The 113,599-nt window shown below is 40.5% G+C and overlaps 6 protein-coding genes across 20 annotated transcripts; 1 reads left to right on the top strand and 5 right to left on the bottom strand.

The window, feature by feature from the left end:
- Window positions 1-4,681: 4,681 nt before the first annotated feature.
- Window positions 4,682-53,339, bottom strand: kif1b (kinesin family member 1B). 10 transcript variants are annotated; one of them, XM_028409038.1, is made up of 49 exons: window positions 53,040-53,339; window positions 51,880-52,034; window positions 38,950-39,026; window positions 38,663-38,842; window positions 38,029-38,097; window positions 37,543-37,721; window positions 36,855-36,966; window positions 36,215-36,292; window positions 36,045-36,110; window positions 35,850-35,867; window positions 35,418-35,493; window positions 34,850-34,928; window positions 34,604-34,746; window positions 33,944-33,985; window positions 32,261-32,472; window positions 31,245-31,324; window positions 30,431-30,506; window positions 29,289-29,368; window positions 28,855-28,961; window positions 28,680-28,763; window positions 28,394-28,574; window positions 28,238-28,310; window positions 21,318-21,423; window positions 20,538-20,686; window positions 19,300-19,478; window positions 18,793-18,930; window positions 17,415-17,666; window positions 15,676-15,794; window positions 15,292-15,377; window positions 14,922-15,051; window positions 14,447-14,600; window positions 14,207-14,297; window positions 13,997-14,115; window positions 13,831-13,886; window positions 12,631-12,739; window positions 12,129-12,195; window positions 11,951-12,035; window positions 11,545-11,650; window positions 10,336-10,450; window positions 10,118-10,251; window positions 9,953-10,014; window positions 9,710-9,855; window positions 9,367-9,627; window positions 9,210-9,281; window positions 8,963-9,084; window positions 8,725-8,877; window positions 8,364-8,556; window positions 7,900-8,018; window positions 4,682-7,768 (listed from the first exon to the last, which is right to left on the bottom strand). In XM_028409038.1, the coding sequence occupies exons 2-49, from the start codon at window positions 51,983-51,985 to the stop codon at window positions 7,726-7,728; spliced, it is 5,484 nt and encodes a 1,827-aa protein (XP_028264839.1). In that variant the 5' UTR covers window positions 51,986-52,034; window positions 53,040-53,339; the 3' UTR covers window positions 4,682-7,725. The 10 variants fall into 10 exon arrangements, with proteins under 10 accessions (XP_028264839.1, XP_028264841.1, XP_028264844.1 ...); XM_028409040.1 differs by having other exon boundaries at window positions 32,261-32,394; XM_028409043.1 differs by lacking the exon at window positions 17,415-17,666.
- A 662-nt stretch (window positions 53,340-54,001) lies between these two features.
- Window positions 54,002-68,504, bottom strand: ube4b (ubiquitination factor E4B, UFD2 homolog (S. cerevisiae)). 2 transcript variants are annotated; one of them, XM_028409049.1, is made up of 29 exons: window positions 68,155-68,504; window positions 66,915-67,134; window positions 65,193-65,328; window positions 64,970-65,057; window positions 64,647-64,791; window positions 64,307-64,532; window positions 63,700-64,167; window positions 63,170-63,274; window positions 62,186-62,327; window positions 61,826-61,926; window positions 61,554-61,668; window positions 61,067-61,150; window positions 60,739-60,795; window positions 60,223-60,339; window positions 59,809-59,907; window positions 59,593-59,706; window positions 59,299-59,497; window positions 58,791-58,929; window positions 58,603-58,702; window positions 58,317-58,444; window positions 58,128-58,226; window positions 57,781-58,016; window positions 57,515-57,641; window positions 57,279-57,423; window positions 56,874-57,008; window positions 56,566-56,757; window positions 56,235-56,409; window positions 55,456-55,602; window positions 54,002-55,051 (listed from the first exon to the last, which is right to left on the bottom strand). In XM_028409049.1, exons 1-29 carry the CDS (start codon window positions 68,179-68,181, stop codon window positions 54,987-54,989), a joined length of 4,131 nt encoding a protein of 1,376 aa, XP_028264850.1. In that variant the 5' UTR covers window positions 68,182-68,504; the 3' UTR covers window positions 54,002-54,986. The 2 variants fall into 2 exon arrangements, with proteins under 2 accessions (XP_028264850.1, XP_028264851.1); XM_028409050.1 differs by lacking the exons at window positions 63,170-63,274; window positions 63,700-64,167.
- A 1,878-nt stretch (window positions 68,505-70,382) lies between these two features.
- rbp7a (retinol binding protein 7a, cellular) lies at window positions 70,383-72,563 on the bottom strand. Its single transcript, XM_028410732.1, has 4 exons — window positions 72,429-72,563; window positions 72,008-72,186; window positions 71,803-71,904; window positions 70,383-70,814 (listed from the first exon to the last, which is right to left on the bottom strand). Exons 1-4 carry the CDS (start codon window positions 72,499-72,501, stop codon window positions 70,764-70,766), a joined length of 405 nt encoding a protein of 134 aa, XP_028266533.1. The 5' UTR covers window positions 72,502-72,563; the 3' UTR covers window positions 70,383-70,763.
- An 850-nt stretch (window positions 72,564-73,413) lies between these two features.
- nmnat1 (nicotinamide nucleotide adenylyltransferase 1) lies at window positions 73,414-76,083 on the bottom strand. Of its 2 annotated transcripts, none has more exons than XM_028410730.1 (5): window positions 76,018-76,083; window positions 75,483-75,622; window positions 75,220-75,403; window positions 74,928-75,046; window positions 73,414-74,264 (listed from the first exon to the last, which is right to left on the bottom strand). In XM_028410730.1, the coding sequence occupies exons 2-5, from the start codon at window positions 75,595-75,597 to the stop codon at window positions 73,864-73,866; spliced, it is 819 nt and encodes a 272-aa protein (XP_028266531.1). In that variant the 5' UTR covers window positions 75,598-75,622; window positions 76,018-76,083; the 3' UTR covers window positions 73,414-73,863. The 2 variants fall into 2 exon arrangements, with proteins under 2 accessions (XP_028266531.1, XP_028266532.1); XM_028410731.1 differs by having other exon boundaries at window positions 75,999-76,078.
- A 30-nt stretch (window positions 76,084-76,113) lies between these two features.
- Window positions 76,114-79,009, top strand: lzic (leucine zipper and CTNNBIP1 domain containing). Its single transcript, XM_028409274.1, has 7 exons — window positions 76,114-76,325; window positions 76,572-76,697; window positions 76,831-76,966; window positions 77,190-77,288; window positions 77,389-77,484; window positions 77,670-77,751; window positions 77,843-79,009. The coding sequence occupies exons 2-7, from the start codon at window positions 76,597-76,599 to the stop codon at window positions 77,896-77,898; spliced, it is 570 nt and encodes a 189-aa protein (XP_028265075.1). The 5' UTR covers window positions 76,114-76,325; window positions 76,572-76,596; the 3' UTR covers window positions 77,899-79,009.
- On the bottom strand, window positions 78,817-107,260 carry clstn1 (calsyntenin 1). Of its 4 annotated transcripts, XM_028409270.1 has the most exons (19): window positions 107,004-107,260; window positions 95,535-95,657; window positions 93,984-94,013; window positions 92,325-92,520; window positions 91,314-91,522; window positions 90,405-90,554; window positions 89,962-90,147; window positions 89,628-89,876; window positions 88,414-88,535; window positions 88,154-88,316; window positions 87,787-87,837; window positions 86,817-86,974; window positions 86,389-86,537; window positions 85,726-85,970; window positions 84,590-84,760; window positions 84,345-84,490; window positions 84,102-84,237; window positions 83,140-83,324; window positions 78,817-82,211 (listed from the first exon to the last, which is right to left on the bottom strand). In XM_028409270.1, the coding sequence occupies exons 1-19, from the start codon at window positions 107,083-107,085 to the stop codon at window positions 82,017-82,019; spliced, it is 2,946 nt and encodes a 981-aa protein (XP_028265071.1). In that variant the 5' UTR covers window positions 107,086-107,260; the 3' UTR covers window positions 78,817-82,016. The 4 variants fall into 4 exon arrangements, with proteins under 4 accessions (XP_028265071.1, XP_028265073.1, XP_028265072.1 ...); XM_028409272.1 differs by lacking the exon at window positions 87,787-87,837; XM_028409271.1 differs by lacking the exon at window positions 93,984-94,013.
- Between the last annotated feature and the right edge of the window lie 6,339 nt (window positions 107,261-113,599).

Genomic DNA, 113,599 nt, shown 5'->3' with positions numbered 1-113,599 from the left:
TTTATTTTAGGTGTATTTCTATCTGTATATATGTATATATATAAGTAACTGTTTTCTTTGGGTTTGTATATGTATCTTTATAATGTTGAAAACCCAATAAATATATTAAACACTAAAAAAAGGTCAACTTTAACTTCATATATTCACCAGTTACCTTGCAGACCAATTTATATAATCTATTAATTTTATGTATTAAAAAGTATTAAATTCACATTCAGTCCTAATTAATTTAATGTTCTAATAAAAAGGCTGCATAATAATCAAAAGGGGCCATTTGGTTGCATTATGAATACAAGTACTTAGTATGGCTGTGTAAAGGACACTATTTCACTGTGACTGAACATCATTTTCTATTTTTTATTTTTATGACATTTAGATTTCACACATAACATATTTATAAAATATAAAACATCACCATATTTTTAAATATATGTGTAAAATATGACATTATACTTACTGCAGTTTTAAAACAAAACAAAAGTTTTTAATTCAAAGGAGTGGGTGTCATGGTAACCAGACAGAGGCTATATAAGGCTGCTGACTCTTCACAGCCACTTTTTGCACCTGACACGAGCAGATCAAAGCAAAAAACCTCTGATGATCTGAACCTCTGATCTAAAACCTGAGCTGACAGCTGAATATCATCGACACCCCGGAGGATTATCGACAGAGCATCGGACCTCATCGGACAGCGACTTCTGGACCACCAACACCTTCAACAAACCAGTGTTAACTAGCCCTCGTTTAGCGAACACTTGGAGGATTTTCTCTTCAGCAGGTGAACGTCTTCCCCATGGCCTCCCGCCGCAACCCGCTGGCTGAGATGCAGCAGCAGAGGGCTGGTAGGACTGAAAATATTTTCTTCTTTTTTCATGACAAAATCAGTGATTTAGCTTCAAATTTTTTTAAAAGTATCCTAGCATGAAAGACTTGTGTGACTTTGTTAGTTTATGGGTGCACAGTTCACCCTCTGTGAACCAGTTTGTTGGTAAAAAGTCAAAAATGAACTTTCACTCGACGCACTCTTCGTGAAAACTGCTTGTTTGTTGGATGAAAGTCATCCGATTTTTCAGGGCAGCTGTGAAGTGTGCTATTAAGAGTGTTTAGCTCAGTTAGCTCTGATATGTTGACCGCTGTCATGCTAACAGTGAAGCTACAGCTAACATTATGCTGCTGTAACATTAAATGTGTTTCTGTGTAAAACAGTGTTTGTGAAATGCATTGTAATCATTAGTTTTTGCAATATAGTGTGATCAGGCAGGAAATGTGTGCAGATCAAAGCCAGGCTGTAGTGTAGCATGTCCTGCTGTGTTTGAGTAGATGTTTATTTTTGAAAAATTGACCATTAATAGTGTGAGTGTTACTTTGAACATGCAGTGATATGTATAAAAGGACTTCAAGCATTTATCATGATGCCACAAACGACTCAACTACATAATAAATGTTTATGTATCATCATGATCTGTCAGTGTAACACAAACAGCCAATAACCAATAGTTAATCAATAACCAGTGATCCAGTGGTGTTAGCTGTGTTTCCTGTCGGATTACCTAATTTCTCTATGGTGATTAATACAATAATTCTTAATCTTAATCTTATAGTCATTCTCATGTCTTCATCTCTTCAACACTAGCAGAACTCTCTCACTTTGACTCTTTGTTTAAACCTTTTTCATGTTTTTCTCCTCAGAGGACGACAGCCTTGTCATCGAGCGTCCCCCAGGAGACCTTCCTGAGGTCATCCTGCTTCCTGAGTACGACGACGATGACCGTGTCCCAGACGAGGATGAGAGGGAGTTTCTCCGCTTGGGGAACTTCATCTTCTGGTGGGATGATTCACACTTTACTCCACTCTTTGGTGACATGGAGTTTGGTGAGGAGAAGGAGGAGGAGGTCGACGTGGTGAACTGGGACAATGAGGATTCTGGCTATGGTAGCATGATTGAGGACTTCAAACTCTCAGAGGACGAGGATGATGGGGAGCCCCCAGGAGACCTCTCTGAGCTCATCCCGCCTCTTGAGGATGACTGTTCTGATGAAGAAGACAAGGATGAGGGGGAGCCGTTCGGCTTGCAGGAATTCTTGGAGGCCTGGTGGGATGATGAAGACTTTCCTCCACTCTTTGGTCACAGGGAGTTTGGTGAGCAGGGGGAGAAGGTCGACGTGGAGGACTGGGACAGTGAGGATTCTGGCTATGGTAGCATGCAACCTCTGTCTCCTGCTGGTAGGTCCTCCAAGAGGACCTTCCAGCAGGTCCTCTTGGAGAACCTGTCTGAGTCTGGGAGACGTGAGATTGATGATGATGTCTCCATCATTTTGGTCTCTGGTGTCCATGAGGTCACTCCTGCCACTCCTCTGGACCAGTTTGACTTTGGAAGCATCTCCCGTGAGGAGCCTGCTGCCAAACGACCAAAGTTGGACCTGCCGTCCTGGGAGATACAAGAAGACGAGGATGAGGGGGAGCCGTTCGGCTTGCAGGAATTCTTGGAGGCCTGGTGGGATGATGAAGACTTTCCTCCACTCTTTGGTCACAGGGAGTTTGGTGAGCAGGGGGAGAAGGTCGACGTGGAGGACTGGGACAGTGAGGATCCTGGCAATGGTAATGCTACCATATGACTCTGAACTCTCAGAGGACGAGGATGATGGGGATGACATGCAACCTCTGTCTCCCTTCCAGCAGGTCCTCTTGGAGGACCTGTCTAAGTCTGGGAGACGTGAGATTGACGATGATGTCTCCATCATTTCGGTCTCTGGTCAATGTAACACAAACAGCCTGTTGTGGTACTTTTTGAGTCCAAATATTGAAACAGTGAAACAGTGTTTGTGAAATGCATTATAATCATTAGTTTTTGCAACATAGTGTGATCAGGCAGGATATGTGTGCAGATCAAAGCCAGGCTGTAGTGTAGTATGTGCTCCTGCTGTGTTTAAGTAGATGTTTATTTTTTAATTGACCATTAATAGTGTGTTACTTTTAACATGCAGTTAAAAGGACCTCAAGCATTTATATGATGCCACAAACGACTCAACTACAGTCATAAATGTTTATGTATCATCATGATCTGTCAGTGTAACACAAACAGCCTGTTGTGGTACTTTTTGAGTCCAAATATTTTATTTATAATCAAATACTTTTACTTTACGTTCTATTCTTTTACTGAAATGAACAATCGTCATCCCTTTATGTTTACATGTAACCAGTAGTTAATCAATAACCAGAGATCCAGTGGTGTTAGCTGTGTTTCCTGTCAGATTACCTAATTTCTCTATACAATAATTCTTAATCTTAATCTTATAGTCATTCTCATGTCTTCATCTCTTCAACACTAACAGAACTCTCTCACATTGACTGTTCTGCTCTTTGTTTGAACCTTTTTCATGTTTTTCTCCACAGAGGACCTTGTCATCGAGCGTCCCCTTGTCGTCGAGCGTCCCCCAGAAGACCTCTCTGAGCTCATCCCGCCTCTTGAGGATGACTATTCTGATGAAGAAGACGAGGATGAGGGGGAGCCGTTCGGCTTGCAGGAATTCTTGGAGGCCTGGTGGGATGATGAAGACTTTCCTCCACTCCACATGCAACCTCTGTCTCCTGCTGGTAGGTCCTCCAAGAGGACCTTCCAGCAGGTCCTCTTGGAGAACCTGTCTGAGTCTGGGAGACGTGAGATTGATGATGATGTCTCCATCATTTTGGTCTCTGGTGTCCATGAGGTCACTCCTGCCACTCCTCTGGACCAGTTTGACTTTGGAAGCATCTCCCGTGAGGAGCCTGCTGCCAAACGACCAAAGTTGGACCTGCCGTCCTGGGAGATACATGCTGCCCAAGGGATGTAAGAAGTGGAGAACACTGTCTCGGAATAAAAAGCTGGAAGTTTCAACCACACTACAGGATAGGCTCCTTAAGCTTGAATGAAGTCAGTTATCATTGGATTTAACTTGGTTTAATGGTTCGTGTGATAAAAGACTCACCAAAACATTCAAACAATGAGTATTTTCTCTGCTGTTTATCACCTTCCAGCTGTCTTCTGGTACTGCTGCCTGCTTTGTAAAGCCTCTGCAAGAAGCTCGAGTGTGCTGAGAAGATAAACAAAATGAGCTGACCTTATGTTGAAGAGAGTCCATATTTATTTCAAATTGTACTTTTATAGGTGATTTAGGTTTTAACCAGGTGTTAAGTACATCTTCAGCTTCCCAGGCTTCTTTTCATGCAGCATGGGATTTGACATACTTACTAAACCATACCAATTTTTTTCTGTAGTGGATAACAGGACTTTGGTGCACTAAACCAGTTTAATGTCAGACCACGTGTATATGCATGAGAGGAGGAGGTGGAGGGTCTTATAGTTTAAAGAGTACAGATTAGAAACACTGCATGAATGTTCTTCTGCTGTCAGATTATCTGGTCATGAAGCATGCATGTCTGAAGACTAGACAGAGGTCTAACAGTAGAAAAATAAAGAGGTTTAAAAGCTTAGAAAAATCACATTGATAGGCAAATAGAAAGAGGTTAAGGATGGTACAGGGATCTATAGAACTATGTGAAAACGCTTTTTCCTCATTCATTACATTTTATCTGATGGTGGAAATGAGCTGTGACGGCTCACAGATATCAGGAAACTTCAGTATGAACAGAAGCGTGAAGCTGGCGGTGGAGCAGGACAGTGCAGGGGACAAACAGGCATCACTTGTTCTGCTAATGCACAGTTTGCACTTTTTATTGTTGCCTCATTCACTAAACAGTTCAATGGTGCAAGATTACCATACACAGAATTAGGATATCTGCATGACACATCTATGCTATACAGCGAATGGATTATAATTATTACAAATACAGTAAACATATTTACATTTTAGTTCAAGCTCCATACAACACAGATATTTACAAAATAATTATGAAAATGAAATCAGTCTGATAAATAATGTACAGAGTTAATGTCATGGTCTGTTTTTATTCCTTTTGGTGAACCTGATGTTTTGAATCGTCAGAGGGGGAGATGGAAAACAAGATGGTTTATTTTGAAAGGCATCAACGGAAAAAAAGTGTTGAGGTGAAGAAAGACACAAACAGTAACAATAGTATTCTGTCATTTTAGATGTCACAAGCTACTTTGTATCATATTCCCTGATATTACAAAAAAATTAAATGTCCACTTTCTACTTTGTTAAAATGCAGACGGCTAGTTAACATGAGCAGTGAGTGAAACAAAAGCAGACTGTTCAAACCACTTTCTGATAAAGAGGAAGCACTAATGTAACCCGCCCACGCTGAGAAGGTGCAGCGGGTTACATTTTAGGTCTCTTTTTTTCCTTGAAAAAAAAAACAAAAAACAAACTACATTCTACATTCAACTCTCTCCTGGTTCAGACCACAGAGCCTGTCACACCATCATTTGGTTCATTATGAGTAGAACAACTAAACTGCACAGACTTTATTTGATCAGTTAGTTGAACAATTTATTATTATGTGCAAAGAGCTGCAAACTAATATATACATTGCAAATAATAAATACACAATGAAGTAAAAATGTCTGCTCTGACAGGTGTGTCGGTGGCACTCTGAACTTTCTGCAGTGCATAGATGCTCATCAGTACTTTTCATGTGTGGGAAAACATTTTATCAGAAGACAATGCAGCAGATTTTTGTTCCTCTGACCTGCAAAGTTGGCCGACCTGAGGTCAGAGATGATCTGCAATCACTGTCATATCTGAGCTTCATGTTTTCTGTTGTTGAGATCAGCAAAATCTGAGTAATGTTACCAATTCTTACTTTTACCACAGCCAAAGGCTCCTTCTGTTTCTGCACACTTTTCCTGAAAGTGACAGTTAATATGCTATAGTTCCACTTATATGCAAACATATGAATATTAGATTGGTGGATGACCTGTCTCTTTAATGCCCCTTTCATACAATACAGCAGGCATACTACTGGTTGGTTGACCAGCGTTCATTTATCCCTGTCTGTATCGAACACAGCTCCCATCTTTGCAGAAACAAGAGGAACCACAGGTGCTACTGAAGCCAAATGTATCAGCTGCAGAACGGTGTTCAGAGCAAACATTTTTAGAAATAAAACCTTTGAACGTGTTGTCCCTTTAATATGACTTCTTTCTTTCCTTTTTGTAAACCTCTAGAGAAGCAGCTACCATCCAGTGTAAGCCTCGATATGTGCTCTCATCATTGTTCCTGATACTTCAACGTATGTGATCTGCCTTTGTCTTGCTATAGATATGTGTTAATGTGCAAAATAACACCAATAGATGTAACAAATGAAGAAATAAATGCCCTCTGTTACATTTCATATAAAACTTACCTATGGAATGATCAAAAGAAACTGTAATGTTAAAAAAAACAATAAGTTAGATGAGTTAAGTGGTTTCAGATCAAATAGAAAATGCATGTTAACCTGCGGTGCTGCTAACAGCGAGCTCTGTTATAGACAGAGTGGAGTCATGGGACTGTCTCCGTCCTGCAGACGTCTGTGCTAGCAGCTTCATCGGCTGCAACTACTGGCTTCAAGGCTGAAACTTCATTCTTCTTCTAACTTCCCACTTTACCACGTTTTGTTCTGTCTTCACAAGTATGTGGCGGTGAAATAAAATATCAGCGGCTCTCTGGAGGTCTCAGCGTGTTAGTGAAAGCTGAAGGCGCTAAGAGGAATGTCTTAAATGAGAGTTAACTACCACACTGATCCCAGAACAGACTATGTACAAATGAATCCTCTGCTAGTCTCTTCCTCCTTCTCGTCTTCTAGAAACCCTGCTTTTTTTTTCATTTTATTTTTTTTTAGCAAAAGGACAGACAGAATCTATCCTCACATCTTCACTGTGGAGATGTGAATCTATTATACTTTTGATGTTGACACAAATGCATGAGTGTTTACTCACGGACTGACTGACACTGGCACTACCAGGGGTTGGAGTTGGTGTATGTACACAGACTGAGGAGGATCTAAATGTCACATGGGCGACAGCGGGAATACTTCTGGCCTCGCTGACAAATTTGGCTCACATTTGGAGATTTTGTTTAGGAGACAGGTTGGGGAGCTCGAGTCTGCTTTAGCCTGATGCTAATTTCATAAAGAGAAGAAAAAACCTTCATTAGCAGCTATAGTTCATGTAGCACAGCATAAACTAATATAACACTTGGAGATATTTGTAGATATTTCTTCATGATCTGATTTGTTTTTGTGTGAAAAACTGCTTTTTCTCCTGAGGACTGTTGCAGTTCTCATGCAAGCATATTATGTTAAATAAAAATAAACCCTAAAATAAACCTCTTTTTGGGAGACGTAACACCGATAGACATTTTTTCTTTTTTACAGATGATTGGCAAACTGAAAATGAGTGGCCAGAAAGAACAGTTTCTGAAGAGTCGTGCACACACAAGTAGACTACTACAACATGCTACTAGTTAGGGAGCTCAGAAATGACAACGAAGCGGAAGAAAAATTAGACTCAAACATTGTCATAAAAACAAAATACACGAAAAGCGGAGGAGGGGGTGGAGGTGGGGGAGAGAAAGAGAGAGGGTCAAAGCTGAGGGGAGGGGAGAGGCAAAGTTCTCTGGAACTGAAACTTTTAGTCGCATGAAAGGAGACTTAAGCCACAAGTCTACTTACAAGAGAAAACCGTCAAGAATCACAATGATTAATAAGTGTTAACACTTGGTATCTTCAAAGGCTTTTCAAAAAGAAGGGAAGCCGTGGTTTCCTGGGTTCCGATCGATTCACTCAGTTCTTCATCAGGCCGCTGCGCCTCCTCGCCAGCTTAGATCTGTGGGGGCAAGACACTGCAGTGAGTTAAGTGAAGTGAGCAGACCTAGTAAGTGTGGGTGTGAAAGAAGAGTGTGTGTGTGTGTGTGTGTGTGTGTGTGTGTGTGTGTGTGTGTGTGTGTGTGAGTGCACCTTATCGTTCCTGCTAGCAGTGGATTAAACGCGTACAGCCAGTCGTTCATGTCTTTCTCGTTGTTGGCCTGCAGGAGGATTCCTCGATGCTTGGTGCACACAGCAAATGTGTTGGGAGTCTGAAAGACATCAAGCATCTGTCAAACCATATATCTGTGGGTGTTTCACACAAGCTTTTAAAGGTTCTAAACGCAAAAATGAGAAAAGCATTGTTTTTAATATCAAAATATGAACTGCAGTCACAAAGCTGCTGTGTGTGCTCCATGTGTATGAGCATTCACTAGGTTCTTGTAGTTTCCCTTCATGGCTGTGTTGCTTTGTGCCCCAAAAGCACTGATTACCAGAGACTAAGTATTATTCTTATATATGAACCTTTAAGTTGCTGAAGAACTCAAAACTTTGTTGTGTTTTTGGCAGATTTGTGTGATACACAGAAGTTTCCTTCTGGCAACCTGAAAGCCTACCTTTAGCATGGCCTGCTGGTCTTCGCTGTATTCTACTTGTGCTGTGGAGAGGTTGAGGACACCTCGCTCCACTGGATCCTTGTCACTGTTGTAGATGAAGACGTAGGGCCGGCGAACAACCACAAAGTGTTTCACCCACGAGTTGGAGCGTGGCTCCATGAAGCTTAGGAAACCCTTCTTGGACACAACAGATCTGAACAGAAGCAGAGAAGGATTTATTTTTCCATGTTTTGCAGTTTAAATCCATTTCTATTTTTTCTGTTTGATTTGGACTTCGGGCTGGGAGATACATCTTATATTGATGTTTTTCATTACACACAAAAGCTAAACATACATCAAGAGCTAACATGGCTTTACTCACCCTGGCCTCATTTCTTCAATATCAGGCACCAAGTTGAGGAACTCGTTCTTTCCAGCCCGGGCAAGGTAGGACGTCTCCAGAGTGGGAACCATTGGAAAGTTTTCATAGTCTGAGCAGGAGGGACTGGAGGCACGGGAGCTGTTCTCTGGTGTCCTTTGAGACAAAGTCTAACATGTCAGCATCATGGCAACAAGATGGAAATTCAATACACTGGCAGATTTTCAGAAAAAGGTTTTACTTCTGGTCCATGGAGCCACAGCGAGAATCAGATAGAGAGGGGCAGGTGGAGGATGGGGTGAGAGTTGCGCTGCTGAAGCTGGTCACTGATGGATCACGCCCCATAGGTGAGATGTCTGACAGCTGGTGGGTAAAACAGCAAAACACAGATGTGAAATACACAGACTTCCTCATGAAACATTATACTGAAATTAGGATTAATTAAATTAAATCTATTTAAAATGTAACAGAGCTGCATCCTTTCTCACCTTGCAGTCACTGATACTGTTGACCACCTGGTTGTATTCGCTGTTGTAGGTGTGCGTCAGGAGGCGCAGGCACTACAACACAAACATGAGGCTGATTAGTTCACAGCAGAGAAGGAGAGGCAGCTGTTACCACTCACAAAGCAGCCTTTCTTCTCACCTTAGTGGCCAGCTCCTTCTCCCGATCCACCAGACTCTCGATGTCAGCGGAGTCATAGCCGCTGCTCTCACTGGGGGTAATGGCGCTTTCAAAGGTGGTGCTGGAGATCTGTGAGGAGATAGAGGTGGAGGTGGACAGAGTGCCTGAGCTCATGCTAGGCGATAGTGACTCGCTCAGGGACTTGGTGGTGGGAGCTGTTCCCATCAGTGGCGCCTCTCCCAGCTTCTCCCTCAGCAGGAGAAGGTGACGAGTCTTCTCCACCTGTCAAAACACACAAGAGGAGTTAGGAGGGGTGTCAGCCTACTCTAAGAGAATTAAACAGTTTATGATTTTAAGGTTCTACCTCATGCAGCTGCTCCATTTTGTCTAGCTCCCACTGGTGCTCCAGGATGAGGCTGTCACCTCTGGGCCTCCACCCAGCCAGGTTCTCCTCTCCGCGTACATAAGCCACTGATGTGTCCAGGACCTTCCTCCTCCTCCGCTGCATCCCTACTCAGGACAAAAATCCATCATTAGGTTGACATGGTCATGATAAAGCTGCTAACTGTTCTTTTAACATTTTTAAAAATGATTTAAGTTAGCTCACCTGGGCTTCCAGTGTCAGACATCTTGCACAAGCTCAGCTCATAGATGCCAGTGACTCGGTTGCTGTAATGAAGCAGTGGTTTTTGTTTAGGGAACTGGGTAACATGGCAGTAATTTAATCCAAGTATCTGTGATTGTGTAACAATATGTTATTTTGGAGCCTCACCAGTCAGGAGTTTTGGAGTATCCACTTCCAAAGAGGTTCCTGAGAGAACGAGGAGGGGAGATCTTGGCGTCTCGGGAGTAGAAGACCATACAGATGTCTTTGGTAATAATGGCTGGCTGGATGCAGTGGTCCAACTTTGAAAAGGGGATGTGGGAAGTCATGTTAGCTTTGCTGACAACCAAAGAGCCAAACTACACCTCAGTAGAGCAGTGACTGACCTCCAGATATGCAGACAGGGTCATGTAGATCTTCTCTCCATAAGGAGTGACTCGGTTAAGCAGGAGGGAGTTGTGCAGGGAGCTGTCCCACACCGCCTCAAAGCGATAGAAAGTCCTGAAAAAAACATGGACACAGACCTTATTAACCAGTATTATCTTGTGCTTTAAACATGAGTGAATCCAGCTGAGTGTCATTTTGTGACCTTGTGAACAGGGAGTGTTATTCTATTAATGTTGACACGAGCACAAGCACAACAGATAAGGCAGTGATTCTCTCTAGTCATAAAACAATGTGAGGAAACACACTGAGGTGAGACCTTGACCACAGACACAACAGGGTCCACACAGTGTCAGGTGTCAGCTGGCAGCAGCCAGGAAAGTGATAACAGTATGTCATAATTAAACTCAGATACAAATAACCTTGGTGTCCTACTTCATCGTATAAACACTATCAGGGACATTTATTCTGGAGGCCTTGAGAGAGATTAGACTGTTCCTCTTTTCTGGCAGCAGGGGGCATTCTTCCCCACACAAAAACAGCAAACCAGAAGTGCCCTAATCTATTTGTTGTTATCAAGACTCATACAGTGGAAAATGATAGAAAAACATTCATTTGCAAATGCAGATCAACATACTATCATAGTTGGATGTGTAGTCACAAAAACTCATACAGAAAGGGGGCTGCATTTGCATTAAGACTGTCTTTAGTCATCCATTAACAATGTAAGGTTTGATTTTTAGATGCTAAATTATGATTGAAATAAAGACAGATCTTATGCAATGTGGCAAAACAAACAGCAACACAAACTGTCAAGAACTTATTTCTATGAATCTATTGTACTAAAGAGAAGCATAAAGGTCTTTCAGTGAAGGAGCCTTATGTTCTCTGATCACTGGTACCTATCAATATCCTTATCAATAGAAAGCCTGAGCACAATCAAAGAGTCCAGCCGCAGCAGGAGGAAAGAGAGTGCACAGAAAAAAAAGAGAGAAGCACAAAAAGTCAGGCAACAGACACAATGGAGCAAATTAACAGCAGTGACAATGAAAAAAAATGAATGTGTCTTTAGCAAATAGGGAAAAGGACATATGAACAGATGTTACCTGACACTGACTGTAAACACCATTAAAATATCTCTCGATAACAAAATGATTTGCTGTATGGATGATGGATGATAGACCTTGAACCACTGTGGGCATTCCACCTACCTGTTGGTGTTGTGGGATGATTTGATGTTCTTGGCAGAAATTATATTGAGGGACAGGACAGCATCAGCCGCGCTATCGTCCACTTCAGCCTTGCTCCTGATGCGGCCTGGAGGAACACAGACCGACACAACTGTGACCACTCAGTCACCAAACTACTGTGCACTAATAGCCATATGATCACAGCGTGTTCACTTGTCATGAGCTGCTCCGGATAAGAGTGTCACCCACTGAATGTCAAGAATATGAAATCTGACCATTTGGTCCATCAGCTACAGCTACAGTGTAACAGTAACAGTAGCATTATAGTGGCCTAGAGCAAACCAATTATGTGTTTCAAAACACAGTGCTGTCTTACAGACTCACTTAAAGGTGCCTCGGCAGGCTAGTACAAAGAAAGTCTGCTCACCCACAACCAGCTCGCGTACATCCTTCCAGTGCAGCTCACTGCCCTTCTCGTGGATGAGAGTCACTGTGATCCTCCGCTGGATCCCCTACAGTAGAAGATGACAGGTACTTAGGATCACAATAGACACAGCTGGAACAAACTGTTTCTATGTAGTGGGAACACTGTGAATCTACTGTACCTGGTGCAGGAGGTAGGTTCCATGGCAGGGAAGACCTCCACTGTGATCCACTACAGCTGGGATGTATCTGTGGATGAAGGGCGGACATTTATAACACGGTAACTCATGGATCCACACTTGGAACATTTAAACTGTACTGATTCTGTTCCAAAGTCTAACCCACACCAACTGTTTTTATGGTGTTTGTGCAGTTATTAGATGTCATTTAGATTAATGTAGACACAGACATACACTGTTTTACAGAAGTTTTAATGATGCTTTATTATCTGTTATTCATAGTTCTGCCTGTCATTTTTTAACTACAAATTATTTTCACTACATTTTAAATTCATTAAGATCGTGTTAATAGTTCTAAGAAATTATTTTTGTTGCAATAACATGGATGATAATGATATGCAATAGGACTAACAGATGAGCAGCAGTCTCATCATAACACATAAAAAGAGTGAAGAAGCTTATAATTGTGTGTTTGTGAACATAAGCTGGTCAGGTGGACACTCACTCTCCAGTGGGCTCCAGCTCGCTGATCTCGAACCAGACCAGCAGGTCGTACTTGCTGACACACTGACCCAGGTTGGACTTGGTGATGGTGTTCAGCTTGGTGGCTGGAACTGACAAATTAACACACATTAACTTGACTGATTTGAATTTAAGAGTGAATGTGTGGCAGCAAAGTACAGATAATCTGGATTACTACATGAAGAACAGGTATGTGACATGAACACACAAAGACAACAGAAGCTAAAAGTAACACATCACTAAATATTCAAAAGCAAATGTTGTCTGTACCGAACTATAATGAAATGAGGAGCTAAATCAGAGATTACACCACCACTGACAGCTCCCTGCTGTGTGACACATCAGGATTATGTCCCTGAAGAAACAGGCTAATCTCTGAGGCACACAGTTACACTCATTTGTGTTCAATATGGATGGGAAAATGATTTTATATTAAAACTGCTGCAACGTAACAGCTGAACCAGTAAAGGCCTCTGAGGTCTGAGCTTCTATGATTATGGTAAATACTCATATTATTAGATTTGGCTGGGGATTCAGCAGATGCAGCAGATTTACCTGGAAGTGTCAGCTCAGGCAAGTTTCTAGGCAACAAGGGAGGGACTGCTCTGACTGGACCTAAATATACACCTGCAGCAAGGTGGAGTACACACAACCACTGCAGAGCTTTACTGTCACAGAGCAAAGCACAGCACTATTCTAATCACTACATCACGATGTTCATCTAATGCCTGGCTACAGTGTCCACTGTTACCAACCATGGTGCTTGGGCACAGTGAACACAGGGTCACTTGACACCGGGAGGAAAGGGAAGTGAGAGAGCTGGTCAGCTTCGTCCTCGAGACTGGCCACAGCAGTGGAGGCGAGGGCGTTGGCGTGCTCGGACAGTGTGTCCAGCACTTTGCCGTTCACATAGCCACTCATGAGGTAGCAGATCAGCTCTATCTTACGGGTATGGTCTGTGTATGATGTATGATATTGCAGGAGGTGATGCAGAAGAGGGAGGACAGAGTTGGGTAAGAGGATTATAGATTGTAGAGGCATTAATAAATAAGAGACAAAAAATCCAAAGGAAGCAAGAAATGGAAAAAAAATGGAAGGACATGAGGCATGCTGATGTAACCATGACAAAATGATGGTGACAGGTTTAGATCCGAATGCAGTGTAATGACATTAAAAACCTTACCTGGTTTTGACAGAGGCATGGGAATGGGATAGTATTTCTTCGATGGCGTTGGAGGACTGTTAGGGAAAATAAAAAATATTAAAACTACAGAGCATCTTTTACTTTATAAAATCTAGTGCTTAAAATGTGAATCACTGGGGAATCTGTTTTTTTTAACTGCACTAACCTGATTAGGTCCTGTCCATGAAGATGTAGCGGGTGCTGCTGGTAGTGGCCAAACACTTCAAACACAATGGGTTTGGTCTTGATGTACTCAATAAAAGACTCAGTGACCTCAACTGAAATCTGCACAGATGGTGAAAAACATGGAATGGTCAAACTTAGTTAATATAGAGCTGTTAAATGAAAGTGTGCCTCTGTGTGTGTGTACACTCACGTTCTGGACATGGTAAAAGCCCAGAGGAGCCCCTTTGCCGGCGTTCTTTAGAGGCTCGGTGGAAAAAGCCTCATCATGACGATGCAGGAAACTAAGAAAATATTTATAAATGAGTGTGTCACATTCATTTTTTAGACAGGAGATACAATTATCCATCGATTTTGTACCAGATCTAAATTTCTTTGGTTCTAGTGGCATTACTGCTGCATCTACTGCTTTATTTGAAGACTGTGTACTCACTTGAATTGGCAGAAGATGTCAGCATACTCTGGCGGGATGCCACTGGCCTGGAGCACGGTAACACGGAAGGTAAAGATGCTGCCCACCTCCAGCTGGCCTGCCAGACCGTCTCCATGACTCAGCTTGGTTTCTGCGATATTACCCAGTTTGAGGTCTGAAGAAAGCCACAGGGGAATGCATTATTTACTAAAACTGACCCACAAATGCACATGCAATTGTGCTTTGCAATCTACATATGAATTCTACGCTGCCCAACACAATCAGAATGGTTCCTGCACATTTTCAGACTTGTGATTTGTAGGAATCTACAAATCACAAGTCTGATTCCTTTACATAGAAAGAAAAACAGCACAAGTCTCATTTCCATAACAAAAACGTGTATTCGCATTCAACTGGACCATCTGCCCAGTGAGTTTCCCACTGGGCTGAGAGGTTGAAATTTACGAGCAGGGAGGTTAAGGTCTGGCAGGCGTACCCATGTCATTAATTCTGTTGAGCTCCTCTGAGGGTGTGATGACCTCTGAACTCTGACCCTGACCCTCCACTATGCGCAGCTCTTCCAGGGACATGCCAGAGCGGGTCATAACTGTGGAAGGGAAGTCACTCTGACAGAACAGAAAAGAAGATGAGAATGACATTAGCATATAGCTGGCTGTGTAAAATGGATTATAACCACCTGTGATAAGGCATTCCTGTATTGTGCAGTACTGGTGGCTGAAAACTACATTCGCCAGAACTTTATTTTAAATATATAAATAATAATAAGTCAAACTCCTTCTACAGACTTTACGTTCGAACACAAATATACTCTTCTTAGTCTCACTTTCATCCGACACAGGGCTTACCTTTTTGAAGTACTCATCATCAAACGAGATCTTGGCAGTTCCTGACTGTCTAACTCCTGACCCGTAGTCTGGAGCCTCCTCATCAGCTACAAAGAGACAAACGGTCCTCTTATCAGGATATATCACAGACACAGCTCACTTTAAGCTGTCGAAGCACATCAAAAGGAATACATTGAGAATCTAAGGGAATCTTTTCTTTGCAGAGCAGATCAGTGGCATAAGAGGCTTTTCACCATGCTGCTGTACTGCTATCAAAGCAGCAGTTAGGACCCCGTATTTATCTCATTAGTCTGTTTAAATAGCTTTAATCAAGATATACACAGGAATATTTTTTTAATCTGCTCCAATGGACATGCTCATTAGAGAGTCTCATTAATTACTCACCAGCTATAGCCTGGACCCCCACACGCAGGAAGCCGCGCACCTCACCCTTCTCTGTTACTATAGCAACACGGTGAACCAGTGGCACAGGGTACAGCAGGTTGCTCAGGTACACAAAAGCTCTGAGGTGAAGGGAGGAAAAGAAAACATGAAAATCATGCTGCAGTGTGGAACAACTGCTGCAGTATTATGATGCTGATATTTGGTTACACAACTGCCACATCTGTTGCTGTGAATAAACTGAAACACAGTCAAGTAGTCAGTTTTCTAATTTGTCTTAATTTCCTTGAATTCAGAGAATATGGCTTTCAAGATTTAAACTTCTTACCATGTGCCCAACAATTTCCACTAGTTAACACATCATTGGCTACAATAACATAAAATAAAATATTAGTGGAAATCAGAATGAGCAAAAAAAATAATGTGAGCATAAAATGAAACGTGCTCCAGGGCACTGAAATCAGCAGCAGCTTAAATCGTCTGCTTTATTTTTAAACTGCGTGACAGGGCGATGACAGATCGCCCAGCATGCAGCAGTAAAGGCTGTAAAAGAGTGGTTTATTGGGTTGTGTTATGACGATACTAGTCTCCCACTTACACACTCACTGACATTTTGTTTTGTAGGGTTTGATTTGTTTTGCTGCACCCGTGATGACCTACTCTTCCTCTGTCACCCTCCCTCCCCTTCATCCCTCCATCCCCAGAAGGGGAGACACAAGGCCAAGACAGGGGGGAGATATCAATCTGCAGAATCTCTGAAGTCACAGTGACGCAGGTAGCTGAGCTACAGCTACTGCAGAGTCTGGCTGGCTTGAAGCCTGCACTGATCCATTGCTGTGTTTTAAGATTGGCACACAGTGTTTATTATAAAGCTAATATGTTTACAGCCGTGACACTTTGGTGCAATGTGTACTGTGAGTTCAAAAGCTGCTGCAGTATATTATTTCATTGTGACACAGAATTAAAACAAAGGCGAGTAAGTATGATCACATGAACTGCCAGTGTGTTAATACTAACTACAGTACAGTTTGGGAACATGTTAAAACAAACAAAGGTTATAAAACCAAATGATTATAACACAATGTAAAATAAAAACATAACAAAAAACAAGGTTTAAACAGTGATAAACAAAAAATGACAAAAAGCTAGTCGTCACAGCAAAGACACATATTTCACACACAGATGGGAGTTAATAGTCAGCACTGAGATGGCGGAGAATGAGACATCATGCTGGGAGGAGACAGGGAAAAGTGGCCTTTCAATTTCTGGGGAATAAAACTAAATTAACTCAAAGGCACACCATGACTAATCATATTACATTCAAAAGTGTCCAATTTATCCCTGACTGCTCTGAATACATGGCTCCTTATTGAAGGAGGGCTTTACTGAGGATTGACTCATGATTTTAGCTTCTGGTTTACCAAAATAATATGTGAAAAGATGATTTAAATTTTTTTTTTGTTTTTTTTTAGGAGTTTAAATCGAGGCAATTCAAGGATTGTTTTAAAGATGTTTCGCCACTCCCTTGTGGATCTTCAGTTCTCTCGGGGGTGGCGAAAGGTCTTCAAAACAAAACTGCCTCCATTTAAACGCTTGGAAATCCACACACATTAGTTTCAATGTATTTTTTCCTTCTTTTCGACATCTACAATTAAACTAGCTCAGGCCAACATCAGCCCTAATCTCCTGTCCCAGCCTGTGTGTATGGAGGACTAGGGCAATGCCAACTGCCTGTCACCAACCTTCCCACCAGGATGAACCAGGGGGAGCGGTCATAGAAGGGGTCCTGGCCATCACTGAAGATGTCCGAACCCTCCTCAGTGCCAGCGTCTGAGCTGGTGTCGTCCACAAATGCTTCATCGTCGATTAGGTCAGACATCTCGCTCTGGCGCTCGTCTGCCAGCTCAGTGATCTCAGAGTCCGTAGTAGAGAAGGTAGGTGATGGTGTGCGTTCGGCCAGGTGCTCATTAACACAGCCGTGGAAGATGGGGGAGCTGAGAGGGACGATGGTTGGGATGGAAAGAGTGGCGAGAACCAAGGAAAGGTAACAGTGTTTAAAAGGGTTAAAACAGGCCACAGTACCTCAGTGATACAATGCGATACAATGTTTCCTTTTACAAATAATCTCAAATTATTTCTTATCACTAATAAAAGATGTTTTTTGGATCATTTGACATGCAAACTATGCATTTCGTTTTACAGTTATTAGCCAACTGAAATCGTGAGAGCTATTGCAAAAGAAGCTGGATAAATTCAAAGGGGGTTAAAGTGAGGCATCTGGACTTGTAGAGTTTTCTTGAAGATGTTTTGCCGCTCATCTAAGCAGCTTCATCCGTTCTAACAGGTTTATATGTGGTGGAGGACCTCACCAATAGCTCTAAATGTTTCCATACTTACCTGTGTGGGTCTGACTGTGTCTGTGTCAGGTGTGTCTAATGACTCCCGGAGAAGCAGCGACATGTCTTCAAGAAAACTCTAGTCCTAGAGATGCCTCACTTTAACCTCTTTGAATGAAAATGACCTGGATGACTGAAAATCTTCATCAACATGGAGCCCAGGTATTAAGCTAATAGATGTCACAGCAGTTTATAGAAACATATTTTTGATCAAACCTCTTTCAAGGATTAACCAATAAATCTTCTCATATACTGTACAACATTTCTGATGAAAGTGAATAATATACATAATACTATAAATCTCCACATTAACAAGCTTTCATATGAATTACATGTCAACACAGGAGTGGTAACAGACACTACAAATATGATGCAAAAGGTAAATAAAACAGGAATAAAACCAAATATATGATATTACAACAAATATATGATAAAGGAAATAAATAAATAAAAAATAAAAACGATATGCTACAATACAGCAAACACAGCGAACAAAATCACCAATGTAACACATGGTTAAAAAAAATACAAAATGAATGAAAGAAAATTTACATGAGCAACAAAACATCAACAGATATATGATATAAATGATAATGCCCAAATATGTGACATCACTGACACGTGGGTGAAAGGGAAAAATACAACTTATACCAACAGAACAAAGAGTATTCAAACCGGTGGCACAGTCATACATGTATTATATGTATTTATTTGTGTTACATACCTGCCCACAAGCTTAAACCAGTGGAAACGATCATAGAAAGGGTCATTTCCCGTCAGAGTGCCCTCAACATCCTCCTGGTTGTTGGAGGCCAATTCTCCAGCTCGGTCGTACATCTCTCTCATCTTGTCCAACCTCTGCCTGCAAAAGATGACAGGGTACACTCAATATTAATGGAACCAAGATGAAAAACATAAGACAGACATGTACAGATGTCAGTCTCATCACTCTTCTGTATTTTTGCTGTTTCTGTTACTGAAGGTATGAAGAATAATCTAACACTAGACTGAGAGAACAAAGACCTGTTGTTTTTTATGCTTAACATGCATACAAAAGGTATTTTTTTTATGATTCATCTCTTTAAATTATAATGTGATCGCTTTGAGTGCTGGATGCCAACTTTGATAATAGTTGAGCGTTGGCATCATCGCTGTCTTCAAACATGCCTGGAGGATATAAAACTGAAGCCTATTGAAAAAAAAAATTGAGCAAATCTGCTCTTGGCATTACTTGAGTTTTTCAAGGGACCAGTAGTGTGTAGCTCCATTCTTCAGGTCCTGAACCTCCACAGCCACCACGGTGCGAGGGAAAGGCCTGACATCACGCTCTTTCTCTGGCTCCAGAAACAGGAGCTCAGGGGGCAGGGGTGAGTACAGAGTGTCTGTCAGCAGGACAAACTGGAACTGAACCTGGAGGAAAAGGAAGAATTAAAAGACATCAGAGCAAGTACATCCTCCATTTTGTGGCCCCTTTCATCCCAGTGTCCTCTGAGAACAAAGTGTTAAATCAATTAACAACACTGGATATAAATTACAGACCCTAAAGATAAAGCTAGTCTTGTGTAAATCACACTGCTCCGTCATTAGGGTGAGTTACACCACTGAAGCCTAGCTTTAGATTTGTGACACAGTCGATTTCTGTCTGTGACAATGAATCAATACTGTGCTCTAGATGTTTTAAGACTGAAACACACAGTTGAGACTGCCTTGGATTATTTAGACATTATTTGGCTTAGAGTTTAGGAGTTTAGGCTTCAAATGTAATTGGACAAACACTGTTCACATGAAATAAGACGAATCAAATTTATTACTTTATGGAAAGTCTATGACTGCCTGAAGTCATCTAAACATCACCAGACACTCTGTGTCTCCCTCGTGATGTTCTCCCAGGCCTGAAGACAACATCATGAGAGTTTGTGTTAAAGGGTCTGGACAGCACAAGATGTAGTGATGTCATGAGTGGCAGCCAAACACCCCAGGACCTGATTGATTATTGCCATGAGGGTGACTCATCTCTGTGTGGTTGCCAGTAAATATGTTCCTTAAAGAGAGAGGAAGACTGGGGCTGACCCAAGATTATACATAACATGTCTTCCTTAAAATTGCTCATGGACAAATGTTAAAATATTCTGTATGAAGAGGAAATTCTGAACCTGCTGAATTCTGCTATTTGTATGTAGAAACATCTGTGTATTGGAGGTTGTGGCTTTCTAACAAGAGCAAAACTGTGTTGGAAATGTAAAAATGTAACTTTTCTATATTGTATAGGGGGATGTAGTGTTCAAGTTTAGACTTTGACACCTGCTTTATTGTAGTTGTGCTTTTTTATTTAAAAATGTCTCTATTTCCCATTTATTAATGTTATCATTTAACCTTTCAGTTAAACATGTTCTGCAAATAATTTTTTAGATTTAATTTTTTTCTTTACTCTCAGAGCTACTGCAGTAAAGTAAACTAAATTTTACTCACTTTTTTCTTCAGCTCCACACTGATAGCATTAGCTTCCTTCAGGTAGACAGCATTCCCCCACAGCTGGTCACGGAGGGAGGTGAACTGATGGTACCTCCACTTCCTGAAGGCCCACTGAGCCAGCTCAAACTCATGCTGAGTCCATGGCACTGTGAAAGGAGACAGAGGCAGTGTTGACAATATACCATGGCAGCCTACACATTAAAACACTCTCAGTTTAGTAACAACAACATAAAAGGACCAGACTAATAGCCAGATCACCACCCATTTTAACCCATGTGGAATATTCTGTCACATTTACTTTAATTCATTTAGGAAGCAGTGACTGGTTTCACTGCGAGGTGTTCAGGAACGTCCACTTACTGTGTATCAAATTTACAACTTTATTTTGACCAGACATGCTAGCTAGGTAGTCAGATAATACCATACTCATGTGATACATCTTTCATATGCACTGATTGATAGAAAACTCAAGTATGGTCCTTTACACATTATGTAAAACAGTGTAAGACATTAGTATCATGTTTTATTCAAAATGAATTAGAGAATACCATATTTATGAGCTTAATACCTGAGAAGTGATATTAGTATGGCTCTATTAGCAGGTTTAATCAAATGAATATGACATTCTAAGTATAGAAAAATACTGTACGCACATCCAAGTAGTTTAGGCTCTAGACACAAAATGTGGAAAATAACACAATTTACTTATTTATACCCAACTTACTTATAGAACATATAACTTAAAATGTTTGAAGTTTGAAAGTTCATTTTACACACCTTCTTCTTCCTCTTCTTCCTCCAACTCTTCTTCATCAGGGGTCTCAGCTACCAGAGAACGAGTCTCCACCTGTTTCTGGAGTTCCTGCAATTTGCTCTCATAAACCTGGACACCAACACACAAAGAAGGAAGAGAATGCAGACAGCTGTCCGTCAGATGGCTCTGTAATGCCTGATGTTTTGACAGTACAATGTAACATGAAAATGGGTTTATATGAAGGAGTTTTGTTGTTTCTTTATACATTATAATTTACAATGTGAAGTATATCAAGTGTTCATAATAAAATATCTATATATTTCAGAACTAAACAGCAAGCTGTTGTAAAAACATAGTTATTAGTTTAGAAATTAGTCTTTTTTTATAATTAGGGAGGTGGTTAAATTGTTGACCATTTTTATTAAACAGCAGAAATTGACCTGGAAATAAAACTTTATTAACAAAAATGAAGGAAAAATGTTGTGGCTGGAATGGGAGAAGAGAGGTGCCGGTAGAAGCTGAATCAACTGTAATCCAATGAGGGGCGCCATCATCAACAGAGCAGGACAGGCTGTGGTCCCGATGACCTCATCCTGTTTGTTCACAGTCTTCTGGGAAGACAATGCAGCCTTTTAATTTGTCAATGACCTCCTCCCTGCTGAAATCCTACCAACAAGCTACAAGCTGAATTCTCTTGACTCAATGAACCTACAGAAATCCAAAGGTTTTACTGAAAGTAACGGTACATGCTGCTCCCAAAATGATCACAATACAGCATTTTGTTTGTAAACTGAATGAAGGTAACGCCTAAAAGAAATGCCTACATTGAACAAGTGAAAGACAGTTAATGCAAACAAGTCCAACCTTTCACCCCCTCCCAAAAAGTAAGCATATTTGTAACACCGCCATAATAACCTAATACAGTGATAAGAAAGGGTCAATCTCAATTCTCTTTGCTTCATTTAAAGCAGAAGTCTGAGGTTCTCAGATTTAATCAAAATATTACCATTAGCTTTAACCTGTCTGTGTTGCGCATGTATAAACCTGATCCTATAATCATACTGGTTTACTGGCAATGGAAAAAATACCACCCACATTAGGTCAGATAACTGAACATGGAACACGTCATTTTATTTAAGTCATACTTTGAAAATAAACCTCCAGCGACACAGAGATGCATGAATGTCCTTTTTTTAAACTATGAACAATATTATTCCCATAGATACTGTAAGTTTGCACAAGGTGCTGATTAAAGAGCAACACATATTGATACACAGTCACAATGAGGCACTTGATACTGCACATCCAAAAAAACAATGTACAACAGATTATCTGATTTGAGACCTAGCATAGTTATATGTATAATTTATAAGAAGAAGGTTACATTTATGTTGTGTCCTTTCCAGCTGTGGCCATCAGCACCAGAGAACAAGTTAAGTAACATTTATTAGGGCTGCAGAAATGTTAACTATTGCATGCAAAGATAGTCAAAGACATGAGGCACAAGCTGGCTGCATATGTCAGAACATTTGGTTTTTGTTACAGCCTAGTAAGGCAGATTATATAGTGTCACAAGTGAATAGTATAAAACTGGGAATAATTCCATCATTCCAAACTCGAGTTTAGACATTTTGATACTCCTCACAGATCTCCCCCATGCTGCTGCTGCTGCTGCTGAGTGTCACAGTTTCTCTGAATTGACTTAATGGACATCTTGTATTGATAATTGATGGGTTCTGTTAAAACTACAAATACTGCAGGGAAAAGATAGGCAGACATGCTGCTTGATCCAAATACGCAAAACAACTGATTTCATAGAACATCACTCTGATATATATACCTACCCAGGTTGCATGATTATATAGGATATATGTAAATCAAGGCAGAAAATCTCATTTGATATGGATATTTCTTCTGAATAATGTTATGCAAACATTTCAAGTCTTTGTTTGTCTTCCAACATTTTCAAGGCGAGTCTTTGGGAACCATGACAACACTCTGTAGGGTATCCATGTGAAACACAGTGAAGTCTGTGCTTACTCACTGAACCACAAACTCAAAATGTAATTTCAAGACCGGATGAAGCCAAAATCAGAGCTCACTTCAAAATGTGCGGATGGAAAATTAACAGTTTGAACTGTTTACAGTTTACAACTTTTAATCAGGCATCATTTGCATGAACTTATTAGCTAGTTTAATGTCATTGCATTTCAGCATAGTGGTGCTTATACTTCATGGCACCTTCATTGAAATCCAGGGTTCAAGAAGTTTAAGTTCAAGAAGAAAGGAATTTTACAATTTCTTGTTGTTTAACTTTAAAATTCACCAACTAATCTCACAGCTTTTCCAGGACTTGAGGAAGTGATACAAATACTGGTAAATGGGTGCCAGTGGACTTTTTTTAAATTTTAGAAAAATAGAGTGAAAAGTTAGAGTGAAATTCTAGGATCAAGCATATAAGTGGCTTATTAATAATCAGTATATTATTACTAAAAAGTTAGTTTTGGTTAGGCATGATGCTTCCTGAACAAAATTTGGCTAAAACCTGTGCATGGCCGTTTAATTGTAAGGAATAGAGAGTGTAGCAGGATTACTGAAGAGGATTATGGCCACTATAACTCTGAGTTTAAAATGATAACTTAAATGGCCCTAATCCACTTCTGTGCAGGATTAATACAGTTAGTGCATTAAAAGGCACTTTTTGAATACCACTTTCATCAACTACCGTGTCAGCCAGTTTAAAAAGGCACACTAGTGCATAAAGTCATTCCTTAACACATTCCAAAATGGTCTTAAGATCCCAGATCTAGGCCAATGATTTATCGCAGAAAAATGATGTATGAGGTACAACAAAAATTGCAAAAAATAATTCCATATAATAATTCTCCCATCCTATCATTCAGTTTTTTCACTCATAGAAATAATATAAATATATGATGAAAATTAGATGGTGCAATGTGTTCATACTGTAGTGGCTAAAAAAACATTCATCATTAATCAACACTAAAATGGCAATGATGTAAACTTAGAAATGTATCTGTGAACAATTTTGGCAAATTAAAGAGTGATTAATGAATTGTCACACATGCAGATGAAGTAGGCATGGTATGTCCCTTCTGAAAGAAAAGAGTCCCCTTATCTCTTGGCTTTAAATCCTGATGACAGCTCTCCCAGTTCTACTGATGACAATGCACAAAATGCAGCAAAAAATGGCATATATTATGATAACGATGCTGAAAAATGTCTTCTTTTTTTAATAAAACAATACTTGGATCAACCAGTAACACACCAATCCAGTGCAAATGTCACAGTTTAGTCAGAGCTGTTGTGATCTGTAATGTGTTCGCCTACGTAAGTGTATGAGACTAGTCGCTCATCCAGTCAAACTGTCGTCTCTCTGCTGGCTTTTAGATTAGGAGCAGACAGTTGCCTTCGCATTCGGGGAGGTGCCTGAAAATTGATTGGATGGTTAAAGTGGTCATTGTGATGGTACTGCTGGTAGCCATTGTAGCTGCTATCTGCATACATCATGCCATTATAGTGGCAAGGCTGCTGTTGATGATGGTGAGGCTGGGGATGTGTGGGCTGGGTCTGATGGTGGCGGGGCTGGTAGAAAGCCTGTGCGTGCCTCCTGTTGTTCTCAGACTGCTGCAGAGACTCCATGGAGCCAGAGGGGCGCTGGCGGTGATTAAAGGAGTTGCTGCGGATGCGTTCCTGGGGCTGCTGGTGTTGGTTGTTTCTATAGTTATGTCTGTGACCCTGGTTTGAACCTTGTTCAAAGTCTTTGCTTTTGCGTTGAAAGGTTGGACTTGGTAATGCAGGAGTGATTTGGACAACTGAAGCAGCCATCTTCTCTCTAGACTGTTCTCCTTCTGGAGGCTGGCTTTCTTCCTCTTCTTCCTCTACAGCTTCTTTGGGGACCTTTAGCTCTATAACCTGCTCATCTGTAATTATGATGTGAGTACCAGGGCTCCATGAGTTGCGATGCTTGGGGTTACTTTTGAAGGGGAAGCGTAGTTTGCGGTCTTCTGGGGGTATAAAGCGATGTGGACCAGTATGTCGACGCAGCTGCTTGGAAATCTCTTGCTGCTGAAGATTCTTGAGGCGTAACTGCTCTTGACGCATCCAGCGCATGTGGCCTCGCTTTAGGGTCGAGTCATCTCCTGTATTTTGATCTGTTTGTGAATCCACATCCTCTTCGTCAGGCTTTTCAGGCACAGGAGGTTTCCCTTCCCATGGGCTTGGGTTTTTGCTTGCACATGTAGAGGCACTGACACTAGGAGATTTCTCTTGGCCTTCTGGGGTGATTAAAGGAAGGACCTTTTCCATTTTGACCATTTTGTTCCTGAGAGCACGGATTTCCTCATCTTTCATGTTATTCTGTTTCTTAACCTCCTGCAAAATGTCCTCAAGTTTATCAATGTGAACTTTGAGTTCATCCATAACAGCCCCTCCTGGTCGAGCTCCATTGGTTATTACATCCTCAATACGCTCATCACCAACTCCAACAGTGTCCCAAACATCCCGAGCCACTGCCCTCCACGAGTCCCGCTCGTTGGGGTCTTTCTTGGTGTAGCTAGCACAAAGCTCCTTCATCTTTACAATAGCCAGTGCCTCAATTTCCTGCCGCGTGTGGCGGAAATCATTGAGCGCTACTTCGTAACAGATTTCCTTGACCGCCTGTATCTTCAAGTCAGAGATGGTCACCCACTTGGAGTCCTTAGTAATGCGGCGTCGCTGAGGGATCTGGTACATTTTAACAGGCTCTCTTCTTTTCCCACTGCTGGGTAAACCACACTTTTTCACTATGGTTTGCAGCTTGCTAGGAGGTAGCTTTTCCCTCAGGGAAGTGATCAGTCTCCAGCTCTCCTCACAAGACCTCTTATCTGAGTCATCCCCACTATCAGAGTCTCCATCCTTGAGAAAACAACACAGGACAAACCAAATGGTTCCCAAAAATAGGAGAAATTACAATGGGAAATCAGGGAGAGGATGAAATGATGGCTTTTAAAAAAGAATGAATAAAAAGTATAAATATGCAACATGGGAACTTCACGCTAAATAAGAACAGGATGGTCAGTCTTTTGCTTAGAAACAGTGTCATGATGTCATAATTTTTTAATTTAGGTTGACTACTATGCTTTAATAATATGTAATGTTTCACATACATCATTATTGTACTAGATGTATGAAAACATGCATTTCATTTCCAGAATTTACACTCAAAAATAAGTTAGAGAAATAACCAAATCAACAACAAACAGTGGCTTCCATTGACTTTCTTGTCAGTTTTACTTCCTTATATATGTCCAGTGAAACAGTAATAGAGATATGAATTTATGATGATAAAATGATGATGAGAAAGGGGGGGATGTTCCCAATGTTGCATATTGATATTAAAAGTAAAGGTAAAGCATGTCTATCATGATTAGAAAGGAAATATCAACAGAAGATGGCTGCCGATTGTAGTGTATGGTTCTGTGATAATCCTCTTCTTAATTGATTTTTTTTTTTTTTTTGAAAGCTGGGTCCCAAACATGCTACAGTGGCATGCGTGTAGATGGATTTTGGAGCTTTCCCCCTTTAGTCCAGAAGGTTTGAGTGGCTTTAGTATTAGCGGTGAGTTAGAGGATAGTGTTCTTGCAGTTGATCAGAAAGCCAGTAGAGAGAGGACAGGCAGAAGTGAGGCTAAGTGTTAATCAACTACAAGAAAGTTGTTAGTTAAAAAAAAATAAATGCAGTTTCTCATTTTTGTAGACAACGTACATTACAGATCACAACCAGTGGGTACAAATTCATGTCTTTTGTATGGGACTGTATCTCTAGCTAGGGTTGGACAGCTTATGTGCCTGGGAGTCTGAAAAATACTGTATGCATGTAGTTCTGCTCATATAACCACCAGAATATGAAGGGAGTCTGTGATTCACTGATTCAACTGTGAGCAATGATAACTCTGTTGTTGAGCCATGCCCCCAGTGAGCTACACAGATGCTAGCAAAGAGAGGTAGCCAAAGAAGTCAATGAGAAACCACATTGTCACTTTCTGTCAAACACTACAGCAGGAATTTGTTATCACAATGCATTGTACATGTCAGCAACTGCATTGAAGAGATGAAACTCAGAACAAAACAGAGCAGGAAAACTAGAATAGAAATCTAATCCAAGCAAATCAACAGCCACTTCAGAGCTGACCAGATCAACAGCAAACACTGCAACTTAGTCCAGGACCAGTACTAGAAGAGTTAAGAAAACATGCTATTATCATGAACCATGCAAAAGCAGCATTACTTCAAAAGAGCAAAAAGTGTGTTTCACTGTTTTCTGATACCGAATCAGCTTAAAGGTGCACTTCATGTCAAATAATTTTTTGCTATAAGCTGCTGTTTTGCAAGATTCAGATTCACTAGAGAAGACACAAGAAATGGGGATATGGGGATTTGAAAAGGGGAAAGCTAAACAATCTAAGTCTCAATCAAACTGCTATAGAAAAATCTGTTGAACACAAGAGGAAGGCAAGTACAAGCTCATCTGTCTCAAACCAGAAAAACGTCCATGCAAGAAGAGCAGACATGCGCTAGGAGTGTGATTAACACACACACACACACACACACCTCAAGTTGTCAGAACTCTGAGTGAGAATTAGTACTAGTCAGATTTAAATGGACCAATTGAAACTATTATCCAAAAACACGCTTTCCAGTTGTAACTGACCATGCTTTAACTTTAAATTCAACAATACATTGCACACAAAACATCATGGACTAGCTGGGTCTCTCAGGAAACTGTCTCTAACTACATTCTAACTAACTTGCAAAAAGGAAACGTATACTTGACTCCTAACAAACCCACACTGCACTTATCACTAACATGTTACAAACATCTGTAATCATGGTGGCACAAAACATACTTAATACATCAAAATCATTTCAGCGTATGTACTCACCAAACGCTGTTGTTCCAGAAGTTGGTCTGCTTCTTCCTTCTCCTTTTTGTACAGGATTTCCATCTCTGTGAGCCTACAGAGACATTGTGAAACACATGAAATAATTTCTATGTGAACCCATTTGATAAGAAATCAATAAAAAAATTGCAATCATACCTTTTCTCCATTTCCTGTTTCATGTCAATGCCCTGTTTTTCCAGGAGCTCTCTCTGAGCAAATGTCCAATCCACCGGCTCCACAGGGGTTTCAGCGGAGGGGGTCTTCTCCCTTTCGGCTCTGGCCTGCTCTGGGTGGTTGAACCGGAAAACGTGATTTTTGCCCATAATGATACGGTTGCCTGAAAGATAGCGGCAAAGGAAAATATGTACATATGTATGTACAGGAAAAAGACAAAAACATTTACAGTTCATTTATAGATTTATGCACGAAGATCTGTGTGTACCTGATCGAAGCTGGATCGCATCCTCAACGCGCTTCCCGTTGACGTAGGTCTCTGATCCCTCGCATGGCACCAGCAAGACAATGACTTCGAGAAACACCAAACAAACCGATCATCAGTCAGTCAATCAATCTGAAGGGCTTATCTTTTATATTTAAGCAAGCAAATTATGTCTCACCATCTCCGTTAGCATTCCTTTCACTGCGGAAGATGCAGTGTTCTTCTCTGATATGAGCCCCACTTAAAACGATATCCTGCCGTCTTTCAGCATCTGCCTGACCCACCCTGAAACAATCACAGAGGCCATTTTGAGAGATTGCACTCTGACTCTCATTGTGTTGTCAGCCATTTTGGGAAAAGAGCTCCAGCAGCACAAGTTAAATGGCACCATAAGTTACTATCCCCCTGAGGTGCAAATGTAACAGGATACTCAACAAGAATAAACTACAGAGGGAGCCAAAAGGGCAGAAAAGTAACTTTAGACAATAAAAATTGAGACCAGTGGAACATTTTGAGCCTCTCACAGTTCCATTTGCTAAACCCTGCCTGGGAAAAGTGCGAAATCGTTCAACCTTATCTGCAGCATCTCAGTGTCATTCAGGTTTTATTTACCTTGTAATTCCATCTTTGATGTAATAGAGCAGACACTCCGACATGAGAGGATCCTCATTCAGGTTAACCAAGTGTGGAGTCTACAGATAAACACAAGAGGTAGATAACACAGTGTACTATAAGATCATTTTGCTGCCCTGCTAGTGAAGAAAAACATTTTACCATCTCTAGTCTCATATGTCACAGAGGCACAAAGAATGAGCCTACAGTACAAGTTACACCTTCAGACCACCAACCTTTTGAGGGGAAAACACCCCATTAAAATCTGTATAAAGATCACAAGGCTTCTCGGTGAAATGCTAACCCATGGAGAGGCAATGAGTGTGAAAGAAGAAAAACAAATTAATGGAGGACGAATGGATGTGAACAAAAGGTAACTAGAACACATCAATGAGCAGAAGATAAGAGGTTAAAACATGCAAAAAAGGATTCATGTCAAGAGGGACATTTTATAAAATCATCAGAGTAGTGAGAGATGGCAACAAATAATCAGGGATTAAAGTTACTAAAGCACGTCTATAGGTCTATGTGTTGCTGACAAACAATGCTGCTTCTGCCTGCTGAAATGGAAGGGAGAGTGAGTAGAATGGACCACTGACTAATTTAATGAGCCTAACGAGAGCGGTGAGAAATCTAAGCAGCTAGAGGACAGGTTTCAATAAGCTACAGAGATCTCAGTATCACTGTATATTATATAAAAATAAGAAACTTTAATACAAAACTAATCTTAATACACTCCAACATCAATTTAAATGGGCAGGGAAACTACAGATGAAGCAACAACTAAAGATTCAACTAAACTGGCAGTCATGGCACTACTACTACTACTAAAGGTGCCTTGCCTACTTCTTCAAATAAACAAACCTTCTTGACAGGAAAACAATCAAACTCCTCATCAAATGGCCTTTCATGGCTAAGCTGAATGTGGAAAATCATCAGTGGAGAGACAGAAAGGATGAGACAGTGAATGGTGAGAATAACCAGTGACAGAATAGGGAAGGTTCTCATGGAAAAAGACAACATGGAAAACTGACATGAGGTAGTGATGGATGAAGGAAGGGTGTGAATCACCACCATGGGAAACTTGACACATGCCACTGTCAGTGTCTGTGTCTGATAATATTCCCTTCAGTCTGCCCTACCTTTTTAGGAGAGAATACACCCAAAGTGCCTCCATCTTCACGGATTGCCACACCCATTTCTGCAAGCAAAGCCTCTCTGTAATGAAGGCAAACATTAGATTAGATTGACCTCAGTCTTTACACACTTATTCCTTCCTTGAAAAGACTTTCTGCAACATTTATTTTCACCAAAGCCTTTTTTCTTGATAAGTGAAAGAGGGTGAGGATGGTCTGCAACATTAGAGAGAGTGATGTGTGGTATAACTGGCAGAGAATGGCACCACCAAGACTCAGTGGACAGACAGTAACATGGTTGATGTCTGCAGGCACAGATGAGTGGATAAAGGGTGTGAGGGGTGTTTGTGTAGCAGAGTATGCTGACAAAGAAAGGAAATGAAATGGACAGAACTGGTGCAAAGGAAAGAAGACAGATAGGTGAAGAGAGTGAGTGAGACAGCAAGGAGGGGCAAAAAGTCACAGACAAAGATTTAAGGGGTGGTTCAAGGATTGAGTTATGGTCTCTGAGGACTGGTTCTTAGATGATTTGTCAAACCATGTGGGAAAACACAGAGGAAATGCTGATAGTGTTGGTTTTAGATGTACACATAAAAAGGGAATTATACAAGCAGCATGACATCTGACACAGCTCAAAACCTGCATGAAGGGGGTGTTAATGTCAGATTGAGAAATCCTTTGTAATAATGGGTCACACAGACACCCCCTGTAAGACGTCAGAAAAATGTGGAGGGAATTATCAACCCCCTCCCTCCCAACCCTGCACACACATGCTTTTAATAGAAAATGAAGGAGATGAACAGTGCCTGCCTATACTGACCTCTCCATACGGATTGCTTCAGTCTTCCGCAGTTTTTCTTCCCAGGTTTCATTGAGCTCAGCAATGATCTTTTCTGATTCCTGAAAAAACAGGCAAAATGTGAGGAAAACCTCTGAGATGTTTAGTAACAAGAGGTCCAGTCTAAATTATTTAGGATACAACCTAACAACCTAAAACTACATTTTTTTATGTCATGATATGTACTCTATATATTCAGTTCAACGTGTTGTTGCTGTCAATGTTATAATAAAGCAGTGTATTTCTCTCAACACTACAATGAACTATATAGGTTCTCTATACATTCTATCTTTAGAATCTTTTGCCTCTTTCCTAATAAAACTACAAGCCAATAAGACTGAATCTATTTTAGTCCAATTTCCTCCGTGTTTGCGTTGGTGCTTGACGTCATTGGATGACAGACAGCCTGGGCACCACGGTTGCCGTGGAAACTGCTGCTCCTCATGGCTGGCTTGTTGCAATTCTATGTGCTACCTTATCTACAGACTGAGTGAGTCTACTGTGAGTGGGAAAAATATGAAGGCTCAGAGGTTGAATGAAAACTGATACGCAAAACGGGTCTTATTAAAGGCTGTGTGTGGGCTAAAATTAAACAGCCGTCTTGACGTTCAATGATTTCACTGAGCAAATGTTACAAAGGCGTGCGATGTTGAGGCTTTTCTTTTTCACAATTACTGTGTAACCACTTTAAAAAGATGCACAAACTAGTGCACTTTGTACCTTCATTTTATATTTTTATATCAGTATTAATATTATGTTTACTTTTATTTAATTATAAATACAAATTTATCACAGCAGGAAAAAAGCTGTAAAAGCAAAAATTTAAAAAGGCTGAATGGCAGAAAGACACAAACAAAAGTTTTTCAGATTTGTCATGATTTAAATTTAGAGATTAATATGCACAGATTTAGGGCTTTTTTGGCAGTAATCAGAGAGCAGTGGGACTTAATTAGACAGTGTGATTTGAAGACTGCTGCATCCTTCAACAGCCACTTTACCTTGAGTCTCTCAATGGCCTCTTCTCCTCCAGGCGTGGACATGATGCGCTCCTGGATGCTGGTGACTGACTGCAGGCCCCCCTGGCTGCACAGTGAGCCAGAGGATGGAGAGGCTGTCAAGGAACCAATAGGGGCTGTGGAGAAATGGCCAGGGCGTTGGTTCTCTGAGGCTATCAAGTATCTATGCTTATTGTTCTGAATGTCTTTGAGGTCTAAGCCAACAACAAGAGACAGAGAGAAAGAGAGAGAAAACAGAAAGAGGAGGGGTAGGCCCAGGAGAGGATAGAGAGAATAAACCACATAAAATGGAGAAACCAAATATTAAACAGAGAGAGAAGAAGATGGGGAAGAGAAAGGACAAGGGGGAGGAAAGACCAATGTAAGACACACATTGTACATCAAAGGGTTAAGACAAACACCCAGCATGATGGGCAGCTACAGAGAGCAGTTTTCACTACAGATAGGTTGATAAGATTCAGCCTCTTTATAAGAGAGGACTGTTTTATGAGGTCACAATTACAGTGTAGAGCAATTAACTCTGAGCTCTTAATTTATATTGTGTGTGTAAAAGTTGAAAGGATAATAGAATGCTGTGTGAAAACTGCTAACAGTATCATCTACAGGATGGAGAAAGAGATGGAGATTGCAAAGGGTTCGGCAGGAAGACAGATGAGAGACACATGCTGCCAAAGTTCAGCCTGCAGTTGAATCAACCGATTCATTGAACTCACACACACATACACACAGAAACATCTACCATAGCAGAGCCACAGTGGCCTTGGTTAAAGGTCAGGCAGCTCATGTCAATATAATGGTCTTAGGATCTCCGAGGTAATACACACTCTGTTCTCCAAGACACCAGCAAAACAATAATAATATTAATAATAATAATAATAATAGAAGTTTTGAGTGGTGCTGACATTTTGGGACATGGGCTTTTCTTGATAAAGAAAAACAGACCAAACATAGAGCAGGAATGCTTAAAATGTTTACCCTGCAAATCAGGTCTGCTCAGAAACACTATTAGCACACAGGGTAAGAGGGAGGGTGGGGTTATGGAATTTACATTAGTGGGCACACTACACTATTAAAGCACAAACTATTAAAGTTAGTAAGTACCTCTGGTGCAGCTAATTAGAAATGTAAAATATATGCACCTTTACGTCTGTAGATCTGAGCCTCACTTTGAGAACTCAGAAGTGGTATTCTAAAGCTTTGAGCACCTGCAGTGATTAGTGAAAGAAAACAAAATAAAAGGCAGAAAGAGCACTGACATGGTACACAAGGTTAAAAAAGTGAGACATGGTTATAAAATTATGAGTTGGTGTTGGGGGTGGGATCTACTAAAAGACTATTTTAAAAGTTGGGTTTATAAAAGATTAATTCCTATTTTATGATGCAGTTGGATCTGAGCAAATAGCTGCCTCACCCTATTGTTCTGAAAAAACAAAAGCAAGCGCAAAGCATGCTAACCTAGTGGCATGCTAACCCTTGCCATTAGCACACCAACAGAAGCCTTGCATTTCAGAGTCTCTTTCTAATATGTATTTGCTTTATTTAAGCAATTACATGCAAAGCTGGCAGCCATTTTAATATAAATGTAATGTGGGTCATAAGCAATGTTAGCTATCATTAGGGTTAATAGTGGCATACAATGCATTGCACTATCACACATATACACACATTTGATTCCACTTCCTGGGTAATCATCCCCCATAGGATCAACTGAGAGGAAGCAGGAAAAGATGAGAAGGGTCAAAGGTCAGCGCAAGTAGAATGAGAGGAAAAGGTTACAGATATTTTTAAGAGAGTTGAATGGTAACGATAACAAGGATGGGAAGAAATGCCATGGAATAACTTGTTAAGTGCCATGACTTTAAGCATGTTATGAGCAGGCATTAGCAAGAAAGCAGGTTATTAATTACATCAGCTTTTAGAACTGATTAATGGGTGTATTATGTCTCTAACTGACGAGGCTATGAGCCTTACGTACAGCAAATGAAGAGTGATGTTTTTTAAAGACACTATTTGCATTATCAGCCATAATCACCCAATTACTTTATCATCTGACTCCTAGAATATCAAGATACTTTATCAAAATGTAATTAAAATGTAATTACAAAATCTCCTTAGTAAAGAGGCATAATAAACCAGTATAAAGATTTTTACTTTTGTAACTGTTTTTAGTTTAGGCACAAGAACAAGCACTGTGGTGGAAACAAAGATGGCTGAATGCAATGAGACAGTAATGAAGGTACAAGATGTTGCCAGCTTGTGGTAGGGCCTGAGAGAAAGAAGATGCTGTGTGGCTGCAGAGATGGCCAACAGCATGAAAAAACTCACTGTCCAGGATGTCTCCCAGGCCCTGGGCACGCAGCAGTTCTTTTAGTCGAGCCACTTCATCCTTAAGATCACGCACCAACTTGTTGTTGGGATCCTCGTTGATGACAGCATTACATTTGATGTTCTTGGCTCGGTCAGCATAGCTAAAAGAAAAAAAAAACTTCAATTAGGAAGGGTTTGAAAATCTAAATACACTGTTGACTATAATTAGTCAGTTAATATCTATATCCTGGACAGAAACCTTACCGTAGTGTGCTGAGGGTTTCATCATAGTTGATATCTGCAGGACTGAGGGCTGCTACCATAGCTGTTCTCGAGTTTCCACCTGATAACAAAAGAATAGGAACATCAATTATGTGATACTGCAGTGGTCATTTTTAACGGACTGCAGAGCTATACAACATTAGCATTTGTTTTCAAATGCCACATGATTTCCCCTGCACAACGAAGAAAAAACACAAATGCCAACATGAGAACTAAAACAAATTAATATGATTTCAATTTTCTCAGACTGAACTATTATTAAGCCTTAAACCACCAAGACCTGAGATCAACAGAACATATATGCATGACCTCAGGTGGACGAGTGTGCTTGTCTAGTTAGGTTGAAATACAGCCTGCTGATCTGACAGTGTTCTTAAATTGGCAGAGAGTAATGTAGACAAGCTCCAGTCATTTATTTAACTCCTACTTCCCATTCCATTACACAAATAGATCAATCTATCTTGCTGTCCAGTAATAAGAATTTGACTACACAGTTTATAGGCAGGCTGAAAAATTCCACAGTATTCCATTTATCAAGAGATGTTCATACCAAGGTTTTCTCTCAGCAGCCACGTTAGTACAGAGTCTCTATATGGGATGAAGTCACTCTTCTTTTTCTTCTTGCTCTGCAAAAAAACAAAACATTAATATATCAGACAGAAAAAATAATGTACAAATGTAAAACAAATGTAAGCTTTATTTACGGTATTATTAAATTCATGGATGGCAGTATAAATACTATGATGGAACAGGATTAAAAACCTCTTGTGTAACAGACAAGTGGTCGGGTAAAATGAGAAGGCAGATTTGTTGCACTTTTGCTGATGTGCAATGATTGTGGACATGAAGCACAGCAGTAAGTTGATAAAGAAGCAACTGCTGCAAAATCTCTGCAACCTTAACATTAGCCATAGCAAAAGGCAGTCAAATCTGTCTCTTGGGATGAATCGGCGGTTAGTGGTTGGCCTGTCAACGGGTTTACCTTGCTGGTACAGTTGTCCTTTTTAAGCAAGCATTACAAGGACAAGAGAAGAAGAGAAAGCAGAGGGGCAGACATTACAGCATGCCAGGCTCAAAACATTCATTCCTTGAGAAGGCAGGGTCAAGTTGTTGAAGGTGTGAGAAAGGCTACGGGAGAGGAAGACAGAACGAGGTAGAAATGAATACAAACACTCACCACTTCAGCCAAGGCAGAGATAACTTTTCCTAACGTGGTGAGAGATTTGTTGATATTTGCTCCCTCCTGCAACCGAAGATAAAAAATGATTTCAGAACCGTCATGATAATATTAGCAAATTGTATAATGATGTGTATAATGATGCATGTGTTTGTGTATGTAAGTCTTACCTTTAGCCTAGTTCCTTTAGCACCAGTGGAATCTGCCCGTTCACTTCCTGCCAGATCTACCAGACTAATTTTACTGACCTGTAGGGAGAGATTAAATGCATTTAAAAGTTTACCATTAAAAAGAAGAAGAGTTAGAAATATGTGGCACTTTTGGACATCATAATAATTACAATTTCAAGTAGAAGTTTTTTTTCAAATACCCCATCACTGATTAATTTAGCATCCCTAATTAAATGGTAACAAACTGAACAGGAGGATATAAGTGAACCAATAAATACAAGAGATCAAGCATAAAAACATATCTGGAGAGAAGTGTAACGCATTCTAAACATTTGACATTCCTGTCAAGTGAGATACAGCAAAGCTGTAAAATCTGATAGAGTGTTTAAACACAATAGGCATTGTGTTTACAATAACACTGTGGCCTTTGTGTGCCCAGAATCAGAGGAAATGTTTAAAGTCAAATCTAAAATGGCTCTCTTTCTTTTTCTTCACCAGTGACTCAAAGAAGCACTGCACGCATCTAAGCTATAACCCAAGAAAGAAACTGAAAAATGAGAACAGACAGTATAAGGAAATGTAATAATTTAATTAAAAAAAGAAAAATCAGAAAGCAGCTGTGCTTATAGCTTGCTTTTACCTTTTCTGTGGAGAGATCCGTCTCACTGTCGTGTTTCTTCTGTGTGAAGACAATGGTGAAAACAGCATGGGATCTGCTGCTGGTCTCGTTCATGTTGGTGGCAGCCACAGTTCTGTAGGTCAGCACATATGTGCACAGTTATGAAAAGCCGAACAATATGAATGTAAAACATTTTTCAGAGAGGTTTTTATAATTTCTCTTTCTTGTAGAATTCAATGCTGAATTCTATTACTAAAGCTATCATTACTGGGCTTTACATCTATTAGAGTGAACTGACTAAGGGATTACTTTATCCAGCAGAGGTGGATAATACAGTGAGGACAGCATACACAAATACACAAGGCACACTTGGTGGGACAGTCATAGGGGAGATATAGGCTTTACTCGCCATGTTCTAGAAATAAGCCTTCTGAGTCAGCACAGAAAGATTAAGAGTTCCCTCCTCCCCGACACACACGAATACACATGCTCACATACATTATATACACTCAAATATATATGAGAAATAGTTGAAAAATCTTTATTACCTGCAATATGTATGACATAGTCAAAAAAAAAAAATCAAAGTAACGTGATCCTGAAACAAAAGGAACTCGTATCTGATCACCGATGAACTGGAATGACTGAGACTGAGACTGACTCTGCCTCATTCATATAATCACATTATGATCTGAGTGTTTTGACTCACCTGGCTTTGTTTCCTGCATCCATCAGGTCAGCGATGTCTGTGTAGGAGGTGACGGCAAGCTTGGACAGGTCCTCCACATAGGGACCAAGCAGCGGGTGTTCTCGAACTCGAAGGTTCCCTTTGTTCTTGGGATTGAGCAAATCTCGCACCCGCTCACAGTATATCTCCATGTAACTCACCTAAAGACAAAATTTCATGTTTTTTTAAGCACCAATAACAAAACTGTGGATACAATAAGACATTTAGCAACAAAATATTTTACATCGGATTCAAACACATTGTATTATGAGATTTGTATTTGTTTTCCAATCTGAGTAAAAGTGTAAAACGTAACACTGAAGAAAAGCATGTATCTTTGAAGCTTCGGCCACTATCTGATTGAGGTCTGACTAGTACCAGCTGCACACATCAGAAAAGGCTGGGAATGGATCATTAGAGAGCAGTGGTTAAAGGGGATTACAGATGCCAAGGGAGTCTGACACTCACTTCTACTGAATAGGAGAGCTCCTCTTTGTTGCTGTCCTCATTGATTTTTTCAAACAGATCTTCACATAGCTGGGAGTCAGAGAGAGAAGTCATTTTAGTGCACATTGACCACATGTGGAGAGGCAAAGGAGATAAACAGTAAAGAGATCCATGAACAAAAAATATTAATACAACATTCAAGTGAAACAATGTAAAAAGCGTAATAATGAACAGTTAATCGTTTAATTTGTGTGGAATTTAAGCTGTAATCGACAAAACCACACAAAGCAAGACAATAAACTAGTGCCTAATTTTAAGGGACAGAATGTCTGAATTTTTTTATTTAGATTTAATCTAAATGTAATTACTAGAAGATAAATTGTTACATTAGGAATGACAAATTCAAAACAGCTGAACTGAGGCACATAAAATGCAAAGCCATGGAGCTAACTCATTACTACCAAATGATCTCCTGCTGTCTCAACAGTTCATGGTATATTGATTTGTTTTTTTTTATTGTGACAAGAATGACTGCAGGCAGCTAGACCCTGACTGTTCATCAAAAAAGACAAAGAATAGTAAACAAGAGAAAGAGAGAGATAATTCTGTAATGCAGTGGTTTAAGGCTGTCTTAATCCAGTATTGTAAAACAAACCATGGGAATGATTCCTTCCTGTCCCTCCTCCTGCTTGCCCATCATAGTGTAGGATTTGCCAGCTCCTGTCTGGCCGTAAGCAAAGATGCAGACGTTATAGCCCTCAAAAGCGTGCTCCAGCATTTCCTTGCCGATGTCATTGTACACACGATTCTGTGATGCAAAGCAGGGGTCTTCAGGCTGTGGGAAAAAGAGAAACAATTTAAATTGTTTTAAAATTACATACAGTATTAATTTTTAATGTACAAATGTAGTGTAGCATAGTAATTTAATAAGTTAAAACTCACCGTGGTGTGTGACCAGTAGGAATAATCAAAACTGAAGGTCTTTGCTGGTTCCTTTGGGGCTTTGGGGTTTAAGATAGCTGTGGAGGGGACAAAAGCAGACATGTTGAGTACATGTGGCTGGAATGTGAATAACAGAGAACAAGTACCAATTTTCAATTTTAAAAGCTGTCTTCTTATCCTGCTGTTGCAGCCTCTTTGTTTTTTAATTTTGTTGGTGCTTGAAAATTCAACTGATGGACACCATCACTAATTACCTTCAGACTGAAAGATACAGAAATTTTTTTTGTGTTTTAACAAATAGTCATCGTCTCAAAATCCTGTTCCAAAACACAGCAGTGATATATTTGGAACTGAAAGTCACATGATAGTGACACATTATGAGACAACCACGACTGTTTCACTTCAGGTTTTACCCAATAGACCCTTTAAAAAAGTGTTTAATTCATCAAACCCACTGATAACAACACATTGTGATCATCAAAACAGAGATGTGTAACAACATTGCCTACTATAAGCACAACACTTGCTGTACCTGCAAAAAGTGTGTGATACAATATTTCCACACTCCAGCCATTCCCTGTGACCACACAGACATTTCTTAATCAAAAGGAATCTCTCATATATGTATGGTATGCCACCCCCCGGTACCCCTGGGACGAGTGTACTAGCTTTCACACCCTTCACTGGATATGTGACAGGGGGGAGAAGGATGCTATTTAACTTCAGGATATTTGTGGATAGACATATTCCTCTTCCTCAAATCCCCTCTTCAACAAACTGCACTCTGCTTGGCTGATGTTGAATTATGTCATGGCGAATGCAGAAAGTTTGCCTGGGCTAGGCAGACAAACACATACCTCTCCCATTAGAACTGAGGGGGAAGGGGGACAAAATGAGAAGCAGCTAACAAAAAAGGGTTTGAGGAACTGAAGAGCCTAGCAACAATCCAAACAGTTCAATAATAGAACGAAAGGTGGGACAAAAGGAAAAACTGCCTGCATCTTAGTAGGAACAAAACAGTCTCTGTCAGTATTATGAGAATGTTGACTCTTTCAAGTATACCTGCAGATCCACAAAGGCACAAAGCAGCAATTAGCTTTGTTACATGCAAATTCAGTGCCTCGCTAATGGATGAATTAAAGCCAGTTTTTGCTCCTTGACATGAGGGTGCTTGAGAGGCTTTTGCATCAAGATGTCGCCAGTAGAGTGCAAAGAGGATTGTAGCACACTTATCAATAATGCAGGAGATGAGGAGAGACAGGGATTGCATATCAGCCTCCATGGGTCACATGCTGACAGAAAAGCACAGCATGTCCTCAGAATGGTAACTGCTGCATGCTAAATATGTGATGATAAGCAACTGCTATTGCATTGAATGTCAGTGAACAGCAACCTTGCATGGGTAGAAAAATGTTTCTGTTTGTGCCACCTACAATCTTCAAACAGGTCAAGGTGCACACAGAGCAGCAACTTCCATATTGGGCACTGGAAGAGGATACAGCAAGTCAGGTGGCTAAATAAAGCCCAATTTCACCTTTGACATGCCTCCAAAGGGAAACTGGAGACAGGGCATGAAGAAATGAAGGGGGGTTTAGGTTACCAGTGCCCCTATTCCCCTTTCCTGGAACAATTTCCAGTGGCTATTAATGAGGAAGCACCCTAAACTCTAGTTCATTGAAGCTACTAAAGCAGTACAAACAGTTGCAGTGCCACATGTTGGGCTTTTGCACAGTGAGGTGTCCGTTACAGGCCAGAACAGGCTTTAAAGGGAATGACAGCTATGTTCTAACACATATCATGATGTAAACTTTCCAATCTCTGACCCTGTCAAATTCACCTGTTCTTTCATGAACTCTCTTTAGAGACCAGGATGGATTTTGTGGTGGAAAAAAGTAAGGAGCACAGAAGAGTGACGTGTTAAGTCCTTACTTCAAAACAGCTCCACTTCTAAAGGTGACTCATACTCGTGTGGCATGCTGGTCTCCTTTAATTGCCCACTCTATTGGTCTCACAACAGATAGGCTTCACTTATGCAGCCCTGCCAGTGCGTCACAATACAAATAGAGCTGTGACCGGTGTTTGCCTGCATACATATGTCTAGTCTAATTTATTATTTTTGTATTAAAAGAAGGAAGTGCACTTTCTACAGAAGATATTAACAGGGAATCACACAATGTATGGTAACTCAAACAATCCCAGGTGTCAATATGTAATTTCCCAGCTTTCTACAAATATTCCACCCAGTCACATCCTGAAGTTGAAATGGCAGACGCATTCTGCTGCCTCATAAACAGCGTCATCACTCTGTCTTTCTCAACCATGGCAACAGGTATAGGACTAGATTCTGGTTGCCATAACAACTTCAACTTGGCACAGAAGGGGAGGATGCGGCACACTGCGTTCTCTTTTCTCTCATCTCAAACACTGGCCTGACTGCTGCCTAAAAATTATATGAAGTTACTTAAAAATCAGGTTTATGGACAATTATAGTGATTTCCAAAGAGTAATTTCAAGATTCTAATCCTTTAAACGGACAGCTTGAATAGCTTTAGGATATGTAATCGAGACATTAAGCTACTTATCACGTCAGGCTACATAGGCAACTATGAAAAATAATTTTTAATGCACAAAAAACTTCAACAAATGTTTTAAATAGATAAAAAAGAGAAATTATGTACAAGCAAAAACATAGTTTGTTATATGTAATGTTCCTGTTGGCACACATGCACTTGCTGGCTGTATGCTGCAAACGGCTGTGATTAATTTACTGTATGTCAAATAGTAGAAGCATATATTACATAAACAGATAACATGCAAATCTGAGTGGAGGGACTATGGGGAAGACAATTCCTTCAAGACTGAGACATTTAGTCAGAATCCTATGCATACAGGACTATGAGGGCAGGACAATTCAGATGTTTGTTTTACCAAAATGCTACGGCTCCATATTTTCACTTGCTCTTCTGAAGAATATAATACTAATAGGATGCTGGCTCTCTACAGGAGCTCTCCATTTGAAGGCAGGGTGGATAAGAGTTAACTAACCACATCCTGCTATCCAAAGAACATTGCTCAGCTGGTTGTAGCTAGCAGACATTTTGTGTTCAACATGGGGTCCATATTATGACCAGCAAAGCAAAGACACCCCTCAGTAAATAGGCTGTGCAGTGATCTCTGAGCACCAGATGGGGACTACAAGCTAGCCCCTTTCACCTGAGACAAGCAGACAGAGTCTAAAATGGCTGCACATATCTGCCTTGCCTTTCCAGTAACCCTCTATTGACCTGCAAGCTGTTAGTTCAAGCTGATCGATGTCTGTCTAGGATCACAGCAAAGGTATAGAGGTACTGGAGAAAGTCATGTGCCTCGTTGAATAGAAAACAAATGGATGAACAAATAAAAAATGCAGATATTCAGTGAAAAAATATTGGTGTAGGATAACTAACACTAAATGTGCTTCTTTAAGTGAGACTGGGGAATTTTGACCCCAGGCTGTGTGTGCATATGTGCAGAAGTGTGATGTAATAGGTCACTCCTGAGTAGTATTATCATTGAATTCATTACACACATGCATTTTCACTATAAAAATGTTGGTCACACAGGCAGAGCTAAACAGCTCAAACCATGTGCACTTAACACAGGAAACAGCTGCCATCAACAACAACTAAACAACCACATTAAAAGAGAGTCTTCTCTTTTTATTAAATATTAGACTAAACTGAAAATGTACAATTTTGGTTATTGTTCCACTGACAGAGTGTCAGCCAGTAATTTCATATGGTAATGTAGAACATTTTGCAGATGAGCAATGCCACTCAAAGCCTCCCCCTGTGTGTAGTGATATTTGCCTGTGTGTCTTTTTACATGAGGGCTTCTTTTTCTTCCAGAGTGAATGACATACAGCAGCAATTGGACCATTGGCTCCTCCATTTAGGCAGATGTATGTACACAGAAACAGTTAATACAGAATTCTTAAGGACAAGGTAAAAACAATGATCATCTGAAAAGTAATGAGCTATGAACTTGGTTTATTTCTAGTACATTTTTAAAGATTTAAGGATTATGGAGGCCACTGTGCTCTTAGAAACATAAAGTGCAGCACAATTTTTTGTAACTTTGGCCAGATCTGTGCCTTGCCACAATTCTGTCTCTGAGCTCTTCAGGTAGTTCGTTTGACCTCATGATCCTCATTTGCTCTAACATGCACTGTGAGCTGTAAGGTCTTATATAGACAGGCGTGTGTCTTTCCTAATCAAGTCCAATCACTATCATTAAACACAGCTGGACTCAGATGAAGGTGTAGAACCATCTGAAGGATGATCAGAAGAAATGGACGCACCTGAGTTCAATATATGAGTGTCACAGCAAAGGCTCTGAATACTTAGGACCATGTCAGACTTCAGGTTTTTCTTTAATAAATCTGCAACAATGTCAACAATTCTGTGTTTTTCTGTCAATATGGGGTGCTGTGTGTACATTATTGAAGAAAACATGAACTTAAATGATTTTAGCAAATGGCTGGAATATAACAAAGAGAGAAAAATTTAATATCTGGATACTTTCCGTACCCACTGTACATAGCCTAGTTTGTCATATCAGCAGGTGAGGAAAGTTGACAGAGAAAAGGTTGAACAAAGCAAACTTTCTCACAGGAAGATCACAGGTACTCTGATAATACTGCAAGACTTCATTGCTGGATTAATATTTTTGGCATGTCCTGTCCTATCACATCAAAAAGAAAGTCAATGCCATCAAAACTAAGTAGGAAGGAGTCTGAATGGGGTACATGCTGAGGTGGCCACAGAAACGCTCTCTAAGTTGTATCCAGTGTCTGTGAAGGAGTGTGTGTATGCATGTGTGTGTGTGTATGTGTGATGGTTTGGTTTCCAGGGCTGCAGCACAGGTGATAGAGCTGGCACTGGATGTAGCTCAAAGCTGCAGGCTAAAAGTAGTGTCTGAGCACTGCTGTGCACATATGACAAACAGCTGAGCTTGTCACAGCCACAACACAGGATATACAACATCTCCAAAACAGAAATTGTGGTATCTTGATTACCCCCTTGGATACGGTGCACTTTCACATGATCAGGCAGATACCATGTGGCCTTTAATTAAAATATATGCACACAGCAATTCAATATTCCTGTATTAAGTATCTCTGCCAAAGACACTGGAACTTTCCAGACAGGAAGATGAGTTTGTCTAGCCAGGGGACATGACCCTTCAACAAAATACTGCCATCATTAACTCGGACAAACTACCAACATCCCATTTTTTATTTTCTTAGACAATCCTCTATATAATGAAACTGTAAAGAAAGGTGCTAACAGAGCCGCCGTTTCTACTCAGAAGGCTGATCACGTCATTTCTCTCTTCCTACTGGGAGAGAGAAGAAGGGGGAAAAAAGCACAGGAAAACACCATAACAAAGCACTGAATGCAGGGTATTGCAGTTGAAACAGAGCCTGCAAAACACATTAGGTAATCTGTTATGACAAGGCTTTATGTGCCCAGTCCCCTGTATCACAATGACCCTTTTCACACTGCTTTACCCCCCTCTCCTTTTTAGAAAAAAAAGAAGGCCAACGCATTGGAGAAAAAAAGAAACTTTAAATGTTTTTGTTGGGAAGTGACTGAAGTCAACCAAATGTATAAAACAATAGGACTGGGTGTTCTATATGTTCATTACACCACAGTTACAGAAATGAAAAAACAAGTACTGTTGTTGAGGTATACTGATTTTTCTAATTTGCAATTTTCATTTAGTAACGATTTCTCAACACTCAAAAGTAAAGTTTTTTCTTGTTGTGATATATAAAAAAATACATAGACACCTTAATGAGTGTTGTTTCAGAAATCTGGGTCACTACTTTTATATTATATTATATGCTACTTATATTTACATACATATATACAGAATGACTATAGGTGGGGTTGTCTGTTTAGAAAGTAGTGTGAGAGAGGGTGCACTGCTGGCCTATGTGCCAGCTGTTCCAGCTCTGACTACTGTCTATTTATACAGCAGCAGATGGCTGTTAGTGCTTTGCATGCCGACAGACTGTCAGTGACAGGAAGGAATGGACAGATTTCAGCCGCCCAACCTTTCCGCTGAACTCGTAGCCAAACCATACATTGCTCCCAGCCCACAGACACAGATAGCTGGCTAGTGCTGCTGCTATTAGCAGTGCATAGGACTGGCTCACTGAGTTCAGGATAACAGAGGCTAAAGAGAGGTTTCTAGAAACCACCACACAAAAAAACATGCAAAGCCAGCAGAACTCCATTCAGAAGTTAAACAAACACAGAACTGCAACAAAGAGACAGCAACACCAGACAGCCCCTCAGGTGATGACATGGGAGTTAAAGGCACCCAACACTGGGACGAGATCAGAGCTGCAAGCCTGCAATTTAATCCTTGTGAGCATGCCTAAATTATGGACACACCACCAGCTTATCTAATGAACATATTTGTTATCATTTGTTCAATGTTGATTTTAACACAACTGTTCAAGATCCTTAGGGTTTTCAGCAATTTGCACAGCTCAAAGAATGAATGCGTCTCATGGAATAGGCCCAAGGAGTTTTTCTCCTCTGTGCAGGTGCTGCTTCCAAGGTCAGAGGTCCCTCTCCACACATCTTGTGTCATTAAAAGGCGTAGTAATGCCACCTCAGCTAAGCATGAGTCCAATATATTCCATTTTAAAAATAGTACTTAGTGTATTGACTGCTCAAAAAACTGCTGTCTTGTAATCAGTTTTAAGGATGCAGCTGTGCATCAAAATTACAACAAATTTTAGATCCAGTTATTTTAAGATTATTTTAAAAATTCTGTATCACAAGAGATACAGAGATCCTACTGATTTTAACTCACAATCTTTAACTTTAAAACTGCCTTGCCCAAAAAAAGTGTTCCAAATATATATATCAATGCTAGCTGTCAATGAAGTTATGGAAAAGGCTGTGATGAGTATGTGAATATGTAATATAAACTAACACAGTTGTTAAATCTTGAAACATTATTGAACAGTCCCTCACATTTGCCTTACAGCAGGCAGACCAGGCTGTAAGGGCAAGAGAAATACAGAGGCCCTTACATTCACTGACAATAACACGCGCCCATTTTACAGAGCAGTGACCTGGATTTCCTCAACTAGCCTGCACTCAGCAACCAAAGTCTCACATTAAATGCATTCTGGCTTTATGTAAGCATCATGACATCATGAACACAGAACACACACACATCATCAATAGCCAACTGTTTTGCAATGCAAGTAGTATTTAATTGTAAGCACTCACTGATGCCTCATGCTGATGTCAGATGACCGACACCTGTCATCCAAGTTTTTTACTGTGGTGAACGGAAATGATTGAAATGATGATGCTTTAATTGGCTGCACCACAATCAAATAGCCACATAGGATGGATCCATTTTCCAGTATGGTAGTTTGGTTACCTCTCCTGTCTTATTAATTAGTAGACCCCCCCCAACCCCCCACCAAATGTCTTACTCATGAATTATACAAAGTGAGGATCATGCCCACCAACAAGCTACCCGTGCCTGGACTGCAAAGCTCTCAGGTTTGCCAGTGAATTCAGCCCTCAGACTGGGGGTGGAAACAAACAATACAGTCTGGAAAGAGAGCTGTGTCGGTGAGGGCACAAAAAACTTAAAACGCATTCACTCTCTTGAATGTGGGAAAGACCAGCCATAGAGTAGGCATGAGAACAAGCCAGGAGTGTCATACCATTAAAACAAACATGCCATTATCTGCTTTTCTCCCTTCCTTTCATCATCAAGCCAGGGAAGAATAGTGTTGGGTTGCAGGCTTCTGACTGTGATGAAAAATCTAGGTTCATCAAATCTATATGAGTTTTCTTCAGTAAGACAGATTCACGGTGGCTGCAAAGAAACAGGCACTTCAATGCAAAAGTTGTCATGTTTACATTTTTTTGTCATTAACTACCAGCAGGGAGACAGGTCCAAACATATAGCCAGAGTAAAGAACGACCTTCATTGATAAGAACAAGATAACATGGCCTCCACAGAGCCCTGATCTCATCTTTACTGAATCATACTGAAGGGCAAAAGCAACAGAATAAAAGTTCCTTAAATTCTATTTTAAATAAATAAATAAAAAAGACTCAAGTACTTTAAATATTATCATCTACAAATACTCTTAATATATTTGCATTTTCTTGTTTTAGCTCAGCTGCATATACCTAATGTATTTGTTAGCCTTAACTATGAATGGCTATGAATGGCTATCATCCTTAGCTGAATGACTATGTGATGCTGCATCACGCTGTTCAACACGTGAACAGTCCTCGTGCATGACTTTCACTGTCTCTGCTGCTGTTCCTGCATTTACATTCCCCTCCCCCTCTCAAGTCAGCTCCTCTGATATCCCATATTTTCTGCAAAAGGCTCACACAGTTTGCCCAATCACAGGCTAGAACAAAGGGTGAACTGAAAGCAATGAGGTGAACAGAAATAATAAGTATTATTACTGCAGATCAGCTTGTAGTAAGACCCTGTGCAAAAACATTTGTCCAAAGATCTACATGACACAATCTCATAAGATCATGTGGCATACAACTGCTCATAGTAAGGCTGCAAAACTTGGTAATACTGATTTTCAAGTGCTTTTCCATATTAACTGGAATCAACCACCAAATTCACCATCATCAATTATACAGCTTGAGAGTAACACCAGCGAACTATGGTGCCTTCTTCCATGTTTGATGTCTAAAATCTGCAGGGTGCAGTTTGACAAATAAGCTGCCTGGGTTATTAATGCAGCAGAAATTGGTTGTGTGTAAGGGTCACAAAAGTAGAAGCAATAACAAGTAGCTATATCAGCTATGAAGCTGAAACCCCTTTATTATGAGAAGGCATTTACCACTTTCCCCTTCTGACCTCTGCCACATCAAGTACATTCCAGCATTCAGCCCATCCCTTCTGTGTAATGCAATGGTGTGGTTTATAATTATCATTTCAAAACACTTATTAGTAAAAACTGATTTGGTGCTAATGTGAAGAACCACCACAGCTTGGTGGAATTTTACCAACACAAACTGTAAATCTTGACCTAAAGCCGAAGGCAAATGTTGCAAACCAGAGCCCATGATGTTATGAGAAAGAAAAGAATAAAAAGAAGAGAAGACTTTTATTGATGTATTCACTCAGTCAAAATATGACTATAAAGCACTAAAGGTGTTTGGTTTGTCCATAAGTTTAGGAGCTGGTGATAATACCCGAGAAAAATGTAAACAAAACTTATAAAAGAAACAACTCTCTTTGGTTGTAGCTCCAAATGTCTCATGAATGTTCATTAAATAAGTAAAACACACCCATCCATCATCTTAAATTATACATTTACTCACAGAACCTGCTAAAGTAATGTTGTCTTTGAATAAACTAGGCTACGTCCAATCAAGCCCCACAATGCAGCCTGCCAATTACCGGTACACTGTATAGTATGAACAAATATGTTCATACTACGTACTATATATAAAATGTGGGAATTAGTTGGAGAACTTGAGTGACTAAAAACAAATCATTCAGTCTGCATATCTTAAAAGGTTAACACTACCAAACTGTTCCCACACTTATCATTATACTCTCTGTCACTTTCAATTATACAGCTGTTAAGGTACATTTAAAGACATGTGGGCAAACTGCACAAGATGCATTTGTGTCACATGCCTGACAGTCCAGTGAGCAAAAGCTCCTAATAGACACAGATACAGGCCTGTCTACCATCCTCATTGGGTCAATCTGGTGTGTGTGAGTCTGCTTTGTAAGTAGTGCGTGTAGTCAAATGTGTGTCACACTGATGAGAAGAGTAACACCCTGAGTGGCTGGGTATGTGGACACCTACAGGGGTAATGGGGATTACACCAGCAGGGCGTGGCAACCTGAGGTAGGCCAGCGGATTATATTGGCCCTAATCAGGCCAATCGCTCCTGTCTGCATGATCTGGATGAGGCATGGTCATCCTGCTGAGCCTTGGTAAACCTTGGTTCAGTAGGATGACCATGCCTCATCCAGATCGTGCTTCCCATCAAACTCCCCACAGTGTTCTGTTCAGTGAGCACAATGTATTCCAACCATCTGCTGTGCTGATGGCCTCCTCTTATGTGTAACTGACACTGGAACTCCTGAAGGGTTTTTGTAAGGTCATCATCCACTTAGCTCAATCTGAGAGTACACTCTGCAGAATTGTATCTGAAAGGTGAAGGTTTAATTGATGTGGTGACCTTCTGTTTGCTTCATAAATTCATTATTAGATTTATTCTTAGCTCAGAGGAGAATATGGTAAAACACTCAGAGAATGGTAAAGGTGTTGAAAAGACACACCATTCTAACACATGTAATACAACAGAGGGTGTATCTGTTATACATTTATTATAATGTATAATGTGGGCACAACACATGTTACATAAGAAGACAGAGACAATGTGAAGAACGCATCAGGGTTCATGTGTAAGCAGGCTTTAGATGTATTGGAGTTATATCAATGCTACAAGCCATCACATCACCTATTTATATTTGCTTTAGCACTGGTATATTAAAGAGCCTCAACTGAAAGAGGCCTTTTCTTATTGCCAGCTTGCCCGCACAGGCCATGGGCACGTTTCCAGCCCACTGGATAATCAATTTGCTGCCCCTCTGTCTGCACCCTATCCTTCACAGCCCTCTATGCATGTTGAAAACGGGAGAAGGAGAGGACGATAGGGAGCACATCCTGCTAGAATCCCCAAGCTTTGTATTTAGCTATGCTGTTGACACATGCACACAGACGGACAAATATGCCCTTGAGCAGGACAAAACCATGCGGGAAGTGTCATGGCCTCATGCACACATCTGCCAGACACCTACTAGCTGACCAAGCAACTCTACAAAACATCCCATTTCCATCCGGCAGCTTTCAGCCCTATTTAACTGCAAGCAATACTAGTATAACCCTTGAAACAAATGCGAATACTGTGTCCCACCTGTGATGAGTATGTTCGTTTGGTTTGATTAAAAATACATAATTTTTTAGCAATTGTAAAAAAAAATTGAGCAGATTCTGAATATTTGTCACGGCATGTCACTTAAACCTTAACATGCTGTGTGAGTTAACATTTCCCAGATGTGAAAACTAACCCTGCTAGCATGCTGTAGCTGATGGCACAACTGGTGCACTGCAAAAACTTTCCAGGTAGAGCTTGTGCACAAGAATTTATTACGTAGTATGTAGATGTAGTAAGTAGACATATATTGGCTTCTGTAAAAACAGATCGATTCACAGTGTGTACCAAATCATGGAAAGGTCACAACAAACCAAACACCACAGCTAAAACGGTTCGGAATGACTATGCATTCTAAGACTACACATTAAAGTTGAAGGTGTGGCAAAAATCCAGTGATCACAGCTAGAGGTCAGAATTTTGAGATGTGTGTCAAAAAATCTCAGTTGCATGAACCTGTGCATGTCTGAGCCACTAGGTAATGTTCAACCTATCAGCATTTTAATAAGACAACATTCTCAGCATACCATCTGCAATGAGGTTCTGATGAAGGAAGAGTATGGCCGGCTGCCAGCCTCCTTTTCTGCTCTGCAATCTGCCCATGTGATTGGAGGTAGAGTAGGCAGTACTGCAGCCTACTCCTCTCCCTTGCTCACACACTGAATGACTAACCCCCCAAAACACTGCATATTACACTGCAGTTCTGCTACAAACCACAAGTCACCCTCCAGCTCCTTCCAGTGACATTGCTATAATGTAAACCCAGGGATATGAAGTAAAAATACGAGGGATTTGACACAAAGCTCCTCTTTGGTAGAGTTTGAGAGATAAAGGACAAGTGAGCCATAACTGGTAGGGGCACTTGATCTTATGGAAGATTCATATAGGCTTAGTCTAATGAAGCAGACAAGACTGACAGACAAAACCCTGGAATAAAAAACACAGGCTTCTGGCAGAACAGGTTTCTGCTGTCACATGCTGCCTCATTACTGGGTCATTATATGTTCCATGTAAATGTCAAGGATACTGTGTTCATCAGCCAGCTGAAATGGGACATTGGGAACCATCACAAGTAAGGAGGCAGCTAGCTCTTCGCAGTGCCTGATGACTCACAGTCACAAGTAAGCAGGTTAAATCACATGAATACAAACCATTCAGGTCCTCTCTTGCTCTGCTATTATTTGTATTCACAGATTCCATACAGTGCTTCAAAGTCAAATAGGGCACCGTCACATATTCAACCAGACGAGTTCAATGTGTTTATGTAAAACCATGTGATGGTTTAACAGCAACATTTTCAACAACTATGAAACAAATATGAAACAGCTGTGCCTCCCTGAAAACTCGAGCTAACATGTCTACACATCATCATCTTAGTCTCATATGATCTGACAACATACAAGAACCTTTCAGTCATCCTTTGTCACAGGTATTTATCTGGTAAATGATTAACTTCTGTTTACAACATTTTAAATGTCTGTAACAAGCTCTTTGCAAACTGTTTGTGTACACTCAGAGATAACAAACTACAAAGCAACAACGACAATCATTATAAACCACTGACTGTGTGATAAAGCCCTGATGAATTTGGGGCACAGGCAGGCCAGGCCATGCGACGACCCCTGCGTCTCCCAGCATGCACCAGCTAAGCGTTTCTCACACAGAGACTCCTCAGGCATGCAGGGCCCTTCAGAGGAGGAGGAATTTCTCTCTGTAAGCCTTTTATTCTCTTTCAGGCTGTTTGTCCCAACCGTCCACTATTCAGTTTGCTCATTCTACTGTTCTTTGCTAAGACCCCTAAAGGAAGACCACGTGGGACCATGTGTGCTACATCAAACTTCCCTTAGCAGAGAGACCTAGATATATTCAAAACATAAAGGTTTGGTTTGTGTGTGCATGCGAGTCGGACACTTACTTGTAGTGTTGCCTTGCATCTGTATGATACATTTTGATTCCTTGCTCATCTCCCTGGAGTTGAAGGGCCGAACTCGGACAGCCACTTTTACAGATGCCCCAGACATGTTTGTGGTTTAGGGCTGTCCTCCAAGTAAGATTCCTTGTATATCGCTCCTACGGAAAACACAGGGGAAAATGTACACATCTGCTTAGTAGCTGACATCCTGCCAACCTACAACAAATATGGCCGACCAATGCCACTGAAGCACTTTAATATTTTGTAAACAGCAGACTTTCAAACATTTAACAATCAAATACAAATACAATGTGTTGCATTTAATTCATAAATTCAAACGTATATGCGAGATATGCTTTAGTGTAACACAACTTATAAATGTGGCATATAACATATGTCTTCCATACATAACACAATGTTTACCTAGATTACAACAGAATGATCAGTTTTAAGCCATACATTCCGCCTTCAGTGACTCCAAAGCCTAAATATCTCGTGTTTTTTCCACGTCCTTGCAGTCAGCCATACTTGCTGAAGCATACGCCCATGAAATTCTATCTACCCTATTTGGTGCGGGCCACAGTTGGACAGCAAGCCGGGCCTGTCTGCTCCATCTTTCCGCGCAAATAGCGGCTTCATTTTTTTTAACGTTAAATTCGCCGATGTTAGGAAGTAGGCTAATCCTCGGCCGCTGCATGTTGTGGAATAGTGCAGGGAGGAGTTACATGCTTATTTTAGCCGACTGGACACATTGTTCACATTTGGCCTGTACGGTGAGATTTAAAGCATTTGCTATTAAAAACACTAAAAAACCTGCCATGTTTCAAACGCCAGCTGTTTTATTTTTAATTGTAAGCTAGCTTTAAGCCATGATATGTTAGCAGCTGTGACTTCAGTATCTCTGGCAGGAGACGGAACTGTCCTCAACACTCTGACGGGAAACAGCTATCAAATCTAAACAAACGATGTGGTCGTAAACGAATGTGTGTTGCTAATATGAATATAAAGGTGTTATCGGAACCATTGCGATGTAAAGGTCCGCTGTGAATGCTAAGGTTGGTTAAAGCGGACAACTGCACACAAACCATGTACATTTGAAATTCATCCGTAATAACAACAGCGGGCGAAACGATTGATTAAAATACAGATTTTTTTCTACTTACGTTTGGAGAGTTTCACCAAGACAACACCAACACCACACGGGTAGTGGCCAGAACTACGTTAGCTAACGGGGCGTTAAAATGTGTTGTTTTTTAGCAGAATCTGCGCGCACGAAAACTGCTATAAAGTCCACTTCCGTGAAAAACACCCATTATAACAGTATCCTCCGACGGATAAGATTAGTGATAGGAAATGGCGACTCCTTTGACCGGTTTATTTTTCCGTGGAGATAAAAAGCGGACGTCTATCTGCACACAAGCGAAAAGAATTGATAGATCGCCTTGATTTACCGAAGAGATTACGTCAACTGCCTCTCAGCATACTGACGGAAAGGCTGGCGGACCAATGGACGAAGAGCTGTGCATGACTAATGCTGCGAGCAGCCAATGGCGAGCCTCGAAATCAGAAGTAAAACGAGTGGGCAAGGCCTCTGCCGTTTTTTTCTACCGTGACGCCACACTGCAGGATTTCTACCCACCGCTCCCGCACCGCTGTCAACGCAAAACACTGGGTCATCACAAACAGCGCCGTCTAGCGGGAAACAGAGCGTGTTTCTTCTCAGTGCCTCTTACTAAATAAACCTTTTAAAATGAACACACACCCATTTGGTCAGGCTATAAATAATACATATTTATCTTCTAAAATACAAAATTAAATCTTTCTTTTTTTGCCAGTAGAATTCAACACATTTTAATTTTTATTCCTAATAAACTTGCAGAAGTCTTACAAATAAGCATGGCACAGATGCCAAGTTTAATCCATTAGTTCCAAATGAGTAAGTTAAAGTATTTGGGAATCACATTACAAAAAACTGAGCGGCCAACAATTATAAGGAAGCCATCTTCAATTTTCTTTTTTGACTCATGAAAAAAGGAAGGAAAAAAATGTTTTTTTGATTTTTCGTTTGATCTTTTTTATAGCACAATTCAACTAAAACAGAAAAAAGACCAAATAAGTTATGACATAATGTGCATCATCATTTATTTCAGTTCAAAATTCCTAGCTTCCAAAACAAGTATGTGGTTAAAGGAAATCAGTTCCTGTACAGTTAAGGTCATCAAGGTCAAGTTAGGTACAGTGCCATTTGAAAGAGACCATCTTGAGGTGAGATGACTTAATGGTGGGCTCCTAAGATGTTCCTGGTAAACCATGCTACAATCTCCCTCACGTTCCCTCTACTTCGCCTAAGTTTGGGTATCTTCTTGAGATTCTGGTCTTGAGGCCATGCACACACAAAATGAAGGCTAAAGATAAAAGTCAGCAGGGAAATCTGACTAAAAAGGAAGATTTCAACATACTGTACTGTGATAAGCCACTGTTTATCTTCCTAAGGAGGCTGACATTTGGGATTAGTTACATTAAGCTACATCCTTAATTATTATTCCCAGTTAACCTCATCTACGAGCACAAACTGTGCATAAGTCAGCCCTGGGAAACCAGCATACATTTACGTGGACTCAAATTTATCGTCACAGTCTTGATAAAGAAAACTCAAGGATAACAATTTTATCAACTTTAACTCTCCCCAAAAGTGTTGCCCTCCAATTTTCCTCAGAAATTTCAGTCTTTCATGAAACGAACTTACACAATATTACAAAACAAAGAGCTGTAAAAGAAGATGAGTGACTGCCTGCACCTCGCTGGTAAAGTTGTTGGGGGTGGAAACATCATAATGCTGTAACTACCTCTTGTTAAATATATGTATATATTTTGATTTATATATATACACAAACTCATGAGAAAAACTTAAAAGTCTTAACTTTATTATGTTTTGTTTTAGAACCATGATAATGGTTTGAGACAAAAAGGGTAAATGCAAATAAAAGCAAATCAGGTCTCCTTTTTTTCCGTTCAAAATGTTTCTTTGTTCTCATTGGTAGCAGTGACATGATCGATTTGGACAGATCCCTTGATGATGATTTGGAGGCCACACGCTGGTGACGTGGCCCTTAGATAGGCCGCCCGCCCTGTTTTTCTCTCATCCAGGCATGGATCCTCTCCTTAAGTTCAGGCACTGCAGAATTAAAAAAATAAAAAGAAGCATTCACAATTTAACAGGTGGTATTGAGGTGTCCCGAAATGACCCATGTGAATCTTAACTATAGAATATAAATTTTTGCTGTTCTCACAACGCATTTTACTTACAAAATGTTTACATGTATAAATGTACATTTTGTCAGTTTTGATATTCTATATTATTTTATATATTATTCTATATAATAATTGTCATTAATCTTTAATTAAATGTTTACATGGTTTCCACATCACTGTTCTCAGTTTATATTTACATCATGTTTAGCTACCTGCCTGTTTAGAAACAGGGTGGTAGCAAGAAGTATTCTTTTTGCACTAAATGTGCCTGTGTTGAACACAGCTTTCCCCTAAATTACTAGTGAAAGGGAATCATTGGAAGTTTACCTGACTCCAACATGCTCTCTGTGAGTGGCTGCCTGTTGAAGGGATCAGTGGGGGAGTTGAGCAGGTGGCGCAAGATGATGGCTCTGTCCATGATATTTCCCGAAGGCAGCATCACAGGGTCAGTCATCAGTGTGTCCATCAGAGGGTCTGTTTAACACATTCGCATGCAGGTTATAGAAAGTGAATGTGAGCCATGCTTCTTTATGACTGCAACATTGATGCATCTATCAAAACACCACTAAACCAAATGTCCAATAAATACCCAGTTTTAGCACTTGATAGTATGCCCTATATTGAAATGTCACAAGGCTGTTACAGTAGGACGTGTGTGTTATAAAAATAAAACCTGGCGTGGGAGATTTTACCCACACAGACAGCTGATATCTGAGCCTCCTGTATGGCACACTCCCATCAAGTGTGGTGGGTTGGCTGGCATATCTGGGAATCAAAGTAAGTATGCAGACTGCATTCTCTTTCTAGATTATATTAAGTCTGTGGTTATAGGATAGCCTCGCTCTAATCTGTCTATATGACCTATATGATCTGCAAAATCCACTGCAAATGTCAGGAATCCATTGACAAGATGCTGCTGAAGATTCTGTCTGTCAGCAGCTGACCTGAAGTCACAAAAGTAGTGACCAAAAACTCTGTGATTTACAGCACTACATCACATGATATACACATATTACCAACTATGCCTTTGACCCACTTTACAACAGATAACCAAACTTAAAAATAAAACTTGTGCTGTTAAACATATTGCAAACAATCTCACCCACCTTTAAACTCATCAGGTGCATCACTGTAGTCCATTTCAGACTGGGAATTCTTGGCAACTATTTCCTCCACCTTCTCTGATAGCAGCTTGAATTTCTCAATGGCAATGGAGGACTTAATCCCAGCCTTCCTCATCTTAGAGATCACTTCTTCAAAGAGTTCACGGCTGTAAGACCGCTATAAGGAAGCAAGACAAAACATTATCTTGGGACCAACAAGTCTTAGAAGTGAGTATTCAGTGTATTTCTGGTGTATGCAGCAAGTCACTGCGGTGGTATCTATTTTCTTTTTACAGATCAATAGTCAATCTTTTTATTTGTAATTTGTGCCAACCTGATCATCTGCAATTGCTTTAGCAAAGCGGGCACAGTCTAGCTGCAGGTAGATGTCAGTCAGCTGGTCTAAGAGCTTCTTAGGCTCAAAGCCATACTTCTCGGGGTTCTCCACCTTCAGGTCCCGACACTTGGGCCCACAGAGCTGCTGGAGGTTAAAATTCAGCATGGCAGCTAAACGGGGCCCCAGCTCCTGCAAGGAAAAGACAGATGCAGTTAGAGTAGTAGGTCTGGTTAAAAACTTCCAGGCATGTAGATAATGTTGTATATATCAAACACAACACGCTCAATAGGAATAGTAACACTCACAGGTCTGAGGAAAGGCTTCTGGACTTGCTTGGTGAGGATGTGGAACATTTCAACCGTTTCTGTAGCTAAGGCCAGATAGGAGCGAGACACCCGCTCATCCTGAGTCAGCTGGGACTGCCGGCTTTGCTGCTGCTCCTGAAAATATGCAGGAAGACACGTGCTATACGAATGGATTCAGTTAAGTAACTTCTGTTAGGTTTTACAGCTCTGCAGAATTATGTCTGGGGTGTCATGCACCTAATTACCCAATTACAAAGAGCTCTCCGGTGTGCTTTGTCAGTTTTGTCTTTGATAAATGATTTTACACTCACAAATTAATTTTTAGTAGCCTTATAATGATTTGATTACTGAATGAATGCACACAATACTTAATAAATAAAAACAAGGCCAGAGCAGAAAACAGACCCTAGGCAGCTGATCCCACTGCTCCTTATTTTTCATCTCCTCTTGAACTTCATGAATACGCTTCAGGGACTCGAGGCTCTCATCTAACAAGAAGGTGGTGTCATTAATAAGCATGTTGATGTAGCGCACAAACTGCTTGCCAGAGCTGAAGGGGACAAAAAAGACAGGAGAAGAGGGCCAGTTAGAAATCATTAGAAAGCTCAAGACTAAAGCTGTTTGTCACTAGCAAGACTCACTTGAACTCCTCCATGAAGGTGCCGTGGTGGGCAATGTTCTGCCAGAGACTCTTGAAGATAGTGCTGATATGGTACCGTATTGTGAATTTATCATAGAATTCGCTGGTAGCACCAGTATGCTCAACATCTGACCAGAGAAAAGATTTTCAGTTAAAAATGAAGGGTCACATACTTAGCATCAGGAAAAAAATATTATTATTCCTTTCTACAGATTATAATCTACTTTATAGCTGTAAAAATTAGAACTATGACAAAATAATACTCACCTGTGTAAAACTTCATGAGAGCAGGGACCAGCTGTTTGACAGAGAGTGGGTGGTTCTCCATCATTTCAGAGAATCGCTGAGTACGAGGTTGTACAGCAGGGTTGGTGACAAACAGCACCTCCACCAACTTGGCGATAAGGTAGGGGTTCCTGATGTAGTTCTGACTGCAGATAAACACCACCAAGAAGGTGACAATGTCCTGGATACAGGGCTCATATAAAACCTGGGGGGAGTACCTGGAAAACAGAAGGCAGTGAAGTAAGGGATTAAAAAAAATCCTGGATTTAGATTCTCAGGCCTGTTATATGCTGATAACTGTACACAAATACAACAAGCAGCCAACTTACTGCACAACAAAAAGCAGAAACTCTGCCACATCCTCGATGTAAAACTCTGGAAGAGCAGCAAAGCTTTTGGGGATCTCAGGGTTCAGTGGCAGGTTAATGCTGTGCAAGGAAGAGAGTAATCAGTATCATCATTTATACAATATTACAACAAGCAGCAGTGGCTAATCTGTCAGTGGAGAGGTGACTCACTTCGGATAGGCAGGGTCCACCATACGAAGAATGAGCTGAATGACTGTGCTGTAAAACTGCAGACATCTGCGGAGCAGGTTCTCATCCAGAAGGCCCACGTCAGCACAAGCTTTGGCTCGCACTAATTTCTGACAGGACAAAGTCACACACGATCAGGACCATAATTCTGTAGAAATACTCTTTTGGAGCATTTAAGGATAAACCTAACGAGCTGAAACTATGTGCATGACTGATTTGATTAATAAAGAAAATGCAGTGAGTTCATGTACAAAGATGATTAACTGACCTTGAGCTGAGTTTTGCATCTTTTGAGCATCTCTCTGTGTCGACTCGCCAGGGGGGAATCTTTCCATTGACTCTCACTGTTCTTGAGCTCTTCCACAGTCCTGACATAGAAAAGAACATGTCAGGACTAATAAAGTGTATTAATAAATTCACTGTGAATGTACTGTGTACAGGAATGTGTGTGTGTACCTGTTGAGTTCGCGGATGGCACGCAATCTGCGGATGTAACGCCGGCAGCCAGGCAGGATGGACAAATGGTGGGTGTGAAGCGTCAAAAAGAAACACTCCGTGGGGAACTTGGGTTCTGAAAACTTGGTAGGATCTTCATCTGTTCATATTGACCAAATATAGAGAATTATCAGAAACATATCAAATTTACTGCTAATCTTATACTATATGCACAATGTGAATAATGTTTTTATTGTTTTCAATTGTCTGTAGTACAGCACGTCAAGTCAGAAGAAACAGATGCAGTGATTCTTCTGAGGCGAACTTCCTTACAAATCTGGCATGTTAATGACTCACTTCTGTGAGATGACAAACATGCAAGTGGCTCCTCAATGTGCAATCAACATATTTATGAAAATGACAGCAATTAATGAGCCAGGATGTCAACTAGGATTTACATAACTCTAGTTAAACACTCCAAGACGAAAACTTCTCTTGCACCTAAGTAGTTTAATTTCTGTTAACTCACGCAGCTCAGTCAGCCAGCCCTTCAGCTCCTCCATGGTGGCTTTCAAACGAGTCTCCTCCAAGCTGACAACAAGGCGACATCGTGGATGGAAAATGTAGTAGGGGTCTACTGTCTCCAGTTTGATCTTCATGCTCAGCTGCTGCAGCACCCATAGGAAGTTAAGCATGAAGCCATCTGTTGTCACCAGCTTGTCATCAGTCTGAAAGAAAGAAAAAAATTGTTTCATAAATATAATGCATAGACCAATGAAACATTAATTTTAATAGCCCTATTGTGGAAGAAAACATGTTATACCTGCATCTGGGCTTTCTTCACATTGTAGTTGACTAGAGCTGCCATGTAATTAAGAGCTAAGTCGCGTGTTTCTCCGTTTAGTAGGATGTTGTGCAGAACTTTGAACAGGTCACCCTGATAAAAGATGATGAATGAATAACTACATTCTATTACAATGATGCACAGTTAGTAAAACAGATGCAAAGTTATAAAGTGTATTATTGAGTGGAGACCCACCCTTGCTGACTCCAGGTAGTGCTGCAGTGACTGGCTGACAACTCGTGTGTTCTCCATGGTGATGGCTGGGCCAGAGAAATACCTATCTCCTACTTTGGTCTAAACATGAGACAATCATCAAGTCAGCTCACATAAATAGTATGTACATATAAAAACTTAGTATTGCATGAAATGACAATCTGGTGCTTTCTAAAGAACTTTATGTCCACATTGTGTTTCTTACTGGCAGACACTGTCAGGGTCTGACTCTACATAGGCATTTATGTCTATGGTTCATTGGTATTAGCACTAAGACACAACAGGCACAGCCAGCAGGCCTCTTTTTTTGTATAATAACTCACACTGAAAACAACACTACATGGACATACAGCATTACCTGATAATAAAGTGCTATGGGACACATGGCCAACTTACGTCATCCTCAGCAAACACAGAGAGGCTGAAGAAGGCTCCCAGGTAGGACAGTCTCTGGATCTCTCTACCACAGCCAGGGCTCAGAGGTTTGGGACACCACAGAGGCAGCGACGTTAGCTGGGCATGACAGAGACACAAATGACAGCCCTCATTAGATAGAGACAAGTACATGAAGCCAATTTTCTTAATGTAACTTGAAATATATACATATAAAAAAACCTCAGAGCATCTTGTTAGGAGAGTGTGTTATATTGCTAAATAGAGGCTGGCGCCCTGTTCCATGCACACAAAATAGGCTCGACACCAATGAACATTCCTTTTAGCTAATGCCAACTATGCACACCGGAATGAGGAAAGTACAGCCAAAGACAGCAACCACCTTTGCAAATAAAAAAATTCCTGATGATGAAAACATTTTCAGAAATGCATCATCTAAATACTTTAAACCACAAGAATTTTATAATGAACTGTTTCAAGTATCCTAATGTCGTTCTGGCCATGCAGCTTTATACTCACCAAATTACACACAGGGTGAGACTTTCCAAACTTAATCTCACAGAGCTCAGCTAATGCCTGTAAAACAAACGCAAATGCAAATCAATCTAAATTATTTTACAAATAGGTGCAAAAATATTTATACAAAATGATATTTGTTTTACGAGACATAAAAAAAGTTTGTTTTAGAAATGGGATTACAACCAAATATAAAAAAAAAAACACATACTTGCACATTATGACATTACATACACTATAAAAATACATACATGAAGTGCATTTAGAATGTAATAGGCACGTGTTTATATCTACTAAGCAAGCAGGTGGTTAGACCAGAACAGCACATTACCATGAGAGGGAATTTAAAGTTGTCACTGTCAAAGGAACATTCTTTCACAGCAAGCGCCAGCCCGTGTAAGATAGGAATGAAGATCTGAAAAACAAGTCAGTAACCTCAGTCATGTCGCTCTTAGAACTGTCATATTTTATTCAGCTTAAGCAACTCAATTAAATGCACATTTACCTATATTACTACATTTTTCAATCACTGTAAATGATGTTTTAGTGATGTCATTATAAACATGGCTTGTTGGCTTCAGCCATTTACTGGTTTTATCAGCCATAACCACTGGCTTATCTGCTAATTCTACTTCATTTAGACCGTTCCTGCTTAGTTTCTACTGCATCAGTGTGCAAACCTTACTGCTCTATTTGTGCTAAACTGCTCATTAAACGTTTGTTTCTTTCATTAAATCATTTGGTTTTAATCTTTGAGTATGTGTGACAGTGGTGCCCTTGCAAATGATGCAGATTTCCAGAACAGAAATGACTCCCACCTGTCTGAACACTTCTTCCTCCTGGTGGGTAATGCGCACCAGCTCCTGAATAAAGCCATATGGAAGGTTCCGACACAGCATATAAGGTACCAGCAGAGACTGTTGGAGAGGGCTCCTACAGGTAATGAAAGCATGCAAAAAACACAGGTGAAAATAAATTCATAAATATAAAAAGGAGACAAGGTTCCTATGGAGATATGGATAAAAAATGAATGCACATAGATAAGTAAATGGCCTAATGTTTGTCACAGAGTGTGGTTGGCCTTTCTTACCGAGGCTGGGTCAAGGTGCCTTGCAGGACCAGGGCAACATGGGAAATACACTGAGAGCGAATGTTACTGAGAAGCTGGCTGACATTTGGTTGGCTGCACATCTGAGAGAGAAACACAGGAAAAGAATTTGTGATAAAAACATAAACCATCAACTTTACACAATCTAATGATCTCTGATCAACTGCCCTGAAGCTAGGTTTTAGTAAAGACTGTTCTTGAAACAAATTCAGACACAGTGAATAAGCAAAAAGGAACTTAAAATATCAGTTGTCTGCTATGGTAGAAAAAGTTTACTCTTTTCAGCAAGTGGAACAAAAAATAAATAATCAGTATCAATCCTGGCTTAGTCTTTCATACAACCTTAGGAGCTTTCCTTTCCTCCATGCCAACATTGTCAAAGCGCTCGATGAGGTAGTTCAGCATCTCTGTCTCTTTGCATGCTTCAATGGTGAAGCGGTCACTGGCTGAATCGCAGGACATCCCCCCTCCACATGCACCGAGACTACAAACAGGAAGGTAAACAAAGAAGAAGACAGAATGAATAACATAAAACATCAAGTGAAAGGAAATATATCACTAGCATGTAAATAGTTAGCAAGCAAAAACAACCTTTGCAGAACCTGAAAGAAAACAAACTGAAGCACATTAGTGACAACTTGGGATCTTGAAAAAGAAGAGTTGCTGTTAGTTGTCAGCATTTTTCATAGCTTGTGAGTGGCATTAAAGCACAACAAAAGTAAGTAACTTTGTTACTCATACAGACAATGCAGCTATAATCGCTGCTGCTGGCATGTTTATAACCGTTCTTCAACCTAAAAAAAACAAATCAACACAAGTTACAGTTTAATAAATGGACTGTATTCATACCAGCTAATGTACACTGAGCTTACAGGCAAACCAATGTGAAGTGGTTAAAATCTACTTTTCTTTTGCATAGAAGTCTGTTTTGCAGTCAATTAAATAATGCAGAAAATGTACAGTAGACATTCATATCGCATTATCATAATGAAAGACAGTCATCTGTATTCAACAGAAAAGGCTAATAGATGTTGCAAAACGTACAGGATCATTCATAAAAAAATAATTCTACACCCTGCAGCACATTCTCAACATCTAAAACCTTATTTAATACCACATATGAGATATGTTATAGGAATGGGGCTATATGTCTAACTTTCTGATTACCAAAGTAATGACTCTCCAAAGTCCATGTAATGACTCTGGCTTAGTGATAAGCCTGCTGGGCCCACTGGAACATGCACTAGGCCCATTCCTGAGCAAGCATGCGCACACACATATACACACGCGCACACACACACTGACACACCCCGTGCAGTGGTGTACCTGGACCCAAACTGAACCTGTGCAAAATCCTCCTCCTCCTCAGAATCTTCATCACTGCTGTCCTGAGACAGGTCAGACAGAGCAAAAAACAGGAGCGACAAGGGGCTAACGGAACAGGAGAAAGATGGGAGAAGTAAGGAAAGGTTGGAGGAAAGGAAGATATTGTGCATGGGGGGGGGGGCATAAAGACAAATAGGGAATAGTAGCAAATCAAGAGAAAAGAGGACAGAAATGGGTTTAACAGAAAAAACTATGAAGAGTTGGATGTTCCTTAAAGTTAACTGCCATGTTTTGAAATATTGATTCATGCGAAGAAAAAGCATTTTATAACTATATAAAATGCTTCATATTAGTTGTGGAAATCATAATTTTTTAACAACTGTTGATATTAGATAATATTTCACTTGCGTGGATGAGGACAGAATGCATATACCGTACATGACCTATTAAAAGATTCTTAGTTCACAAAAACTTTTGGTTTTAGTCATTTGCTGGTGTGTGCACTCTGCAGTCACATGCAGAGGAGATACCTAGATGGTGGGATCCTGGCAAAGGCAGCCTGACCGGTATTCAATCTGGGAGAAGAAGGCACCATAGTAGGGGTTGTAGAGAAGGACTGGTTACGAGCCCTGCGGAGGCTTGAGGAGAGGGACCGGGGACTAGGTGGTGGCACTGGAACTGGGGTATTGGGAGGAACAGAGGGCCCTGCCAAGGTGGGAGATGGTCCAGGAAAACTAAACCCTCTGTGACCTGGGCTTGATGGGGAAGAAGCCCCCCAAGGAGCGTTGACAGAGTAAGGTCGATACCGTGGAGAAATTGGCATGGGGGCAGAGGGTGGATTATGAAAGGGCCTTTGAGTAGCAGCAGGCGGGCTGGGGGGAATAATGAATTGTGTGGTAGAGGGTGTAGAAACAGATGCAGTAGGAGTGGAGGGAGATGAGGAAGTCCTCCTGGCTGCATCCAAAGCCATTGGGTGAGGACTACCACACCCATACAGACTGTGGACAACATTAATAAGATGTTCATTGGCAATATGATATAGCAAATAAAATAAAGAACACCTACAATGAGGAGGACTGAAGATCCAAATGTCTGATATATATGTGTGCTAGCCTGTAGATGGGCAATGGTACTTGCCTTGACAGAGAGCTGGCTCCAAACGACCCAGCACCGGGGCCCATTGGGCTGCCACCTTGGCTGGAGGGCTGCACCAGCGTCAGACGGTGGTCGGGGGATTTGGCTGCTGCAATTGGCTGTGAGGTCGCGGTCAAGCTGGCAAAGGGGTTGTGGATACGTGACTGGGTGGACATCATTAAGACTTCCATCAGGATCTGGCCAATGAGGTCTTTCATGTCAGAATACACTGTTGAAGATTAAAAAAATACTCTTATGTTACCAAAGTGTAAACAAAGCCTTTTAGAGTGCACAGTTCTTCATTTTTTAGGAACAGAGATTGTGATGTTATCAAGTGCCGTACCATCTTTAGGATTCTGGTGAAACTCTGCAGCTAGTGAAGGGAGAAAAATGACATCTCTGTCCTGCTCCTTCCACGATACGCGGAGGATCTTGCAAATGAGCTGCAGAGCCTGTTCTTCAGAGACGTCTGAGTTTGCAGCGGTTTCCTAAGATTCAGAAGGAAGGAGAAGAGTTTGAGCTATTTACAAGGAGCTGAACTTTCTGTTATTACCTAAAGACTCCTATTATGTTCACTCAATCTCATGATGGGCATGATCCAAGTAAAGTAGGTCACCCCATTCAAGGGTCCTTTTCTCTTGAGTAATGTTTAGGGCAGCTCTTTACCTTTTCAGTCAAGTTCCTCTTGTCTCTGCGATCACTGTCCTCCACCTCCATATTCTCTATTCCTGAGTCCACGTCCACCTGGGACATGCTGCAATAAAGAAAACGTATGTTGTGTCACGTTTGCAATTTAAACCTCAGTAAACGAGTGCATCAAAATGACGACAGAATCAGCATACGAATATTATGACAAGGCATGCCAGTATCGCATTAGGACAATTCATACCTCTTTTCACAGGAGGAAGGGTCAATGTCCATGCTCTGTGACCGAGACAAACTCTGGGACTGAGTCTCAAGGCTGTTGGAGGGGGAGCTGGAGAGGGAGCTTACACCCTCACTGCTCTGACTACCGTATGCCACTCCTGCAAAAGCCAAACACCACAAACAGACATCTCTGAAGCACAAGAAAAATCTGTTTTATTGCTTTCAAGGCACAGAAATACAATGGGCTTGAGCAAAATACAGGCTGCGGGCCAGAACCAGCCCCCCTGCCCTTTCAATGCAGCCCACAGACTGGTCCAGCCCACAAAGGAAAACAGAACTACCACCTAAAAATTCTAAAAGCCAGCAGAGTTGAGATATTGAATGTAGCATTGCCACTCTCTCCTTCGTTCTCCTTCTCTCCCTCTGCAGTCGGCACATTTTCCTGGCTACTGTGCATTCAAGTCGGGTTCCTTTAAGACACATATTTCTGGCCTGCCCTTGAGATATTTGGGGTATGCTTCTTCATGGTTTTTCATTAGGTTTAATACTAATAGTTGTCTACAGTAAAGGTATCCTTACCACATGTGTTTGCTCAGCACAATGTACTGCCCAGGAGATACTTTCCCAGACACAAGGAGAAATAAATAATATGGTAAACTGGATACTAGTAATACAGACCTGCCAACCTTGAAGACATTACGTATATAAAAACTACCCCCAACACCATGCTTTCATACTGGGTGTGGAGTGACCCTTGCTAAAAAAATGCTAAAACTGTCAACCCCTAGAATAAACATAATCATAGCAAACAGTGATTACATCTGTTCCAGCTGCCATAATGCATTGAAAATTTTTATTTAATCTCCGATACTTGTTCCACCAGGCTTTAAAATTATAAATTATATTTGTTGCATTTCACTTGCAAACTTCACTCTTGCCACTTGAAATTCCACTGGCCTCTTATATAACATGAGTAAACAAGAATTTATATTATTTAGGGGGAAAAATCAGTATCAAGCCCACTTGGGTTAGCAAAGATTTAGATAGGTGTTTTTAAGATCTCCATGCTGTGCCATACCAAAATAAGCCCTGCTTACTGCAATACAGGTGGACAGAAAGCTGATTAACACCCAGGACCTAAATGGTGGATGAAGAGCTGGAATTAACAACCCTCTGCTGGTTGTACAACAGTCAAATGATTACCAGCTTAATAAAAATGCAGTGACAAGGAAAGTATACAATTAACATGGAGTGAAGGCTTGCCAAACATTGGTCCGCCAAAGGTCAACTTCACATCTATGCATACCAACAAACAATGACAGGAAACTGTAGCTGTGTCCATACATGGCTCAACAGCACATTTTCTAGAGCATGTGACAAAAGAAAGTTGATAAATGTACTGCAGGCCCTGTGTGTCCTAAAGGGATAATGGTGATCCTTAGATCTGGCTTGTGTTAATGTCAGGGTGTATTCCTGATCCCTGATGTTCAAATATCAAGGTCACAAATACAAAGACCCCTTTCAGAGTCAGTATACAAACTCACACAACCAAGATTGTTTATCTTCACAGCCTCCAACAAATACCATAGGCTGATTTGAGCAGGGGAGTAAGGTAAGACTACAGCTCACAAAAAAAAACACAAAAGAAGAAAGCTGGCCAGTTGTTAATATCACAACTCAATCTATACTATTAACATGAAATATTTAAACACTTTATTAATTATTACACAATGGGATTTCTTACCAGAGGTACCCATGGGAGATGTGGCAGGGGTACCACTGTGGACACTGAGCCCCAGTGATTGAGAGGCAGCTGGTGGCACAGGTTGAGGTGCAGCACCTGAGGGTCCAGGGAGGGGTCCAGGTGGAGTCTCTCTCTGTGGGGATGTCAGGGGTGTGCTGAGTGGGGTACTAGGCTGTGATGTCTGTCCACCTGCCAGTCGCGCCAATCGCCTTCTGCGGATCTTAAATATAAAATAAACCAGCTTTATACATAAAGTAAAAGTACCATCTACAGCACTGCAATATCTGAGTCTATAAATACTACACAAGATAATGTTTAGACATTTTGTTTTAAATTAAAAGTGGGCAAATGAGTATAAGAAATATAAGACAGTACGAAAATCGATTCGTTTACTACATTGAAGACAAACAATTGAAGCAGTTCTGGAGTAATATTGTCTTATCTAAAAGACACAGTAACCTATTTTAAGCACAACGTCAGGTGTTAGCACCAATCATCACAACTTCAACCGAAGAGCTGAACAGTTGTAGTAAATTAACTGCATATGCCGCTGAAATTGATCGTGATGGTGGATGTCAGTTTAACACGTCAAAACTAAATTTAAAACATATAATCTGTGTGTGGTAAAAGCTCAGTAAACATACAGTCGGCCCACAGACAGTTGCACAATGGTGGCCCGGTGTGTTTTTTATGCTGAGTCGTCTCGCAGGCTAATTTTTGACTGTTAGCAAAACAACGTTAGCAAATGACAGCTACTTTGCCACAAGAAGAAATATCAACTCTGATGTATATTTAAATGTGTCCGATGAATATGTGCTAACATATCCACGTGAATTTTTTTGGTTTAAATAAAAAGAACGATATCTAGCTTGAGAAAAGCCTCTAGCATTACGTTAGCTAATTAGCAATGCGCTCCGGCTAAATGAAACAGGTTCGAGTTACGATCACAGAAACAAACACAATTTCTCGTTCGTTCACGTGTTATACGGACTGTTTCTCTTGAATAAGCCGCTTATACTACAAGTTGGTTAACAAACAAGTGTATGCACTGTTGTTGAACAACTGAGACATTGTCGTGAATGCAGGTCTTCCATTTAGATTATGCTATCTATGCTAGCTTTTGTAGCATCTCGGCTAACATTGCCAAAGGTTGAGAAGGTAAACCCTGCTAACTTCTGTAAAATTAAGGTGGCACCGTTATTAGGTTTGAGTGGTTTTTTTTCTATTTTTGTCACCTTACCTCGTCTGCGCTCAACTCCTCCATCATTGCAGCAAAGTTAGCTAGCTATTTCACTATGAACTGTTGTAATTTGCCAGCCAGAGCCAGCTAGCTAGCTTGTAGTAGAACTAAATATGCATAGTCTAACTCGTTCAACAGATACGTGTCACTCTTGATTGTCTTCAAGATAAAAACTACGACACTGGTATACGGAGGGTGGCGAGATATTATTCCTCCAAAAAGACTTTCGTTTGCTAGTTTTCTACCAAGAATGAAACAAAAAGAAAAGTAGCTAGCTATTATACGTCAAAATACAACAGCGGCCATTTTGGTTCTACAAACGTCACGTGACTAAAGGGACCACTGAAGATGTGTGCGTCGTGTCGCATGGACAGATTTCAGAGTTTCACCTGGGGCCGTATTAACAAAAACTGTTAGCGCTAGGAGTTTCCCTTAGTGGTGAAATTCTAAGACAATTCTTAGAATTATGACGTTTTCTGAGAATTTCCTCTTATAATTAAGACTAAATCCTATAAGATAATAGAGGTCTTCAGGTAAAAAACGGTTAAGAGTAGAGAGGAGGACCTTTAACACGCATGACGGAGCGACAGAGACGTTCTCCAAGCTATAAATGACGCTGAACACATAAAACTTAGTCCTTACTTAGTAAGGACTCTTATCTTTCAAGTCTCACGGAACAGACTAAAAGTTTAATCTTAGTGAGGAGGTGTGTTTGACCCCGTTGCTAAGCGTGACGCGTTGTTTAGGAGACGCTGTCAGAAAACAAAACAAAACATGAGAACGCGCCTGATAATATAAACAGTATAGTATGGACGGTGACATGAAGGTTTGTAGTCTCAGATGTGATCATAAACACAATTTGAACTATGATAGTATTCTTTTAATCTTTTAAAAAAAACACTGGTCTGATTAAAAGAATACTATCATAGTTCAAATAAGGTGAAGACCAAATGAACCTTGTCGAAAAAAAGAAATAACATAAACACAATTGTTTGGATGGAATTCAGCCTGTAGGATATTACCGCGGGACGACTGGCTCAGCTGCCACCAACTTTCTGTGACTGCTGTCTGTTACATGGAGGCGCTGGCTGGCGCAGATTTACCTGCAAACAAAATGGAAACAGGTGAAAGAACGCAGAGACCAAACCGGGCAGAGGAGCAAAGCTCAGTCTGAGCACAGTCAGCTGACGAGAGAAAAAAAAACGTTCTACGAGACACGGGGTGCGAGAGGACAGAGCGCCGCACATCAGCGCTCCCTTTTGCGCACTTTGACAGTTTTGTGAGGAAAAGCGCTGGCACGTCTGCACTGTAAGATGAGGGGAGCTCGCTGCACATACACGGGAATCTGCTCAGATGATGGCTGTATGCACGTATTTTGAACACAGTTTACATGAAGCATATAATTATCATAATTGTCGTATAATATAAATAAACAAAGAACTACAAAAGGTCACGATGCCTCTGTAGCGTTTTAATACCTCACTCATTCTTAGTTTGGAGGTTTTTCCTCTCTGTCCTCTCTGTTTACGGAACTCTTAAGCCACTTAGAGGTCCTCCTCTCTACTCCTAACAGTTTCTCACCTTCACACCTCTTTTTTTTGGGCTTGTGAATCACTTTTTTTTATTACTAGGATTTAGGCTTAACTAGAAAAGGGCATTTCCTGAAGAAAATGCAAGTTTGATTGCTGATGTGAAGGATTGCTCTGAATTGAGCAATTCAGAGCTTTGTATGCCTCTGTGTGTCAGCCTGAAGTTGACCTGTAATGTCCTCTGTGAGATGAACATTTTGATAGTTGAATGGCTGAAATCGGTCAATGTATGCTGAAGATACGCTGCGTCAAAAAACATACGGAAGAATAAAAAAGAAGAAGAAGAAAGAGGGTGAATAACAAGAAACAACAAAATATAAGAGTAAATTCTTAGAAACGTCACAATTCTAAGAATGTTAGAATTTCACTCCTAACTGAAACAAATAATCTCAATACGAGTATTAGGGGCCCTAGACACTAGTAGCTATAGATGGCAAATTCAAAACAGTAAAAGCCAGTCTGATTATGATGCAGGTCTATGATATCACAGGCCCAACTAAACTTCATGAATGATACAGAACAGATATCACTAAATCAAATAAGACAAATGGTCTGCTCCTTTCTTCAAACTTATTTTATTACACACATTTTACAAACACCAAAACTCAGCTACTCCAAAAACCATCCTCGACCAAAGTTTGTGTTACAGTCGAATGACCAGCTCCACAAGTGTACAGCTCGAGCTATAATACATGCAATATGTTATCTCCAGGAAACAAACAGAGGGATCAGCTGTCTCTTCAGCCAGCTGACAGAAACCATGAGTGTCTTGAAAGTCCATTGTTTTTCATACAGGGCCAGCACCACCAAACCTCAGACCAGATACCAGCATCTGACAAATGTAATGCAGTGATGCCATCTAGTGGTAAATTCATACCATAGCAGAACAGGTTTTTTTTCCTCAGAACTGTTAAAGTTTAAAGTTGCATTACAGAGAACATCCCACAGCCTGAGTGGTTGTGTTATTCAGCATGAACAGTGGAACGCCCCCTTCACACAGTGAGCTTCCTCTTCACTCGTTCACGTCCTTCTGAACACCTGCCGGCAAAGCTCTCCCTCACAGTACAGATCCTGAGGGCAGAGGAAACATTGATTAAACACATTGATGAAGATTCTCGGTCATCCAGGTCATAATACATAGACACAAGTCCAGACACCTTGCTTCATCCTTGCTTCTATCTTCTCTACATTGATTAAACACATTTTCATGAAATATTTCAGTTTGTTCAGATGACTGCCAGATCTGTGTTCCTATTGAGAAGGCACTGAACTTCCTACATTTTAATGATTCTAAGACTGAGGTGATGGTGTTTGGGCCCCTGTACAACTGAACAATTTAAAATCGTGCAAACCTGAGATGAACCAGGGTTTTAAAACGATCCTGAACTAAAGGCCAAAGTCACTCAGTTGTAAGATTGCGCTTCTTCTTTCACTTCAGGCAGCTTGCCAAGATTAGGCAGCTTCTAGTAAAACAGCTCTTTGAGACAGTAATCCACGCCTTTGTAACCACCCGGCTGGATTACTGCAATGCACAATTTTGGGGTGAGTCATTTCTCGATTACATCTTGTGGAAAATGCAGCTGCACCCCGGTTTTATCTTCTCTTCACTGGCTGCCTGTGCACTTTAGGATCCATTTTAAACTGCTTGTATTTGCTTTTAAGTGTGTAAGGGTGTGGCTCCGCTGTACCTCTCTGAGCTCCTCCATCCCTATCCCAGTCTGAGGTTGGCTGACCAACTCCTTCTAAGACCAGTCTGAAGCTCAGAGGGGACCAGGCCTTTGCAGCGGCAGCACCAAAGCTATGGAATGAGCTGCCTTCAAACATGACTATTTAAATAAATATTTAAATCCCGCACTTGGCCTTTGACACAGCAATGAGATGTTGGCATTTCTTTTCTTTTAAATCTGTTTTTAATACTTTCTTTCTTTTTTTGTTGTTTTTATTCTTTTGTTTTTTATGTCGTGGCACTTTGGTCAACCTGGTTGTTTTTAAAGTGCATTATAAATAAAGTTGCATTGTGTGCATTACACAACTAAAACATCCACATTCGTCTTTATACCAGATGAAGCTTGTCGTCCTCGATCCAGTGCGCCCAGCCCCGGTTCTTCTTCTCTCCTTTCTGTTCACACACCAGCTTGTTCCCCTCCCAGGTCACCAGTGACTGCACAGATCACACACACAGAGACCTGACAGTGTAAGTCGCAGCACAGAACATTTTAAGCATAATAAAAAAAATGATTTTTATTGTCACTTTAACCATTCACCTTGACATGTCTGTTGTCCAGCCCCTTGGTGAACTCCTTAAACTCCTGCCCCACTCTGAAGGAGACGGTGTAGTTTTTGAAGGTGCTGAGAGTTTTGATGATGAACTGATCCCCCTGCTGCTCGATCACCTTCTTCAGCTTTAACTTTAGAGCGATCTTTCGTAAACAGGGGCTGATTCCTGGATTGGTAGTAAAGTGTTGTAGCTAAGCTTATATAGTACAATCTCACCCACAGGCTACAAACACATTCTCTCCCTCACACATTCCCATGCATACCATACAAAACCTCAGACTGCAGTCACTCAGTGTGTTAACAGCTGCATGCAATACAAATCTAATTAAAGATATCACAATTTATTCAAAAATGTAATATATTAAAGGACAATTTTCAATTATTGTAACGTGCCCGAGAGAGACTTACCCAGTGCAATCATGTAGCCCTCAAGGTTGACATTGCTGATCATGTCCCACGTACCGCAGAGGCTGGCAGGCATGCTGATTGCCCTTTATTTCAGAGATGTGTGTGAATAAGATGTGACCCTCAGGCTGCAGGGCCGATGCAGAAGTTCTGGAAATGAGCGGAGTCGATACTGTTTTGTGGGAGGTGTGCCCTCACCTGAAGCCCCATGTGAGCGTAATGGGAGGTGTCAGGGAGCAAAGTGGGGGAGGACAGACGTGTCTGACTGGTCTCACACAAACTTTGCCTCAGGCATTACACAGTATTGGCGCGAATACACACACAGAGGAAACAAAAGGAAAAGCATGTTGATCTTATCGAAAAAGTTGTTTTTTCTGTCAAAATATAAGAAATTATTTGTAAACACACTATAAAAGAGGATTAGAACCACTGTAGAAACATTGAGCTCTTGACATTGAGCCATTTTTCTGATCCTGACGTCAGACTTTAACTCAACTTTTAAATCTCATAATTCTGATTTCTGACTCAAGTCAGAGTTCTGATTTCATGGTGAACGCAGTTACAGTAAACATGATACATTTACTCCTACCAGTGAAGTGAATGTTGTTTTATGACACACCTGTGTGTGTCATGAGAAAGATAATATTGATCTAATCTGGCATGCAGATGAATGGAATTAACACAACTCTAGCTGGAAAGAAAATAAAACTCAGAGCGTGCCAAATGACTGACATGCTTTTTCTTTCTGTTACATCAGCTCAGCATGGGAAAAACCTTGTCCGGGTTGTTTTCTAGCCAGGACTGTGACAGACACATAATGCATACTTATTAACTGTTTAAATAACATGACACTGTTACCCCTGATCTGTACACGGATCTGAGGCAGCAACTGTGATATAAATGTTAAGTATCAGGTATACTTCATGGTGATAGTGATGACTGGCTGGGAAATGAGCAGACCCTCCTGACAATAGCACCACAACAGCAATGAAGAGTGGAAAACAAAGGCTGTTTATTTTCAATACCACAAATCACACCTTTAAAATCTGCAGCACCAAATGTACTTCTAGCTTTTGACTGGGTGGATGCAGGGGACAATCCTGCTCTACAGAGAACCTGTGGCAAGCTGGGGTGACATTTTATCATATGTCCTATCATGTGATGCAATACTAACATATATGTATAAACACTCGTGAACATGATATGGTTAATTTAACACCCACTCACTTTGTTCTACATTTTCCCACACATACACACACTAGCAAAGTCAGAGCACCTGTTCACTCAAGAAAGTCTATGACTTCTTAGAAAACGGACCCACTATCAGCAAAGACTGTTCTACCAAGTAGGCACTGGTGGAAGCTCAGATAAACTGAATGGTGCTGGTATGTTTTAAATCCACAGTAAACCTGCAGCACAGTGTGTATTTCAGGACGTTTTAGCTGGAAGAGGCATCTGTGTATCTTTGGAGTGGTGCCAGGATCACGTTGGCATTTTTCTGCTCGCTCTCAGCACTGTAGAGCCCGTGCTCATGGATGTAATAAATGACACTCTCTGGCAGCAGGTACCTGACACTCCAACCTCGGCGCAGTGCCCGGCGCACGTGAGTTGCTGAGATTTCATTGGTCACCCATTCAGGGACTACGTGGATTTTCTTGCGATACTTCCATAGCGTGTCTGACTGGTAGATGAACTTGTGTGGGTCATTGCCGCTGCGGGTGATGCAAACCAAACCGTAGCGGCTGACTATCTCTGTGATGTCCTCCTGCTTCCACAAGTTAGGAATCCCAAACGACTCCAAGACATCAGCTCCACAGAGCAGCATCAGATGAATGCCATCTGAAGAGGGAGAAAAGAGTCAAATTAAAGGACCCAGGTCTCTCTGTCCCTGAAGATTCAAGAATGTTCTTAACTTACTAAAAGTACAAACACATGCATTAGCTAGAACTCCAGGTTTTTACACATCAGCATTTCCTTACAAGTACTGGGGAGTGTCAGTGTACACTGGGGGAAAAGTTATATAAAGCCTTTGTGACTCCAGAAGGAGCTGCATGAACTTTGAGTGGCATGTCTTGAGGCGGCATCAGATGGTTCAAGGTTTTTTTGGTCACCAATTTAGGGACTGTAAATAGTCACTGCTGCAATAACACACCCAAATATCCCAATGAAATGTCACAGCGGGTCCAATTTTGATGAAAAAAATTGAAGGTACAGAACATACATTCCTTGCAAGCAGTGTATGCAAAACACCTACATGTCTGACACTCAAGATCATGCTTAGCACTTCTTTTCTATTTCTCCCTCTTTCTTTACAGTTGGAGGTGTGATTAGGTGTCAACTGCCACACACCATTAACACCCAGACTATCTACTCCCTTAAAACATTGTCTCCGTGTAATCATGCTGAATACAGTAAACTGTGAATACAGTGAAAGCAGGATCAGACTTGTAAGAGGGAGGAGTTTCACAGAACAACAGATAATGTTTGAGAAACATGGCCTACCACCCCTGCTGTGATGAGCAGAACTCTCATTTTCTTCTATGCGTCTCTTTTTTGCATACTTGACTGTGTCCACTTCGTCGTCGTTCTGCTCTGCTGCAAGCAGGTCCTCATAGTGATGCCTGAGTGGGCACAAACAAACATTAAAATGTTATTAAATGATCAAAAGGTGCTGCAGGAGGCAAGCTAAGTGAAAAGTCAGACAGTGTAATATATTTGTCACAAGACAAAATACATCTCAAGTGTTTCTTATGTAAGCACTGGCATTGACAAGACATTCAATGTGTCAATTTACCGAGCAACTTTAGCCGTCTCCACCCACTCTGGCTGCAGGCTCTCCCAGGAATCTACTGTGATCCAGTCTGAGTTTTCTGTGGCCAACCTGGCCATCTCAAGACGATGGCAGGCTTCAATCAAGCCCTTTTTCTTGTAGCCATCACCCACTGGAGAGATGATTCCTTTCACCACCCTGTATTGACCTTAGACATGAAGGAAATGTGTGATTCAATAGGTGATTAGAAGCAGCAGCAAAACATGTTCAGTGTCACTTCATTCTACCTGTGTCCTCCAGATGATCTCGAGCCAGTTCAAACATTCGCAGGTGCATGTTAGTGATGGGGTTGAAAGACCCGCAGGCCAGCAGGACCACTTTCACTGTGGTGTGACTCTCCATGCTTCATAATGGAGCTGGGTTTCAACTGCAAAATGGTGAAGAAACAAAGACTAATTGATACACAGCTAACTGATCTCTGTGAAGACTCACATGTCAGAAATTCTGGTGACTTGAATTTTAGGGGAAGTATCTTTAAAAATTAAACAAAAGTGTGTTACAGAAGCCAAACATGGGCAGTAAAATAAGCGAACTAACAGAGAGGCTACTTAATATGTTAGCTTCACTGAACGATAGCATTATAAAAACTATACACTGTAGCAAATGTTAGCTTCGTAACAACTCATGGCAAGCTTCCATTAAGCTCGGCAAAATAAAAATATAGATATATATATGGTCCCCCAAAAAGACAAAACATTAAGCTTATACTCTAATCACAAATGCTAATGTGATAAAAGATTTACAATAAAGCAATAGCGCTACCAAGGAAACAGCGATAGTCAGCCGATTTGTAATGTGTCGTCTACTTCCTGTATCGCTAAAGACGACCGATCTGATTGGTCAGAACTAACCAGGAAGACGAGAGCCGCACCCACACAGAAACGAGCTACGTTCACAATCACAAATCTGCTAAATCTACAACGCCAAGATAACTAGTAAACATTTTGTAACCGTGTGTAATTTTAGCTAATAAGTATTCGTGGAATCATTTGGTGGCTCTGTTCAGTTTTATGGTATATTTATCAAGCTGTTGCAAACTATCGCAAGGCTGGTTTACAAAGAAAGAGCGGGTGAGGTGTTTTCTTTTAGTAAGCTAGCTAGCTACTCAGCTAACAAAACAACACTAACAGCATGCCTCAGTGTTTATCGATATTATTTGATTATGGACAAGTAATACTAACCCCTCTGCAACACCAACAGATAAGATAATGTTTCCATAGCATGTAGCAGTAAGTTAGCAATTAGTTATTTGTGGCATACTTAAGACACAATAGTCCGTATAATCTGCTGTGTTTAACAGTTTTTTTGTTTACCAGTGTTTGGGAATACGATTCTAAGAGGATGGCTTCTCGTGGAAAATCAGAAACAGGCAAACTGAGGCAGAACATGGAGGAACAACTTGACAGACTGATGCAGCAGCTGCAGGACCTGGAGGAATGCAGGTGCAGTACAGAGTCATGAGCTCATTAGAAAATCTGATGACAAATTAAAAAAGAGATGATAATTAATTAATGATGATACATTCTGTTTCTCTGTATTTCTTTGTAAGTGTCATCGTTTCTTTGTGTATTCCAGAGAAGAGCTGGACGAGGAAGAATATGAGGAGACAAAGAAGGAGACACTGGAGCAGCTGGGTGAATTCAACGATTCCCTGAAGAAGATAATGACAGGAGACATGACACTTGTGGATGAACTCAGTGGAATGCAGTTGGTATGGATAATCAATAGTGTGCAGGCACAGTGTAGTAAGGAGATTAAGAGCAAGTAATCCCCCAACTATTGTTGTTCAGTCAGAAAATAATGTGTATACGTATTCTGCAGTTACATCAGGCTAATGTGCTGTTTCAGATTTTGTATTATTGGAGGCAGCTACAAGGAACTATTTGTACTGATTTGTTAAAATAAATAAGTTTATATATTTCTGTCTTAACCAGGCGATCCAGGCTGCCATCAGCCAAGCGTTCAAAACCCCAGAGGTGATCCGACTTTTTGCCAAGAAGCAGCCAGGACAGCTGAGAACCAGATTAGCAGAGGTCTGGACTTGTAGATTTTATTTGACCTCTTATTAATTCCTTAGTGTGTATCTCTGCTTGGCCTAAAGAGTGTCCAACTGGTGTGTGACATTTTGCGCAGATGGACCGAGATGTCATGGTGGGGAAACTGTCACGGGACGTGTACACCCAGCAGAAACTGGAAATCCTCACAGCCTTGAGAAAACTGGGAGAGAAGGTGAGGAGCGTTCACAGCAGGCATCTTTTTTTCCAGGGATGATTCAGTGGCTTGTGCTTGTGAGTCCACATGCCATCTTAGAGCTGCATTGATTTATTTTTAGTCACGTAGCTGTCACCAGGCTAACAGAACAATCACAGCAACAGGAGCTCCAACATATTAAATGTGTCATTCCTGCCCGACAGCTCACTTTGGAGGATGAGACTTTTCTTACTGAAAATGCCACTTCTACTCTGAGCCAGTTTGAGAAAGTGACTGCAAACCTGGGTGAGCATGAACACATTTTACTGAAATGTTGAATTATATATGGTTTTTATTTTTTTGGTGTAAATCATATTTTTTCCCTGTTTTCTTTCAGGCTCTGAAGACAAAATCCTGGCTTTAGCTAGTTCTGGTGTGAAAACCAAGGCATAACAATCTAAACATTTTAAATCAGTGTCTTCGGTCTTACAGAGAAGGATATGTGCCAAATGAATCCTGGATTGTGTAAATAATCAGTGCACTTTTAGGCATGTTGATGCTAATCCTTTTTAACAGTATTGTTTTATCCCCCTTTTTTTAAATGTCTTTTATCTGTCCAAATAAGTGTGAAACTCTGTGATACATAGGTACTACTAACATGTCATTTGTTAAAGATGATGACATGTACATGAATGTAGAGCAGTGTGCAGCAGTTCAAGAGAAACACTCTGCTGTGGTTTGTACTGCATTTCTATAATTTATTGTTGTCTTAAAACCAGAAAATCCACCAGATTGTTGATTTCCTGTGTTACAGCTGCAAACGTCTGTGATGTTATTTTACTTAGGTGAGCAGTCCGCAGATCCTTGGACAAAATAAGAGAAACACTATGTAACAGCGACTCACTAAACCTTTAAATCAACCTTTAACACTCCTGCTTGAAAGCGTATCCACTGTAAAGGTTAGCTACAGTCTGTGGAAGGCCTTCTCTTAAGGATCATATTGTAAGAACTTGAAGGTTTAAAATACCTTCCACCACCTGGTGAATTACATTGAAATTACTTAAGAAGACACCTTAATATTCATATCTACATATTTGGGTCATTCATTGTTTTAAATTTCAAATTCTGTTGCATTTAATAGTTATTTCACACTGATTTAGTTTGACATATGTCAATGTCAGAATGTTTACAGCATCAATTGTGTTTTTTATTGCCCTTTAATTTTATTCTCACCACCAGAGGGCACCAGAGTTCAACATTTCTAGTGACTCCCGGTGGCAGCAACACCCTGGGTGTGTTTCTATGCTGCACACATTACACCAGGTGTTCCATTTACTGCCAGGGTGAAAGGAAGACATGAGCAGACAGAAGTATTACCACATCTCATCATCCTTTATTTTGTTTACGAGCAAGCATCGACTTCACTACAATTTGCCTTTCAATTGGTAGAAAAGTGAGAGCAGCTCCAACAAGCACAAAGGAAGCATCCAACCGTCCTGAAAAGATCACCACCTTCCATCCATTCGGAGCAAATTTTTCAAAGAAAATAAAACGAGAGAAATCATTTCTGAAGTGTCATGGATGTGTGAAACAGATGACTTGAGAATCAGTAGTGTATCACGTCTCCTTTCTCACTCCAGTCTCGCAACCCCACACAGAACATACACAAACTTTGTGGTTCATGCAAAGTTGACTTCCCCTCTTATGTCATAGTGTTAGAACATTATGGCTGCAATTCAGGTTGTTAGGCAGTGACATTCATTTCAATAGATGTACACTTAGCTGAAGGGCTGAAGAGAAAGCATATAACTCAGTGGAGAGTCACTGTGGAGACTCGGTGTGCACATATCAATGTTACATTAAACTGTAGTTGGACATGAAACGTCTGACATGATGGAACTGTGAGAATCTCAGCTTATAGGTACTCTTGTGAATTTCATGCTGCCCTCAAATGCATTTCTCGACAACTCAAGCAATAGGACACTGTTCAAATTGACCTTCCACTATACACAAATATGTCAGTTAACAGTATACCCATGTATGTTGCCAAAGCAATTTCATAATGTACTGTACATCTTTTAAAGGTGGATTCCGTCAATATGATTTAGTACAATATCTATAGAAGATACAATATGGATCTACTTCCTCTAAACATCAACAAGGACACATGACATCTATGTAAAATGTTTTCACTTTTAATAAAACTAGCATGGACTATTGTTACAACAAACTGAGAAAAAAATGTGTATCCCAGCTACATAAGAAATCTAGCATAAAACAAAATATGCCACAAATAAAAGAGCATGGAGAAGTGTTTTTGTTAGACCTGCTAATTACGTTATGATTGGCAAAAGGCACTCCCATCTCAAGCCAGACCTGGACCCGGTTTACCTAGTCCAAGTCATCACGGAGGGGAGACTGTTCACTACAATTCCACTACAGACCCGTTAACAAATGAAGTAATTAAAAGCCAAACCATCAAAAAAGCAGCCTAAAAACTGTCTTCAAAAGTAGTCTTGAATGTGTTTTGTTACATTTTATTTTGGCCTCTGAAAACAGGTGCACGTGCAAAGTATGAGACTTGAAACACCAACTTTTCTAATCCTGTTAATGCCACTGTCTGTATGCTGCAATGTGCAGAAGAGGATTAGGGCCATTATAAATGAAACTTGTAAAAAAACATGTCTCAACATGTCTGAGATTAAAAGTCAGATTCCTGAAATTTAATTCAGAAATTACAACTCAAATTTCCATCCAGTGACCCATATCCTGATCTGTAGCAATGCCCCAAATCTGGTCCTAATTTATGCAGGTTTAGGAGAGGTTTAAATTGTACCCACAAAACTTCAAGGTAAATTTTATCTGGCCTTGAGAAAGATATATACAACAGTGACGGACAACAGTGTCTGAGAGGAAACAGGTTGGACACATTTTTCCAATCAATTCTGTAAGCGTCGTACTCCAGGAGGAAAAGTTTACCAAATGTAAACAAATATCTTAGAACAACTCTACAGTACAGTTCCATGTACAATAAAATCTAGTGGTCTACTGCAAAAATATCTCATTTTAAAATCCAAAGATGATTCATTTTTAAAGTGTTTTCCTGCTGGAAATGACACAATCGTTCGCTCGCTAGTAAAATCACTGAGCTACAGCAAAGACAGCCATTCTTCTGCAATAGGAAAACAGATTAAAAATGCATCTGGTGAATGTATTATTATTGTTATTATTAATCCAAGGTTATATAGCCGTGCCATGGAAAATAAACTTGCAACAAAGAAATTCTGTAAAGTACCTTCATTTTCACTTCTCCCCAAAAACAACGGCAGCAACTGCACCACTCCACCAAAGGTCTGCCTGTCATAAATATGCTCTTTCAGGAGTTTGAAAGATGGTTGTTTCCTACTTCTGTCAGAACAGCAGTACTAGGATACAGACAACGGCTTTAAAGCTGCTGAGGACGCCTCTCTTCTAATACTCTTGCAGAAATGTAAGTAACCGATGTGTGCCGACCCAAAATGTTGATTTGTACATTAGCATTGATTACTTTGAACAAAAAGAAAATCCCCTCTGTACAACAGTGAGATCTACTGGGAATGAAACACACTTAACACCAGGAGTAGAGCATTGCCACCTGTGCAAGCAAAGCAAAAGCATGTATGAAAGCTGACACCATTTCCCAGTCCTGCCTACGAGAAAGCAAAAGAAACGAGAGGACAAAATAGACGCCATTTTGCCATGGAAACCTCTGCTGAACAGTCCTGGGTTTCTCATCATGGAGCAGACATTTTGTACAAGCATGATGAAAACAGCTTTTGCAGAAATATAGCGACATGCTACAGCCTGTGTGACACAAATATTCTACATTACGTACTGCGTCATTTTAGATATTGGACCCCGATGAGTAGGCCTTCACTAACACATTGACTAATTACATGGTTTCTTTATATTTACAAAATCTTTAAAAAGCAATTTATTTCTCTACACATATGACTTTCCAAATTTCCTCATGCACTGAAAGAAGGAAATGAAAAGAAAATGCGCTCTACTTGTTAAAAGCATCATTTTTGTTTCACTGTGGACTACAAGCCAAGAAAACTCAAGTCAAAGCTATCTGTGAGTTTATCTGCAAACAAATCTAAAAGCATTAGCAAGAATATACATCAGGAAAACAAAAAACATTCTCCTTTTGAAAGCCTTATGTCTGAGAGAAAACAAAAAGTGCAGGGTTGGCTTCTTCACACAGTTCAAAAACAAATGTAGGCCAAGTTTTCCTGGGAATTAAAATATAATAAATAAAAAAATAAAAAGTAAAAATCTGCAACCCGGTGATGACTACACTACACTGAGTACCACCACGAAGATAACAACAGGAAAATCTTGACCATATATATACGCTGAAGGGAATTTTAGTTTTCCTTCGTTTTTTGTTTTTACATCATGGCTCCTAGACATGAAACTGTAGGAAGGGGTGTGTGTGTGTGTGTGTGAAGCAGTGAGTGAGTGTGTCAGAGCTGGTGTTGAGTGTGGCGTGTGTGTGTGTGTGTGTGTTGGTGGGCGTGTTTGTCACTTTAGTAAGTGAGGGTGGAGTCATCCCACTCCAGTTGCTGCTGTCTGCTGGCCCCCTGCTGGTCTTCTGGCTCCCCGCCTTCTTCATCTTCGCTGCTCTCTGACTCAGCGCTCGTGATGTCATCTTCCTCCTCTCCATCCTCACTCTCCTCCTCCTCTTCTTCCTCCTCCTCACTGCTGTGCTGGTCCTCATACGTCTGCATTACAGGCCGGGGAAGATCAGAAGACACTGACTGTTATGTCGGTTATGAATGCATGATTGCTTGTTTTAATGGAGACGGCTGGAATTTGAGGTTTAAGATGACAAAGAGCAAAACTTAGTGTGTCCACCCACATGTCATGTTTACATCACTGCAATCAGAGCTGAAGCTGATAAATACCTATCCTTTTTATTAAAGACTAAAACCAGATATTAGTGGGTCTGAGTAGGTTTGTTCAGCTCCGACTGTAAACATGACACCTGTGTGGACATGCTGCTTTTCACCTCTCTGAGTAAATTCAGGGACTCTCTCAGACACAAATGTCATCTGCTTCAATTCAAGCAGTGCTGTCACAGCAGTGATTCAGCAGTGAGTTTTAGTATTTAAGCAGGACATTCTTAAGTCTAATAAGAAAAAAAGTTTGGCAAAAAAAGTTTAGACTGGCAGTCTACTGCCAGTGGGAAATGAGTCAATTTGGTTTAATTAGTTTTCCTGCCATAAAAAAATTGCATATAACCACTTAAGTGACAACATTGTGAATACTGCAGCAGCATGACTTAAGTCAAGTTACAGTTTACTAGTTAAAATGCAAGTACCTGGGTGATCGTGATGACATCAAAAGCAAAAAGTATACATACACTTTGTAAATATGTATCTACGCACAATCTGACTCATTAACTTCAGTATTAATAAAAAGGTTGCTGCTTTGGCGGCGGTCCAAATGCTGTAACTACTGATGAGACTAATGGAGTGAGGTAACACTACTGACATATTTGCAACACAGTCTGTCCACCCATCCCTGCAGGGCTGTCAGTTAATAGGGTTCAGCTGAAACTAGGGCACTGTTGCAAAAACACCCAGAATATATTCCAAGGTGAAAAGTCTTGCTTATTTTGAATTTCTGCAAGTACTCTACATCTTTTACCTCCATGGGGTTTACAGTGATGGTGAGGGCTGAGTCATCCCAGTCCATCTCATTCTCCTTGCCACTTTCTTGGTCTCTCATGGTGCGCTGGTGTGCGGCCCGGATGCGGAACACACCAAGGATGATCATAAACACCAAGAAGCTGACGCACACCACAATGACAATGGTTGCAGCACTGGGGACAACTGTGAGGACACAAAAACACCAACAAAACACAAAAATGACCAATGTTACCAAGGTTCAATTTGGGAAACCAGTTATCTGCAGACACACAGATTCTGTGTTTGTCTGAGGGCATTTCAAGGGCAGCACATTTAAGCTTTCAGCAGCTCTAGGTGTGTTTCTCTGTCTTTAAATAGCTGTGCCCGTCTCCTGCCAACCTGCTCCACTTTGCCCCATATTAGCAGGAAAGGGCCTCTCTTGTGCGATGGCAGGCTTAGCGAGCCTGTCAGCCTGGAAGATTACTCAAGCCAGAAAATAAAACGTTGTGCTCAGAGTACCGCCTGTGCAGATATCACAAACAGCACTCAGGAGTAATCTCTAAACTTGCACCATTAAAAACAACACAGGCAAACTACCAATGCTTTATACATGCCCTAGTTCTTGTTAATAGTTGTCTGCAGGAATGCATGCCATATCACAGCACAAATAAGCAGCTTACTAGTTAGGTTATGAATTCATAAATAAGTGAACTCTCAGTAAAAAATACTAGATTTGTTTTTACTTTTAAAAAAACTGAATCCATGCAAATCAAGTGTAACATTTATGCCACGATGCTTGAAATTTAGCTTCAGCATCACTAAATGCAGAAGGGATACTTATCTTCTTAGACTACAGATATCTTTCAGTTAGGGTATTTGAACCATATGAACACAGAACTTTCTTTTTTTTTTGTCCTGTGTATCCATCAAACCAAGACATCTTGTTTCAATCATAACATTTCACATGTCAAATTTCAGTACCTGAGGCCTGGTGAGCGTTGACCAGGTTGTGTCCAGAAAGATCCACTGAGGCGTGATGGACTGGGTTGATGAAGTTGGGCTGAAGCATGGCATTGTTGGCATGCTCTACAGGGTTGGCTGTATGGATTACATTTACCTAGAGGAAGAAACACACCCACTAGTAAACCTCTATTTAGGTGGGGCACAATGATGTTTCAGTGCAGCCAGTGCTGTGTGACATAACTGAGAAATTTCCAGGCATACCTCAACTTTGAAGTCATTGCTGATGTAACGGCCGTTGAGTTCAGAGCAGACCAGTTTGAACTTCCTGTCAAACAGAGTCTCAGTGTGCCAGTTCTTGTAACGGATGAGGTGCAGGACCTGCTCATAGTTGGCCATGGTGTTCACACCTGGAACGCACAGAGTGGGGTTTTGTGTCAATTTGTGTCAAAAGTGTTAAACTCTCTCCACAGAAAAGATGTTAAGTAAGAAACCCTTATCACCCGTACCTGTGATGACGAGCCCCAGGTTAGACGAGCTCATCTCTAAGGCGCGCTGCTGCAGCTGGGACATGTCCACCTCCAGGCTCTCATGCTCCCCGTCCAGCTCATCTCCCACCACGGTCACCTCACATGTGTCTAGGTTGTGCATGATCTCCTCTGACACCACTGTCTCTTGGACTGAACATAGAGTTGAAATAATGTGAAATTTAATATTTTAACTGTCTTTATATTTATGACATTTATGTCATTCAAAACAAGACAAAAAACCCAAGCATAGGAGTATTATATATGACTATATATAGATATTAAGGAGGCACTTCCCAAGGACACAGACTAGATACAAACCTATTCAATTCATTTAGAGCAGAGGTAAAATGTTAGCAATTTTAACATTGTATGCCTTCTGTGCTCTCTATTTGCTAATGAAACAAATTAAGATTTCATACACCTACAGTTTGCACCTTTCGACTTTATGTAAGTGATTCCTGTGACTACTGTGACATCTCCTGTTTGTTAGGGCAGGGTAATTCAGATAATAGCAAGCGATCTCTGTAAGCTCTCTTGTCCATATGGCCTGCTGTTCACCACAGGACATGGAATCTCACTGGTATCTGTGTCAGACTCAGAGCACGTCTATTGTGTCGCCTCTTCATACACAGGCCTAACAGATGGCCTGGCTGGTTACTGACCCCTCCCATAAAGTAGTAAACAACTTATCTCTTCTCTCGCTCCCGCCCTCTCTCTCTGCCACCCCAATCCCTTCATCCTCTCCGGCATAATCCTCAATACAACCACTGCTACTGTATAGCCACACAGCTATACACTGTACATTCACTCTGCCTGCAGAGCCATTCTGTGTCAAAGGTAATTCAATCAAGGCAATGGATGAAACACATCTCCGTTTCATGCTGCCTCAGGAGCCACAATGACTAAGATAATATGTGTTTGTGTTAAGAGAAGGAACAGAGTACAACGTTAACAATGCAGTTAAAAACAGGTCTATATATATATATATATATATATATATATATATATATATATATATATATATATATATATATATATATATATATATATATATATATATATATATATATATATATCCACATTATAAGAGGTTGCTTTAAGGGCCTGTCTCTAACCTGTGGGGTCATCATCAGCCTTCTCCCCAGCATCAGATTCTGTATCAGGCTCCACTTCACGGGTGATGGTGCTCACAATGCGTAGCTCAGGAAACAGTGTCACTCCTTCCTGGCTCTCAAATTCAGCTGCACTGCGGGCAAAGTGGTCAATGCCGCTCAGGCTAATCTTCGGTTCTTCAGGCTGCAGCACCATCACATAACCTTCAGCATCTGGCACCGTCACACAGGCCTCTTCATTGAAACACCTGGGAAAAACAGATTTATAATGTTTGGTCCATTTTTGCAGCATGCATTTTGAATGAGCCCTATGTGGTCCTAGGTCAATGGTGTGTGAGAGAAAGGAAGTCAAACTTCAAGAGAGCACAGATGTTGATGTATCGTCTAGGAGCAACCTAGTTTGAATTTCTTAAACAATGTAATGGGGTTCAGGCTCGTTCCCTTTTGCCCATCGCTCTCCAACACCAAAACAACTGTTTTTTGTTTTGGAAAACCAATGAAAACCTTGATTTATTTTTTACCTCAACAAACCATCCATATATAGCAAGACAATTTCTTTCTGAATGTCTATGAGGTAAAAAAACTGGTTTCTGTCAGCAGACAAGATGAGGTGAAAAGACAGAGGTCAAGCAGAGGAGACAAGTATTTTTAGCTCCTGCTGCTTACTTGACAGTGGTAGAGATACGAAGGTGCCTGATGCCAGGAGTTGGGAACTGGCGGGAGTTCAAGTAGGAGATGTGCTGCATGACCTTGTCAAAGGCATCAATGTCATCGCCTTCCACAGTCAGCGAGGACTGGTTGGGGTTGAACTCAACCTGACAGAAGAAAAGGAGGTGACGAACAATGTGACGGCAAGGACATGTTATAATACCAACAACACTGTGTTCTAAATTAAAATATAATTCATGCATTTTGGTGTCAAATATTAGATAGTCTAGATACTAGTCTAGACTACATTTTCAGACCTCAAAAATGTAAAACAAAATTTGTCTCTAATGCCTAAAAGGTCGGAGACTACCGAGTTGACTGTCTACACAAATATTCTAATAATTCAACCTAATGAGGCTGGATCTGTGTGATTTTTATCTCCTCACCTTGACAGCTGAAGCTACCTCTTCAGGCAGCTGCACATCCAGGCCCTCCTTGCAGGTGTACAAACAGTCAATCACCTTCTTGTTCTCAAGCTTGCCAGAACGGATGATCAGCCCTGCCAGGTTCCCCCGGAAAAACTGAGCCATACGAGCATTAGCACCTGGTAATAAAGGATAAAGAAGAAAAACAGTTACTTGACTATATTTCAGACATCACCTTTTCTGGGCTTGGGATTTAAGCATGTTGTCTCAGTGTGCAAAGCATGCGAGAATGAAGTTCATGCAAGTTAGTATGTGTCCTTCTCTCACAAGGCCTGATGCCCACAGAGCAGGAGAGGCTAATGATGGATGAGCTTAAACACGCCTTCAGAACATGCAACATTTGCAATAACAGGTTGGGCTGCAGGCTTACTGTGGAAAAGAAATTACATCAACAGAAAAAAAGAAACAGAAAGAAGATAAAAACAGTTCCTTTTAGTCAATTTTATTTCAACGCAAAATTCTTTGAAATTTGGAGGCTTGACATATCAATTAATAATGGATGGATATTTAAAAAATATCAATTTTTGGTGAATGAGATGACACAGCTGTGTCGTGTCTGCACCACTGCAGTCAGCTGTCCAGTGGTGTGAGTGTGTGTGCAGCTGTAGGTTTGTTATCTGATATGGAGGAGATAGTGCCTCTAACCCCAAGGTCAAGCTCTGAAAAAAAGCCAGCAAGGACAAACTGCTGCAACCAGGTCACAGTTTTGTGCTGATCATGTGTCAAATTCTGTTCTGCTGGTGTATCAAGTTGTAAAAAAAAAAGTGAGACTTCAAATAATGTTGCAGAATGCTAAAACAAGTAATGGAAAAAAACTAATTCTGCATCTAGAATATATAAATCCATTCTAGTGAAAATGGTGTGAGGATGCAGTTAGCATGATGGGACATTATGGACACATTGTCATATCTGAGGAGGAAGGGAAAGCAACCTGAGGTGGTCTCAGAGACTGTCTCAGTGTCATTGTCATGTCCTGAGTTTTCTGTAAAGGATAGAAACAAGAAAGCAGGAGAGACAGGATGGAAGGTTTGAGGATCTACAGAAAAGTAGCTACACAAGAGGTCAAAAGTGCATCATTTTAGAATCTAAGAGTCGCTACAGCATTGGCTAACAAAATAATACACACAAGCTCTAACAAAAGGAAACAACAATATCAGAAGTGTGAAAATTTTTGTTACTATTTCATCATTAAAACTTACAATAATTTTATTTGGTGTACCACTGCTTCAGACTTATGTTAACATGGGTAAATGTTGTTGTAAAGGACAGATACAAGAACGAATGAATCAAAAGTGTACCTTGCCAGCAGGCTCCAATGGTGAGCTGAGTTTCAATCTTGGAGGCGTGTAGTGGGTAGTCCTCCGTAACCAGGAAGGGCTCAAATGTAGTCCCATCCACAAACAGAGATACAGTGGGGAACTCCACATTTAACACATAGTGATGCCACTCTTTGTCACACACCTAAGAAACACAACCGCAATTATGTATAAGACACACTCTATGTAATGTTTTTCTTTGCTGACGTACACAAGGTTTGGGTTTATTAGAAGCAGCTGACCTGGTCGAGTTTCCAGTGGAACTCTGCAGGTTTGTAGTTTTCTGCCTCAGATGGATCCTGGCGCAGGAGGAAGATCAGCCTGCAGTTGTGGATGTAAAGGGAGTAGTGGTGTCGGTTCATCTCTGCAGAGAAGAATATGAGAGAGGAGATCAGAATAAGAGTGCGGGTCAAACTATGTAAAGGTTTGATGACAGCTGGTTGTGACTATTTTCAACTAGACTGAAAAAATACTGGATTTATTTCTTAATGATGAATGCAGCTGAATCTTGAGAGCAAAAAAAACACAACTTAAATCCCATGCTTAAATAAATCCTAACATAAATCCAAAATTACACCGGGTTTGTTAGGAGCAAAAGTATTCAGCACTGACATTTCTTATTTGTATAATTTGCAGCAGGTTTTCAAGTTCTTATAGATATACAAACAAACCAATTAAAAACAAATATATTGTCCTTTTATGTTTTTGTCCGTGCTGTGCTGAATAGAAATGATGAATAGTGCTGTGATCATGGGTATGGGAGACTCCCGACCAGGGCACAGCCGTTCTGATGTAATCCTACTTATATAAGGGGTCAGACAGAAACTGATGAAGTGCCTCCCCTTCGCTGGGCACCACAGAGACTTTACAGTCAATACAATCAAGGAGCTTGTGACCAAATGCAAAAATTATAACTACTGACAAAAATGTAAAAGTCGGCGAGTGATCAGTAGGAGTGAGAAAATAAATATAACATGTGCTTCCATGTGTCAGCCAGCCAGCTGAGCCCTAATGTTGATTATCGCCTGAAGTTACAATTTATTTTTTTAATCAAGTCAAAGTCAGACACCATATGTGCAGAGGTAATGACATGCCACTCAGTTGCCAACGGGATCTGCAGGTTTTGACCTATTAAGTAGCCACCAGATATATAAATGTAGTGTTTACTGTTGTTCTTGGTAATACTGTTAGGACTTGGAAAGTTGGAAAACAAATATGTTCAGAGCTGATTAATTGATTTGTATAAGAAATGTAATTGTATAAGAAATGAAAGAAAAAAATCTAAATTTAGAAGTCAAACATGAAGCAAGTTAAGTGGACATGCTTGTCATGTAGGGATTGAATGAAAATTCTTAACAAAAGCAAGTTTTATTCAACTTTGCAGTGGATCAGCTACCTTTGGTTGTGCCTTTCAACATACATACAGTACATGTTCCTTTCAGCTAGAAAGGTCTACCTGTCTTGTCAGAGTTGCAGAGGATGGTCTCCTTCTCATGGACCCCAGGGCCATGCCTCATCCACACAGAAATGGTGAATGGATCCTTCAGGCTGGTGCTCACCATACCATCAGGTACCTTGATGGCCTGGGTGCCATTGAACTCAAACACCTGATCACTGTCATGCCCATTATCAGTGGGCAGGCCAACCGTCCAGTTGGCAGAGCTGCTGGGGGCAGGAAGCAGCTCCACAGTACCAGAGCTTGCTCCTAAAAAGACAGAAATAGCAGAACTAATTATACGATGCTCATGGATTTATTTATTGTGACGATAAATGATTCCAGTGTGATTTACCGCACAACTTGTGCAGTGACTTCTCAGAGTAGGTATCACGGTCACAACCCTTCCCAATATGGTTGGTTTCCAGTTCAATACTGGCTCGAATGGAGGTGATTGGCTCATCACAGGTCTCCAAGTGCATGCTGGGGAAAAGAGCCAGGCTACCTGTACCAGGCTCATATTCAATTCTTTTATTGAAGCCTAGAAAGGAGGAAAGCAAAATAAAAGTCAAGAGTTGCTGATGATAACAACAGGTGTATAAGTAAAAGTGGGTCTACTCAATAAGTATTTCAGTTCTTTCAACCATGAAAAAAAGGCATTGGATAAAAGAGTCGAATAACATATTTAACAATGGACCCTGTTTGTACTGCATCAGTGGATCCCCATTGTTCCAAACAGAGACACACCTTGTGATGGAACAGTGATGGGTTACAGTTAGAATAGAAAAGCTTTGATACCTTGCCAGCTGGGTTTGCAGGTGGGCTTGACACTGATCTTGACCAGCACGTCCTCAGAGGCTCGATTCTTTCCACAGTCGTAGGCGGTCACAGTCAACTTATACATGCGCTCTTTACCATAGCTCAGTTTCTCTGTGTTCTTGATGAAGCCTAACAGCAAAAAAGAAAATATAAGAACCAGGGAAACCATTTTTTTTACCTACAAACAGTGCCAAAAACAGAAGTGAAATAAAAATTACTCAGCTACAACAGATATTTAAAAGCCTTCAGGTCAAGTATGGTAGAGGAAACCGAACAAAACAAAAAACATGATTCACTTGCAGCTAAGGTAAGAACATTACATTGACTTAAAACTCACATTATACATTTTATGTATAGATCTTTTTCCACACAGTTCATTAGTATGCTGATATGTACAGTGTATGACCAACATGCATTTAATATGAGTGCATCTCAGCTTCTTTATTTCAGCCTCATCACAAAAAACCCTCACAGGCATTTTTAATTATCACCTATCAGTTTTTCCTTTTTAGATGTCTTTTCTGGACACCCTCATGATGTGTTTTTTAAAAGTCCAAAAGACATCCTTTTAAGACATCCAATGACATTTTCTCTGCAGTCTGACAAGTGTCGACCTATATCTGAGCTCTTTTTTACTGAATCTTTAAAGTTGTCTTATAAGGCACAAATAAATAATTCTTCTGTCCAACATGAGTCACTGAGGTGACATTTCTAGAAGGGTGTCATTGTCTTTCAAACCAACTAACTGTGGTGAATTCTAAACAGTTTTATAGCACCATTGTTTACACAGATCAATAAACACTGTGATGTCTGTCAATGTGATTGTGGCTCTTAGGCATGCCTGCAGCTTTTACCACACAGACAAGGTGACTGTGTGAAGGTCCTTACCATCTTTGTCGACGGTGAAGGGTACATCGGGAGTGACGATCTCATAGTTGCAGATTTGGCTGAACTGGAATGAGCAGTCAGCATCCACTGCCTCCACCTTCAGGATGCTGTCATATTTCTTTCCCTCGATAACGGTGGCTTTGTAGGACTTCTCCTTAAACACTGGTGAATACTCATTGATGTCATTCACTTGGATGTGGACAGTGGCCCTGACAGAGACATAAGCAAGTTAGCATTGTTTGTCAGGATATTCAAATAACGTTTACTTAATGTCACATTTAATTATAATATTGGAATTACATTTACAAATTATTACAACCCGTACCATAGTAAGAGAGGAGTGAACACAAAGTCATGTGGACTGGCAGTGAGTCATTTTGTGGTTTTGGGAACTATTACTCTCCATCATAGACATTTCTTAGACCCGCATGGATAAATCAGATAGTGGCAACTGGCAAGTCAAGCAGTCTTGTACTGAATCAAACTTGCCTATTTTTTATCTGCGGTACCGCAAAGACATTATCAAGACAGTGTTAATGATGAGCATTCTTACTGCTAAATGGAAAATAAACCAGAAGTAACTTTTTCCATGTTTTTTGCATGGAAAAATTAACCATTTTAAAAAGTTTCTGTAGCTCTAAAGTGCATAATGCATGAGTAAAGGTTGTCTTGTACCATAATGGCTTAATAACAGACAATACTTTCTGTTTCTTTCACTATATGTTGCTCATTAAACAGCTAATTACAGTTATTTTCTCTGTCTGACTGAAGAGGGAATGTTCCCACACAAGACCTGGTGTTTACCAAATGTTCACAGATAATTATGATTCAACTGGGATGTGATTCCCCCCACATTATCCTTGCCGAGCACACAGAATAAATAGTAACTTTACTTCATGCGAAAACCACATATCTATATTTGCACAGTTCTTTGATGCTCCGAAGAACAGCTCACTGGTATAGATGAGGGAAAATCAGGGATCAGATCAGACACAGAGACTTCTGACTCACTTGTGGGATTTCTTCATGTTGACCCCATCAGGTCCCTCTCCACAGTCATAGGCCTGAATGGTGAAGGTGTGCTCTTTCTGCAGCTCACAGTCCAGCTTGTCCTTGGCCCTGATGACCCCCTCACCAGTTGACTTGTCCAGGACCACTGCCTCAAAGGGGACATTCTGTCCATGGATCCTGAAGCCGCAAATCTCACCTGAATATGTTAAGAATCAAAAGAGAGTTTGCTCTGAATAACTTGTGGCAATTTGAAACTTCATTAAAATAGATTTTGTTAACTGCAAAATAAAATAAAATAAAATAAAAATCACGCAAATAAATAAAAATAAACATAAAACGTCAGCCACAGGTTTTGGGAGCCGGGGAGTTGTGTGGCGTCTGTGAAGAAAGCCCAAACGCAAGGTCATATGGGTGTGGGGTGGGGGACGGGGACATTTAGTATCAGTAAACACAGTGTATTTTCCAAGCCACTTGAAAACATTGCATCCAGTCATGCAGGCAGAAACTGAAAATGTGTAGACAGGCATTTCACAGGAGTACTTCATTAAACCAAGCTCAAAAAGTAGGTACACTTACAGGCACAGTATTTAAAGGAAGAATATTTATTTCTGTAGTAAATAAAAATTACAACCTATAATATGAGAGAAATAATAACTTAGAAAAATAATAAAATAATAAAAAATATTAATAATAGAGAGCACTGTGATACAGCACCAATTCAGCCATCAAAACCCCATAAGGTCTGTAAAAAACATGAAAAAAATATGCAATAATATTTTTTCACAGTTAAAAGTCTTCCTGTGTAATTTTGCCTCTCACCCAAAACTACTGCAAAATGAATCCAAATAAAATAGTGAAATCATAGTGAAGTAAACCCGTACAATAACAGTATTGAAACAAAAACGCACTGGATGAGAACTGGGGTTAGAAATATCAACTTGCTTGACATCCACATCAAATACACTGCAGCCATGCTAATGGTAGAGATTAGTGGTGAAGAATTAACTCAAAGAGATCCACTGAGGCAAAGATGCAACAACAGAAACTTTGCAGCAAAGAGAGTTTGCATTAGTTAACAATCTCAGCAATCTCGTTTTAAGACTTAAATGTCAGAAAAGTCAACAGGAGTCACTGTAACTGCACAAAACTTACAGGTCAACAAAAGAGGCACCATGAGAATGCTTGGTATCTTTAAGATGTTGACATTTACAGAATGTTTAAACCCAATTTATAACAAAAATCCAATTTTATTGCTTTTAGATTTGATTTAATATTTAATTATATCAAAAAACTGTCCATATTTTTATATGAAATAACTGGATTTGACAAGGTGGCGACAAAGTGACAGAGAACTCCTGTTTTTAAGTAGCGTTCAGTTTCCTGATGACAGCTGAAAAACTGTTAGGGTCTGCAAACTGCAATGGATGTCTCATGCACAGATATTTCTAAGAACAGTCAGCCCCACATCACACGTTTCATCCAGCTGTTGAACTCCATAAAAAATTCAGGGTGAGAAAAAAATGTAAGGTTGAGAAAACCAAATGGGGGAAATTACAGAGCATGGTGGGAGTTTCTGTGTCAAAGTGTGGATGCTGTTTTGGCGTTAGTGGGTTAATAGTAACAAGTAAGCAAAAGGCAAAGGAAAGAGCCCAAGATCACCTTCTTCAGTGAGGGTCACCTCAAAACTCTCTACAAAGGGAGGGAGAGAAGATAAACCCAGATCAGTTGAAAGAAGAAAGTTAGCAGCTCAGAGAAAACACAGAGAGGAAACGTGCTAGTTTTAGGCTTACAAAATCACCATCAGAAACATCTCATAGGCTGTAAGTCTTCTAGGACTAGAGGGTATTGACAATTGATGGATTTCATACTCAAGGTTTGCTCTTAAAGTCCATAACACAATAAGAGTTACTATACAGTTCATCAGTGTTCCAATGACCAGCTCACACCGGGATCATATCACCCTGACTGAAATCACTGCAGTGATATGCGCACACAGATAAATGCACTCTACATCATATTCCTTGTTTCCTTCTTTTTATGCATGCATCTGTTGAGTCCTGTAGGTCAGCTTTACAGTGAACCCTGTGTGTTGGCACAGATGAAGTGAATAGAAGGAAGCTGGCATGACCGTGCAGGTCATCCCTGCTGCCACGTGAAGCTGAACCACTTGCCCTAAGCTACTTCACAGGGACACGCAGTTCATTTGCAAAACCCAGCTCATCAAAGACAGGAGGCCCCAGCTGAATGAAGCGAGGGGGTTCAACCCCAATTTAGTCTGGAGACAAACAGCACACAGACAATGGACTTAGGCCTTTTATTAAGGCTGTCCAGCATAAAAACTGCCAACTCTGGAGGATGATCAAAATCTAGCAAAGAATGTGAACAGTTGGCTTTTCCTCTGGCCAACACGTCTAAACCAGGACAGGTAATCTGAGATTAAAATGGTCATATGGAGTGAGAACACTATGTGTAAAGTGAGCAGCAGACAAAAAGATCACACAAACTCATGTGACGTGAAATCATTTCCAGTGCTGTGGTGCTTTGAAACAGAGCCAAAGTCGATTCTGATGTGATTAACCCCCCCAGAGCTAATGCCGACCTGGTATATAAAGAACACTAATTGTTCCTCTCTGCTGGGAAGAAAAAAAAACATGAAAAGGCATTTTGATCTGAATATCAAAAGAGCCAGTCTAGAGAATATGGTAGCCAGCTGTATGTCAGCATGATAGGCAAGTTACTGGTATACAAATAGATAAAATGGAGAGTGTCTTCTTCTGTAGTGAGTCAGTGCTCATTTGGTTTATAGAAGTGCACAAAGATAACCTTCATCAAAGAATGATTTAGGAGATCTACATAATAAAACCTGCAGGGAGGAAGACCTTCATACATTAAACATGACATACTCGTGATTTCAAAGTGTGACGCTGAGCACAGACTAGAGGGAGCACTTCCACAGTAACACTTTCTTTCATTTCATTAATTCAGTTAATAAATAATCTATTAGCATACAGACAACATGTTTTGAAATTCACACACTGATGTCCTTGAGATTTCCGCTAAATTTACATAATTCATGTTTTTTACTGTAACCATCATGTGTTGCACAGAATAATGGATACAGGGTAATTAATTTGTTTTTGCTTTCATAAAATACAATATGCCCAGAAAATGATTCTACGTGCAGCGGTAGCATCAAACATTGTTTCTCACCTGCATAGCGTAGAGGAGCATCCTTGTCCAGTGCAATTAGAGGAGGGTCAAGAAGAACTTTGTCATCATTTTCCGTTACGATGCCGTGGTACGTCGTCTCAATCCATGGTTTGTGCTTATTGACTATGAGAAACAGAGAAAGAAAATGTCATTATTATGTCTTAATAAGCAGCTTTCCCCCCACAGGCACCCAATGATAATTCACATGTTTTTATTGTGTGTGTGTGTTAATGATCTTATTACATATCTGACTGCTCGCGCTTTTATCTTTCTCTCCCAATGCTGCTTAAATAAATTTTTAATGAAGTTTTAGATGCGTTCAGTGTTATTTGTAGCACCACACAAGATGAAGGAATCTTCTAAAATTGGAACAGGCAGTCATGAAGCAAGGAGGACCATGAATGTGCATCATTTTACACCGAACTAAAATAGCTGGTATAGCTTTCCAGACCACTAATATTCCAAATACAGATATCAAATTCACATGTTTTTTTTTTACGAGGTATCAATGGGGTGATGAAGACTTCAGCTATGGCTTTCAGGCATGCAGTAGCTAGCTCTGTGCGCTGGCTGGCCTGGGAAGGATCGCAGCTGCAGACTGCACTATGTTGTAGCTGGCATCTGCAGAGAAATAAAACTGCAGTGAGGGACATATTTGGGCCAACCTAGAAAACAACGTTGATGCAGGGAATAGATATACAGCTCTCTTACAGCCAATATGTGCTCACTCCAGACTGAGAGGAGAGGATGGCATTACTGTGCTACTGAACTGCAAAGGTGATGCTAAGTCTGACTGACAGCACACTTTGTGGGAGAGATACACTGGTGGGAAAGGTAACCAGAACAGGCACAACGCATAAACCAAAGATGTCCAAAGCACTCCTGAGAAGGCTGTTTTAGTTCAGGCACAACATGATTAGTTTTATATGAAAGTATTTGATTGAACAGAAAAACATTTTTTAAGATGTCAAAAGATTATTTTAATCCATATACCAGTAGACTGTCTCTGCAGTCTACTGACATACCAGAGTATGCATTTATGTTCATCCATGCTAACAATAGCCTAAACAATCAATGGCAGGTAATCATTAACCACAGCATAAAAACATGTCCAAACTGTTACCAGTTAGCAAATGTCATATAGGAAACTGTTTGGTTGGATAATCTATTTTGTGTTAAAGGGATTAATTAAGTCAATAATGTATTCAGAATTTAACAAATCAGGACAAATCAACAGATCAATGCTTGTATGGGAGCTTACCACTAAAAAAAAACTACATATACATTTTCACAGCACAGCTAAACTAACCTCAGGCACCTGGAAATAAGTAGGCTTTCTGAGATTTACATTTCAGAGACTGCAAGATGAGGTTGTACTGCAAAGCTTCTTACATAAAAGCCTCTATTAGCCTATCTTTCTTTTACAAGGGGCATTTAGTTATTAGTCAATTAATTACATTCTGTTGCCCTTGTTTAGAATAACTTGGATTTTAAGATGGGTAGCTGCCTATATATAGTTACTTCTATCCAGGAGCTCATGGTACTAACTATGGCATCTCATAATATGCCATAAAATTAAATTAAGAGCATTTATTAGCAGACATTAGTTTAGTTTGTCAGTTACAAACAGGCAATCACTAAAATGCTTCCCAAACTCTCCTTCGGTAATAAAAGCAAATCTCAGAAACTGGCAGTGGGATGTAAGACATGTTTAGTACTGCTCACTTGCTGAAGCATAACCTCCATTCCATGTTTATCAAATTACCCATGCACAATAACATTTACTTCAAAAAGCAACACTATTGAAATCGACAGCAAATTAATTGCTGTGTTGATGATGCAAAGTGCTTGTGTCATCCAAGTATCTGCTAAGGCTCCCAAACAAAATTGGTTTTTGCACCTGTGAGCTAATAATACTTTAATATATGTAGTATGAAATCCTATGCTGTGTATTTTACTAATTAATACATAAAGGCCACAAAACATTCTTGGCTGCCTCAAGTCTCATTAGTATTTTACAAAGGCATGTTGTAAGGTTATGACTTGCAAAAAAAATATAGCTGTAATACAAATTCCCCTCTTCAAGAGTTAATCCCTAATTGCAATAAATTTTGCAGCAGAATCTAATCCACAGCTGTTTTATGGTGCAGACAGTCAACATCACACACGCCTCCTTTAATAAGAAATCTGTCTAATGTTTAGTTACACATGCTATGCTACAATTATTTTATGAGCTTCAAACAGTAAGAAAATAAAAAAAGCAAAACCCACAAAAGCATGAATAAGATGTTTTCATGTAACACTGAATGTCTCTGCCAAATCCAATTTCAGCGAAGCTAATAACTTGCATTTGTGTCATCACATAATTTAGTGTAATTCTCAGTGATTACACAATAAATAAAACGTAATTACTTGCACAGGATTGGTATGATGTAGGCATCACAGTGTAGTATTGCCCAAAAAGTAGTATAGGCGCAGATATCCCCACACTGAAGGAAATTAATCACAATGCACAACCAAGCATTTTTACATTCCCAACATTAATTTACATAATGTATTTTTACTTGCTGTAGTTGTTTTTCAAAAACGCAGCTGAGGTAGCAGGAAATAAACCAGTCTAAACTAACTGGCAGTAGGGGGACACCTACAGTGAGGGGAGAACGATGGGAGCAGTATTAAAAAGTCCCCCAGCTGAGCCCAAAAAGCCTTTTGTTATGACTGAGCCAGGACAAAAATACAACATAATGACACCAGCACAGATCCTGACAGTATCATTTAATGAGAGGGCTTTGTCAAAATAGAACAAACTGTGTGTGTGCTAACACACAATGGAAAAATACCTGAAGGTTTAAATCAGTTTAAATTCCTGGCTGAATCTTACATACTGAAAGCATACTTTTTGCCAGTTATTTGGAATTGATCAAGCCCAATAAATCGTCTTTGCTGAGCATAACATGACCTGAAGTGACGTGGATGTCTTTAGACAGATTGCCAGGCCTGACTACTACAATAATCTGCTTTAGCTTGCACAGAGTCACATTAACTGTTAGCCAGGTCACATGTGGACATCACATTTGTCCATGAGTCTTTCATAGCTTTCAAAGCCCGAGATCCACTGAATGGTACACTCAAGGTTTTTTCTAGATTAGGTATTTTATCCAGCTTAGAGTCCAATCAGTTGCCTACTTACACTATATGTCGTATGTGGCAAGACAACCAATCACCTTTGTGCAGTGAAGCCAATAATGATCTGAGCAGCACAGAACAACATAAGGCAAAAAGTGTAAAGACATAAGGACAGAGGAGGCAGACTGATGCAGCCTTTGACAGACAAATTCAAAATCAAACTGCACTACTACTGTGCACTGCTGTTAAGCGCCATTAATTCACACACACCTCCCATCAGATTTAGAGATTAGATTAGATTTAAACATTGAATCTAAAGCATGAAATTGCCAACAAGGCCCATTCGACATGACAGCTTCATCATCCCCCTGCAGTGAACAGAGAACATTCGTTGTACTGTGACTTCTTCACAGAACAACATGATCGTCCTGGAGGTGGTGTCATATTTTTACTGTGTTTTTCCTTAGTATATTATTTATATAACTATAGAGAGGGTATGTATTGTTAGGGAGTGACTAGAAAATGTTTAAGATGGGAAGTGGATTAGGTAAGGGAAACATTGCTGTCTGAGACAGAGAAGCTGCTGCAGCACAGAGGATTTTTAAGCATGGAAGACTGCCATTTTCTTAATTTGAACCTAATTAGATGGCCAATTTATCTAATGCAATGCATACTTAGTACAAGCACAATTATAATCTGCTTACTCAGTTTTCTTTTACATCAAAACAGATACACAACAAGAGAAAACAAGGAAGTTATGTAGTGAAGGATCGGCATTAAACTGATAAAAATGATGTCACATCATGTAGTAAAATAAACCTTATATGTTGCGTGATATAGAGCACTAAATGACACCTACAGTCAGATACAAAACAGACCAGAGCAGCAAATTCAAAAATCTAAACAGTTTAATGCATTTTTACTACCTCAAGGATGTGGACAATCGTTCATTATTGATAAAAATAATGATAAAATAATAAATTAACCCTTATACTCTGATCAATATGTGCCATATAAAAATGGAGATTTAACTGTCCGTGAGAAAACAGTGAGCTGAACACTGTAATCCTGTAAACAAGCGCCTCAATGAACACGGCCAAAAGATATAACAGCTGAAAAAACAAAGCTATTATTAGTATTTTATGATGCCTTGAAGAACAATGGTTAACTATTATGCTAATTGAAAACGTGTCTTTTGCTGCTACAGTGTGTACTAAAGAAAAACTATTTTTCAGATTATTGCACAACAACAATTCAGGGGTTAAAGAGAAGAATGGACTACAGTTGCCATCCTATTTCTAGCACATGGAAATCATTGGCCTCAAAACAAATATTAGATGGAGAGTTACAGTATAAATACATACACACACAATACATATATATATATATATATATATATATATACACACACACACATATATACATACAACCCTGCAGTAATCCCCTGCCAATAACATCATGCTAAAAAAATACTGATATAACATGCAGTGATGTTTTTAAAGGATCTTTCTTAAGAATCTGAAAAAAAATGATACACCCATTATAAAAAAGAAATTAAGCCTTTGAGTAATTAATGTGACAGAAGCTAGGAACAAACACACTTCTCACTCAGTACTATTCATGCACAGATGGTGGGCTACTGCAAGAACATACAGCCAGGCAACGCTGAATACAGTGGTATGCAATCCTGTTACACAGCAAATAAAGCCAATGACATTTATCCTATAATGGGATGCGTCTATTTCATTCACTGACAAGGTCAAGGAATGACCAAAAGCTGTCAAAAATCACATCACTGCCAAGTTTTTAAATGACAACATGGAAGAATGACAGTGACACAATAAAAGGTAATATGTCCAGACAGCTAAGTATAGGCTTTGTAGGCCTTAGCTCTCTTTGCATAGAAACACTGCTGTCCAGGAAAAAACATTTTTTCTTTGATTTTTACAATTTCAAAATCAAAGGCAAACTTTCAGGATCCACGAAGTTACTTTCATCACCCCCAAACAGACGGAGTAACATATTGACCATTGACAGGAACACAAAGACAAAGCCCCATAATGGTTGCCTAGCTGCTTTATTGAAGTCTAACCTATACAGTTTGACCTCTTAACCGTGATGAAACACTTCCTGGGAGAATGTAAGAGCCACAATAGCCCCTGGTAATCCTGAGATTCAATAGGCCGTCTGTACACTCATGCTCCAAACATCCCACTGCTGTGATGCCTCTTTTTAATACAAAAGGGAATAGATACTTTCCAACAAATGTTCAAAAGCAACACAAAATGATATTTTGACCTCTAATGCTTGCCAAAGATTTCACCTATGTACAATTACTGCATAAGTATCAGTAACACTATTATCGAGACTGTAAAACTGCTGCTCACCCCGAAAACTGAGAAAATATACCACAGTTGCCTTTTCGTGCAGTAGCATCGCAGCAGCAGGTGATCTATCTGTAATTACCAGAAGAACCCTCAGAATGTTGGGTAACCTCTAAGGCCTTGTTGTGTATAGATGCTGTGAGCTGTCTGCAGCTCTGCTTTATTGATTTATCTCATATTTTATGTTTGAGGGCCAGCAGCCAGCAAGCGATCATCTTCTATGATTGCATGCAAATGTGAAGCTCTCAAGACTTGACACCTAAGTGCAGTAATAAAGCTTTCATCATATCTAAATGCATCCTTGTGTTCATATTACATACTACAATGCTGCAAAGTAAAACTATAGGTCGGTGAAAGCCATGTATAAAATGTACTCCAACTTTCACATAGCCATATAAATGTATAGCTAGCATATAGATAGTGTGTGAGATCTTTATAAAGTATACTGAATAATCTGTCCATTCTGGTGCAAATGTATAAATACCAGGTATTGGTACATGTCATTCACAGGTAGCATAAGTAGCAGCATGGTCTAGAAGTAGAGTGTGCAGCAGTCTTGTTGTTTGAGACTAAATAAAACCTCTCTGTTGCCAGGTTGTTCATATTTATCCCATTAGCTGCAGTACCACAGTGAAAAAAGAAGACGGGAGTGTCTGTGCTAAGGAGATAATCTCACCTTGAGGTGTTTGCATGTAGAGGTTGGAAAATTCTGTATGGCCTAAACCATGAAAACAAAAACACAGAGGAACATGCAAACTATTATATTTACTGTATTTGAGCTGTAAGCATTTTCAGCTCTGTATTCATTCTTAAGCATTCAATAGTTCTGTGCTTGCCAGATGCATGGATTCTCAGGGAGACAGGTGCATTTTCAACAGCAACTGCAAGGTACCTTCACACCAGATAGGAAACAGGAAACCGCTTCAGGCCTTATTTAAGTTAGACAGACACAACCAGCACAAACCCAGACAATCTGCAGTCAAATACATGAAGGTATGTGATGCATGCAAATCTGAGTTACGGAATGACTTCAATTATGCTGAAGCAGTTCCAGAGACCAAGAAAATCAATGAACAATCTGCTCACGGTCTGAAACAGTGGGCACACTTCTCTGTTTGTGTTGCCTGACAAGCTCCTGAGCTTGTTGACGCAGGTCACTTCGATCACAGACTGGAGACTGTTCTCAGAAGACCCTTAAAGGAAGCCCAGACCTCAGGGGCCCTCGCTCACCCTGCTCACTCAGGAGAGCCTCTCAGTTTCACTGCCAAGCAACAACATTTGTTTGTCTTCTATGCAGTCACAACCATCCAACAGAATGAACACACCCCGCACGGCCGTAGCGTTCCTCTGAAGAGGGGGGTTGGTAGCCACAGAGCCTCCAACGCAACTCAATCACCTCTCTGTGTGAGCCGCACAAAAGGGCCAGTGAGAGTGAATAAGCGAGAGTGAGACGGCCGGAGTTCTGCACAGGCGCTCGGGTGTATCTGACCTGAGGCAGGTAATGTGGTCTCTGGTTACCGGTTTCTCATGGAAACTGAATCTTAATGTCAGCACGCCCAAATGTGAATACCTATACAGTGCCATTTCTTTTTCTGCTGGAAGCAATGGGACGCAACAGAGGACGTACCACAGACAGATAAGCTGCACAGCTCTGGTTTTAATTGCATTTGCATTGTAAATATATCATAATGGGATATTAGGCTGGTTATGACAACACATCATGACCATGAGAATCCAGGTTCTTTTCATGGTGGTCGGCTCAACTTTTCAGTCATCGAGCCAACTTAATATTCACAGCTAAGTGACCCATTCTTGACAGTTCACTGACTCCATTCAGCCTGTTAAGCACCAATAAGAGGAAAGTCACGCCAACCTAAATTGAGTCCAGTATTCTCGTGGCCTAAGCGGTAAAATACCAAATTGAAATGCTCCAACATCTTAGCACTTTTAGGGGATTAGCTCATACAGACATTCTTGAGGGGCTCGAGTTGTGTTCTTTCAAACAGTAACTGCACTATGACGTACTCAGCCAAGAACCCAACCCTGACGTCTGGGCCTAAAGCCTTTTGTTCCTCTGAGAAATCTCTGAAAAAAAAGAACGTAAGTGTTACCTTGTAGGAGCAGAGCCTCTTTGTAGGGCAAGTAAACTGTTATTCAGGGCAATGGCAGGGGAACATGTTTGGTAATGGTTCCTATGAGGCTACACAGAAGCAGCTTTCAATTATACATCCTACTCTGATGAGGTCTAAAATACATCTGATTGAGCCACTTGGACACGTCTCCAGTGATGAACCTGGGGTTATTAGGTGTTTCGGATCTTTAACTATCAGACACCAGGTGACCTAGCTGGACATAATCAGTCTCTGCATGGTGCCTATTTGGCCCACTACACCATGAATGTATAGAGTAAAATGGGATTTATCCATCACAAACTCCTGAGTTAGGCACTGAAGGCAAACCTGTCTGATATGTGCAAATTGCAATATCAAGGTCAACTGCTAGAAGACTTTCACTATATCACCCCATTTTTAGACATTAAAGTGTACAGTGATATAAATTCCATTCTTTTATGGAAAACAAGTGTGCAAACAACATGTTTGGTAATAACAGGAATCATTAGTGTTACTTGAAGCTGCATGAGCAGGAAAACAATGCAGTCGTTGTGTGAGTATCCACATAGTTTCTGTTTGCCATAACATAGCCACATAACATGTCACACAGACCATTGGTAGCACAAAAGCTTAACATGAGATGACAGTGTCAGCAGCACAGAGAAAATAAGAGCTCATTTCTACAGAGGGTCACTGCTGGCGGTCATCCAACACTTTGGTTTGTCAGATGCTCTAATCAATTGATCTGCTTAAGATGGAATAAGATTCATGATCCATAATGCAGAGCTATTTAAACTGAAGCTTTTGTCTAACTGGAAAGTGTGTGATTGGGTTGTCATGTATGATGTATTTTGATGCGACTATTATGACGAACTCTGAGATGTGCCACATGACTGATCTAACAAACTATTCCACAAACTGACTGCAATTTTTGGTGGATCAATGCAGGACAAGGAGGCCTTGGGAGGGAACTCTCCAACCCATATTATATCCTAGACATGTGAGGAGAGCGCATATGTTAACTCAGCGGCACACAAAGCAGGGCATCTAATTTGTTCAACAGGAATTACTTAATTCAATGATGAATGAGCCAGGAAACTTCCCAGCAGACAGCTTTTCTTTTGTCTGACTGTGTGCACAGAGGAAGCTCAGACCTAATGTTTGACTCAGGAACATGGGGACAACCAGCAGCTGCTCATGGTAGCTGGAAAATAAATAAATTACACGAGCAAGACTATGAAAACAACCAAGGAAAATAAATAACTACACCAAAAGTGTCTATAAAAAGAGTAGTTGTTTAAAACAGTAGTTGTGTTAAAACAGTGGACAATAAAAGCAAAGAGTGACATTTCTGGATTGCGTCAGTGTTACGTATACATAGGGTTATTTCTTTGCAGTGAATGTAATACAATCATAAAGAATTTTCTACAAACATGACTTTTAACCGATTCTTGTTTGTTTAAGGTCGTGGTTAACTAAGGACCCAAATATACATTTTGTCAGACTTTATGACTGATAATTGGCCAATACAGCAGTGGCCTAGAACACAAAGCCCAAGAAGATGCTTGTGATAATTAAGATATTTTGTCCAGCAGAATGTGATCTAGCAGTGTGCATGTTTGTAAAACACAATGCAGCAAAGTTAATAAACAATGATCCCTCTATTTACTTTATACAATATACTGACAACTCTGTCCAAGATAACCATCATGTCACTCGTGCTTATCATATCTGTTTATTATGTCTATGACATTCATTCATCCGGGGCATGTTATATTCAAGAGTTTACAATCGGGTGACTGGGACGATAGTTTAGTTTTCTGAAGATGTTTCACTACACAAAACTATACTATAAGTCCAAGTTTCCTCAGAAACTTTTTGTGATCTGGAACATAGGTAGTTATCAACGGTGAACACTGAAGGTCAGATAAAAGCAGCTTAATCACAACAACTGAGACAATATATGAACCAAGACTTAAATTACTGTTTAAAAGCTGAACTTCAGATATTATCTTAGGTCAGTTTTTTACTCTGTTAATCAATACCATAATCTACTCTGTAAAGCAATCAGCTGAGAGTTTCTCCATGAAGCCAGTATTGGGTCCCAATATTCAAGTGCCCACTAGTAAATCCACTATTTCCACTAAATAATCTGGTTCTCTTGCAACCACAACAAATCATTTGTTAACATATAACAACTAGAGCAGAAGTACATCACTAAAGAAGAAACTCAAGGAATATTTGAGTTCTTTAATACCTGCAAGATGCTGGTAATAAAAATGAAAGGATAAACTACACTGAGTCATGTAAACACTGCAGCTGGAGAGCAGAATAACAAGGGGTTGTTCACAAACTGAGTCACCTTTGGTTAATAAAAGATAAGCTCTCACACAGGTGATGACTTCTTGGGATTGTCTTTGCTGATAAGTGCATGAAATTCTGCAGGTGCACTGTGATTACAACATAAAAACCTATATTGACACACACTACACAGGCCTAACTGTTACACACCTTTTCCTTTTGATTGATGAGAAAAATACTGCCTCGAGCTGGGTATTCTCGGCTGCTTGACATAGAAACAAGGCTGGAATAAAGGTCCTCATGCAGGTTTTTTTGTGAGTTGCTATAAACCTATCACTGTGTTCATTTGGTTCATAGGGCATACACTGGGTGTAACACTACAACCCAACAACACACACTGGCCTCCAGCGTTAGTGGCTGGTCTGGGCATGCTGATATGGCAGGTGACTAACATGCACCTGCACTTACACACCCTGGATCTGGAAACTCACACTGAGCATAGTCAATACACTCATGCAGTGAGGGCGTTCATATCTGCTGCTGCTGTAGGGAGGGAGGCGGACGAGCCCTGCAGCAAATAAAGGCATGTTTCCCCGGTAAAGGTGTCCATCGCTTACAATGTAATAAAAAAGAGAAAAGAAACAGAGAGCAGATTGACTCTCTGTCCTTCGTACAGCTTCTGGCCATGAAGTAGGCCCAGTAGTTTTTTTAATATATATATTAATCTGTGATCACATTCGCATCAATTTTTAAATCCATCGACAAAAACAGGGACATGTGAAGAGGATCTGCAATGCGTAGCAAACCAAATAAGCTCCATTCTGGTGCGATCACAAATGTTGCCAAACCCAAGTACTCTACTAATGCAAGAATAAACCCGTGAGGTTTAACAGCAATGAATTAAAAAGGGAGTGGTGGTAAAGAAACAACAATCCCTTTAATTCAAATTTACTCAAATATATTAAAAACAAGATTAGGACAGAGAGTACCAGGCACAGATAAGTAAAAAAAAAGCTGTAGAGCGTGAGACACATTTATGATCTCAATATATTCAAATAAAAAAAGACTGTAAAGAAACGACTAGAACAGACCAGCTCCCAAAAATAGAATCGATGCAGATGACAGAAGGGGGTCGTTTCGTAGCTTTGATGTTATCTCTTAAGTAGCACACTAAGCGTATGTATTAGAGTTTAAATGTCCACACGGACAATACTTGTATTATGACATGCTGTGTAATTTGTGGTTGCTTGAGGCTAACACGGTGAGAATCTCGCAGGGTGCACTTGCTACCGGCGGGATACTTCGCCACATCCATCCGCTGCGGCTTCAGGGCGGCTGACCATCCCTGAGCAGGTTCCTGATCATCCCTGAGGACCGCACAGCCTAGCTAACCTCTCCCTGTTAACCTTCAGCGTCTGGAAACGAACACCAGGCTCCGGGAACCATTTAATTTAAGTCAAAATCGTCTACAAAGCACAAAGAAAAAAACCAGTCTGACACGCACAGACAGAGAGGACACAACGGGACATAAATCCCAGCTTAGTTACCTTTAGCTGCCTCCACCGCACATAATAGTCCGAGGACCAGTCCGACAGCGGATGCAAATTGATATTTTCCTCGGAACCGCATCCCGACTTCGAGTTCTTGGCGAGGTCAAAGGCAGCTTTCTTTTTCCCTCTTCAGCCAAATGTCTCTCTTATAAGAAAAATAAATCCAGAAGATCAGTGTCGGTAACCACGGTAGCTCTAAGATGGCCGTCGTCGCCACCGCCGCTCTGCTATCCCCTTCAATCACCGCTTCTCTCGCAGTTTTGCAGCTTGCTGCGTTCAGGGACTGTCGGAAATCTGCCGCATTCTTTCGTCGCCCATGCATGTTTTGCATAATATGTAACCACCACCACATCACAACAAACACTAAAATGACGAAAATAAGACTTTTATAAAATCACGATTTCATAAACCACTAAAAAACACCTGAGAAAATGTCTGTTAATAAACCGTTCTGTATGGGTGTCAGCTGTGTTTGTGCAAATATTATTTATAATTTTATCCTATTTATTGAGAATATTAATGCCTGTAGCTGGGATGGGCTCCAGGCCCCGTGACCCTGCACTGCAGAACAAAGCAGGTTTGGGCGATGGATGGATGGATGGATGGATGGACACCTGTCTTGCGGATGAGCACATAATCCAACGTTTGTGTATATGCCACTAACAAATATCTTAGAGGCAACAAAAACGTTCCTGTCTAGAGTTTCCAGGGAACAAATTCTACAACTAGCAGTGTCACCATTAGGTTGTTAGGTCCAGACATCTATGGAGATGTATAAAAGAGTTCAAATACAACCTGAGTGAAAGAGGAGCATACGAGGAGAACCTGAAGGCAGCATGTGTCCACCGATGGTCACTGACGTCAGTACTGTTATTGTGGGAGCATGCAGCTAGTGCTAAACTAAGATTGGGGTCCAAATGCCTGCTGGTGGAGCAGAGGTGTCTAGTAGGATACTAGAGAATTAGAGTTCATCAAAATGTGAAGTGCATGGCTGAATAAAACTTAACAGATGAATCTCAGAGGCCAACAAAGACCTCTGATCACTCATGTTGACAAATTTAAGGTAATTTAATTTTAAATCTGTAATAAATTTAATTTTAAATCTCTCTGGACCATGGTCATACAGGTTAGTGTGAACCGGGAATGAGTCATTTCAGTCAGACAGACACTCAGAGTGGAGGGTATTGCTGACAGAGTGAGGACACTCACAACATGCTGCCCTGAGGCCTTGGTTGGATTATCCAGACATGCATAATTTGATATTTCAACAACACTACTCCTACCAGAATTTGACAAAATGCGTGAAACCCTCTATTTCACACTGACCTTCAGAAGATTTGTGACACAGTCTGGTACAGCATTCAGTAAAAAATTAGCATCATACTGATCATTTATGAGCTAACAACAAAATTCATCCTGCAGACTACACAACAACAGCAAGTGCATGGCAATGTGAGAACAGCAATTCTTGGAATTGCAAATGTGGGTGGGGACTGGTATCTAATCAACACCCTCAGATATAGATAGCACCCCCAAGGAGAGGAGGATGCGATGCAATCACAGAATCACTTAGGAGCATCCACATTTGCATCATACTGAGCAGCCTTAATATAAAATTCAAACACACGTAGCTTTAATTTGATTTCTTATAAATAAGAGAGACTTTCATCTTGCTGTGAGTTTGCTGATACAACATGAGCACGTTTAAAGTATCTTGTTTAAATTGCATTTAAAAGTGTTAAAATATATGAATGTTTAAAGGCTGACCATTAGACCTCAGCACAGTCTCAATGGCTGCAATCATCACAGAGAAACAGCAGAGAATGGACATAGTTGTGTGAGGCCACAATTAAGTGATGGGTCTATAAACAGGGACAGTCTATGGACATCAGAGCTGCAGCAGAGCTGAAGCACAAAGCCTATTTGTTTCCACTTTGGCAATGCATGAGGTGGCTGGGAGAAAGTGGAGGCCCTCTCTGCCCACCCCCACAGCCACCCATCTGTCCAGCACTCCAGGGACGGGACAGAGCGGCCATTATCATTTATGAGGGAGACAATGACGGGCAATAGGAGGGTTTGGTGGATAGGTGTGAGACATCCAGTGAGTACTCAGGAAGGTGTTGCTTCCTGCAGGTCCCACCTGCTGCTGGGAGTGAAAGGCTTCTCTTTAGGGACTTCCATGTGTGTTGATAGATTGTGGATGCATGCACTTTAAATTTTGAACAATTAGTAAATTGCCATGGGGGATTTCAATTTATAGAAATTATTGTGAGTTTTCAAACGTCACAAATATTGGATTAGGTACACCTCCAATATTTTACTCTGTCAGCGAAGAGTTCCCTTTCTGCACCAATACAATGGAAAGGATATCTACAACATTCAATGTGAGTATTCAGCATTCACTATATAGTCACTGTGTCATTAGATTAGATTTAATAACACAATCAAAAGTAACAATAAAAAGTTATTGACAACATATTTCTTTTAAGCTCGCCACATTTACAGGATTGTATAGTGGATGCTAACACAAATGTTTGTTTCTTTTCTCAGAGCAATTTGTGGGTGTGCAGACATACACACACAGGCGTGCATTCCCATGCTGATTATAACATTTACATCACACTGACCCTTGCACGGACACTGAGGCAGAATGTGATCACAAACATGTTGTCTACAATCCTGTAGAAAGCAAGAAGGTAAACGAAAGCTGATCCAACAGGATCCCCCCTTCAGGTCATGTTATCTTTGTACATATGTGTATCCTTTGTAAAGATCCATGAGTAAGCTGATCTATAAAACAGAATGTCATCTATTTATTGATGAGTCATTTGATTCTAAGAGTTTCACAAGATGAGAATATGTCAGTCTGTTTTTATTGTCTTGTTTAAAGTAAATAAATGTTTGTTAGGACTCTTTGCTAGGAGAGATATTTGATGGCTCAGGGAAACTGTGGTGCATTTTACAGGTTATTGGAGGGTTCATAAAACAAATTGCCACAGCTGTGTTTCCCTCCTTTTCACTGCTGCTCAGCAGACAGAAAAACTTTGCATCACGTCTCACAGAATGAGCTCACCTCAAGCCCCCAGACAGGGATTTGTGGATTAGATACAACACATTATTAGGATGGTCGAAGGTCACCAATGCCTCATGGCTGCTCACATTATTCAAAGTCCTTCCACGTCAGTTTCCATACCCTGCCAGTACAGACAGAGAGAGGACACAGTGGGAGGGGGTTCAACATGTTCATTCACTGCCCGTAGGAATCACGTTATCTGAGACGTTACTGTGGGCTGCAGTCATGGTGGGTGGTTGGCAGCAAACGGACCATAAAAAGGACTCCATGCGATCATGGGATTCAAAGTGGTTGTGACCATTAAACAAAAAAAGCTCCTCAATATTCTCTTTCCTGTCTCGTGTCTAGACTGCAGCTCGTGTCATTTTCCTCCTGCAAGATGCAGGAATCCTATTATCTGTCCTGCTTTTCCTATGGCACAGATTACTCTGGAGATAATTTCTCAGACAGTAATTGTTTGGAGCGCCAAAGGCTTTCCATAATGACTTCCTTACATGTGATTTTATATAAATGATGTGTGCAAACCAAGTAATTTGTTTATTAGTGTCTTATGCACACAGGATCTTGATACTTTTGAGAAAGTGTCCCAGTAAAATTGGCCCAAGGGAAAGAGAGCATTAAAATGATTTTAAAGGATTATTGTCCTGCATGCCTGTGCCTTCATTTTCTATTAACTCTCAGTTTCTTTATGTGATCCATCAAAGCTATATTCTCAGAAACCTGAATATTTGTCACCATTTAAATTCCTAATCCTCAATTTTCAGAGCACATTTTGGTGAAAGATTAATTTTATCTACAGCAAAACTTCAATCTTTTTTTTCATTAATGTATTTTTTTTAAACCTTTGGCTGCAGGAAATTAAATCTCACTTCAGAAGTTCAGGATGTTACAGAATTCTTTCATAGATTTTTAAGCCATTCTGCTGTATGTGCTGGAGTCTGGCAACAAATCATACACAGAACTGAGGCCAGGCACCTTTAAGCTGCCTTTGCTGTTTAATTCATACATTTTCCACCAGGAACATTTAAAACATCCTCTGTGACTGATTCCCCTGCACTGTGGAAGCTCTCATTCATCTTACAGCTGGGCCTGTCGCTCACGGTCGTCTATTTAAACAGTGGCTCTTCCTCCATGTGCACACAATCTCTCCATGAATGCACTCTATTCCCATCCTCGCAAAATTCCACAGACGCATTTTTGCAACTGTCCTTATGAGAGCTCTGTTTGTTTTACATATTGATGTAATGCAGAACTCTGTCTATTCTGGTTAATGCACAACTAAGCTGAGAAATGTTTTGGATGTCTGACAGCTGTGATCTGCAAATTGTCTGATACCTGAGCAAGTAAGCAGGTTCAAAATCGCAGCTGTATCTCAAGCTGTATTGTTGTTGATTTAAGGCAGAACCCTACTAACACATGGCAGAAGTGAGCGAGACTCGGGCAGATGGAGGCTCGATAACCTCAAAATACTTCAGTCCTCTCTATAGAGCTCAAGGGTCCTGCAGATTAGGCTCTCAGTCAGCAGTGTTAGAGACTTCCACATGCATGAGAGCCATATTGTAGTTTGATCACTGGTAGCAAATGTCAGATTTATTGATTTTTATTTCCATCTGTGATACATCTGAATGGGAAATCATTCACCCACATGTGTGTGCTGGATTCCAGATGGGCATCAGGTTGCTTAGAAGAGTGTGGGTGCTGTGATTTTCATGTTCTTGTTTTAAGACCTTGACCCCTGAACCCCACAGAAGGTCACCTCTGACACGTCATGGTTAGGGTTCATATGGGTCAAGCCTGTGTCAAACTCTCACCTCCTTGGCTTTATTGCCTCACAGAGTTTAGGGAGGGGGCACTGACAGGGCTGTCACAGTGAGTCCAATCACTCATCCGTGATAGGCTGAGGCGCTTGGCTCCCTGGAGACCCACATTTTGAGCAGTGAAAATTAGGGCCCTGGGGATGGCAGCTGATGAATATAGACACGGTGGAGATTGTAAAGTCGCAGTGTTCAAATGTAAATGAAGTTGTTGGAAGAAACAGGCACCTGAATTACCATGGTCCATTCATTGGTAAAATTAATAATGGTAAAGGTAAAAAGACACTACACACTAAACTTCCTTAGGAGCCCATTAAAGTTTATATAGTATATATTTAATTTTATGCCTGTTGGCCAAATATAATGAATGGATGAAACACCTTTAAGTGAATGTAATTGATAATTACCAAAATATAGTAATATAGCTTTATCTCTCTATACAAAGAAAGGTCGATTACATTAACATCAACCACATTGAAATCAAATAAACACACACACACATCTATGTGTACACCCACACACCGGATAAGGCTAATAACACAGATGTAGATCTGAAACATTCTGCCCACCCACTGCCACCCAACCCACAAGTTGAGGCACATCTGTGATTAAAATCTGTGACCCTGCGTTTGTATATCGGAAAAGCTGTTGTCCAGACAGAGGAAGTGAGCAGTCAGCTCCCTCATTACCCTCCAAGGAGGCTCATGTGGCGAGTGGGTGACATTAAAGAGGCGGAGGTGAAAAATGGCTTGGAGCCAAAGTGTTCATTCAGAATTGGAGATCCAGATGCTGAAACTAAATTGGACAACAAGTAATAAATACTAACTTCAAATGCACAAAATCTGGTGTTAAGACATTAAAGTATTAAATCACAAGAACATATCAGGGACTCTGCAAGCCGGCCATACTAGGCCTCAGGACCCGTTATGGTACTTCGCTCCTGCTCCCTAGCTGCTCATAATTATATAGTTAGCCTGCTATTAACTGAGATCAGTGAGCAGTTCACAGACGAGAAGCAATTGAAAATACCCCAGGTCACATTCAATCCCTGAAAACCCCACTGAGAAAAGTTAGAGCTACCAGAAACAGCTTTGAACTTTGACAAAACATGACACATGATCTACTGGCTTGTCATGTATGATTATTCTAAGAGACGTCTCTTTAAAGAAGTCTTCGGCTAAGCCCATCAGAATCAACACATCAGCACTGTGTGGTGCTCAGGAAGGTGAAAGCTGCTCCTAATGCCTCCATTTGGTTAATTATGGTCATTCATTAAAAACTTTGTTGAGCTTGGCTGTTTCCTTACAAAAGCCTGACTCCTGTCCAAGCTGGACAGTTACTGATGCACTTACTGATTATACTGGCTGCCTAAATGCACATGATGCATTTAGTTTATCACATTATCAATAAAAACAAAAACCAAACTCTGCAGACATACAGATGTGAAAATGAGGAGCTGCCTAACTTGTTTGCTTTAAGCTTTCACAATTTATATAACTGAGAAACATTATTCTATTTAGCAGCAGAATATTCTACCATAATTTATTCCGGAGAAAAGTGAGAGAGTGAAAGTGTGCCAGCCAGCCCCTGCTGCAGTGTGTGCATAATATAATGCATGCGTCGACACTTCTGTATGTATTATTTAGCGATTACAGTACATCGATGCCGTATGTCAACTCAGGACTCATTCTGCATGTGTATGTGTG

This window comes from Parambassis ranga, chromosome 7 (genome assembly GCF_900634625.1).
Source record: "Parambassis ranga chromosome 7, fParRan2.1, whole genome shotgun sequence".
Lineage (NCBI taxonomy): Eukaryota > Metazoa > Chordata > Actinopteri > Ambassidae > Parambassis > Parambassis ranga.
The sequence above is the reverse complement of the archived record's forward strand: the minus strand, read 5'-3'. Positions and strand labels throughout refer to the sequence as shown.

What these genes read in the sequence shown, in the direction of transcription:
- kif1b (XM_028409038.1), bottom strand. Translation starts at nt 51,985, where the DNA reads ATGTCTGGGGCATCTGTAAAAGTGGCTGTCCGAGTTCGGCCCTTCAAC. An exon ending in GTGTGGAGCTGAAGAAAAAA is followed by an intron (nt 19,479 to 20,537) that starts GTGAGTAAAATT and finishes CTTTTCCTCCAG; the next exon opens with GTTCAGTTCCAGTTTGTCCT. An exon ending in GGGGGTCCAGGCTATAGCTG is followed by an intron (nt 15,378 to 15,675) that starts GTGAGTAATTAA and finishes GTCTCTTTGTAG; the next exon opens with CTGATGAGGAGGCTCCAGAC.
- ube4b (XM_028409049.1), bottom strand. Translation starts at nt 68,181, where the DNA reads ATGATGGAGGAGTTGAGCGCAGACGAG. An exon ending in TCACCAGAATCCTAAAGATG is followed by an intron (nt 64,533 to 64,646) that starts GTACGGCACTTG and finishes AATCTTCAACAG; the next exon opens with TGTATTCTGACATGAAAGAC. An exon ending in GATGCAAAACTCAGCTCAAG is followed by an intron (nt 58,445 to 58,602) that starts GTCAGTTAATCA and finishes TTGTCCTGTCAG; the next exon opens with AAATTAGTGCGAGCCAAAGC.
- rbp7a (XM_028410732.1), bottom strand. Translation starts at nt 72,501, where the DNA reads ATGCCTGCCAGCCTCTGCGGTACGTGGGACATGATCAGCAATGTCAAC. An exon ending in GGGCTACATGATTGCACTGG is followed by an intron (nt 72,187 to 72,428) that starts GTAAGTCTCTCT and finishes CTACCAATCCAG; the next exon opens with GAATCAGCCCCTGTTTACGA. An exon ending in AGGACGACAAGCTTCATCTG is followed by an intron (nt 70,815 to 71,802) that starts GTATAAAGACGA and finishes CTCTGCCCTCAG; the next exon opens with GATCTGTACTGTGAGGGAGA.
- nmnat1 (XM_028410730.1), bottom strand. Translation starts at nt 75,597, where the DNA reads ATGGAGAGTCACACCACAGTGAAAGTGGTCCTGCTGGCCTGCGGGTCT. An exon ending in GAGACGGCTAAAGTTGCTCG is followed by an intron (nt 75,047 to 75,219) that starts GTAAATTGACAC and finishes GTGCCCACTCAG; the next exon opens with GCATCACTATGAGGACCTGC. An exon ending in TGCTCATCACAGCAGGGGTG is followed by an intron (nt 74,265 to 74,927) that starts GTAGGCCATGTT and finishes CTCCCTCTTCAG; the next exon opens with ATGGCATTCATCTGATGCTG.
- lzic (XM_028409274.1), top strand. Translation starts at nt 76,597, where the DNA reads ATGGCTTCTCGTGGAAAATCAGAAACAGGCAAACTGAGGCAGAACATG. An exon ending in AACTCAGTGGAATGCAGTTG is followed by an intron (nt 76,967 to 77,189) that starts GTATGGATAATC and finishes TGTCTTAACCAG; the next exon opens with GCGATCCAGGCTGCCATCAG. An exon ending in GAAAGTGACTGCAAACCTGG is followed by an intron (nt 77,752 to 77,842) that starts GTGAGCATGAAC and finishes GTTTTCTTTCAG; the next exon opens with GCTCTGAAGACAAAATCCTG.
- clstn1 (XM_028409270.1), bottom strand. Translation starts at nt 107,085, where the DNA reads ATGCGGTTCCGAGGAAAATATCAATTTGCATCCGCTGTCGGACTGGTC. An exon ending in TGCGGTGGAGGCAGCTAAAG is followed by an intron (nt 95,658 to 107,003) that starts GTAACTAAGCTG and finishes TGTTTCTCATAG; the next exon opens with TCAATAAGCACAAACCATGG. An exon ending in AGGTAGCTTCAGCTGTCAAG is followed by an intron (nt 86,538 to 86,816) that starts GTGAGGAGATAA and finishes TTCTTCTGTCAG; the next exon opens with GTTGAGTTCAACCCCAACCA.